Raw genomic sequence first — 144,179 nt, 5'->3', positions numbered from 1 at the left:
CGTGATACTGTGACACTGACATATTGATGGTTGGACGTGATACTTTGACACTGACATATAGATGGTTGGGTGCGAACTGTTACATTGACATATTGATGGTTGGACGTGATACTGTGACACTGACATATTGATTGTTGGGTGCAAACTGTTACACTGACATATTGATGGTTGGACGTGATACTGTGACACTGACATATTGATTGTTGGGTGGAAACTGTTACACTGACATATTGATGGTTGGACGTGATACTGTGACACTGACATATTGATGGTTGGACGTGATACTGTGATATTGACATATTCATGGTTGGGTGCGAAATGTGACACTGATATATTGATAGTTGGACGTGATACTGTTACAATGACATATTGATGGTTGGACGTGGTACTGTTACACTGACATATTGATGGTTGGAAATGATACTGTGACACTGACATATTCATGGTTGGGTGCAAACTGTGACACTGACATATTGATGGTTGGACGTGATACTGTGACACTGACATTTTGATGGTTGGACGTGATACTGTGACACTGACATATTGATGGTTGGACGTGATACTGTGACGCTGAAATATTGATGGCTGGATGCTTACTGTGACACTGACATATTGATGTTGGACGTGATACTGTTACATTAACATATTGATGGTTGGACGTGATACTGTGACACTGACATATTGATGGTTGGACGTGATACTGTGACACTGACATATAGATGGTTGGGTGCGAACTGTTACATTGACATATTGATGGTTGGACGTGATACTGTGACACTGACATATTGATGGTTGGACATGATACTGTGACACTGACATATTGATGGTTGGACGTGATACTGTTACACTGACATATTGATAGTTGGACACGATATTGTTACACTGACACATTGATGGTTGGACGTGATACTGTGACACTGACATATTGATGGTTGGACATGAGGCTGTGACGCTGACATATTGATGGCTGGATGCTTACTGTGACACTGACATATTGATGTTGGACGTGATACTGTGACATTGACATATTGATGGTTGGACGTGATACTGTGACACTGACATATTGATGGTTGGAAATGATACTGTGACACTGACATATTCATGGTTGGGTGCAAACTGTGACACTGACATATTGATGGTTGGACGTGATACTGTGACACTGACATTTTGATGGTTAGACGTGATACTGTGACACTGACATATTGATGGTTGGACGTGATACTGTGACGCAGACATATTGATGGCTGGATGCTTACTGTGACACTGACATATTGATGTTGGACGTGATACTGTTACATTGACATATTGATGGTTGGAAATGATACTGTGACATTGACATATTGATGGTTGGGTGCAAACTGTGACACTGACATATTGATGGTTGGACGTGATACTGTGACACTGACATTTTGATGGTTGGACGTGATACTGTGACACTGACACATTAATGGTTGGACGTGATACTGTGAAGGTGACATATTGATGGGTGGATGCTTACTGTGACACTGACATATTGATGTTGGACGTGATACTGTGACACTGACATATTGATGGTTGGACGTGATACTTTGACACTGACATATAGATGGTTGGGTGCGAACTGTTACATTGACATATTGATGGTTGGACGTGATACTGTGACACTGACATATTGATGGTTGGACATGATACTGTGACACTGACATATTGATGGTTGGACGTGATACTGTGACACTGACATATTGATGGTTGTATATGATACTTTGACACTGACATATTGATGGTTGGACGTGATACTGTGACACTGACATATTAATTGTTGGGTGCGAACTGTTACACTGACATATTGATGGTTGGACGTGATACTGTGACACTGACATATTGATTGTTGGGTGCAAACTGTTACACTGACATATTGATGGTTGGACGTGATACTGTGACACTGACATATTGATGGTTGGAGGTGATACTGTGACATTGACATATTCATGGTTGGGTGCGAAATGTGACACTGATATATTGATAGTTGGACGTGATACTGTGACAATGACATATTGATGGTTGGACGTGATACTGTTACACTGACATATTGATGGTTGGAAATGATACTGTGACACTGACATATTCATGGTTGGGTGCAAACTGTGACACTGACATATTGATGGTTGGACGTGATACTGTGACACTGACATTTTGATGGTTGGACGTGATACTGTGACACTGACGTATTGATGGTTGGATGTGATACTGTGACGCTGACATATTGATGGCTGGATGCTTACTGTGACACTGACATATTGATGTTGGACGTGATACTGTTACATTAACATATTGATGGTTGGACGTGATACTGTGACACTGACATATTGATGGTTGGACGTGATACTGTGACACTGACATATAGATGGTTGGGTGCGAACTGTTACATTGACATATTGATGGTTGGACGTGATACTGTGACACTGACATATTGATGGTTGGACATGATACTGTGACACTGACATATTGATGGTTGGACGTGATACTGTTACACTGACATATTGATAGTTGGACACGATACTGTTACACTGACACATTGATGGTTGGACGTGATACTGTGACACTGACATATTGATGGTTGGACATGAGACTGTGACGCTGACATATTGATGGCTGGCTGCTTACTGTGACACTGACATATTGATGTTGGACGTGATACTGTGACACTGACATATTGATGGTTGGAAATGATACTGTGACACTGACATATTGATGGTTGGGTGCGAACTGTTACATTGACATATTGATGGTTGGACGTGATACTGTGACACTGACATATTGATGGTTGGACATGATACTGTTACACTGACATATTGATGGTTGGATGTGATAGTGTGACACTGATATATTGATGGTTGTATATGATACTTTGACACTGAGATATTGATGGTTGGACGTGATACTGTTACACTGACATATTGATTGTTGGGTGCGAACGGATACACTGACATATTGATGGTTTTATATGATACTGTGACACTGACATATTGATTGTTGGGTGCGAACTGTTACACTGACATATTGATGGTTGGAAATGATACTGTGACACTGACATATTGATGGTTGGACGTGATACTGTGACATTGACATATTGATGGTTGGGTGCGAACTGATACACTGACATATTGATAGTTGGACGTGATTCTGTGACACTGACATATTGATGGTTGGACGTGATACTATTACACTGACATATTGATGGTTGTAAATGATACTGTGGCACTGACATATTCATGGTTGGGTGCAAACTGTGACACTGACATATTGATGGTTGGACGTGATACTATGTCACTGACATATTGATGGTTGGACGTGATCCTGTGACACTGACATATTGATGGCTGGATGCTTACTGTGACACTGACATATTGATGGTTGGACGTGATACTGTAACACTGACATATTGATGGCTGGATGCTTACTGTGACACTGACATATTGATGGTTGGACATGATACTGTGACACTGATATATTGATGGTTAAATATGATACTGTGACACTGACATATTGATTGTTGGGTGCGATACTGTTACACTGACATATTGATGGTTGGACGTGCTACTGTGACACTGACATATTGATGGTTGTATATGATACTTTGACACTGACATATTGATGGTTGGACGTGATACTGTGACATTGACATATTGATGGTTGGACATGATACTGTTACACTGACATATTGATGGTTGGACGTGATACTGTGACACTGTCATATTGATGGTTGGACATGATAATGTTACAGTGACATATTGATGGTTGGACATGAGACTGTGACACTGACATATTGATGGTTGGACATTACTGTTACACTGACAAATTATTGGTTGGACATGAGACTGTTACACTGACATATTGATGGTTGGACGTGATACTGTGACACTGACATATTGATGTTGGACGTGATACTGTGACACTGACATATTGATGGTTGGACGTGATACTGTGACACTGACATATTGATGGTTGGACGTGATACTGTGACACTGACATATTGGTGGTTTGAACGTGATACTGTGACACTGACATATTGATGGTTGGACGTGATACTGTTACACTGACATATTGATGGTTGGACGTGATACTGTTACACTGACATATTGATGGTTGGACATGATACTATGACACTGACATATTGATGGTTGGACATGATACTGTTACACTGACATTTTTATGGTTGGACGTGATACTGTGACACTGATATATTGATAGTTGGATGCTAACTGTGACACTGACATATTGATGTTGGACGTGATACTGTGACACTGGCATATTGATGTTTGGACATGATACTGTTACACTGACATTTTGATGGTTGATCGTGATACAGTGACACTGACATATTGATGGTTGGACATGATACTGTTACACTGACATATTGATGGTTGGACGTGATACTGTGACAATGACATATTGATGGTTGGAAGTGAAACTATGACACTGACATATTGATGATTGGACATGATACTGTTACACTGACATTTTGATGTTTGGACGTGAAACTATGACACTGACATATTGATGGTTGGACATGATACTGTTACACTGACATTTTGATGGTTGATCGTGATACTGTGACACTGACATATTGATGGTTGGACATGTTACTGGTACACTGACATATTGATGGTTGGACGTGATACTGTGACACTGACATATTGATGGTTGGACGTGATACTGTGACACTGACATATTGATGGTTGGACATGATACTGTTACACTGACATATTGATGGTTGGACGTGAAACTATGACACTGACATATTGATGGTTGGACATGATACTGTTACACTGACATATTGATGGTTGTATATGATACTGTGACACAGACATATTGATGGTTGGACATGATACTGTGACACTGATATATTGATGGTTGTATATGATACTGTGACACTGACATATTGATGGTTGGACATGATTCTGTGACACTGACATATTGATTGTTGGACGTGATACTGTGACATTGACATATTGATGGTTGGACATGATACTGTTACACTGACATATTGATGGTTGGACGTGAACTGTGACACTGACATATTGATGGTTGGACATGATACTGTTTCACTGACATATTGATGGTTGGACATGAGACTGTGACACTGACATATTGATGGTTGGACGTGATAATATGACACTGACATATTGATGGTTGGACATGATACTGTTACACTGACATTTTGATGGTTGGACGTGATACTGTGACACTGACATATTGATGGTTGGACATGATACTGTTACACTGACATATTGAAGGTTGGACATGAGACTGTGACACTGACATAATGATGGTTGGATATGATACTGTTTCACTGACATATTGATGGTTGGAAATGATACTGTTACACTGACATATTGATGGTTGGGTGCAAACTGTGACACTGACATATTGATGGTTGGACGTGATACTGTGACACTGACATTTTGATGGTTGGACGTGATACTGTGACACTGACATATTGAAGGTTGGACGTGATACTGTGACGCTGATATATTGATGGCTGGATCCTTACTGTGACACTGACATATTGATGTTGGACGTGATACTGTTACATTGACATATTGATGGTTGGAAATGATACTGTGACACTGACATATTGATGGTTGGACGTGATACTGTGACACTGACATTTTGATGGTTGGACGTGATACTGTGACACTGACATATTGATGGTTGGACGTGATATTGTGACGCTGACATATTGATGGCTGGATGCTTACTGTGACACTGACATATTGATGTTGGACGTGATACTGTTACATTGACATATTGATGGATGGACGTGATACTGTGACACTGACATATAGATGGTTGGGTGCGAACTGTTACATTGACATATAGATGGTTGGACGTGATACTGTGACACTGACATATTGATGGTTGGACGTGATACTGTGACGCTGACATATTGATGGCTGGATGCTTACTGTGACACTGACATATTGATGTTGGACGCGATACTGTGACACTGACATATTGATGGTTGGACGTGCTACTGTGACACTGACATATAGATGGTTGGGTGCGAACTGTTACATTGACATATTGATGGTTGGACGTGATACTGTGACACTGACATATTGATGGTTGGACATGATACTGTGACACTGACATATTGATGGTTGGACGTGATACTGTGACACTGACATATTGATGGTTGTATATGATACTTTGACACTGACATATTGATGGTTGGACGTGATACTGTGACACTGACATATTGATTGTTGGGTGCGAACTGTTACACTGACATATTGATGGTTGGACGTGATACTGTGACACTGACATATTGATTGTTGGGTGCGAACTGTTACACTGACATATTGATGGTTGGACGTGATACTGTGACACTGACATATTGATGGTTGGACGTGATACTGTGACATTGACATATTCATGTTTGGGTGCGAACAGTGACACTGAGATATTGATAGTTGGACGTGAAACTGTGACACTGACATATTGATGGTTGGACGTGATACTGTTACATTGACATATTGATGGTTGGAAATGATACTGTGACACTGACATATTGATGGTTGGGTGCAAACTGTGACACTGACATATTGATGGTTGGGCGTGATACTGTGACACTGACATTTTGATGGTTGGACGTGATACTGTGACACTGACATATTGATTGTTGGACGTGATACTGTGACGCTGACATATTGATGGCTGTATGCTTACTGTGATACTGGCATATTGATGTTGGACGTGATAATGTTACATTGACATATTGATGGTTGGAAATGATACTGTGACACTGACATATTCATGGTTGGGTGCAAACTGTGACACTGACATATTGATGGTTGGACGTGATACTGTGACACTGACATTTTGATGGTTGGACGTGATACTGTTACACTGACATATTGATGGTTGGACGTGATACTGTGACGCTGACATATTGATGGCTGGATGCTTACTGTGACACTAACATATTGATGTTGGACGTGATACTGTAACATTGACATATTGATGGTTGGACGTGATACTGTGACACTGACATATTGATGGTTGGAAATGATACTGTGACACTGACATATTCATGGTTGGGTGGAAACTGTGACACTGACATATTGATAGTTGGACGTGATACTGTGTCACTGACATATTGATGGTTGGACGTGATACTGTGACACTGACATATTGATGGTTGGAAATGATACTGTGACACTGACATATTCATGGTTGGGTGCAAACTGTGACACTGACAAATTGATGGTTGGACGTGATACTGTTACACTGACATTTTGATGGTTGGACGTGATACTGTGATACTGACATATTGATGGTTGGACGTGATACTGTGACGCTGACATATTGATGGCTGTATGCTTACTGTGATACTGACATATTGATGTTGGACATTACATTACATATTGATGGTTGGAAATGATACTGTGACACTGACATATTAATGGTTGGGTGCAAACTGTGACACTGACATATTGATGGTTGGACGTGATACTGTGACATTGACATTTTGATGGTTGGACGTGATACTGTGACACTGACATATTGATGGTTGGACGTGATACTGTGACGCTGACATATTGATGGGTGGATGCTTACTGTGACACTGACATATTGATGTTGGACTTGATACTGTTACATTGACATATTAATGGTTGGACGTGATACTGTGACACTGACATATTGATGGTTGGAAATGAAACTGTGACACTGACATATTCATGGTTGGGTGCAAACTGTGACACTGAGATATTGATGGTTGGACGTGATACTGTGACACTGACATTTTGATGGTTGGACGTGATACTGTGACACTGACATATTGATGGTTGGACGTGATACTGTGACGCAGACATATTGATGGCTGGATGCTTACTGTGACACTGACATATTGATGTTGGACGTGATACTGTTACATTGACATATTGATGGTTGGGTGCAAACTGTGACACTGACATATTGATGGTTGTATATGATACTGTGACACTGACATATTGATGGTTGGACGTGATACTGTGACACTGACATATTGATGGTTGGACGTGAAACTATGACACTGACATATTGATGGTTGGACATGATACTGTTACACTGACATATTGATGGTTGTATATTCATGGTTGGGTGCAAACTGTGACACTGAGATATTGATGGTTGGACGTGAAACTGTGACACTGACATATAGATGGTTGGGTGCGAACTGTTACATTGACATATTGATGGTTGGACGTGATACTGTGACACTGACATATTGATGGTTGGACGTGATACTGTTACACTGACATATTGATGGTTGGACGTGATACTGTGAAGGTCACATATTGATGGCTGGATGCTTACTGTGACACTGACATATTGACGTTGGACGTGATACTGTTACATTGACATATTGATGGTTGGAAATGATACTGTGACACTGACATATTCATGGTTGGGTGCAAACTGTGACACTGACATATTGATGGTTGGACGTGATACTGTGACACTGACATTTTGATGGTTGGACGTGATACTGTGAAGGTGACATATTGATGGGTGGATGCTTACTGTGACACTGACATATTGATGTTGGACGTGATACTGTGACACTGACATATTGATGGTTGGACGTGATACTTTGACACTGACATATAGATGGTTGGGTGCGAACTGTTAAATTGACATATTGATGGTTGGACGTGATACTGTGACACTGACATATTGATGGTTGGACATGATACTGTGACACTGACATATTCATGGTTGGACGTGATACTGTGACACTGACATATTGATGGTTGTATATGATACTTTGACACTGACATATTGATGGTTGGACGTGATACTGTGACACTGACATATTAATTGTTGGGTGCGAACTGTTACACTGACATATTGATGGTTGGACGTGATACTGTGACACTGACATATTGATTGTTGGGTGCAAACTGTGACACTGACATATTGATGGTTGGACGTGATACTGTGACACTGACATATTGATGGTTGGACGTGATACTGTGACATTGACATATTCATGGTTGGGTGCGAAATGTGACACTGATATATTGATAGTTGGACGTGATACTGTGACAATGACATATTGATGGTTGGAAATGATACTGTGACACTGACATATTCATGGTTGGGTGCAAACTGTGACACTGACATATTGATGGTTGGACGTGATACTGTGACACTGACATTTTGATGGTTGGACGTGATACTGTGATACTGACATATTGATGGTTGGACGTGATACTGTGACGCTGACATATTGATGGCTGGATGCTTACTGTGACACTGACATATTGATGTTGGACGTGATACTGTTACATTAACATATTGATGGTTGGACGTGATACTGTGACATTGACATATTCATGGTTGGGTGCGAACTGTTACACTGACATATTGATGGTTGGATGTGATACTGTGACATTGACATATTCATGGTTGGGTGCGAACTGTTACACTGACATATTGATAGTTGGACGTGAAAATTGTGACACTGACATATTGATGGTTGGACGTGATACTGTGACACTGACATATTGATGGTTGGACGTGATACTGTGACACTGACATATTGATGGTTGGGTGCGAACTGTTACACTGACATATTGATGGTTGGACGTGGTACTGTTACACTGACATATTCATGGCTGGGTGAACTGTGACACTGACATAATGATGGTTGGACGTGATACTGTGACACTTACATATTGATGGTTGGACGTGATACTGTTACGCTGACATTTTGATGGTTGGACGTGATACTGTGACACTGACATATTGATGGTTGTATATGATACTGTGACACTGACATAGGGATGGTTGTATATGATACTGTGACACTGACATAATGATGGCTGGATGCTACCTGTGACATTGACATTTTGATGGTTGGACGTGATACTGTGAGACTGACATATTGATGGTTGAACGTGATACTATGAAACTGACATATTGATAGCTGGAAATGATACTGTGACACTGACATAATGATGGCTGGATGCTACCTGTGACATTGACATTTTGATGGTTGGACGTGATACTGTGACACTGACATATTGATGGTTGGACGTGATACTGTGACACTGACATATTAATGGTTGGGTGCGAACTGTTACACTGACATATTGATGGTTGGACGTGATACTGTGACACTGACATATTGATGGTTGGACGTGATACTGTGACACTGACATATTCATGGTTGATGGCGAGCTGTGACATTGCCATATTGATTGATGGATGCGAACTGTGAGACTGACATATTGATGGTTGGACGTGATACTGTGACACTGACATATTGATGGTTGGACGTGATACTGTGACACTGACATATTCATGGTTGATGGCGAGCTGTGACATGGCCATATTGATTGATGGATGCGAACTGTGAGACTGACATATTGTTAGTTGGACGTGATACTGTGACAGTGACATGTTGATGGTTGGGTGCGAACTGTTACACTGACATATTGATGGTTGAACGTGATACTGTGACACTGACATATTGATGGTTGGGTGCGAACTGATACACTGACATATTGATGGTTGGACGTGATACTGTTACACTGACATATTCATGGTTGGGTGAACTGTGACACTGACATAATGATGGTTGGACGTGATACTGTGACACTTACATATTGATGGTTGGACGTGATACTGTTACACTGACATTTTGATGGTTGGACGTGATACTGTGACACTGACATATTGATGGTTGTATATGATACTGTGACACTGACATATTGATGGTTGGACGTGATACTGTGACACTGACATAGGCATGGTTGTATATGATACTGTGACACTGACATAATGATGGCTGGATGCTACCTGTGACATTGACATTTTGATGGTTGGACGTGATACTGTGAGACTGACATATTGATGGTTGAACGTGATACTATGACACTGACATATTGATAGCTGGAAATGATACTGTGACACTGACATAATGATGGCTGGATGCTACCTGTGATATTGACATTTTGATGGTTGGATGTGATACTGTGACACTGACATATTGATGGTTGGACGTGATACTGTGACACTGACATATTAATGGTTGGGTGCGAACTGTTACACTGACATATTGATGGTTGGACGTGATACTGTGACACTGACATATTGATGGTTGGACGTGATACTGTGACACTGACATATTCATGGTTGATGGCGAGCTGTGACATGGCCATATTGATTGATGGATGCGAACTGTGAGACTGACATATTGTTAGTTGGACGTGATACTGTGACACTGACATTTTGATGGTTGGACGTGATACTGTGACACTGACATATTCATGGTTGATGGCGAGCTGTGACATGGCCATATTGATTGATGGATGCGAACTGTGAGACTGACATATTGTTAGTTGGACGTGATACTGTGACACTGACATATTGATGGTTGGGTGCGAACTGTTACACTGACATATTGATGGTTGGACGTGATACTGTGACACTGACATATTGATGGTTGGGTGCGAACTGATACACTGACATATTGATGGTTGGACGTGATACTGTTACACTGACATATTCATGGTTGGGTGAACTGTGACACTGACATAATGATGGTTGGACGTGATACTGTGACACTTACATATTGATGGTTGGACGTGATACTGTTACACTGACATTTTGATGGTTGGACGTGATACTGTGACACTGACATATTGATGGTTGTATATGATACTGTGACACTGACATATTGATGGTTGGACGTGATACTGTGACACTGACATAGGGATGGTTGTATATGATACTGTGACACTGACATAATGATGGCTGGATGCTACCTGTGACATTGACATTTTGATGGTTGGACGTGATACTGTGAGACTGACATATTGATGGTTGAACGTGATACTATGACACTGACATATTGATAGCTGGAAATGATACTGTGACACTGACATAATGATGGCTGGATGCTACCTGTGATATTGACATTTTGATGGTTGGACGTGATACTGTGACACTGACATATTGATGGTTGGACGTGATACTGTGACACTGACATATTGATAGTTGGACGTGATACTGTGACACTGACATATTGATGGTTGGACGTGATACTGTGACACTGACATATTCATGGTTGATGGCGAGCTGTGACATTGCCATATTGGTTGATGGATGCGAACTGTGAGAGTGACATATTGATGGTTGGACATGGAAATTAAGAACTTCACATTTTTAAAAGTAATCCCATATATGATATACAACGGACAAATGTATCAGAGAAGGTAATTTTTAATCATTAATGTCCAAAGAAGGATTTTAATTAACGGTGGTAACCATAATTTGTTCCAAGCACATACGGTAATCGGTAATAACATCAACAGTTTAAATCCCAAGTCCCAAGCACGAGAATCGGATGGCAAACAAGTTCAGTAGCGTGTATGGCCACCTCGTGGGTTGACAACTGCCTCACAACGCCTCCGCATGGACCTTGTGATGCTTGTGAACACATGATTGGGGAGGACGACGCCATTGTTGCTGCAAAATGGTGCCAAGATCTTGCAAATTCTGTGGTTGGTTTGGTTTGCGCACTCAGTCTACCCCTAAAAAGTTCATTTCTGGTTGATGTAGCCGTCAAAAATCGGTTACGGAGGTGACGTAAGGCAATCTGACGATCCTCTGCATGTGACGTCACACGTGGTCGACCTGGCCGAGGGCGATCAGCGGTGGTACCCGTTTGCTGTAGACGCGTCTGTAAATCATAAACAGTCCGTCGACTACAACCCATCGTTCTTGCGACTTCAGCTACGGGCGTTCCCGTCTGCAACATGCCGATGGCACGTTCACGTTGCACATTCGAAAGGCGTGGCATGACAAATGGCCGTAAAGACTTTTGTTTTCTTGTGTTTTTCTTTTTTTGTAAATGACTGCTAACAAGCATATGGCTGAAAACACTTAAGGTATTATGGCCACGTGACCAGTTGCACGTGAAAAAAACACTTTTGCCACTTTAGTGCTGTGCACATGATTTTGATCGATTCACCTGCACAAAAACGGGTGTTATCTGAAGACAATACGTGGCCATTACTGTTTAAATACACAATAAGGGCCTACAATGATAACTGGTCAAAATGTTAAAATTTTAGGATTGTGAAGTTTTTAATTTGGTTCAGTATATATCTAACTAGTTAGCGTCTCCCTGAAATTAAATGCGACATTGATATACTAATAGCTGGACATGGAACTGGGATATTGACATATTGATGGTTAGACACGTAACTGTGACACATTACAATGTTTGTGTGTGAAAACCTTTCAGCTTGAATTTTAAGAGAATATTGCAAAAAAACTCAATGTGTGGGAGGGATTATTCGTGAGTGTTTTTTTTTATCGGATGCAGTTATCTGCAAGTGGTGGCTATGGCGTCCAGTAATTTCCTGTTCTCTATGCACCGTAATTCAGACGGCAGTTAAACCCTGACATTAGTTAGAAGTATCGTTTATATACTGATGGAAACTAATAAAAGAACAATGAAAATATAGGGACATCAACTTTACTGTCAGTATATTTGAAATAGCGCGCACACGAATTCAACACATGTCAGAGATGTGTTTGTTTGCATTGTTTCCAACGTGTATTTGATAGACAAGGCTTAAGATAAGAAATAAGGAAAAATAAGATATGACTTTATAATCCAAAGGGAAAGTAATATTGCACAGTTGATTAGCACTAAAATATATATAAAAAAAGAAAATATATGATATCAAGATATATACATAAGAAAATAAGACACTTACCTATACAACCACGTGAAAAACATGTAGAGAAGCGACAAGGAATGGTATTTAAAAGTATATACAGTCTTGGAACCCATGATAGCATAGCATGTTACTGTGTCTGAAACTAAGTGTTCCCTTCTTCATCTCCATCATTTTATATGCATTGTCACTTGTCGCTCGAATCCCCAGATCTATATGTACTCGTCTAACCTAATTAACGTCTGTTCCTTAAAGGCAACAAGTACCATATTGCCTCGAGCCTGATTTTGTCATATAAAGTCAGTATTCGGCATCAATTACTAGTATATGAGTAAGATGCTTTTTATGGTGTATATGAAGTAACAAAGCAGTTGTAGATCAGAACTGATTTTTCATGATATTCATGAATATCAAATTTAAAAGGAATCACTCTCCTGTTTGTAACTTCCAGTTGTTACAAATGACCATAATAAAAAACAAGTAATGATTGGTGGAAAATGCTTACCTCTGAAGTAATGGTAGCCAATGTCCTTCTGTAATGTCACATCCTCTGCTCTGATTGTGTCAGAGCGAAGGCGGCATAGTCTTGACACACTATTGTAGAAAAATGATATGCAGATATTTGTCTGAAAACACAATATTGCACAATCGCTTTGGCTCTCTGTTCCATTCTGTATCCTCAAGTGGGTGCTGTTTGTTACCTTGTCAACAATAGCTGTATCCCTCACAAATGTATCCCATGAACAGGTACTCACAATAGGAACGATAGTGATACTTACAATTACAGCCGAAAGCAACATAATTATATATTTCATGAAAGAAGAAATTACGTGAGGTATTATAGCCAACGGCTTTTTCCTTGTAACATTGATACACAATTAGATCTCCGTTATGATGACCTAGCACAGTCGTGGTTAGATTGCAACACTGGATTTGTACCAATTTGACTTTTTGGAGACGGTTTCATGAACATTATGGCTAAACAACGAACTACTATATGTTTGAGAATGAAACCACTTTAGTGAGGCCATCAAGTTGCATTAGTCATAAATTTATTGCAGCGAATGTTTCATATCACGCCATTGTGCGACATTAACATGCCGTGACGGATATGTAGTCATGTGTGTACATGGTTACCAGTGTCGACACTACTTGGATATGTGTATTTCTTCAAAGTAATCATATTGCAAGGTTTACAAACTCATTAGCCCAATAGCCGATCATCCAAAGCAGCGAAATACAATTTAACATTTCTTTCAACTTTCGACTTATCACATGGTCGCCAGCTGACTGAAACGCTAAGAATGTTACTCAACAAACAATAACCTATAATGTAATTTACATTTAGGAACACACTAATTAACTTAAAAGTTGATCAAGTGATTTGGATTGTTAATTGGTCTAGTTGATTGAAAACAACACAGATTTCATTGTTAAGTGATTTTTATCAAGTGGCTGAACAAAGAATATACCTGATCACATCACTGATGACGTTCATAATGCATTTTAAAGTGAAAGAGAATTACCAATCACAGAAGTGCTTGCTGTAGGCACATTTGTGACCACTCGAAGCCATATATGTTATTGTCTTACATTTATATTGGGAAGGGATAATTTTTGTAGGAGCATTACTAATGATAGGGAAGTATGATAGGGGATGTTATGACGATAGGGGTAGGGTGGGAAATTTCAAAGTTGACGTTTTGGATCCGTATCGCGTAATACCGAACAAACTCATCCACTCGACGAGGCATACTGCGTATGAATCTCCTAATGGCGATTATGGGAGTCTGCCCTACTCCTCTTGCAACGCCTGGCCATGTTCAGGCAACGCACAGCATACTCGAACAAATCAAATGCATACAACGACCCGAGTAACCGTTCTCCAAAATTCCGTACCTGGACATGACTAAAGATTGTGTTACATGTATTTCATAATAACAATCCTCCAATATCGGGGTGCGATCCTTCCAACCTCACATGATATATACACCTGGAAATGATTGAACAACCCCTGAAATAAAGCATTTATAACTTGTTACCATTACTTTCAACTGTAATGGCAATGATAAGCATTTAAACATGCATAATCTTGACGAAAGCTTGACATTATGTTTATTGGTGTATTTTTTTGAAGATTGATGATTATGATGACAAGAATGGTGTTCCGTCGTACACGCGGCATGCCACTCATGCATTCTCCAAAATGCAGCATGTTCAGGCGTCTGTTTTTTGTATTTTAATCCACTTTCTTGCAATTCGATGTGAACATGTCACATAGGAAGATATCTAAGGCGCAAAGATGACACATAATCGGAATGCATACCATTCCAGAGTAATCAACCGCTTGGTGAGAAAAACGGGCAAATCAGTCCTGTGAAGGACGCGACAATGACAACCCAAACGATGTCTGTCCGACAGAAGCCTTAGGAATCGCTTAAGAGCAGCAAGAATGACGTCCAGGCGAGTCAGAGGCCCCGTTTGGTATGGTGTTTATCACGACGAGCTTGGAATATGAGGACCTGGAGGAAAATATGTCTATCTCAGATATCACATGGCATGCTCAAAGATCAACGTCATGCGGGAACATCATGTTTGATTGATGTTAGACCCAAACTAGAAGTTTGCTTCTTCATTGTCAATGGACAAGTTAAAATTCTAAAGAAACTAAAATGACATATCTTCACATTGCTACTACAAGTAGTCCAGGATGTAGGAAGCGATTTCTCACATGTTTAAACAACAAAACCTGAATACTACTAAGAATGGTGGAAGGTTAAAGTTATTGATACATATATACTCCACGTTCAAAACATTTGTAATTGCAGAGATGTATTTAAAACTTAAAAATGATATTGAGTAAGTGCCAAACTAACATTTAATATGTATACGATATGTTATAGCATATTTGAAACTGTAATAACGATAAAAACAACAATAAAGCTTCATTCTGAGACATTTTGTTTTATCTGTGATTTCATTTCAGAACTTTACTCATTCGGACAAGACGTGCTTTTACTTGCGGAACGTCACTCGGAGAGGGATAGGTCACGAGATGACATTAAGGTCGGTGTCACCGTGACTTGGACATTGGACCTGGAACGCTATGCGACACAGGAGTTTCAGGAACAGAACATTTGGTCCTGTAACCAGTTATCTACGTGTTTTGATTTGGTGCAACATTGTTATTAATGAACTAATGGACAAGTACCATCGTGTAATTATCCAATTATCAACTCTGACCTTTCGCTCCCCGGACAAGGCTGACTGTTCAACACGTGCTTTTCAGGCGTGTGGAAGGTTTGATTGTCTCAATATGATTTCCGACAAACCATAGGTCGCAAGAGTCCGCCATGTCGAAGTGTGTTCAGATGTAAACAGCTTGTCAGCAATCGTCAAGAAGTAGTCCAAGAGCATGGTATGTATTTGTGATAGCGAACTTGAAATTCGATACCATCAATCTGTAAACTCATCTGCAACCTGGTAACACTGTATATATTGCAGCACTACCCTCTAAATGAATAATGTCTCCAGCATCAAAGGAATTCATGTTGTTCCGTTGTTTGTCAACAAGAGTTAACGTATACGGGCGAAAAAAGTGATGTTTCCGGTTATCTAATTGGCATGCTTATATCATAGTAGCATGAGAATATGCGTTGCATATGCCGTTGTATTTGAAAGGTAGAGATATGATGACAACATGACAATATTGCAAGTGCAATTAAGTTGACGAATTCCACGTATAGTCAAAGGCAAAAGATCTGTGACAAAAACAACGAGAACCGGTTAAAAGGATTTGTTGCCGTTGAAAGAATTATATCACACGAAAAGAACAATATCTGAAGGTCCCGTATCGATTAGAAGTTCATATAGTGAGCGCTCCTGGTATAAGCAAATGAATCATGCCATACAAGGGGTGTTGGTGGTGGTGGTAGGTGGGTGGTGGTGGTGTCAGTCAAACTGCCAATGGAGAGTTTGTTCATCTTATGCATAGATGCAGGCATGCCACCTGTGTTCCATTGAATAAACTCGTGGGAAATTGTATTCCATATCTGAGGAACGAGAGGGCGGAAAAGTGCACGAAACGTCGCAAATGTTCGCATTTCACCCCAGACATTAGAAAAGAAGGAAACGTGATAAGCAAAAGGGTGTCTGCATGAATGAAGACGTCAACGTTGATGTTCTCCCGTCAGAATTGGCCTTCCGGCTGATCGCCTTGCGCGGATGCCATATATGCGTAGACGTCGTCGGACTGTCCTCGCAGGTACACCTCTGTTTCCATGGACGGTACGGACTATGATAGTTGCTGCCTGGGAGGTGTGTCGAAGATGCGTGCCATACGTCTTGGCGAGGGGTTGTCACGAGCGGTCGGCCACTACGGGGCGGTCTCTGTTATCTATTGATAACATCGCCATAAGTGCCACATAGTGTTCCTGTGGTAGTCACGCTTCGAGGTACAGGATTAATTCATTCCTATGGGTCGCTAGCTGTCATGTTTACCTCAGGCATGGCATGATGAAGCCTCATCATAACGCTGAACTGCCGAAGATTGTTGAGAGCGGCAATGATTGGACATCTGGAGCATGGGAAACAATTTCTCCTTACTATATATCATTTCTTGAAAACTAACATGCAATTATACCATTTTCCCTGGTTCCAATACAAAAACTCATATGAAGGCTTGAAAGTGAAAATATAGATATAGTACGAATATAGTCCTTATCTGCGTATTGTTATATGAGGGACTTTTGTACAGTTAATGAAAAACTAAAAATGCAGTAAAAGGGAGCTGAAAGGTTCTGAGTCTTACCATGGTGGTCCGCGTTGGTGGAGATGGCTACTGATTAGTTTTCAACATAACGCCCTCCGAGGTTCCAAAACTTCTACCAACGATGTTGAAGTGCCTGGATCCCACTGGTGTATAAGGCCTATTCCTCTACAGAAGATATGACGTCATCATCATTTGCGAAATACTTGCCCGGCTGTTTTTTCTTCAAGTTTAGGAAGCAGTGGAAATCTGATGGTGCCAAATTGGGTGAATACGATGGATTGTCAATGAATTCAAAGCTACATTCATGCATTTCAGCCATGGCGACAACCGCCTCGAGCGCAGTTGCATTGTCCTGGTGGAACAACATACCTTTAGTGAGTTATTTTTCCAAATTTAGCCTCAATATTACTCACGCAGCTGCCTAAGCAGATAAGCTCATTTTTGACATTCGTGGTAGTCCACCAGTCCGATTGCTTTGGGATTCCAGAAAACCGAAGCCATCCCCTTGCCAGCTGGGGATACAGACTTTGCCTTCTTTGGAGGAGGAGACGTTAGATGTTTCCACTGCTTTGATTGTTGTTCATTCTCTGGCTGATGATGAACCAAAGACTGATCCATGGTTACAAATCACAAAGTTTCTGGGATCCTAAAGGAGTCCTACTGGTGGACTACCTACTTTAAGGTCAGGCCACAAAGGGCCAATATTATGCTAATCTGCTGGTGCAGCTGCGTGGGAGCACCAAGGCTAAACGTCGTAGGGGTTGAGGTGAGGTGAAATGGGGTTTAACGTCGCGTCCAAGATTATTGCACTTATATAGCGACGTGCATGTACGTGTGTGTGTTTGTGTGGCTGCTTGTACTAGTCCGGACTGATGCCGATTCATAGTGCTAGCTCACTGAGATACCATGCCACAGTTTAACATGAATACCCCACTCAGACACAGTGTACTGACTCCGAGCCGACCAGTCCTTATTTTAGCCCCTTAATGCCGAGCGCCAGACAGGGTAACAACAAGTACCATCTTTTAACGTCTTTTGGTATGATGCGGCCGGGGATCGAACCCCGGACCTTCCGCTCTCCGGGCGGACGCTCTACCACTAGACCACGGAGGCGGCAAACGCCGTAGGAAACTCACTATAGGTATGTTGTTCCACCAGGACAGTGTACCTTTGCACAAGTCTGCTGTCGCCTTCGTTGAATTACATGACTCATTGAACATCCTTCGCATTCAGCCAATTTAGAACCACGTGTGTGGACCTTCGAGGGGATTATGTTGAAAACTTATAAGAAACCAACTTCGTCCATCAACACATCCCATCAGTCAGTCTCCGTTCACTTCCGCTACCCCTCCTACAATTGAATCCGTGACAAACGCTCGTAAAATCTTTCTGTGTGACGTTAATCCACTTCTGTTCTGCTGGATCAACGTATCGTTGGAATGTGATATCGTGTGACACTCTATCGACTAATAATATTTATCCATAAACCTATCATAAAGAGAGAGGATGCGTCAACAATATAATGTGAAATGACCAATGCATGTATTTCGATGCTGATGCTGTATGGCGACATTCGGGGTTGGATTCACTGACGGTCTAGTGAAGAGGCGTCACTGTCTGGAGGACTAATGTGTTTCAGGCCAGGCTAAAGTGTTTCAAATAAAATTACAGCTAGTGTATACATGGCTCATACGTTTGATTCTGGAACGAAACCTAAAACAATTAAACGAATGCAGTGGTTATCAGTTTACATTCTTACATATACAAAATTCAGCGAAACGTAAATCTACTAATATACTCTTAATCATCCATGTGCTCCTTATGTACTTAACTTTTAACAGCATTTGAACTATGTTAATGTCAAACCCCTTTTACCTTTTGTCAAATAGAAACTTGAATTTCATAGGCACGACACAGTTCAAGTATTACAGTCTAGGGTGATTTAGTGTCAATGTTACCAAATTATTACAAGTTAGAAAACTTTGCTATCCTTGATATAGTTAACTGCTAATGTAGCTGGTGTATCTCTTTCACTGATTACCTCCATATTAAGGCAACGTTAAGGATGAACAAGTTTATCAATTCACATGTTTGAGCATAACGTGACGTTATTCCTACTGATCTGGGAACTTTTTGATGTATTGAAATTTTGTTGTGTGATGTATTGAATTTTCGTGGTGTGTTCACTACATATATTGATCCATATATTACTGTATCTGTACGGAGCTTGTTGCTTAACGTGGCGTGCACGTACAATTAGTATTGGCATGTAATCGTTTTTCTGCACCAATTGTGCGATGGGGAATCAATTCTCCATGGCGACTGTATCTGCGTCACCAGTCCGCTGTCTCTACTCACGTACACACTTTGCCACTGTCAATAGACAGATACTATTCATATGTCCTACGTCACGACTTATGCATGTTTCTTAGTTACATCGATTAAAAAATGGTTTCTACAAATTCTACAAAAATGAACATATCTTACAAAGTTAAAATTTTATGATTCTCGTTAAATCAAGTTTACTTGACACGCTCCAACTAGCCACACTCTTGACATACATGGAATCCATACCGGTATTATATATACAACATGGGTCTCACTACAACTAATGTAACGATCACGTCGATTCTGTACCGGCAGGCCTAGCCGGTTGTGTGAATGAAGCCACGCCTCCTCGTTAGCGAATTTAGATTCGTTTGGCTTGTTACAAATACAGACTTCAAAATACGTACTTCTAATAAACCGCGACAACTCTATGTTTACGTTTTCACACCATTTTCACGGCCATCGTATTATACATATTGGTTATATAAATATGTAAGACAAATATATCACTATTTTTCCTGAAGGCAAATGACTGTGAAACTGCCAGGTATCATGTTACGTCACTTGTATGGTCACGCTGTTGTAATAAGATAGAGATCAATAAGGAAAAGTCTAAAATTGTCTATTTTAGAAATCCGTCTGTCATACAGACGAAGCATGTTTTTAATGTCGGAAATATGATTTTAGACATTGCTGCTAAGTATAATTATCTTGGTCTACTGTTCACAGACCACTTAGATTTTACTGCAATGGCACGTGCAGCAGCGAAGTCTGCTAATAGGGCTTTTGGCCTGTTGATATCCAAAGTTAAGACAATTGGCGGTATGCATTTCCAAACCTATTCCAAATTGTACGATAGTATGGTGTGGTCTGTTCTTGACTACGGGGCGGCTATCTGGGGTAATTATGATGTGTCAGCAATAAATGCTGTACACCATAGAGCCATTAGATTTTATTTGGGACTCGGCAAATACGCCCCTAACGTCGCTATAAATGGGGACATGGGATGGATACCGCCTGTTGTCAGACAGTGGAAAAGTGTAGCAAGACAATGGTGTCGCCTTAAGAATATGTCTAGTAGGTTAAACAAACACGTGTTCAACTGGGCTGATAGATACGCTGTAAATGGTTGTAAAAATTGGAATGGTAGGGTAAGAAAGAAGTTTACTAATATGGATTGAGGACATCTATTAAACCCTACAGGTTTTATTGATAAATTTTCTGTTTGTACACAGGTGGAACAATGGTGTAAAAATGAATATGTTACCCGTTGGAGTGATATGTTAAGAAAGGAGGAGGGGCGAAATGGGCCTAATAAATTGTCAATGTATCGATGTAACAAACAAGTATATGGGACAGAATACTATGTTTCAAATAAGATGCCCAGAAACTATAGATCGGCACTAGCCAAGTTTAGATGTGGAGTGGCTCCTATTCGAGTGGAAACCGGTCGATACGAAGGTGTACCTGTCAATAATAGAAAATGTTTTCACTGTAATGACAGCGTAAAAGACGAGGTCCATGTTTTGTTTCACTGCGCATTATATGATGATATCAGGGCAACTCTTTTTAATGAATGTATTGCTAAATCTTATAATTTTTTAGATATACCTGATATCGACAAACTTTGTTTTATTTTCAGTGACTCCAGTGTGTGTCTTATACTTGCCAAAGTCTGCTTTTTAATTCTTAATCGTAGAAAACATCTTTTATATGGATAACTTTTTACTATATCATCTTTATATCATTTATGTATAAATTCTGTGATAATTCGTCTCTCATAATTCTATTGAATGGTTCTGTACATTTTATCTATGTCAGGTTGTATAAAGCTGTTTTATGTATGTACAGGAGTGAGACGTTAATAAACTATTGTCTGTCTGTCTGTCTGTCTGTGTCTCGAACCTCATGCACAACACCATCCATGCTTCAGTGACCAACAGGATAGTCTCCACCTTGTATCACAGGCAGTTGACCCACATATGACTCTGTACCACTGGCCATTGGTTATAAACTCAAATGCTGTTATCTAGCTGGTATTGACTACACTGTAATTATATTAGAAAGATGCATTTAACTTACTTAACCAAGGGTTTACATATGAAACGACCCGTGAAGATCCGGGGTAGAATAGGTCTTCAGCAACCCATGCTTGCCGTTAAAGGCGACTATGCTTGTCAGAGGCGACTAACCGGATCAGGTGGTCAGGCTCGCTGTCATGGTTGATGCATGTCATCGTATCCCAGTTGTTTGGATCGATACTCATGATGTCAATCACTGGATTGTCTGATCCAGACTCGATTTTTACAGACCTCCGTCGTAAATCTGAAATATTGCTGAGTGCGACGTTAAACAACACGCAAACAAACAATCAAACATATATAGACGCCCAGCTAAAGTGACTTCGATACAAACATTATCTAACAAACTAGGTGTTTCGTTTACCTTATTTTTTGTAGCATGAATGTTGCCATACATGTCTACTATTTGCTTATAAAAATAGTTCTCTAACTATAGCCTTCAACGTTTTTCCTGTATCCCTTGGGACGAGGTTTACTCCTAACACTAGCCCAGTCATGGAAATACTTGATGTATCCCGAGGACCAGCAACCTGTATGTATACAGTTATTAGTTTCACGTTTTTCACTTGTATTCATCTCTCTGCGAGTTTTGAAGCGTTTCATGTATCGGTAACATGTGAATTTCATAAATTATACAAATACGAACAAACGAAAAGTGAATGCAAAATGTATCAGAAAAATAGTCTCCAGAATAAATAGTTGTTGCAAATTCCGAACCATAGCAAGCCATCCAACCAACACATGTACACCACAAGTAAGTGTATACTTCATGTATTTGTATATATCTTTCCGAAAGCACACTATTCTTGATAATATGTTTATCAACGCATTTGACAGATTGCGAAAACTGATTACGTCCCTGTCATAGAAAGAAATATCTGTCAGATTTTATGTCTCTTCACTCGTGTGATCGTCATGTCATTTATGTGCGGGTGAAGCTTTCTGAAAAGTTAAGGTGAAGTGTGATAAATGTCGGCATGCACGCGCGCACGCCTTTCTGTGTGTGTGTGCGTGCATGCGTGCATGCGTGCATGCGTGCGTGTGTTTGCGTGAATTAGTTTGACAAAGAAGGGTTACATTTTTTTATTATGGAATTGGCGTTCATCAATCGAGTTAGTCATTGTGTTGTTATACGTTCAGTAGCCATATTAATAATAGCATGTACCTGACATGTATAACATTTATATATTTATTATATTTTAATTTAGTTTAGTACATAAAAGGGGAAGGGGTGGGGCACGACAAAGGCTGCGCTAAAAGAAACAGAATGGAAGATGTCGTTTTCAAGCTACCGCACTGGAGTAGATTGGTGATCATCAGGCGAGATGTTTCCACGGTGAAGATGTCCTAAAACAATGGCTACTTCCTGTAGTTGAATGTGTTAAGCTTAATTTGTTTAGCTGGATAATTAAGCTGTGTTCATTCAGACCAAGAGGATACATATACTAGATCATTAACATTCAGGCACACACCTTATTTCAACTCACACTTCGTTTTTAAACATATGAGACTATGAGAAATTTAAAAAAAGATTAATTGTATATAAACAGCCAAAGAATATTGAATATTCTAATACTGAACTGGTTGACGTTATCACTGTATTTCTAACACCTGATCTGAGTTTCTTTTCTTTTGTAACTAACACTCTTAGTCATTATCCAGGTGACACCAGGTGTTCGCGAAAAGCGTGTCCTGCCCCGCACTGGTAGCACCCACCACTCCTACACTCTGCAGTCACAATATAAGTGGGTGTTCCCTGATGCCGCACCGCAGTACTGCTGCCATGCAACGGCGGCCTGGAAGACAATGAAAACAAACTAAATCATGCATGATTAACTACCCTTTTCACATAGATTTTCATAAAACGCTGCACTTATTTCAAATCAATATCCGAAAGGATCCGAGGGAAAATTACACACGCATACAACACTTGAATTGAATATAACGTATTGATTAGGTAATGAGTTGTGATTTTGTTGATAGTATCAAGTGTATGCTGTGAGTGTGCCTGGATGTTGGTCGGAAATACCCTTACATGATCAAAAGGATAAACTTATCGACAATGTCGACATAATTTCAACGTGTAGAGATAGGTCACTAGGAGATGTAGCCGCGCTAAACTCACTTTGGAATCTAGCTCAACAAACACAATCTATTTATATTCATTCTACCACAACGTGCACTATTTGGTGGTTGCGAAGATAATGAGTGAGGTGGCATGGGTTGAATCTCAATGTCAGGAATGGGTTATAGATCTAAATTAATTAACGAAACACTGATAATGAACTTTAGATAATGATAATGGCACTGTATATGCTCAAACATGCTTTTTTAACTTCAAAAGCCAACGTGTAGTCTTGCACACTATGATGACGTCACAAGCTCATTGTCACCACAATCGGATACAGAACAACGCCACATGTCAAGCTCTCTGTTGTCCCTAATACTTGAAATAACAGTCAGAGGCATTTTCTGATCGTATTTCCTAACTTACTTTGCATACAGTTACACTTGTTACCGCAACTCTGCATTTCCATTGAGTACTGTACGTATCATTATTCAGTAAGGCCTACCCACAATGATTGAGAAAGACATACCTGTCCGGAAATATACATGGTTCCTGCGGTGATGCAGCCGTGAAATCAACTGTTTGAATTAGAAGTGGTTAATGTGACATGAAACCTCTGACCAACAGACGCGACCATTTCCAAATATGGAACTTACTAACGATTACGCCGCCTACACTAGAATAACGCCTTATTTACAGAGGAGCCGACTCGTATTTCTCTGTCAAAAGTCTTAAGAGCTGAAATGAATACAAACACGTAAATGAGAAATAAATATGTAAGCAAATAACCGTTGGACACATAAATCTATCAAGCGAATATACACAAAATAACAACACTGAGAGTAACTGGTCAGTTCTAATACACAGATGACCCGATCTAAGAGGTCAATATTGTCATGACGCCACAGCTGGACTCCGGTCAGCCTCGCTGCCGTACAAACACGTAGCCAAGTCGGGAGAATCTTTCAGACGGTATGTAGTATCAAGTTTATATACCTGAAGGCGATTAAGCGTGGACGGCGGAGTAGAAAACCTCCGCTCGGGTAATCGTTCACCTCAAGGCTATCGAGTGTTGTTTAAAACAAATTTATTCTGATAACACGGATCAGCATTTTTACTAACATAAGCAATAAAACCGCCATAATACTATTGAGTGCAGCGTTTGCACTTGATGGTTTATATACCATAAAGGCCATTGGAAGTGCTTAATAGGTTTCTGCCCTAAAGGTAACTAAACACCCGGGGGATATTAACATTTGATATACATACGCTATCAAACTACACCGGTGGTCCCTCAACCTAGCCACAGCTTCGGGAGTATTTAAAATATGGTCTGAGAAACATTCTCACGCTGATGCAGTTGTTAGAAGTAGTTATTTCAATGCATCCTTGTTTCACATTGTTGTTAAGCATACGAGTGTCTGATATCGTCATTGTAGATTCCATGAGTGTCATCAATCTAGCCATGATTTCCAACATCTCCTTTGACAGGGAAACACCCCATTATTCTGAAAGTCAATAAACACAGCCAGTGCTGTTGATGAGAGTCATTTACAAACAAATGGTATCAGATAGGTATTGTTGGGATATTGCCACATTAAAGACTTTTGGTTGGAATAGTCTTAACGTCTAAGGTAATGTTAGATGTTTATCTTGTTGATGAAATGTGTTTTAGAAACTGTTTTGTCTCCACAAAAAGCGAGAGGGCTGAAAACAGCGACAGCCACGATGTAAGACTCAATTCCTCAGTCTACTTGTGTACGAGTCCTGGACATCCATGAATGGGATCAAAGCGAAGTTCTTATATGCATATTTTTGCATGAGATAGGTCTGAACTGATTCAAATGAATCAATAATATTGACAGTGTGCAGGTATAACAACACGCTTCCTCCATCGAAGCATGACGATTCTACTAAATCACCACTGCTTTAAGAACAGAGACATGAACCACTTGAACTCACACTTCTTCACAAGAGCCGCTTGTACACACACCGGTTCAATATATTATGTTGAATTCTTTTTGCAATTGCTGGAATGAATTTGCTTTTTTATAAGATCGTACAGTTTGCATTATCTCTGAAGAGGTAACTGAGTTTTATTTTTCCGTAATAAAAACGAGGCCATCAAAATATGTTATCCTAAGCAATTTGTGAGAAGGCATCGAGTCAAGGATTTGTGAATTTATCTGTGTACCGAAATGTATGTGATTACGTCAGCCGTCAACTTCACCATGAAACGTGCTTGTCAGTTGTTGTATGAACTCTACATTTCAGTATAATCTGCGTAAAAAGAATAACTACATTCATTTAATTTAACGGCAAGTGAAATCGGGAACGCGCATTGTACTTTGTGTTGACTAAGTTGAATTTTCGAACTTTACTCCGGACGAGGAAAAACAGATCAGACACCACGTTGAAATATACCAAGACGCCATCGGCTTGTCACCGTGAACTCTGACGTGTGAGGCAATGTAGAGTTTTACAGAGAGAGAGAGAGAGAGAGAGAGAGAGAGAGAGAGAGAGAGAGAGAGAGAGAGAGAGAGAGAGAGAGAGAGAGAGAGAGAGAGAGAATATTGTTTATTAAAGTGTCACATGTTATATACACTTCGTGATAAGATATATACAAAACAGTAAAATATAACATCCGGCCAAATATGGCCTACGAGACACTATAAAACGTATCAATCATAAACTATTCAGTTGAAACAGAATAAAAAATGTAGCACACGGACACATACCTACGTGAAGCTACATATCAGCTCTCTCCTAGACTTAAAGTATTTGGATGTTGGTGATCACACCGGAGGGTTAATGTGCATTCAATGGGTTAATGCACAAAGGTAATCACGTCCACACTACGTATGGATGTGTGTTTGTGTATTTAAGGGATGGTATTGATATTAAACATTCAGCAACAAAGGATTACCACGGTCTTCCTAAGTTCAGTCCCTTGGAGTCGGTTGACAATACATTTCTTTTCAAGTATTAAAGTAGAAACATCGACTTTTGGGTGACGAACGCTGAAACAGTTTTTTGTGACGGCGACAGACTACTTTCTCAAAATAGTTTTGACAAGTGTGTGTGAATGGGCGAGTTGATACATGGCATGGACTGAACAGTTACCCATACCAGTGTGTCTGAAAGGTGATTATAATGACGGACTGGGCCACGGTTACAAAAGCTGTACCCCTGCGGTCCATTGTAGAACAGGGTCCATGTGCTTGTTTTCAACCCGAGTGAGTGAGTGAGTTGGGTGAAGGTTGAGTAAAGCCGCAGTCAGCATTATATCAGTATGATGGTCTTCAAATGACCAAGCCCCTACCAGGCACACAAGTGGCCGAGAGAATACGCACCGACTCCCTACGCCAGGTAACGTTTTATAAACCTACTGTCACTTTTGCCTGTTGTATCGTAGGTGTATTCCTGTCTCATAGTAACCTCTTGGGGGGCTTTACTTTTCCCCAGTAAGACCTCATACCTGATGACTGGAGTAGCAGATGTAACTTGGACTTGGTGTTTCAAACGCCCCATGTTATGACACCGAAGACAAGGAATGAAACCTTTTTATATTGAATGGCGGGAATCGAACCTGCAATATCTCACATGTCGTGTTTAAAGTTTTGTAACCCACTGATTTCCCAGGTGACAATTTCTGTCCAATTTTACATGTCATGATGCTCGTGGTCTTCTTCTCGCACGCTTCGATCTAATTACCTTTATACCGCGGCACATTGTATTGCTTCACTATAAGGTATCACGACGGTTTGTTATTTTTTCTGGAATTTCTTGCATTTAGACGGTTCATTAGTTTAATACTTCCCCTTCCCGTTCCTCGGCTCTGGTTGAAAATGTAAAACCTCGAGCTCGGGAAAGGCCCCGGGCCTATGAACAGGCTTTACAATTGCCTCATTATACGCGCCAAATGTAAATTGGATTTAAAAAATAATGAAACTTGTTCCGAGCACATCCTTGACGGGAAATAACATTACGTTTAAATATTGTTAACGTCTGCATAAATATTAATGATTTTCAGAGTGATTATTTCCTATTGCATTTCTTATCATTTTTTAAAATTATTATTAAACAAATATTTAATCAGCACTATTATTATTATTTTTATCTACAGATAAAATAAATAAATGCAGTAAAGAAGGTTTGGGTGATCCTTGAACCGTCAGGCTGGTTAGGCTCATCATCAGCTCAGGGCCCTTGCCCCTCTACACGCAGCTCAGACAGCGAATGGGACTTCTCCCAGGAAGCGTTGCCTAGTCAAACCCACCCAGAACTTTTAGGAGAAGACTTCCTAACACTGCACCATTCTGCATTACCCCGGTTTGTCAGAAAGGCGCTATTCCTGGTAGCAAACCCGGGTACTCTCCCAATGTCAGACAACAGATTGGGAGGTACCAAACCTAAGGCACCAATGACAATGGGGAGTCGGACAACTTGGGATGCAAGCGTGACATTTCGAAAGCGAGGTCCGCAAATCTGCCATGTTTTTTCCTGAATCCTGTCAATCACATCAGTGTCAAAAGGAATTCAACGATATTAATGATTTAATTTAATTTTTAAAAGGATAAAATCAGGTTTGTTGTCCTGGATAGGCCTGAGGCTGTAAACGGGCCTATTCCAAAGAATTTTGTATTTATCATTATCCATGACGCCCTTAACATATTCTGGGTCGTACCACCGAAGGGCCTCTGTGTCCAAACCACAAGCATGGCCAAGACGATAATTATAAGATCGAGTCACTCCATCATGTCGCTTAAGATACTGTGTTTGAGCCAAAGCTGGGCATCCACCGACAATGTGTTGGGCAGTCTAATTTAATTTATTGCATAATGTAAATTTCATATTTACATTTTGGTGCAACATTACACATTGACGGTTTCGAGTGGGAAAAATGACTGGTCCTGAGCAGCAAACTGAAAGCCTTCGGTTTCACTTTTCAGGGCAGCTGACGTCATCCGAGCGAAAAACTCTGCAGGGTTGCTGACCTCAACACACTGCACATAAACTCGATGCAGTGGTCGTTCAGCTCTGGGCCGATTTGATATGTCCCTTCGCTTGGTTGACACTTATTTCAGCACCCTCCAGCAGCACAGCACAACTGGAATGCCTTGTGTGCATCATGAGTCTTGACATGTTTCCACAAGAGGATCATCAGACAAATAAATGTGTGCAAAAGTTCACAATACGATTTTATCATGAAAAAACAAAGGACTAAAAAAATCACCCTGAACTATTCCTCCTCTATTAGAAATTGGTTCCAAAGTCACCACCTGCCCCTGTGAATACATCTCAAGTTAAGTTGACCAGCAATTCATTAAAGACTTGAATAAAACAAATGGTCGCTCGGGGAGGTCAATACATTCCAGTGACTTCAAAATCCTTTCGTGAGGAATCATACAGAATCATAAGCTTTTCTGTAGTCGATCCAACACATTGAGAGTTTACGGTGGTAAGTTTTAGCCTCTTCAAGGAAAATTTTCTGAACTTACAATCTCAACATCCCTTTCTGGCTCCTTTCTGCTCCATGTAAATAATGTCATTGAAAGCGCAGTATGATGACACAAGATCTGTAAGACACCCTGTAAATAATTTATACTGTGTCTTCAGACAAGTTATAGGAAATTTTAAGGGTCAGTCAAATTACCTGTCTTTGGGAGAAGAATTGTTCGACCTTTGCACAACCAGGGCGGAACATTCCTTATATCCACGAGAGACTTTAAACAGTAATGACGTTTGGACACATAGGAACAGTTTCCAAAACCAGTTTCGAATACCATCAGGCTCTGGCTCTGTATTGGATTTGGACTTTTTGATTATATGTTTCAGGCAATCGAATGTAATGAAACACAACAATAGTGACTTATTTTGTCATTACATTATTATGGTAATCCTGTGCCCATGGTTCCTCGGCGTTACAGTTGCCGGGTATAGACCACAACCGTTTCCAAAACCTTTCACTGGAATCCATGATGGGTCTTTTCTCATCACTGCCATTGGTTGCATTTAAATGCCTGTTTTTTCTGTAGATTTGAACAGTTTATTTTGTTTTATTACATTATTATTCTCATCCCACTTTCAGCATTACGACTGACTGAAATAATGTTATTTTGTTAATTTGCCTCCGTTTTGCAATCGGTAAATCACAGATTTGATTTAAAATGACATAAACAAATATACAAGGGGTCATTAGAAAGATTATTGACAGAGGGGTCGGAATCATGAGAAAGCTCACAATGTTCGAGGCAAACAGGAATTTCATTTTGTGAGCCCATGTGTGGTTCATCAGTGACAACTGCATCATGTAATTTCGGGAGCATAAGGCGAACGTTCATTTGCAATTTCGGGTGTGCTACTGTTGGAACTGAGAGGTCATGCAAAGGCGCCTGAGGAGCGTTGGTAGTTAGCTCACCAGGTTGACGGCATATGTACGTTTAGTCGCTGGAGCTAGTCCCGGGTGTTTTGTTCTGTCAGGTATGCATACATCGGCATGGTTTTGTCCCAATGCAGCTTCAATAACTTGCCATTATTCGTATTATTTCTGGCCACACTGTTGCTTTCGTACACTCAAGAAGTGTGGACTTCAGTTGGTGCGTCCAAGTTATACTTCGATGGGTTCTTTGCCTCCCCCTGGGGCAAGTCCCCGTAGCTGCAGTCACACATGCCGAGCGAGGTTGCTTGACTAGGGAAACAGGTTTATTACCTGACAGGTGGTATAATGTATTATCTTGTTCTGGACAGGCTAACGGTATCGGGTGGTCAGGCTCGCTGACTTGGTTGATGCATGTCATCGATCCCAATTTCGTAGATTGGCGCTCATGATATCATTCACTGGATTGTCTGGTCCAGACTTGATTATTTACAGACCGCCGTCATATAGCTGGAATATTGCTGAGTGCGGCTTTAAACAAGAAAACCAACCAACTGGTCAACTCTTAAGTACAAAGAGTTGCTACATGACCACCCATTTAAGAAAGACATGATAACCCATCATGTGTCACTGTCAAGGAGCCATGGGTTGTAAACGTGCAGGCACTACATGGGTAGAGGATTATAAGTGACATGAAATATATGGTATTTGGCTAAAGTCCACTACGCAGTAAGCATAAAAAAAACTTGTTTACGTCCTTCGTGGGGTAAACTCTTGGCCTTAAATACAGAGACAGACTGCAGACCGAGAGAGACATCTTGGGGACAGACTGATAGAACATGGAGAGACCAACAGGCAAACATCACCAGCAGCACACAGTGAAACGGTCCCGACTGAGAGCCAGAGCCAGAGCCAGAGCCATTTGTACTCCTTTTATTCCCGAACAAAGACACGTGTTGTGTTACACACATAAAGATGTTTATCATCGTTCCATTCCAAATAAGGATCTAGACCTGTTACAATCAAACATATTTTCTACAAAGACAAATACCCTTTTCTTGCTTGAAAATTCAAAACGTCAACGCCAGGGAATAAATCACCAAATGGAGATAAGACACACAGAGAGTCAGTATATTTTACTGCACTTGTTGTATTGATTAGATCACAGTTATCTCTATTCACGAATAAAGCAACGAGCAACACAGCTACCTTTGTGTGCTTTTGCAAGATAATTTCCGATGGTACTGTGTATGTTTTTGACCAGACTGCATCAAGATACTCGCCGGGTGGGACAACGACGGAACTCGACGAATGGAAGGAATTCCTCGAAGAAGGTGTCAAGCGCTGGGACGGAGATTGTACTATAAACAGCCACACTGTCTGTTGAAGCGTTCGCTCGACTCGCCAAAGACACGGGTTCAATTCTACACATGAGCACAATTTCTGGTGTGCCCCGTTGTGACATTGCTTGAATATGGCTAAAAGCGGCATAAAACCATATTCACTGCATGTCAAGCTCACTACCAAGGACAACATTATATGAGCGTCTCAATCAATTGCCATTTACTATCATCAGAAGTGAAGTAACCATATACTAGGTGTTGCGTGTATGTATCACTATCGGAAGTGGATAAGTATCAGCAGGGGGTCTTGATTAGTGAAAAAAGGTGTGCTATTTAGAAAACAAGAGATAAGCATGTATATGTTGTCAAGTATTCTAGTTATACTTTAAGATGGCTGAAAGTATCAATCTTTGTAAAATAAATAAGGTTGCGATGGAAGTAGAGGATTTCGTAACAGGTATCACGTTACGTTTGGAGAGACGTTCACCGGGAAAATGAAAATATTAGGCTTAGGGCAAACTATGCAGGAATCTAAAAATAATTCGTGGATCATATATGAGATGAACGAAAAACATAATAGGTGTGAAGTATTTCATGGTAGGGTATAGAGAAAACTTGAGTTGACTAAGTGATATATTTGAAAGTGAAGATTCTATCATACTATAACTAAAGTAGGTTAAAAAAAGACGAATGTGACAACAGGAAAAATAAAGTATTAATTTATGCCTTGAAATCGAATGTGTTGTCCCAAAGATAGTTGCTTGTGGATATGTTTTGAGCAGGAGTCCCCTGCCAACCTAAGCTTGCAAATGATGGGAAGATAAAAAAGGATGTAAAGGCGACCTGTATAGGGAAAATAATTGATAGTAGTTATGAGGAATACAGTAACAGACCTGAAGACATGGCCACAGAACTGATTCAGAAAAATGTTATTGACAATAAGAAACTAGATAGTAAATCAGAACCCAACGTAAAGACGACGATTGTTAGAGGCAGTCATCGGCCTCTTGTAGTCAAGAACCATTTTAGCTATTGGATATTGGATTCTTTACGGAATCATGATAACGACGATACTCATTCTTCTCCTCGGATTAACCATGAGTAATTCGTTACTAAGTTTGGAAAATGTAGTATATAGGAATGTCAAGGATATTTCAATAATGAGATCCCGTTGGCCTGGGACGTTTATCACAGACCTTAAACCTAATGAAAAACTAGACAAGAACATAGGGGATGTTGCAAGGATTACAAGTGGTATTATAAGTCGCATTTTACAATCCTACGAAGAAAGATAGTTTTGTGTTGTTCAATGGACTAAACAATGATGTCTTATTGCTGGAGAAGAAACAGATAAAACTAAAAGAAATGTTTCAAGCCATTCAGATTCTGAGTAGGAGTAGATCAAAGCGATCCGTATTTCCCTCTGTACGAAAAGCGCTAAGTTTTCTATTTGGCACAGTATCTGAAGAGTATTAGGAAGCGATACATAACAATATTGAAATCTTTTTTAAGAATAAGAAAGCCTGATCTAATGTCGTGGAAGAAAGTCTCTTTATACTGAATACCTCCAGATTGGAAATCTCGGCAAATAAACACATGATCAGTAAACTGGCAGTTTACTTTCGTAATGTGGATGTGAAATTCCCTAAGATAACGAGAACCTTGGAGGACAAGATGTTAAAATTAGAGCATTACGTGTTATGTATTTGAGATGTTCATTAGTTGTCGGTGAAATTGTCTGCAGTTACAGTCGGAATGTTGACACCAAGTACTATCACCACTTCTTATTTAAGGAAAGTGCTCGTTGACATCAGTACGCACTTACCTCGTACAGTACAATTACCAGGAGATCCTAGTAAGGAGTTCTGGCTTTTCTATCCGACGTTACATAATACTGCGGTTATATGTGATCATACCATCTTAGTGATTATGAATATCTCTCTGTTAGATATTAACGACAAATATGAAGTTAATATAACCCATAATTTACCTGTTCCAAGTTTTGGGGGTAGCCTACAAAAGAATGAGTTAAGTAACATGGTTGCGCAATACCAGCTTGTAGCCAATACACTTCAAACACAATTTGTATTACTTACCTCAGAGGAGTTAGGATTGTGTACATGTACTAAACCAAAAACAGGTATTGCTGGACGGTACGGAAATTAGTGTCAATCAAGCGAAGTGCCATATCCAATCGGCCCAGACTCAGTTTTTCAAGGACGACCACTGAAAACATTTTAATGATTGAGTTCTCTGTTCCTCTTGACACGAATGTGATTGATTCAGGGAAAAAACATGGCAGATTTGCGGACCTCGCTTTCGAAATGTCACGCTTGCATCCCAAGTTACAAGTTGTCCGACTTCCCATTGTTCTCGGTGCCTTAGGTTTGGTACCTCCCAATCTGTTGTCTGACATTGGGAGAGTACCCGGGTTTCCTACCAGGAATACAGCCCTTCTGACAATCTTGGTAATGCAGAATGGTGCAGTGTTAGGAAGTCTTCACATTCTCCGAAAAGGTCTGGGTGGGTTTGACTAGGCAACGCTTCCTGGGAGAAGTCCCATTCGCTGTCTGGGCTGCCTGTAGAGGGGGCAAGGGCCCTGAGCCTGACTGTGCCAGGATCATCCAAACCCTCTGTGCTGCATTTTGTATATTAATCTGTAAATACTACTACTACTACTACTACTACTACTACTACTACTAATTGCTGGACTGCATATATCGCTTTTATTTTGGATGTATAATCTTTTGTCAAAGTCAGTTGTTTTCTATAATAATTCTTTAAATAACTTCAAAACGGAAGCAAATCTCCGCTTTGATTCAGTTACATGTACATACAAGACCCTGTTGCCAAACTCTATCGAGTGCTTTACTTACGTCACAAAATACAGCTATTTTCTTTTGCTTTTTCATTGTTCATTGCCTTAGCTACGAATGTATATGTATTGGCCAGTTGACACACAGTAGAATCACCTGATGTTATTCCCGATTGCAAAGTAGTAATTATTCCATTAGCTTAGAACCTGACTGGACAAAAAAATCCAATATCACAATATAAAAATGCTACTTAGGGACACTGACATTTTTCACATTAGTATCACCATGTGCAGGATGTGATTGGCTGAAATTGAAGGTGAAGGTAATTAAACTTGAGTATTTATGAAATTTTGGGCTCTAGTTTTTATTTATAATTCCACCGTTTTTGTACCAACTGTAACTCAAGAACCAGTCGTCCGATTCATGATCAGTCTCCCAAAACTCCCCAGCATGTAGGCCCATGAAGGTCCCTGCACACATAAGCATCCAGACTCCTATGGCTCGGGCCTAGGGGGATATTTTTCAAAATTAATTCATTTTAAACGCACATTTTATCCTATAGCTCCTCAACAACACATTAGCAACTGTCAAGTTTGACACGTTTTAGTAGCATCAGTTTCGTTTTTTCACAAGTGTGTCCTTTGGCAGCCATTTTGGATTAAAAGGTTCCCAAAGTGTTTTTAGCTCTTACAGGGTACATGTCTGCCAACGGTAACATTTCTACCTCTGAAAACTACCAGTCGAAATCCTTCCAAATTTGTACAAATGGTCTATGTACATCCTTCATCAGAACTTGCAATTAACATGCTCGGAAATGTCTTTGAGGCGGACATATTGGATTCGACTTCTGATCTCTCTTTCTAATACTTCTTTTATCAGGTTGCCATCATGGAAACCAAACTTGACTTTGTAAGGTGTCGTTTTAAACCACATTTATGTGCACAATCAGTGGGTTGATCTGTGCAACGTTTTCACCTTTGACGCAGAACGGTTAGGAGAATATGGTAAAACAGGCTTTCGCTGAGCAAACCCGTGGACGGACAGACATATCGGCCATTTTGACATATTAGCCATGTAGCCCTGACAGTAATAATCCCCACTCCCCCTAAAAAACCCAATCTCTTAAAGGTAGAGGCGGGGACATGGGAAATACAAACAGCAAAAAGGTCATTTCTTCTCGTAAAGGACGTTTTAAAGGTCGAAAGGGTGTTGAGTTGCTTCCATCCGCTCTGGGTTCAAAACAGTCGCATAAGGCATTTACTTTGGCTCCATATAATTTCCAACATTTTGGATAATCCGTCTGCGAGGACGAAAGGAAAAGTTGCATGGTTTCCATGTTTGCTGTCTTACAAAAGGCGATTAAAAGATTGTGTTGAACCGAACAAGAAATAAAGGAGGCCATCTATGCTTTAAAGTTCAGAGTGACAAAAAACTGTATGACAAGAGGGATGACTTCAACTTTCCAATAGTCAACGTTCCCTTCATGTCGAGCAATATTCCTTCAGCTCCAGCCTTTGGTGATTATATTTCACAACTTTTTGGGAACAATCGCGCATGCTGTTTTCACGAAGATTTCAAAGAGCGTCGTACGACTCTTGCTCAAAACATGTTTGATCAATGTTACAATTTTCTAGGACTCATTAAAGCTTTCAAAACGTTTATGGTAGAAATGTGTAGGACATTTCCAAATCTGACGCATCAATGACAAAAATATTGTTCGATGCAATTCCCGGTTTAAACTGTTACCATATGTCCCCTTGATGTTTTCAGCTGAACAATTGCTTTGCATGTGTTTGTGATGGGTGCCACCTGTGGGGCAGGGTACGCTCACCCCCACCTGGTATCATTTCTAGTTAAAACCCCGCCAGCATGTACACATAGGCTCCATGGATTTAGACTGGGCCAGGTGAAGCAGCTGGTCAAGGGTTTTGCCAACTGGGTTCCACACTGGCGTCACCAAATATTACCAATAAGGTATACAGGCTATCACACGAGTGTGTTTTCGGATGGCAAGTATCATGTTTTATAAATGTTTGTTTGATGTTTTCTATAAGCGTGATGTCTTATGAATATCCATTAATTTGTTTATAAGAGAGGTAAATTCATAATATATACACAAAGAAAAAGTTAAGCACACCCTAATATATATTTCATTATTGTTTGGTCCCAATATTTGTAACAGTCATGAAATATATATAATTACGGGAAGAATTATGTTTTCTCGAGATGATGTAATCCGTCATGCGTGACGAAAGTTCACGTGCCATGCATGGTATGCCCGTGCAGCATGCTACTCTCAGGTATCTCTAAAAGCAGTATATCCAAACGTTAAAATTGCTTTCTTAAGCTCGGTTTGAAACAGTTATTCCATGACATTGTGTGACCATGGTACGAAGGCGATGGCAAAAAATCGGCATGCATAACGCAGGAATGTCTTGTAATGCCATTGGTCGGGATTTAGGGTATCACCACACTGTCGTAAGCCGTTTAGCCGAGAAACATGCTCATACCGGTGATGTAAAGGGCCGTCCGAGATCCGGAAGACCTTCTGTGACGACACATCGCGAAGACAGGGACCTTCTTCTTCTCACACGCCGAGGACCCTTTTCAACAAGTACTCGTCAGAAACAGCTGTGGTTGCCCATTCATCATTTCAGCACCAGAACCGCCAGGAACCGACTGAAAGCAGCAGGACTGAGGGCTGGACGAGTCATAAAGCGTCCCTTGTTGAGAGATCACCACAAAGCTGCTCGTTTAGCATGGTGTATTGACAGACCTGGACACGCCTCCAAACGCTCGTTCTTCCTTCAGTGACGTGGAGCAGAAAGCGACTTTCGTCTGACCAATGGATCCGTCTCCAAGTTCTCAGATTCCAGGTCTGTCAATACACCATGCTAAACGAGCATTTTCACAGAACCATCTCCTTACAATTGTGATGAAACGTGCCAATTAATTTTCTTTTTGATGTACAGAAAGACTCCGTAGCTATATACAGTGAATTCTCGCAAAGTAAAACCTCTTAAGCAGAAAACACCTGTTATCTGGATATATTTCCTTGTTCCCCAGAGACACATTACACAGTACACCCGACACTACTGTTAACAACGAGTTGACATTGAGATTATTTCCAGGTCTCTTCATGTCTACATATCAGGGTTTCGCTGTACTTAAAGAAAAGCCAGAACCCTTTCCATAATCAAAGAATCCGTTGCACGATTCCCACTGCAAGCATGTGTTTATGATCACTATCCAAATATAGTTTGATACTATTTGTTCGGTAAACGGTGATACCACCCTTGCAAAGGCTGGTCAATCGTTCAACTAAATTAAGTACGCGAACTGATGGTGCAAGTCACAATCTTCGTAAAGATTCATTACACCCGAAGAGCCGTTGAGAAGCTATATATATATATATATATATATATATATATATATATATATAATTAGAGTTCACACAGTAGAGTTCTAAATCTCAGGCACAATATAGTTATAATTAAATAAGTGGAGTAAGATTGAAGTTTTCCGGCTATATAAGCTAAATTTTGATCATGAACCTACATTGTTTCAAAAAGAGCAACATTACATTCATAAATACGCGCCTAAGTTAAATGTATATAGAATACTAAACAAGCTCCCGTGTAAAACCAATTTTATGAAACGAGTGAATAGTTGTGGTATCTGACGAGCGAAAGCGAGTCAGATACCACAACTATTCACGAGTTTCATAAAATTGGTTTTACACGGGAGCGAGTTTAGTATTTTATTTATTACTTGCCATTTAAAACGTTTTTAGAATTATACTGTCGAGTGTGAATAGGCTGACACCTACACGATCCACGGCATAATACAATTGAGTTTAACAGAATAATACTTCAAACACGTCAAAAGTTGAAACGTATGAATTTAATACCATACAACGGTCCACCTTTAGAATTCAGGCGTCCGTTCCACAAAATTATCGTAACGTTAAAGGTTATCGCAACTCACATGCTTTAACTTAGACCAACGACTGTCGTTGCGCTACAGTACGATCGCCTTGTGGAACGGGGCCTTGCACCTCAAAGTTTACAATCACGTCACAATACCCGATGACGTAATTTGTGGAATTTTGTTGCAAGATCCTTCGGCGAAACAATGCCATGGGGCGTCAGCCTAGCAATAAGGTTGCTGGGGTCATCGAGTGTGCTTAAACTCCTCTCAGTGATCTATCATCTCCACACGCAATGTCGTTGAATAAGCCAAGGGATGTTGAGAGCTTTCAATATTTTTCGTGAAACGTGTTCCGAGAGTACATAAGCACGCGTTTTGGTATTACACAATGTGTAATACAGCTGTATGTTTATTAAACGGGTGATCTCTTCACGGGCAAGTAATAAAAAGGCGTAAGTTATTTGTCCATTGTCACCTTGGTATTGTGACATCATCGTTCTCCTAGATGTTATGAGGGGTGTCCGTTATTCAGTTATGGCCTGATGAGACCCGTACGTAGTACGAGTTGAAAGCGCTAACCAATTAAAACTGTGTTCAATCTTACTCCACTTATTTACTTATATTTATTTACTTATTTATATATATATTTAGTACGCATGGCATTTTGCGAAGGTGTCAAGACAACACATATGAAATCAATTTCACATTTTTATTTCGTGTATTTACAAAACATACTCATTTCATTATAGTTTGAAGATGTTTTCACATCACATGTCATTAGTGCTCGAATACTACATCCATGAACAAAATGTATATACATAACCATAATACACTTATGTAGAAAAGTAAAGGAACACGTAATCCTATATGTTTACTACCACGGAAATACTTCACATGAACATAATACTCGTGGTACCGAGTGAGTAATCTCTTTTATCAAAGAAACATTATCATATGGAGCCCCAACTCCGTTGTTTGTCGCCTCCATGTGTAGTCAACACGTGGGTTACAATCATACTTTCTTAGACCATTACATTCAATCATATGCCGCGCATGGACGTGTGTGCATGTGTGGCTGCTTGTACTTGTTACTATTCCAGTTTCATGGTGCTAGCCAACTGAGATGCCATGTCGCAGTTTAACATTAAATCGCAACTCATACACAGTATACACACTCCGAGCCGACCTGTTCTTGCAGCGTCTTTTAGCGTCCTTTGGTATGACGCGGCCTGCGATCGAACCCCGGACCTTCCGCTCTCCGGGCGAACGTTGTACCACTAGGCCACGGAGGCACGTTGTTATGACTGTTTGTTTCGAATAAACACTATGCAACAATTTCAATTGGTTGTTATTACAAATAAGCAGAAGATGAAGTGAAATGGTTGTTTTGTGATGAGTTCTAACGCCAATTTGAACGCCTTAGATGACTGTGCCAACTGTGTCCCCTAAATATTGTTCCACTTAAATACAGTGACGTAAAACACGCACATGCTTCTGGTGTCTGGTACATGTATGGAACTGGGGCATACATTGTGCTTTGACAGTGATACATATTACAATGACAACATTTGTTCCTGACAGTCATCGGCAGGAAAATAGTTTTTAAATTTATCCCATACTGAAGTCCCATACTGAATAATAAAATATTACTAGTCCAACATACAAAACGGGAGGGTCAGAAACAACGCAAATCATTAGCAGTGGTATAGGGAATGGGGGTTCGGACTGCTTTAACCCCCTTTTGGACAAATCCCAGGTTTACATGGGGCATTTTCAGGGTCTGGAATTGATCCAGAAGGGGTATTGAACCAGTCCCCCATTCCCTATACTACGAAAGCGTAGTTTGTGTGAAGGCTCTCTGTGATTCCATTTGGAGCACTGCTCGGTTAAATTAAGAAAACTAAACAATCCATGAAGCACCTTCTTAAGCGTTTTATTATGAATTCAAATTCACGTTTCAGAAATTGCCGACATCTCAGGCAGATCCAAGTAGTGGGCCGCTCCCGTAATCAGACACACAGCATCCCTTTAAGGCCATTCAAAACGTATCTCGGAGATGCTAATGTTGTCTTTAACTTGAAAGAGAGCAATTGATTCCAGACCGACTAGAACTGGATACGTGAAGTTGTAAAATGAGTTTCCAGTTACTGTTCCCTTAAACGAATAATAGTATTGTGAGGTATTAGAATCCAGTTGAAATGTTTCCCACCAAATAATGTATACACGTTCCATTAAAACCCAATATATTAGCCAGTTTAGATTTTATATAAACATGTGTATATATCCTGCGATCTTGAGAAACATTTGTTAAAAATCAAAATCTCGTGTTATAACGATGTGTCAACACAGCGCATGCTGCATGTGGCATTTATTTCAAAAGAATATCAGAGAGTGTGTGTTTAGCAGGTCCGTACTTCCAGTCAACTCATTACATAAGTTTGCCAATATTGTTAGCATTTTGAACTTTTAGCAAGAACATACTTCATTACCATCAGACAATAATAGTTTAGTACTTGATGGAGGAACAACTTCACACTTAATGACTCACCTTTAGTTCACTTTCGCTTGTAAACTCTACAGTAAGGGTGAAGACAGATCCAGGTGGCATCAGAGCATTAGTTGTTTCGGTTATGAAATGACCCCATGAGCCAAGATGTTTCTTTTTCCTTAAAATCGTTCCGTCAATCTGATTTGCATGCAGTGACATCGTGACATTACGAGATGGTTTTATATTTAGATAGAACCTGAAATAAAACATGAATATGACGAAAGAAATATATACATTGACATAATGTTCAGTTTTGTAGTTATGGATAATACCCTCGCAAAAGAGGTTCAACATTATCATACAGTTGTTAGTACAAAGATGAGCAAATCTTTATATTGATAACGACTTTCTCAAGCTACAAATACATATTACCAAGTTTTGATGTGCAAATGTGTTTGAACTTTCTTTTCAAGGATACTGATATATCACTCCCTAATTAAAGGGTATTGATGTTCTACAAATGACGATTGTCAATAAGCAACAAAATATATAATTGACAACAATGTTTGCTTGAAACAGAAATTCGATTTATTGTAGCTGTTTATTCAGTTTTTATGACATTGTTATTTCCTACTTTTCGTTGTAAGCCAAGAAGACTATGTTGACATTTCACAAAGTGGCATGCAGTAAATGCATACTTACGATGGTGTCCCAGCACGACCCACAAGAATGGCCTTGGTTCCAACACTCACAGGGACTGGGAAATATCTTATGACTGGTGTAGTCTGGAAACCAAAACCAAATAATGTATACGTAATAAAATGGATAACATCTATGTTTGGTGCTGCTTTTGGAGTTGTACATGTACTTACTGAAAGATTGGCGGCCTGTACCAAATTTGTGCTTGTACTGCTATAATATAGAGTCGGTCGAATTCCCAGGGACAGCTAGGATTTATAGCAACAAAATGAGACACTCTGTTGATAAAGGCATCAAAACTGATTTGTCAACCCCCCCCCCCCCCCCCCCCCCCCAAATTATAAAAAAAATCCATATTTTAGAAGTAAACACTTAATTAGTTATAATTTAGCTTACTGTACAATGGTGTGTGTGTGTGTGTGTGTGTGTGTGTGTGTGTGTGTGTGAGAGAGGGAGAGAGAGAGCGCGAATGTATGCGTGCTCGTGTTTGTATGTGTATCACTCTCTGTGTATGTATCTGTTAGTGCGCTTGTTGAAAAAAACATTCAAATAATTGTATATTGTCAATAACTACAAAATATATACATTGCACTCTAACAATAAACTTTGTGTATGTTTTTTCTTTTACTATAGCAAATCTGCATTAGAATTCCAGTATTTGAATGTTGAATCTATTTAACTTCTGTTACATTCTTTTCATTTCTTCATTTTTATAACTATCTTGCATGTATTCTGTATATTAATGTGAGACAAGATTACGGAATAAAAATATTATTAAAAAATGTCTTTTTTAAGAGAAATGAACATAAAAGAACAAAATGTATACTAATCATCAATCATTCAATCATTCAATCTTTGCAAAGAATAATGTTCTACACATTCTCCCACTGATGTCAAACATACTCTTCGCTGTCAGTCTTAGGCATCCATAGTCTTGTTTTCTGTATAACACAGAATGGCATTATGTCCCTCCGATGCCACCTGTCGTGCGTCATCCTGTCGTGTCTCAGAGGAGAACATTTTCTGGTTATATGTTGTGGATAACTTGGACATATACTTACTAATTTAAAGTATTTTCTTAGAATAGACATGTGTTTTGTTTCTTTACAGATATCTCTTTCATTTATCATAGCGTTCGCTCGTCACGCCGAAGACCCGGGTTCGATTCCCGACATGGGTACAATGTGTGATGCCCATTTCTGGGGTCCCCCGCCGTGATATTGCTGGAATATTGCTAAAAGCTCACTCACTCACTCACTCATTTATCATATAATCTCATATTGAAACACTTGTGTTGCCAGCGGCAATAGCCCCAGATAGCCACCTGTCTACATTCCCCTCCAAGACACGGCTGTGTTTACAGTCCTTGGCTACATCCTTCACCCCTCCCAACTTTCATAGATGGACTCGTCGAACGTCAGAAAGTTTCAAATTACTTTCCAATATATCTATTCATGATTGCTGTTTTGAAAATTCTACTTGTAGGCTGATTTACTCTCTGAAATCCCTGGAAAAAAGAAGCGAAAAGTTAGCATAGATGTGCCTTTCAACCATCAATATTTTCAAAAGAGCAGTCCAAGTGATGTACCATTTCAACGGCTTGAAGTCAAGATTGCCACTGCCATCTTTGGGAGATGTCCACTATTTATAGGGGACGTAGGCCTTTAAAGCAGTTCCAACAATGCCTCGTGACATCAACAAACTTTACCAAGGGACTTGATTCATGCCGTGGAACCACTACTGGCATTCAGAGTGGCCACGCTCAACCTGAATGACGACTATAGTAAGGGAAATAAGACTCTCCTAACAACATTCATTCAGTAATTCATCGTTATCATAATCATTGATCACAATCCAAACAATCCAAACAATCCACTAACCCAAGCCAACTCAGCCCAACGCCCCATCAATACCTCGCCAAATGATGTCGATTAAACTATCAATACAAATTCAATGAAACATTCTCTATCAATAAATTTGCCCTCTGCCTAAAGAAGCACTAATTGAATACAAGTACGTGAATAACCGTGGCCACTTACTGTGTAATACACATACAGGACATACAAGAATACATACATATATCAAACAAACATCCATTCCAAACAAAAAAAGTAGACTTCAAACACATGAACAAAAAACAATCCACAAATGGAAAACAAACAACATATATCATTTCTAACATTTTAAACACTCATTCCCCCACCCCACGTAACATTCGACGCCCTAACTAATATAATACATCCCATTAAAAAAACACAACACAATGCAACACCTGTCACTCATAGCAAAACAACACCACAGAATTAAAAAACCCGCCCATATGCCAAAAATGTAAATCACAAAGACAAGAAATTTCCGAATGCACATTGGCCTCGTATTGAGTAAACTGCGGCGCCCCATCAAACAGAAACATCCTCAGAATAAACAAACATATAACACAAGCTCGTCTCCCCAAACCAGCAACAGTCATACCCTACATGAAATACCTGAGGAATCCTAAACATCCGAAACACTAAATTCTACAGCAAGCTCCATAGCCACCCCCCACCCCCTCCCACTAACAAAACAAAACAAAACAAACACACAAAAATCCCCAAAACATACAAAAAATAACAAACAACAACACAGACCCAACCGCAAACAACTTTTCTACACCTCTCAACCACCAACAACACAAACTCACAAGCAAAACCACAAAACACCCCCTTACTACCCAACACGCACCACCATAAAACAAATCCCCACCCCCTACCCCACCAAATTCGCTGGTCAACCCCATGTGTTATAGTGTCAGTGACAAATTTCCCGGATAAACATTATCACAAACAAGGACATGCAAACGATTCGGAAAAACGCACCCAGTGCATTAACAAAAGGGTCATGGAGCTGCACGCACTGCACGTGCAGCAGCACTATGAACGGTATTAAAGTGCAGGGTTTATGATTGCCTGGCATCTGCGGCAATCGAACAGTGACAGTTCAACAGCATGCCATGATTAACAGAAGTGCAAAGAAACAACATCTCTACTTTAAATCTTTCGAATACTTTAAGTCCGCCAATCTACTATTATTTTCAGGTTTAGCTCCCCCCTCTTGACCAAACTCTTGGGCTGGGGAACAACAAAACTCAATCTACAAAGTAATCACACAAAAAAATACCAAAAACACAACGCTATACAAGCCCCCTAACCTAGCCCATCTACATTAGTTAATAAAAATCACAAACTGGACAACATGCCACATGCACCACTCCCCAATAAATACATGATGACAAACCCCTCCCCAATAAATATATAATGACACACCCCTTCCACAAACAGACATATCACTACACACATCATTTCAACTACACCCCATAAAGACATTATCCCTTAACTATACTCACACGAAAAAGAAACGCAAGTCCAGTATGCAGTATACATTTTATCTATTTTCAACAGTAAAGACAAGAAATACTAATAGGGCAAGATTGACAAAAAATTGACTGAAGACAGTTTAATGGATTAAAAGGCAGATGATATAATTGTTTTTTTCAAATGTTAAGGGCTTACAGTTTCGGGTCAATACCCAGAATGTCAGTCAATACCTGGTCTGACCACCATTAGCATTGATCACTGCCACACATCTCCTGTACATTGAGTGGATCAGACGATTTGTGAAGGCCCTAGGGATCCTCCTGCACACATCCAGAGCAACTGTGTATAGTTCATCAGCAGTTGTAGGAACTGGGCGCACATTGTGCAGACGCCTTTGAACCTCCTCCCACAACTGTTCGATGGGTTTCAGATCAGGGCTGAGGGCTGGCCACGGTAAAACACGGATGTTGTGTTGTTGCAGAAAGGCCATGGTAGCTCTGGCAACATGGGGACGAGCGTTGTCCTGCTGGAAAATGTGTTGTTGATGTTGTGCAAAAAATGGAATAACGTGGGGTCGGATCATTTTGTCGATATACCGCTGAGCAGTGACGCCGTGTCCCCGACCTTGACCAACATTCAGAAAGCACATGGGTCCAAGTCTCGCATTAAGTCCAATCCCTGCCCATATCATGGTGCTAGGACCACCCAATGGATCCCTTTCCACAACGTTTCTGTCAGCGAAACGATCACCTCGACGCCGCCAAATTCTGACTCTTCCGTCTGCATGGGAGACACAAAAGCGACTTTCATCAGAGAAGATGACACGCCTCCACTCACGATGACGCCAATTGTGATGACCCTGTGCCCACTGAAGTCGTGCTTGTCGATGCCGTGGTTGGAGAACAGGACGACGTGATGGTCGGCGACATCTGAGGTTGTTGGAACGGAGACGTCGATCACAGTGTCCCGGCTAATGTGTCTATTATGTGGATGTATGTGGAACGGATGTCGCTGGTGTTGACGGGTAAACTGCCGATCTTGTCGAGGTGTGGTGACCCTAGGACGACCGCTCCGAGGAAGGTCATCTGTGGTCTGTGTAAGCATTGTATCGATGCAGGAGACGGTAAATTGTGGTTATGTTAACGTTGAAATGACGGGCAACATCTTGGACAGACTCTCCAGCTTCAAAACGTCCGAAAGCCTGGTTTCTCTGAATTTAAGTTAGGCGTGGCATTGTTGACCAAGGACTGGTAGGTCCAAGAATCGGCCACAGTTTTATACCCTCTCCAGTTCGTGACAGTGGGTGCATTTTCGATTTCGCGAGAAATGGGTGCATGATACCCACATATTCATTGAAATGGTGCGTTTTGGCGATTCGTTTTTTATGTTGCGTTTTTACTCGGGGCTTCCAAAATGCAACCAAAGATATTGACAACACCATCAGGCTTCACTACATGCTGAAACTCGTATCAATTTTTGGTTCCGTCTTTGTTACCTATTTGCTTAAAACCACTTGCGTTTCTTTTGCTTATGAGTATATATAAATGAAAACTGGCCAGATCACACCCACATATACACTGATGCATCCCAAAACAAACAATAAAACCGGCATGGTCATCCATGTAACATAATCTACATCAGTTGTCATCAACTACCATCATACAAATTACTCTTAATCCAAAATACAGCAGAACTAAAGGCAATACTTCCTCTACAGCATCCCAAAGTATCAAATCAAAACAATTTCGTAATAATTTCAGACTCATTAAGATCGATACAACAAATCCAAAAGTAATATTCCAAAACACGGCCTGACAGCATCAATAATAAATCAGTAAACATGGAGATAACAAACCTATAGATACCTGTCCACACCAAGATGCCAGGCAACCACAAAGCGGACCTGGTAGCCACACTAGCCGCAACAAACCCTTCCTCCCCTTAAACTTCACAACCAGCAATGCCCTGATAAAATTCACTCACTTATATTAAAACAGTATCAAAATTCAAAATTTTCAAAAATCAGATTCCCTTATGCTATTATGTTCACTATATTCATTTTTTATCACCTAAATTATCTTTTGTTTTAACAGGACTTATTTTCACTGACCCCGTCCATGAAATCGGCTAGGCTGGAAATGGCCGTTAAAAGATAAAGATAAAGATAACTACAGAATCATCATCACAGTAAAATAAAGAAGTTGTGATCCATATTTCGTTTTGTCTACTTTCTCGTAATGAGATTCAAACCCAAAAGTGTCTCATGATCAGGATGTGTTTCACAAATGTTTTGTTTGAATATCGGATATCTTTCATGAACCTAAACATGGTGGCAAGCATGAATATTTCAGTCATGTCACCCACCTATTTTCCCCGTTTGCAAAATCCGAAACAGTACCCATCACAACATAATTTGACGATAAAGAATGTTTGGTAAGGTCAAGTTTATTAAATTTTGTAATTTCAGATTTATCAGTAAGGAATTTGTCACCTTTCTTAAGATTTTGAACCTTTGTTTTTTATCTTTTGAACCATGTTCCACACCTTGGACACAGGTGTGCGTGAATTAATTTTGGAGACATAGTTCCTCTAAAATGGACGCTGATTTTGTTTATAAGCACGTTGTGCCTTGGCACCAGTAATGTTAACATTATTAAAGTTATGAACTGTAGGATGTTTGCGGAAATATTGTCCCGCAATCTTCCTACACTTTCTTGATTGTTTGCATTCTTTAGTAAACCATAGTTTACGAATATAAGAATTTGCAGAGGAATTAGTATTTGGTCATCAATAGCATTGCTTTGATTCGAAAATAACTGGACTGGATCTCGTACATTTCTGAAATTGTCAGGCTTCAATTTTGCAACACATAATAAATTAATTCATACTGGGACCAATAAGCGTTTGTAAAATTCCACCGAGATGAAGGTGGGTCATGATTCGGCTTTACAGCTGTTAGGACAGTAGATAAGTGATCACTCCCACAGAATTTATCATGTACAGACCATTCAAACTCATTGTAAAAAATGAATCTGTGAGCGACAGATCGAGCGCAGAATAGGTTCCTGTGACTGGATGTAAATAAGTGTTTGAATCGTCATGAAACACACACATTATTATCAGAAATACAATCTTCAATAACTTCCCCCTTATTGTTTGTATTTGTACTTCCCTACTGAGGTTTATGCCCATTTAAATAGCCCATGAAGATGCAGGGCTTTGGGAGCTGATCGCCTAGATTCTGAAAATCAGACTGGTGAAGAACAGGTGGAGAGCACAAAGTACATTTATGCAAGTGTAAGGTAAGGCGGGTAGCAACAGCTTGGAGATTTGTATTAAGATGAACAGCACCATGGATGATGTCCTGCCCGACTAAAATAGTTGAGCTTCATCACCCAGAGTAGAAATGAATGGTGACAGTTGTAATATTTTTCTTACACTTTAGTTTCAATATTTTCATTTCATTTTGCCTAAGAGGGGGGATTGTGGAGGAGGCCATATGTTGGCCGTCACAGTTGGCACATTTGATAAGCCAATCAGTATGCTCATGGTGGTCGCCACAGCGTTGACAAACCACGAAGCGATCACAGTTCTTTGAGTCAAGACAAAACCTTTGACATCTAAAGCATTGACCTGGATTGGCGACGTACACCTCCACTCCGATGTTGACATAACCATCTTTAATTGACGGTGGGGTGGAAGAACGCGCAAAGGTGAATACGTATGTGTGCAATAGTGATATCATCCTTATTTCTGGTGAAACATTTCACAGAAGACACTCCTGCAACTATTTCTTGTTTTAAAAAGTCGGACAAAAACGGATCCTGTCACGGACAGTGCATCTGGATGGTTTGGTATCTTGTGTTCAGAAACAACAACCTCAACATTGGCAAATTGACTGATTAATAAGAGATAGGGTGATTATTGTTTCTTCAAATACTTTACAAGAAAAGAAGCAGAACAAAGGCAAGTCACATTTTTCACGTCTCCACAATACCCACGAATAGCTTTAGAAATGGCAAAGGGATTCCGTTTGATGCGTAAATGATCTTCAGCTTAATCACGAGGATTCGAGCCCAAGAATCAAAGTTTGTGAACGCCACATCAGATGAGCTTAATTCTAAATGTCAACGCTTTGAACCAGAATAATTATGACCCATGGTGAAAGCAAATTATTCAGCAACCCTGGTCTCCGCCCACCATGGAGTGTCAACAAGGACAATGTTAAATTGCACCGGATATCCAGGATGCGAATCCAGACTCTAGGCAATTTATGTCATCACTAATTTGTGAATTCTGACAAGTCGTACATGGCCAAGACCAAAATAAACATTAAAATAAATCACATATATTATGCACCATGGACAGTATCGGGTCCATCCTACCACCCGTCGAGGCAAAGTAAGAATCAAAGACTAAGGAACACTATTGCCGGTGTCCCGGTATAAACTCTCCCCCGTACAAATTCTCCCCCCCGGAGATTTTATACCGGTACAGATTCTCCCCCGGAGAATCTGTTCTGAAATAAAATCTCCCCCGGACGGATATGTTTCGCGCCCCCCTCAGTATAAAGTCTCCCCCCTGATTATTCGGTTTGTTGCAATATCTTTAAGTACTATATTCTTTAAATTGTTATCTTTAATGTAAGGAGGGTTACTTTAAAAAATAGATTATGAAATATGGTCAAAATGAATTGATATTTCAGCATATTTTATTTGGTAACTGTACCTTCCATCCTAAAATAATTATAAGACATAATCATACCAAACAAATTTGAATGAAATGACTTAATGTAACAAATACATGTACGGTTACTGTTGTAACAGAATTCAGAAATCTTATTAATCCTCGCAAACATTCGGTTTTAACACTATCTACGTAAAAACTGTCAATATATCGACGCGCGCCTCCAGCCCATCCTGTCCGTTAATACTCTGATTTTAGATCTAAAATATATTCCTTAATACAGGCTACGATATGAAAATGGTATCAGTGTAATATCAGTGGCTAGAATATCATGGTGCAAGCAGGTTTCTGTTAAACATACAACATCATAACTTAGTCTATCTAATTCAGCACTGATAAAATCTACTTTGTCTTTAAGACTGTGTACGTTTAGATGTATAATCTTTAAATCTGGACTATGCAAAGGTCCTGGATTCGGATGGATATCACCGCAGCAGAAGAGAACAAGTAAAACTAAGAATGATAATCGGAAATTATATAAGCAAAGTAACCCAAAATATAGAGAAATGTGTATCATCTTCCCGAAATGATTAGCATGTAGAATAGATTCAAAAACACCCACTATCAGCCTGTATTGAACAACATCAACCGGCATCGACAAAGCAAAGTGATCATGTAATTGTTACAATCGGGCTGGCGGTGAATCTGAGAAGGGATTCATACGTTATATACAACTTTAAAAAAATATAATTATAAAAAACGAAAGGAAAAGCCCCCCCCCCCCCTCTCCTCCCACACCCGAAAAGAAAAAAACCCCGCAAAATCAATAAAAATAAAAAACAAAAAGCCACACACACACAAGTAACTAAATGTATATTTAGATAAATATATAACCCAGACAAAAAAAAGGAGAGAAAAAAATAAATAAAAAATACATAAACAAATAAACATTAAAACCTAGAGGAATATGAAAATGTGTAATGCTAAAGCACGAAGACACGATAAACTGTACCAACATTACAATGTTCCCCGTTATGCATTTTTTACCTGGGTTACATACGGGTGATCTAAGTTAGAAATATATGACTGATATAAATTCTTTAAACACGGAATATCGAATATGCTTGGATTATCTTTTTTTTCAAATGTGCTCCATTCAAGAAAAGTTATATAGAATTATTATATATTTACTCTCCCCCACGTATTTTGCTCTTTTATGTAAAAGCTTTTTCACCTTACACATTTTAATTACAGATTCCTTTGTTTTGAGTTTAATGCAAACAAACCAGGCTTTTGAAATGCTATACAAAAACTATGCTTAAAAGTTTACAGAGTTTGTTGTTTCTAATACAGTTTTTGTTGTCTGTATACATTTTTTTAATATACCAGTTTGAGTCTACATGTGAACACAATCGATGGTTGAAATGTAAGTCTAAGAACAAAACATGAACTAATTCTCAAGAACTCTGATGTATAAAGTTACCTTCATCTTTGATTGACTGATGTATTTTCAATCTTTATTCAGCACTGAAGAGGCCACAGGCCTATAGTACGAAGCATTAAATTTATGAATAATCAGCATTGATTTTGACGCCATAAACTGTCATAAAGTATTCATAAAGTATCAGGGGTCATTTCAACTTGCAAAATGATTGACATACCCCTTTATAGAGCGAGGATTGGGCTGTTTTCCCATCCGATTGACTGATATTACAACATGCACATGGTTTAGAACGGTACAATGAATGGTAAAGCATGCAAATTACACTAATACACGATATTTCATAAGAAAACATCATGCCTCCGTTAAAACATAAAACCAATATTTATGAGTCTACGTATTGATATAAGACTTTACCACTGTATCCAATTCCAAAATTTTAGATATAAACTTTCGGACAGTTCAGTTCAAAATTCATCAACCTTTAATACATCACAGGATTTGTAGCTAGACGACGGGAATCTACAGTCTTGACTGTGTGTTTTCTTTGATGAGAATGTTTCACACCGACCTTAGCGTGTAGGGGTGTGATATCCTGGGCAGGAAATGACAGTGTTTTGACATTAATTAACGTGTTGGACATCCCTAATTAACCTTTACTAATTCATGTTAAACCAACACAGGATGTTTTCTGGAAGTGGACAATCGCGAATGCCATAGGGCTGACACGACACGTGTTAATAACTGTCCTAGAACTTCTAAAGTTACTAAACAATCTTTATACCTAACGACTACCTAAACTAAACATCGTCTCTATCAGAAGCCAGCTAAACAACCAAACAATCAAATTTCAAAAACAAACCAAATTCTTAGGACTTATTTTCGATGAACATCTCACCTGGGATGCTCACATCCAAAACCTAACAACTAAATGCAGTAAAGACCTAAACACCCTAAGATGCCTAACTGGCTCTAACTGGGGAGTTTGAATACTATTCCTGCTGTTTTTTCTGAGTTAAGGGAGAAGCCCCATTTGTCAGCCCATTGTTGTATTTTATTTAGAGATTTTTGGAGTAAATTTTGGGCCATTTTAATGCTTTTATTGCGGATCATCCGCGAATTTTGATGTGTTTAGTTTAGGGGATAGGCCATCGAATAGATCGTTTATCATTATATTGAAGAGTATGGGGCTGAGGATACTGCCCTGGGGAGTGCCATTTTCTAGGGGACATTGGTCCGATAGTGTTTGGTCTATACCCACGGTTATTTTACGATTGTTTAGGAAGTCCTGGATGTAGTTTATAATCTGACCTTTGAGTCCTATTTTTTAAAGTTTTTGTATTAGCCCGTAGTGCCATACCATGTCGAAAGCTTTAGAGACGTCTAAGAAGATGCCTGTGGTATATTGTTTATTTAGTTGCCCTCTCTTAATATCTTGCTCTAGTCGGGCGAGGTTATCTAGGGTTGAGCGGCCAGGAGTGAAACCGCTTTGATCTGGGTCTAGTGCCTCAAATACAATCACACTGCCTCCCAATGCACATACCCTAAAACTAAATGTAAAAAAATGCGCACAAACAGACTGCCCAGGCACATGCACACCCTGGTGCATCCACTGCAAATCCATCCAACACACTTCACTTTCAAACCAATGCCCACACAGACACACACTCACCCAGCAGGCCAACAAACACATATACATAGACACGGCCAAAATCCAAACACGAAAATTTGCTACACCCGCATACAAACCACTCCTCCCTACACCACACCCAAACACCATCCCACAAACAAACACCACACCCACAACCGACAGCTCTGTCTGGGGCCCCTACCGAGAAAGCGCACCCACCTCACACACACAAGCAGCCACTCAACCAACCACGAACCCTCCAACATCTCACATAGCCAAAACATCAACCCCCGCATGCAAAACAAACCACAAAACGACCGCCACAACACGACCCTCATCCAAGCACCCTACAGCCCACATGGCAACAACACTCCCCCACAAGCAAGCACAACAACAAAACACAAACACTAAGAAATCCACAGCTACACCCATCCCGCAAACACCTACACAACCCTCCACATCACATGCCTCCCCTATGGAAACTCAAACAGCTAAACCTAATCTAACCGATGACGAAGATTTCCTCCACTACTGAGGAAACAACAAACACTACTCCAACTAAAACAAACCAAACTTCCCTCTCAGCCCCCAAAAGGAAGAAAAAACTAAACCGCAAAACTCCCCAACCAGCTAACACCCAAAACCTAAATAACCTCACCTTACTCCTAGTACACATGCATAGTCAAAACTCACCAAAAGCTAGCATGAAATCCTTCCACAAAGTAGCTTTCAATCTAAAATTAACCCATCTTCCCTTCTTCCTCTTTAACCTCCATCTAAAAGAAGTCATCGAATAAAATAAAAACCTAAAAACTAAATCACCAATCACCAATCACCCGAACCCAATAATGGAAGGACTAAATATTTTTCAGTGGAACGCCAACGGACTCACCTCCCACGGCCATGAACTAAAAACTAAATTTAAACTAAATAAAGGCCCTCACATTGCTTGTATCCAGGAAACCAAATTCTCAAAAAAATCCAAATTCACACTACCTAACTACAACTCAGTTAGAACTGACAGAGCTAAACCAAAAACAAGAAGAGCCGCAGGAGGACTAATCATATTTATCAGGGAAGATATAAATTACGAAGAAATAAAAATAGACACGCCAAACCTAGAAGCCAACGGCATTAAAATCACATTATATAACCGAAAATTAAACATCATAAATATATACCACTTGGCGGAACAAAAAGTCCAACCTGAGGATCTAAACAAACTACTCAAAATAAATACACAATGCCATTTAGAAAGTGGTCAAATGTAACTAATGTTATATTTGGGATAACACTTTCTTAGTAAAGTACAGATTCTAGTACTTTTTGGGGTTGAGTCCCGTCCGTGATTCGAACCCACACCTGCCAGGGTGAGGCACCTAATCGCCAGCACATAAAGTCAGCGATCTAACCCACACAGCCACCGAGCCTTCCACAAAAATGAAAGTCCGACAACTGGTAGTCTAGATCAAGTACTTTTCACAAGTGCGCATAGTTTTCATTTTCTTTTACAGGACTCTTTTTACTCATTTTTAGAAATGAAAAACATGTGAGTAGGTTAATAAAGGGTAGATCCATTTTAAAGCAAACCCTTTCCTGTTCTGTTATAGTTACGAAGACCGACAATTCTGAATCGAGATCTCCTAAAGAGTATTTTAAATTGTGTTTCTATTGTTTTCCGATCAAAGTCTGCAATCAAATAGAACCACAAGGCTCTGTAAATCATCGGGATTTTCAGAATCAGATAGGTCATAGGCAGGTAAAGCAGGGTAATCAAATGTTTATGTCTTGTACATGCTAAAGGCTGTCTGTCATAAGACTACATAAACAGCAAAGACTGACGTGTGTAACATATCCTTGTACATACCAAAATGTAACTTGATATTGACAGGGGACACGGGTGTCCCAGTCGTCTTAGACGCCGCGATTCGCTGTTCAGAGTTGCGTCCTTTGGGCACGCCAGAAACCTATGATTTTGGGTTAGAATCCTGGTTCGCCCCGATTATGTTTCTAGGTTTGTCAGCACCATACCCGTGCTCGTGGGTTTCACCGAAGTGGTAAACGCCTGAGACCTGCATTACTTCGGGCTTTCCTCCCACATTAAGCTGACACGCCGTGATATAACTGGAATACTGTTAAAAGTGGCGTTAAACCCAACTCACTCACTCATATTCATAATGATACATACAAAAATTGTGAGCAATGGGATTTAATTCACATCTTCAACAACACAATCATTGCTGGGATCACATACGTACAATTTCAGTTTCACAAATCCAGAGGTGTTAGATATGTCGAAAATACAGTAACACTAGATAAACGGGGGTATTTGATGGTTAAAGGTTATGTGATCACAGTGATAGATGTATGCTTCTGTTGGTGAAAGCTGACAACAAATGGTTGTATTCAAGCTGTCTCGGCAATAGACTATTTTTTCCAAATTTTATATAACATTGCATTTAATACGTTTGACATTAAATTAACATCGTTAAGTACGTCTCAATCAAACTTGCCTTTTTCTTATTTGTACTTGCAAGTATTTACAGGTTAAAAAACACAATTTAGAAACAAATTATTCTTACCATGTCGAACCATTGGTTTTCTTCACAGCTGCCCCTTGCAGGCCAGTCGACGTCTTCAAAGCACGTTGCAGTTCCTGATCCGGAGAACCTATGACGGTCAACACAGACCACCCTCAGTGTTGCCAAGGTCCCCTCGACGAACAGTTGGACGGTTCCCTTTGGAACGATAGGAACGGGTTCAATGCCAGGGCACAAAACTGGAACAAAATGCATCAAAGACACATCAGTACGAATTCTACTAATTGCAGTCCGTAATACATGAGGTATTAACTGATATATAAGTATTGACTTTAACATTTAACATGTGTGCTTTTACACTCGAGTTTTGTGTTTTGTGTGTAGTTCAACGGAGAAGAAGGTGACGGGTAGCTCCACAGAAGAGCGGGTGACGGGTAGCTCCACAGAGAAAAAGGGCAGTTGCAGGGAGAAGCGGGTGACGGGTAGTTGCACAGAGAAGAGGGTGACGGGCGGTTCCACAGAGAAGATGCTGACGGGTAGCTCCACGGAAGAGCGGGTGACGGGTAGTTCCACAGAGACGAAGGTGATGGGAAGTTCAAGGAGAAGCGGGTGATGGGTAGTTCCGTAGAGAAGAAGGTGATGGGTAGTTCCACAGAGAAGCGGGTGATGGGAAGTTCGACGGAGAAGCGGGTAATGGGAAACTCCTCGGAGAAGAGGGTGATGGGAAGTTCCACGTGACGGGAAATGTCACAGAGAAACGGGTAATGGGAAGTTCCACAGAGAAGAAGGTGACGGGTAGTTCCACAGAGAAGATGGTTACAGGAAGTTATACGGAGAAGCGGGTGATGGGAATTCCACGGAGAAGAATGTGACGGGTAGTTCCACAGAGAAGAAGGAGAAGTTTATGGGAAGTTCCACGGAGAAGCGGGTGATGGAAAGTTCCACGGAGAAGAATGTGACGGGTAGTTCAACAGAGAAGAAGATTACGGGAAGTTCAACGGAGAAGCAGGTGATGGGAAGTTCCACGGAGAAGAAGGTGACGGGTAGTTCCATGGAGAAGAAGGTTATGGGAAGTTCCACGGAGAAGCGGGTGATGGGAAGTTCCACGGAGAAGAAGGTGACGGGTAGTTCCATGGAGGAGAAGGTTATGGGAAGTTTCACGGAGAAGCGGGTGATGGAAAGTTCCACGGAGAAGAAGGTGACGGGTAGTTCCATGGAGGAGAAGGTTATGGGAAGTTCCACGGAGAAGCGGGTGATGGAAAGTTCCACGGAGACGAAGGTGACGGGTAGATCCACGGAGAAGCGGGTGATGGGCAGTTCCACGGAGAAGAAGGTGACGGGTAGCTCCACAGAAGAGCGGGTAGTTCCACAGAGAAGATGGCAGTTGCACGGAGAAGCGCGTGACGGGCGGTTCCACAGAGACGAAGGTGATGGGAAGTTCCAGGAGAAGCTGGTGATGGGTAGTTCCATGGAGAAGAAGGTGATGGGTAGTTCCACAGAGAAGCGGGTGATGGGAAGTTCCACAGAGAAGAAGGTGATGGGTAGCTCCACGGAAGAGCGGGTGGCAGGTAGTTCCACAGAGACAAAGGTGATGGGAAGTTCCAGGAGAAGCGGGTCATGGGTAGTTAAATGGAAAAGAAGGTGATGGGTAGTTCCACAGAGAAGCGGGTGATGGGAAGTTCCACAGAGAAGAAGGTGACGGGTAGCTCCACGGAAGAGCGGGTGACGGATAGTTCCACAGAGACAAAGGTGATGGGTAGTTCCACAGAGAAGCGGGTGATGGGAAGTTCCACAGAGAAGAAGGTGATGGGTAGCTCCACGGAAGAGCGGGTGGCAGGTAGTTCCACAGAGACAAAGGTGATGGGAAGTTCCAGGAGAAGCGGGTCATGGGTAGTTAAATGGAAAAGAAGGTGATGGGTAGTTCCACAGAGAAGCGGGTGATGGGAAGTTCCACAGAGAAGAAGGTGACGGGTAGCTCCACGGAAGAGCGGGTGACGGATAGTTCCACAGAGACAAAGGTGATGGGAAGTTCCACAGAGAAGCGGGTGATGGGAAGTTCCACAGAGAAGGGTGGGGGTGGGATGGGGTTGGGGTGCAAAAAATCCATTCAGTTGTTACAATCCTCAGTGGAGCAAATGTTGTTATGCTCTCTGATAATGGTATGCAACGATTCTGTTACGATACACCCAAACACGGGTATCAAGCACCTCATGGCCATCATGCCCATGACTGCATACCTCGATCCGTTCTTCATTGTGTTCCAAGATATATCAATCTATATATATATATATCATGTACCAAAATCAAGATAAGTACAATTTTCGTACAGTGCTTTTGACCGGCAGATTAATAGAAACCGGGCCCATTCTACCACCCGTCGGGGCAAAGGTATGGTCAAAGTGCTTCTGGACCCAGTACCTTCAAGCACAGGACTCCAGCTGACAAATACCGAGCCAAAACCCGCGTCAGACTGCCCAATATAATCGCCTCTTACAAGTATCAATAGCGTGTCCAGACTCGATTATATTCAGGTGATTAAGATGAAATATTACAGACTGTGACGTGATACAAAACATAAATACAAATATTATATACATACGTTCATAATAACTGAATCCGGCATTAGTTATTAGTCCGCTATCGGATTGTTGGAAGTACTTGGAATGTAGACGACATATTCCTGATGTCTGGTCATAGAAAACAGACTTGCATCCCGTTTTCCTCACGCATTTCACGGGACACTCTGCTCGTAGTTGTGAAGTTTCTATCGCAATCAGGCCTGCATCCGAGGTCATGCCTGTCAAGCTTTCATTTTTTACAAACCGTATGCTAGGACAAGCCTTGTAACTGTGGAACAACACAGGTAATAAGAACAGTACTAAGCTTGTAGCCATCATACCTCAACAGCTGCTGCCTCTCCAATGTCACTGGTGCTGTTGGTGAAAACATATGTTTGGTTCCACAGGACGATTCCACGTCCACTATCAGCATTGTCCAATCAGCAACCAGCTTCCTGCAAAGTCAGATGTTATACCCCACGCTGTATTGATTTTATTTGCCGTATTGTTAATTATCTTAGTCGTTATGTTTAAAGGCATACTTTATCTCTGTCGATAAAAGAATAACAAAACAGTTTACGCGGCCCATTGATAAACTTCCCGAAGTCTTGTGAGATGGTGTTGACTAAGAAGCGTCATATGCTGGAAATAATGTAACGCTCTATTAGCTGTGGCTTTTATATTTCATAAGTGGTAAACTAGAAGACTGTGAAGCCTCATATACTGGAAATCAGATAATACTCTATCGATTGTGTGATGCTTATATTTCATAAGGGATGTCTTTTCTTGGAAATTCATTTATATATTTCTGTTTCGGAATGTGCGAATTCAATCATTTATCACAGAGTATTATTACTTATGAGCCGAGTATGTATATCTTCAAGTCAGTGAATTGAGTCGTGTCCCTTAGTTGTGTCTACCATCATCCAACAATCTTGGGCTCGCAATCGAATCCCATATTCGCCCTGATTACATCCTTGGTTTGTCAGCACCAAACACGTGCTCGTGGGTTTCCATTTAGTTGTAAGCGCCCCCCTTGATATAACACAAGTAGCTCTGCTACCAAACTCACTCTGATTTAAGCCCGATCATGTTGATCTGGAATTACTTCACTGCAGTTTTCCGTCAGTATTGTAGTGAATCCTAACATCAACTTTACAGAACAAATATTAACTAGATTATACCAGAGTCATTTGACTATTATGTACTTAATTAATTCTACAAACTACTAATTGCTCGGAGTTTTAGCATGCCAGATCATAGAATTTAAAGAAACTAACTACTATATCAAACTAAAGCGCTGAACATAAGCTTTCCTACGCAATCATTAAAGATTTACAGCAAGCTATGCACAAGGAGGCTAAAACGATCATAAATACTATGAAAAATATCTGAGTGTATATATAAATTCCCCGAAAGTTTGAAAATCATATAGTTACAAAAACATGTTCAACAAAAGAAGAAGGTAATATATGAGCGTGCCATTTGATCACAAGAGAATGAAACAGTCGGATCACAAATTCTCTAAATCAGAATGCAATGTCACTGAACAACGACGACCACCGGACTTTGCCGAGCGGGGTCGGAATTAAAGCCGGGGAGCGGTGCGGTCACGAGATCGTGGCAAGGGTAGATTTAATGATCCGGTGACAGAAAACATGGTGCAAACACCATGAAGCTTTGTCATATCAATCAAGTTTTCACCAAAAGGAAATAGAATTTTTTTTATATATTTGCAGTATTGAAGGATATTTGAAAAATGCATTTGGACCTTCAAGCCTTATAATGATTTAGTCGATCTCCCATTGTCCGAGACTTTACAGCGAGACATGATTTGAAGATCCTCACTGGCGTAAACTAATTACGGTATCTTCGTTCTGTATCTGTTTAGAATTTGCATGAATAGTTTATTATGTCAAAAGAAATTGGTGAAAGCAGTGTGGCTGTCTATTCAGAGGAGCTATCAACATACTTTGTTTGTGTGTTGTTTACGCAACAGGCACCAATATAGCAGACACATCACATCGTCCTGTCATCGGATTGTCACAGTGCAGATCAACATTATGAAAGTTTGTTTGTTTTTCAACACCGCACTCAGCAGTATTCTAGCTAAATGACGGCGGTCTGTAACAATCGAGTCTGGACCACACAATCCAGTGATTTACACATGCACACCGATCTATGCAATTTGAATACCATGACATGCTTCAATCTAGTCAGAGAGCCTGACCACCCGATCCCGTTAGTCGCCTCTTACGACAAGCATAGTAACCTTTTACAGCAAGCATGGGTTACTGAGGACCTGTTCTAACCCGGATGTTCGAGGGTCCATAAAAATGTTATTAGACATGATCGTATGAATGGGGATTAGACTCTGTTCGTTTCAACTATTTCAATCTGTTTGATTTTACGTTTTTTCTAGTATTTAAATATAATGAAGTCTTTGGTCCAGGCTGATTGTCCTGGGAGACAAACGTGGTAAAAAGTGCTTCTTGAATCACGGACTTGGCCATACTTTTCAACTTAAGAACTTTCATTTGCGTATTCATTTACATACAACAACTGCTTTATTGAACATGGGACATGAACAGGAAATAACACGAGTCTTTAATGTTCCACTTAAGATCGCAGAAAAATGTTCATATAATATTCCGTATGTTGGAAGGTATACAGAAACAGGTATTTATTATGTATGAAACATGAACTACGTTTTCACAACATTGACATTTATTTACAGAGGGTTAATTTGACGACAATTAATGTTACGTATTATTCATTTTCCCCCAAACCCTATTCATATCAGAGGCCTTTCGTTCAATGAAGTACATTGTGTAGACAACACTTATACATCTTTAGTTGGTAGACCACTGAATAAAATACATTTTAGAGGTTTTGGATAAATAATAAGTTCTTTTGAGTTATTATTATGCAGTCTGCGAGCAATGGCCGTGCGCTTATGAATCGACTTTCACTTTGTGTTCACTGGAGTATGCACCTTCTTCCAAACAGAATGAACGTCAGAGCTTGCGTTCAGAATTTATGTTTCTATTTATAAATGATCAGACGCATTTATGTATAAATTTGTGCTAGGGAACTTTCAGGAAAATAGTCTGTCATTGTTTTTCTTCATTTCCTGCAAAAAATGCATGGAAACAAAAATGTTTAGACAGCTTATAGGTCATCTGATCGGCATTTCGTTCAACGCCAAATAAATAACCGTATGTACATACATGTACACTGAATAGGAAAACATTGCTGCCAATGAAGCAGGAACTAGATATCTCTTGCAGTATTCTGATCTGTTGCATGCATTTCATCGTGCCTGTAAAAGGACAATGTTCCGTTTATGTGCCCAGCTCACAGATTTTCATGAGACCAGAACTGCAATTTAACTTAGAAATTAACGTTTACAACATCAGTATGAGGAGCGTTGAAAGGAAATGCATTATATATGTTTCCTTCCTGTATGATATTTTGAAGGTCACCGAGATGCATGAATACCAATATTCATAGCTTGCAACTGGATCATATAAAAGGCTCAGGTGTGGTTCAACGATATGTTATGGTCTTACTATGCTCTGCATAAAAAGTTCACATTCCCGTGACTTTGAGATCCAAGAAAAGGTGAGTAAGAAGAAAGAAAAAACACATGTAAAATGAAATACTTGAAGGTTGGGGACTCGAACCCGGGTCTTCGGCGTGATGAGCTAACGCTTTAACCACCTAGGCTATCCCACCGCTCTTTTCGAGTGATGAAGCACAATGAAGCATAACATGGCTGGTACATAAGTTCCAAAACTGAAAGTAGCAGTGAGATAATGTATGCATGAAATTACAGAACATTTTATTCCTTCGATGAATATTATTAGTCATACAATAATGTTAATATTTTTTTAAATACCTGGCAGTATCTGGTTTACACAATAGATGAAGCTGTATGTATGTACTATGTCAATGCTATCAACGCTCTGTTTGTAAAATGTTTGTCTAAAGTCCATGCACAGGCGCATGGGAAATATTTGCATTGTCAAGTTCTTCAACGTCTGTTTTTATGTAATGGTAAGACATGCATGGAGCATATCAATAAAAGATATTAAGTGTATTTGAAACATTTCACAGTGAGGACATTTTCCATGGTTAGACTTGTTGTAACCCCGACGATACCACACACTGCTACCGCTAAACAAAAATCTGAGGACATCCCATTGCGGATCACGTCAGAACGATCTTTCGGGAACTGTGACCAACCAATGAAATGACTGACAGGAAATCGACGTTAGCCAATCAGAAGGCAGTTTTCTCGAGCTTTACGACACTAGTTTCAAACTGGCGACTACGCTTCGAAATATATTTTGATGTATTCTCGATTAAAATTTTTAAAACTGATAAAAAACAAAAGCATTCTGGAATGGCTTATAGATGGCCTAGATTGTGTGGATATAACCATAAAACCCGTAACTGTCGTTCGGAATATCCACACTGTTCAATACTTCGAGGTTGCATGATTAGAAAACACATTCCGACTGTCACTTTCATGATCTGGTAAGCGACGCTGTGATTGGCTGGATGAAAGTTCGTTCTGACGTGACCCGTAATGGCATGTCTTCAGATCTTTGTTTAGCGATAGCGAGAACTAAGATATGATTTTGATGAGACTGCTCATCTACAAATAAAAGTTTCTTTTAACTTGTCGAATAATTTGATATTTTTGCCTGGAAAGACAATACCACGATCGTGTCAACCATCTCCCATGTCGCGGAGTTATCGACAATTATGTGAACGCAACAAAAACAGTTCCATAATCATAAGAAACATCTGCTGAAAACTCCATTGTACGATTCCGACTACGTTGTGAGGATGACAGTGAGTGAGTGTTTAAGAATCACTTTCAGATAGTGATGGTACCAGGTGTTCGATGAAGGGGAGAGTATCCTGCCAACTCTACCATGTTAATGTATTGACCTTCGGATATGGGAGTAAATGATTCAAGTCGTACTTATTATTTGATTTTGGCAGGATTTACGTATAACAGTTTATCTGAATGTGAACAAGATAAATGCCGCATGAAAATGTAAGTGTTATCTTTTACATATCAAGCTTGGATTTGTATCGTATAGACCATTCAGTTAATGACAGAGTTTGTATACGTTTTCATTCGATTCCTTGGAGTTAAAATACTTATAAATTGAGATATTGTTTAAGGATAAATAATTATAAGGTTAAATATATAGCAATCTGTATTTGACCAAAGTGAAATTATGTCTTATTGCAAATTCACTGTGTGTAATTGGTTTGTTTGTTTGTTTTTGTTTAACGCCGCACTCCAGTATTCCAGCTATATGACGGCGGTCTGTAATAATCGAGTCTGGACCGGACAATCCAGTGATTGATTTCATGAGAATCGATCCACGCAATTGAGATCGATGACATGCATCAACCAAGTCAGCGGGCCTGACCACCCGATCCCGTTAGTCACCTCTTACCTATGTATATTTGTATGGATTTAGTCAACATCACAGTCAATAAACTGAACGTCAACTTCGTCACCAAATAGACCAGCTGTTGATGTCGCTTAAAATGTCGTGTATTGATGTACAAGTTGGTGGTGGTCGTGTATCATGTTTCCTAATTTGTGTAAACATCTGTCACTACAGGAATTATTCTTGCTGATAACACGACAGGCTATTGATATGGTCTTGTTCATTTGGGATTCTTTCAGGGAGAAAGATCTGATTTACCCAGCGTGATTAATCTCACTCGTGTTTAAAAGCCATTGACAAAATGCCACTGAAGGGGATTTAGATTGGAATGGCTTTTTAGATTTCTCAGGCCCATGGATCAATTTTTTTTCCCTAACTTCTTGTGCCTAAAATTGATTGCTGATTTTGTTTTAGTAAAGCTTTATCACGCGAATTTATTATTCGTTTTTCTCGATGTACTTTGACCTTACATATGCCAATAAAGATCAATACACATATCCGTGTATCACTTTCTTCGATCAAGAGTTTCCAATTAATCAATTTGTATTCCTCGTCTTTCGTCAATCTAGTGAATCATGTAAGTGAAATTTTGTGTCAGAAAATGAATCATGTATGTGCTTATTGATGCTCATTGACTTCAAGAACATTGAATTCAACTCATTAATACATCTTCATGATTTCGCAATTGTAATCGATGCCGAGCAAATATCGTTCTTGGTGCATGTCTTCAAGTACGTCACCTATGTTTCGCTACAGGCTTCTCGCAACCTGTGACTAACGGTAATGTTCCTTTTCTCCGGTCAACAGACAGTTGCTCCTGTCACACGAGCCTGGTTGTACCTGGAGTTAAGATAATATCAGGTATATTTTGGTTCGAATTCAAGATTCGCTACGATACGTCAAGTCTGCAGTCATGTTGTAATTACGCGTGGGCTAAACGTGAGCGTGTGTGTAAACGTCCCTAACTCCTTTTAATTATTTTCTGGCAGTAGTTGTCAGTTTGCTCATGTTTCCAGCCAATATGATGCTTTAGCATCTCTTCCGAACAGGTATGTTCGTTGCCACTTCTCTACGTGTAAATTGTTGGATTGGGCATTTCTTAGAAGTTCACGTATGACAAAATAGACAAACATGTTTTATGTATAACAACCTAGTTAATATACTGTAATTGGGAAGTTTAGGTATAGATTATTATACCGTTGTCAAGCATGATTGCCTGACAACAGTTTCCTGAATTAAAGAACGGACCATGTGCCTCATTCCAGACATTCGACATGCTGGACATTCGCATTCGCATTGACATCATGGAACCAGTTGACAGTGAGTGGAGTTCCATCGTGCCTCCTGATACCTGACGCCACCTGCCCTTGTTTTACTGCCTGCAACGAGTCGACTCGTCGCCCAAGACTGACTCATAACCCATACCAAGTATTGATGACTGAATTGACAGAATTGCTCAAGCAAAATTAATCATGCTAATATCTTGCCAAGCGACGAAACATCTAAAGCTAACTCGCGTGCATGGTCAAACCACAAAGGTCAAACCAAACCGGAACCTCAGTGTTGTGTGATGGCAATGAATGACTTTAAGATTTATATATTTTATACCCTTTTAAATCAGATTCGAACAAATCAGGCTTTATCGTTTGTGGGAACAAGCATGTGAGGTTTCAGCTTCATTTGTGGAGTGGTGTCCGAGGAGAGTATGTCTACAGTGCAAGGAAATGCATTTTAGAGAACTTAGAAGCACGGTCAATTTGCAAATGGCAAATAAGGTAGTGTAAAAGAATAGAATAGAGGCGCGTACCAAATGCAAGCCTAGGACATTTTGAACAGATATTATTGAGCAATGGGCAGTAATGATATTTTTAATGTGGCTGGGACATCGTTTTATGTAGTAATAATCTGGATGAAGAAACAGTTGTAATAAGGAGTATCTTATATTTCACCTTGGTTACCGTGTTTATGACAACACCAACCCCAGTGTGATGTTGGAGCGACCATTAGGCACCCCTTCGTCCGAGGAGAGGTTTAGAAGTTCATCGATTGTGTGATAGAAACATGCTATGTTATGTGCGTGAACCGAGTGACTTATACACACTTCTACTTCTATTTCTGATTACCAACATCCGGAGTATGTGTTTCTATCGATGTTTGATGAACAGAATGATCCTTTGTTGCATCTTAAGGAATAACCAATGCATCTCTTCAAAGATATGCAATCTTTCAAAGGTACTCGCGTGAACATACATGAAATGTGTTTAAAACTTAGTCATAAAATTGTGAGAATTAGCTTGAAAGTGTTATTGTTAGGAATGAAACCGTCAATGTGTCTAAGATATCGACCAACTCCAGCATTGTATAATGTATCGTTGATATCAGTCAGGTATATTTCCCGCACATCTTCTTATTGCGACACTAATATTTCCTGCAGTAAATCTAAATGTGTTTTGAGGTGAGTTGAGCTGGGATTAACGTCGCGTTCAAGATTATTGCACTTATATATAGCGACGTGTATGGTTGGTTCGTTGGTTTGTTTGTTTGTTGCTTTACGCCGCACTCAACAATATTCCAGCTATATGACGGCGGTCTGTAAATAGTCGAGTCTGGACCAAACAACCCAGTGATTGACACCATGAGTAGCGATCCACGCAATTGGGATACGATGACATATATCAACCAAGTCAGCGAGCCTGACCACCCAATCCCGTTAGTCGCCTCTTACGACAAGCATAGCGACGTGTATGGCATGCGTGCTGCGTGTGTGCGTGCGTGCGTGCGTGCGTGCGTGTGTGTATACAAGTCAGACAATGCTAGCCCATTGAGATACCATGCCGCAGGTCAACATGAATACCCCACACTGACTTCAAGACAACCAGACCTTGTTTTATTCTGCTCCATTCAGTAAATCATTTAACGTCCATTTGCATGACGCCCCTGGGTATCGATCCACTAACTTTCCGCTCTCTGAGCAGACACTTTTCCCACTAGAAAATATGGTTTTATAAGCATAACACTTACTGCAACTGAATATGGAATTACTTGAAGATATACATACATACATACATACATACATACATACATACATACATACATACATACATGAAAAAAACATTCAAAATACATGTATATATTAATAGCTTTAGCGCCCCTTCTTTCATTCCTTGTCACGGCGTTTCAGAGCTACTTCTTTATTTATTTATGTATTAGCTCCTGATGAAGGAGCAAGAAGTAGCTCTGATACGTCGTGACAAAGAATAAAAGAAGTTGCTATCCATAAAAAGTGTCATGTATTAATGTTCTTCCATCTTCTAAATGCATTTCAAAGACTTTAAGCAATGTTCGTCTTGTGGAAAGATTGGAACTATTTCACTTGTTTGTTTAATAAATAATATCGTTTCTTTAACGGGTTTGTCTTTCTATCAACGACTTTCGACTGCGTGGTATCATATCGGATTTACAGATTTACTTATATCTCGTTACAACAGTCCCATCCATACACGACAGTTTGAGTTGCGAAGTGATTACAAAAGCATGCCAGCAGACATCCTAAGTCAGCTCCGACCGTGACTATGGAATAGAAACGACTTAGTGTAATTTATGTTATGGCTGTCAAGTATTTAACACGCACAACTGACCTTACCACAATAGCAATTGAACTGGAAAGCGAGCATGTCTATTTACGATCGACCAATTCCGTCAACCTTATATTCGGGTCTGTCGCACTCGGCAATGTATGAGCTCTATGATGTTAACTTTAATCAAATCTTTTTGATCTACATCCTCTCTATGATCCTATTAAAAACTATCAACATTGGTATACATGTACCATTACATGAAACTCTGTGCTCCCCCAAATGTCTCTTTGGAGAGAAGCAGTTAATATACATTTTCTCTAAAACCAAAATAATAACGTTTGTAATCGCCAACTTCATGGTGTAAACGCCGATGGCTACGGACGCGGAGACATTTTCTGAAACAACTAGCCGGGAGCAATGGCACATGTTGTAATGGACACGTGTCATATGCAAATCTACGCAGTGTTCTCACTTTGGTATTGTTTGGAACTATAAAAAGCTAAATTCAGAACAATGGGATTAAGATGATAGTTTTCCAAACTAGACTGGCCGCAGCCTGCCGGCTAAATGAGAACAAGCACACATTTACATGTATATGGTACCCTTTGAGTGGCACAGTGAAATCCGTGGTGAGACTAGTTTTACAGAAACCAAGTTCAAGTTTTATTGTCAGTTGTATTTACATTCAGTATATAATCTCACGTGCACTCCTATGTAGCAAAGGCTAGAGTGACACAACAATAATGAATGTATACAACGTGTATTATGTAAGGTAATACATCTGGGAAAGAGATGTCTGCCATACTACTCGTCTGAGACACTTGAAACAACCTCCCGTGGAAGAATGATACGCAGTTGGGTAGAAGATGTTGTCAGTCAGTGTACATGACCAGTATCACTGGACCCACCAATATTGTTCAGAAGGTCAAGGGCAATGACAAAATTACTGTTTGACTTTTTCGCTCGTACTCGCAATCGTCAATCGGTCGAATGTGCTTAAACATACAGTGCTGATCGGTCGAATGTGTTTGAATATACAGCATGGATTCGTTGAATGTGCTTGAATATACAGTGCTGATCGGTCGAATGTGCTTGAATATACAGCACGGATTCGTTGAATGTGCTTGAATACACAGTGCTGATCGTCGAATGTGCTTGAATATACAGTACTCATCGGTCGAATGTGCTTGAACATAAAGTGCGTATTGTCGAATGTGCTTGAATATACAGTGCTGATCGGTCGAAGGTGCTTGAATATACAGCGCTGCTCGGCCGAATGTGCTTGAATATACAACACGGATTCGTTGAATGTGCTTGAATATACAGTGCTGATCGTCTAATGTGCTTGAATATGGAGCATGGATTCGTTGAATGTGTTTGAATAGACAGTGCTGATCGATCGAATGTGCTTGAATATACAGTCCTGATGGGTCGAATGTGCTTGAATATACAACAGGGATTCGTTGAATGTGCTTCAATATACAGTGATGATCGTCGAATGTGCTTGAATGTACTGTGCTGATCGTCGAATGTACTTGAATATAAAGTACGGATCGGTCGAATATGCTTGAATATCCAGCATGGATTCGTTTAATGTGCTTGATTATACAGTGCTGATCGTCCAACTCGCTTGAATTTTCACCACTGATCGGTCGAATGTGCTTGAATATACAGAACTGATCGATCGAATGTGCTTGAACATAAAGTGCATATCGTCGAATGTGCTTGAACATACAGTGCTGATCGGTCGAATGTACTTGAACACACAGTGCTGATCAGTCGAAAGTGCTTGAATATACAACACGGATTCGTTGAATGTGCTTGAATATTCAGTGCTTATCATCGAATGTGCTTGAATATACAGCGCTGCGCGGCCGAATGTGCTTGAATATACAGTGCTGATCGTCGAATGTGCTTGAACATAAAGTGCTTATCGTCGAATGTGCTTGAATATACAGTGCTGATCGTCTAATGTGCTTGAATTGGAGCATGGATTCGTTGAATGTGTTTGAATAGACAGTGTTGATCGGTCGAATGTGCTTGAATATACAGTCCTGATGGGTCGAATGCGCTTGAATAAAAATTGTTGATTGGTCGAATGTGCTTGAATGTACAGTGCTGATCGTCTAATGTGCTCGAATATAGAGCACGGATTTGTTCAATGTCCTTCGATAGACAGTACTGATCGTCGAATGTGCTTGAATATACAGTACTGATCAATCGAATGTGCTTGAATATAAATTGCTGATTGGTCGAATGTGCTTGAATGTCGGTGCTGATCGTCTGAATGGCTTGAATATACAGAATGGATTCGTTGAATGTGCTTGAATATACAGCGCTGATCGTCGAATATGCTTGAATATACACTGGTGATCGGTCGAATGTGCTTAAATATACAGTGCTGCTCAGTCGCATGTGCTTGAATATACACCGCTGATCAGTCGAATGTGCTTGAATATACAGTACTGATCGGTCAAATGTGCTTGAATATAAAGTGTTGATTTGTGGAATGTGCTTGAATATACAGTGTTCATTGGTCGAATGTGCTTGAATATACAGTGGGGATCGTCTAATGTGCTTGAATATAGAGCATGGATTCGTTGAATGTGTTTGAATAGACAGTGCTGATCGATCGAATGTGCTTGAATATAAATTGTTGATTTGTCGAATGTGCTTGAATGTACAGTGCTGATCGTCTGAATGGCTTGAATATACAGAATGGATTCGTTGAATGTGCTTGAATATACAGCGCTGTCGTCGAATGTGCTTGAATATACAATGGTGATCGGTCGAATGTGCTTGAATATACAGTGCTGATCAGTCGCATGTGCTTGAATATACACCGCTGATCTGTCGAATGTGCTTGAATATACAGTACTGATCGGTCGAATGTGCTTGAATATAAAGTGTTGATTTGTCGAATGTGCTTAATATAAAATGTTGATTTGTCGAATGTGCTTGAATATAAAGTGTTGATTGGTCGAATGTGCTTTAATATACAGTGCTGATCGGTTGACTACTACTCTAGTACTCTTTACTATATATTCGACCGATCGGGATGACACCACCCCCATTTTGGATTTTGATTCTAACGGCGTAATAACTTGTAAGCGCCAGTAAGACAAGACTTGGCTTTCTCTTTGAATACAATTGTCGCAGTTGTGAAATACTTGTGAAGGATAAGTTCACGCTTTGAAAGAAATGTGTAACTGTAAAACTCCTCGTTGATAGACACTCGACAATATTAAACCTGCTGATGTGGAAAGTGCTATGTAAGTGTTACTGGTGCATTGTAATATGTATTGATATTATTGCCAGTCTGATTCACAACTTTAACACATGGTTAATTTTGTCTGACACACACTTGGAATGATCTACGACCTGGTTCAATCAATATCAAATTTATTTGTAATAGGAGTGGAAAGTTATATTTTGATGCAGTCAGTGGAAAGATTTATTATGTTTTGTCGTCTGAAGATGCTATACTCAGGTAAATCATGAAAGCAGGGAGGTTATCTTCCAAATCGTTAAAAGAAAAATGACACCCTTTTCAATTTTTCTATCCTAAATGTAAGAGAAACTGCTCCAAAGCCTATCAATGCCACCCTTTGTTTGAAGACGCCAACCACTCTCACATATCGCTCGAACACAACTGAATCTGGAGTTATGGTCATTTGTCAGTAGTCCACCATGAACTTTGTGAAAAATTGACACTTTCTCCATAATTTGTAAACTATTAACTAAATGACGATTCATACCCCCTCAGTATAACTGAAGACAATTTACAAAGGTCATTTGGTTCTTTCAATCACTTTGTACTTAAAATATAAAATATAAGGTTTTAACAATGTCGCTGATGCTATTCAATTGTTAACATATCAACGAAAGGCTATTGAAGAGGAAACTCCGCTGCAAACACCCATATGCTTAAACGATTGTTTGATAAAGACTGTATTCAAGCTAGAAAACGTGGGAAGAAAGACAACAGATATCCCCGTCATCGTACTATCCTTAATGTACATGTATAAATGTACATCCCAAATATCTATCATGTAGGAACTATTCTTTGCCAACTAATATCCAGGATGTGGATATTGATAAAAGTATCAAGGGGATCACACAACCCTTCGTCTCTTGAACGCATTTAATTTGTTTATGACTCAAATTTACAATGGAACCTTCAAAAGCAATTTTAAATGTTGATTCTCTGAACTGAACGTTATTACACTCAGGTCGCTAGCAGCCGCATTAGGCGTACAATTCAAGTATAGATTATTCAAAAGGCATGTACATGAATAGTATTACAGTATCACAATGTCATAAATATCTTATCCGTGCAATCGGATCAGGTACAGACCACAGCTCAAAATGTGAACAGACATTTATGAGATATTCTTTCCAGGTTTGAACGTCATCATGATTATTTTACATAACTTATACAGTTTTCTCAATGTTCCTGATCTTCGGCGTTTAATAAGTAAATGCATTTTATACATGTTAGGTTTGATATAGTAATATTTAAGAATGAGTTGCCCCCTCCCCCCCTCTTTTTCTCTGTCGGAATGTCGGCAGCCTAACCTTTTGGTCCAGTAGGTTATGCGGATTCTTTGTGTCTGTGGACTCCATTGTTCAAGTTCGTCCAGGTCTAATTTAAGTTGCCCACAATGAGTGAACTGTGTTTTGTTATTACCAAAGGTACATTTTAGGTAGGTATTATTTGTTTTAAAGATAAATGAACAATTCACTTATAACTTCACTTATAACTTCACGATAATTTCGAGATGGAGTAGTACCATCCACAGTGTATAAAATGACGGTTCACAAATGACCACATCATTGCAAAATGTCAAGTGCATAGGTTGACTATCACTACATTACGTATAGACTGGGCGGTCAGAATCCTAATCCTAATTTAAATTCAATTTTGTTGCAAACTGACACCAAAGAGAAACTTGTTGAGTGGCATAAACTGTCCACTCCAATATCTCCTCCTTGGCAGTTGGTGAAGTTGACTATTCTCTAATTTATTTAAAAACGCTAGACACAAACACAGTCCTACAAATGAATACAATGAAATACGAACAATGTGTGATTTCCACAGATGTAGATGTAGATGTAGATGTAGGTATAAATGTAGATTTAGATACATTCCTTCAACCTGCCCTGCGACCTCGTCGTTTGATGGTTGCCGGGCAATGTTGTCATAGGTGTCAACACAAACGACGATGTTGTAGCCAAGGCAGCTGTTGACAAGCCATATCTCACATAGAGTCATCTAAAACTAACAATTCGGTATCTTATGCTACAGGTGGGACATCCAAAGAGGCATCAGATTTCTATCCCTTGAGCTCATATCCCAGATAGGGTAATATTCAAGATGGCTTCCCTCACTAATACGCACTGGTCAGTGGAACCTTTACCTTCATAGTCATGTACCTGCACATGGGACAGTGGCGTCGTTGTATCTAAACACAAGCCCCTCCGAGACATCAATAGTTTATGTATACATACTGGTCAGGGGTTAAATATTAATCCAAAGGTGACATTTGCTTTCAGCTCAGCATAATAATCAAGAAATGCCCCGTATCTAGACATTTTTAAAATGAATATATCTGACCTACATGACGGGACTTGAAGGGGCGTTATTGCATCATAAGATACGCTTTAAGTAAATTCATGTATGTTGTTAATGTCAAACACGTGCTATTTGATTGATATACATTTAACTACTTTGTATTTTTATCAAATTGGGTCTATGCTTTTGTGGTCAATGTCATTGGGACAAGGTTTCAGCTGCTAGGCTGGGTGGATACTGAGAATATGTTTCAAACACATTTCAGGTTTAACAGTCGATTAACTTCACTGCCAGTTGACATCAAAACACGAAGCACTTTCCTGACGGTTAACATATGAAAGCATGTTACAGACCATTCGACATTTTCCAGAGCTCCCAACCATGAAGAGCTTAACTTTTCCCCTTATCATTGTCTGCATTAGACCATCATCAGGACACTGGAAGTTCAAGACGATGATATAAACTCTGCCAATATACACAACTGTTACTTAAACTGCGTATCTACTATTAAATGTGAAGTGTTAATTGGTGTTAATCAACGTATCTGGTTTATTTGATGCGGTAACCAAGGAACGGGGAAGACACCACTTCAGTTCTTAGTTGATGTATAAGCAATGTTTAACGAGGAAAAAGTGCTTTGTTTTGATTTGTTAGAAATATTTTGTTTACTTCACCTATACATGGAAATCAAACAATGTTCTGAAATAACAACGTGTGTATCGATAGCCAAGGGACAAGCGGTGACTTCTGAAGGCACTTAATATCGTATAACGCGGCGGTCATGCATCATTCCATCTATCTCAGGGTGGAAAATAAATAAACGGAGTCCGATCCAGGCATTCCAACTATTGGTATAATGAACTCGGTTATTGTAACAGAGTTCTGTATAACCAACAACTTTGTAACAACCGTTCAGTGAATAAAAACATGATTCAATGTTTCATTTAGAAAAGTGATAATTTATTGCCCAATAAAATAGTAAAGATTTATCAAGGAATGCCAGTTTGATGTGGGATGAAACACTGAGCTGATGCGGGTCCCAAACCGATGCCACTTTGTGAAACCAAGGTGAAACCCATGAGAACGCGTGTATCCACTTTGAATTTGCCCAATCAGTAGGTTGGTGAATAGAAACACGATCAGAAGGGTAGGATCGTTCGGATAGCATGTAAAATCTTTAAATATGAATTTCCATGTTGCAACTTTCTAGACAGCATTTATTTGTTTTCAAAAGTTTATTAGTATACAATATTTGCAATATGTTTTTCTAAAGCCCTATCAAATGCTCAATTTTGCTTATTTCTTTGCATATATGAAAATATTGGAAAAGGAAAAGATCGACTCTGAAAAATCAAAACTATAAACGAAAGAGATACAGAGAAGAGAAGAGCGTCAACGTGAGTGCAACATGATGCAACGTAGATTATGTAATGAATTTAACGAGACTGTCAAGCACATTGTCAGTGGATGCCTCGCTTTGGCATAAACACAGTATCTTAAGCGACATGATGGTGTGGCTCGATCGTTCTATTACCGTCTTCGCCATGCTTGTGGTTTTGACACAGAGGTCCATCCATGGTACGACCCAGAATATGTGAAGGGCGTCATAGAAAATGATAAATACAAAATTCTTTGGAATAGGCCCGTTTACAACCTCAGATGTATCCAGGCCAATAAACTTGAGCTTGTCCTTTTTGATAAATATAATGAAATCATTTATCTCATTGAATTTTCTGTCCCTTTTAACACTAATGTGATTGACAAGATTGAGGAAAAACAGGGCAAGTATGCGGACCTCGCTTTCGAAATGTCTCGCTTGCATCCCAAGTACCAAGTTGTCTGACTTCCCATTGTTCTCGGTACCTGAGGTTTGGTACCTCCCAATCTGTTGACTGACATTGTGTTTGCTTCCAAGAATACAGCCCTTCTGACAATCTGGGTAATACAGAAGGCTGCAGTATTGGGGAGTCTTCGCATTCTCCGAAAAGTCCTGGGTGGGTATGACTCGGCAGCCCTTCGTGGGAGAAGTCCCATTCGCTGTCTGGGCTGCATGTAGAGGGGGCAAGGTCCCTGAGCTGATGACGAGCCTAACCAGCCTGACTGCCAGGATCACCCAAACCCTCGTTGTTGCATCTTTTATTTTTATCTGTAATCACTAATAATAATATTTGCATCGATAATGCGACAAATTCCATTCACCAAGTAGATGCTTATAGCTACACTATCATTACCCCGGTGGTTTAATGGATCAGTGTGCATTCGGTTTTCATTGTCAGCTCACTGGGGAGTATAAAGCCAGGGCTGCCCGTGAGGCGCTAGAAGGTTGACAGCCACATTCCCAGCTGTTCCTACCGGGTACCCATTCACTGATGGGTGAACAGAGGCACATTTCGAATAAAGTCACTTGCCTTAGGATACACCACATGTGCTACAACATGTGCTTCAGTGTGGGGCTGGGTTCGAATCCCGGGTCGCCCCGATTGTGTTTCTAGGTTTGCCAGCACCACACCCGTGCTCGTGGGTTTCACCGAAGTTGTAAACGTTTGAGACCTGCATCACTTCGGGCTTTCCTCCAACATTAAGCTGACACGCCGTGATATAACTGGAATACTGTTAAAAGCGGCGTTAAACCCAACTCACTCACTCACTCACTCACTCACTCACTCACTCACTCACTCACTCACTCACTCACTCACTCACTCACTCACTCACTCACTCACTCACTCACTCACTCACTCACTCACTCACTCACTCACTCACTCACTCACTCACTCACCCACCCACTCACTCACTCACTTAGTGTGGGGCAGGACCGTGGCCAAGGAAACTCTCAGAAGTCGAGCTTCCGAACGCGGTCACCCATCCAACTACTCTCCGAGACCTGATTTGTGACCTGTGCGCTGTGCACAGGACCACGTGCCACCACTGCTGTGGGGCGTCAGGCAACAAGCAAAACACTTACTTTTGAATCCCAATTGTGTGCCTCGGGCTGGGCAGGATATGCTTACCCTTTTCACTTTTCAAAGTTTCAGTGATGCATACACACAATTTCCGCCGCTATTATGCCCTCTGCGCCCAATGGAATCTGTTCCAGGTGATAATGGAGACTGGTTATCCTCTGACATTCGTTAACGTGTTGGACACTTTCTTCCCTTATTTACCTGAGGTGTATTATAGAGGAATCCTTTTCACACGGAAACATCCCATTGTCGGGAAATATGGATAATGTTGTTTTTCGGATCATGACTAACCTAGTTACAAAAGAAAAGAAATTCAGGTAATAGAAATACGTAATATTGATAACGTCAAACAGTTCAGTATTGGTTAACCCTAATTTGGTATTGATAAAATAGATGAAGAAGACTGATCTTCCTCACTTCTTCAAACACAAAGGATAATCGACGTTGAGACTGCATTGTTGAAATAATTGATTACGCTTTGTGTTTGTTTTTAATAAAATATGCACACTGCCGACAAATTGATTTTTTTTTATCTTTGAAGGAAATCATAATTAAACAAGTGACTACGCCTGTTTAATCAAATTTTCCTTATGTACATGTATTTGTCTCCTTGTGACATGATAAATGGGTGTTCAATACTGATAATTAACTGATGCCGTCACACACAAGCTACCAATTCCTAACAGTTAACTGTTAGGAACACCGCTACGTTATTTAAGTGAGCGTCATCATATCAGAGAGTTACAGTTGAACAGTACTGAGTACGCCAATAACTTCATGTCTCAGTAACTTGTCACATCCACTACATTGAAATATTTGGTCAACTCATAAATAGGCACTATCTTTCACAGTTGTCGCAAACGGATTTGAACAAAAATATGATAACTACTGTCGGCAAATCGATTGAAAAGTCAAAGATACAAATATTGTCCTTTCTAGACATTAAGGACAATTTCTCCATTTAAGCGTGCGACACAAGAATTATCTATTTAAAATATGTTCGTGTACATACATGCACCTTCATGTACATGAGGTAGATATGTGAAAACTTGATTACATATATGAACGTAGAAGGAAATCAGTTTGATGTCGGCACTTGGATATGTGTTTCCGCTCGTGTTTACACTCAATCACAATGTAACGTCCAGCCCCGAGGATCAGTAACCACATTATTACTCGTATACAGACTGGAATTGTTCAGATTGATGTTATTATGGAAGACAGACGTAATGTCTTTTCACCTTTCGGTTTCAGAATTGGCACTTAGAAAATTAGCATTTTTCAGCAATTTAATAGGGCAACTGCCATTACTTGAATACTTTATAATACAAAATAAATCCTAGCCAAGCTGCACAAATAATATCTTTCCCTATATAAAGATGTTTGTGTACCAGTAATTCCAGAATGTGCACTTGAATATGCTTGCTTTTGTTGCATGTTGTATTGACAATTTTCGTTGCAACTTGTTGACATTGTGTCATTATAGAATCATCATTATTAACGATTAACTTTGTCACGATATGGCTGAAATATTGCCGATGTGACAATACATCTGAACTCACTCACTCAACGGTTAACACAACACAACACACGTGTCCAACCATTTCATTGTCTCTTTTCCCAAGAGGAAAGTGAGCGAGCTCTTCTCCACAGAGGATTCATGCATGTTAACCATATAATGTGAAAACTGCGCACAGCATATTTAATTTAGATTGGATATCAGATAGATGCACCATGTCAAATGTTTACAAGGAAACCAGGATTGTTAAAACGTTACCGCCTCATTTCAATTTACAATCAATCTAAACACATTTATATAATTATATATATATACAAAAAATATGCATTTGGGAAATTGTTACGAAAACGATGTATGAAGCAATTATTATGAAAAAGCCATGTTATCGACTTGGGCTTTATTTCTTGGGTTATTAGTGCGACCAGTCCATATAATTTCAATGAACAATCAAATCAGCAATTTCTGTGACTTGGAAATGTTGTCGAAACAAATACTTCTCAGTAATAGATAATGTACAATGAGGACATTACATTAATGTTTCAATATTGTACTGAATTCCTACTACAGACACAGAAGGCAATTGCGGTATTGGTGCAGTGATGCACCACGACTATTAGGTTAAAACAGTGGGGAAATAGTGGGGCCATTACTGGACAACTGTTGTATGACTGCAGTGAAATAGTGGGGCCATTACTGGACAACTGATGTATGACTGCAGTGAAATAGTGGGGCCATTACTGGACAACTGATGTATGACTGCAGTGAAATAGTGGGGCCATTACTGGACAACTGTTGTATGACTGCAGTGAAATAGTGGGGCCATTACTGGACAACTGTTGTATGACTGCAGTGAAATAGTGGGGCCATTACTGGACAACTGTTGTATGACTGCAGTGAAATAGTGGGGCCATTACAGGACAACTGTTGTATGACTGCAGTGAAATAGTGGGGCCATTACAGGACAACTGTTGTATGACTGCAAACAGGACAAATGGCAGGGCACTGCATGCCAACTGTGACACTACTGCAGTGGAATAGAGGGACACTGCATAACAACAATGACACTACTGCAGTGGAATAGAGGGATAATGCATAACAACTGTGACACTACTGCAGTGAAATAGTGGGACACTGGATGTCAACTGTGACACTACTGCAGTGGAATAGAGGGGCACTGCATGCCAACTGTGACACTACTGCAGTGGAATAGAGGGACACTGGATGTCAACTGTGACACTACTGCAGTGGAATAGAGGGGCACTGCATGCCAACTGTGACACTACTGCAGTGGAATAGAGGGACACTGGATGTCAACTGTGACACTACTGCAGTTGAATAGAGGGACACTGCATGCCAACTGTGACACTACTGCAGTGGAATAGAGGGACACTGCATGCCAACTGTGACACTACTGCAGTGGAATAGAGGGACACTGCATAACAACAATGACACTACTGCAGTGGAATAGAGGGATAATGCATAACAACTGTGACACTACTGCAGTGGAATAGAGGGACACTGCATAACAACAATGACACTACTGCAGTGGAATAGAGGGATAATGCATAACAACTGTGACACTACTGCAGTGAAATAGTGGGACACTGGATGTCAACTGTGACACTACTGCAGTGGAATAGAGGGGCACTGCATGCCAACTGTGACACTACTGCAGTGGAATAGAGGGACACTGGATGTCAACTGTGACACTACTGCAGTGGAATAGAGGGGCACTGCATGCCAACTGTGACACTACTGCAGTGGAATAGAGGGACACTGGATGTCAACTGTGACACTACTGCAGTGGAATAGAGGGGCACTGCATGCCAACTGTGACACTACTGCAGTGGAATAGAGGGACACTGGATGTCAACTGTGACACTACTGCAGTTGAATAGAGGGACACTGCATGCCAACTGTGACACTACTGCAGTGGAATAGAGGGACACTGCATGCCAACTGTGACACTACTGCAGTGGAACAGAGGGACACTGCATAACAATTGTGACACTACTGCAGTGGAATAGAGGGACACTGCATGCAAACTGTGACACTACTGCAGTGGAATAGAGAGACACTGCATGACAACTGTGACACTACAGCAGTGGTATAGAGGGACACTGCATGCCAACTGTGACACTACTGCAGTGGAATAGAAGGACACTGCATGACAACTGTGACACTACTGCAGTGAAAAAGAGGGAAACTACAGGTCAGCTGTGATATTTACATTGGTATTAATGGGTCGTCGTGGTAACGCTGGTCATTGAATGTTGTTAAAAGAGCCATAAAACAATACTCACATACTCACATGCATCAACACCACTTACGTACGTATATCAGCATAAAATAATAGCCCAACGAAAGGCTATTCATTGCTGGTATATGTACATATTGTTAACATGTAAAGGTAACTTAAGTTCCATTCGTCCTTCTGGTCGGCAGTCTCTCCGCGACTGTAGCTCTTTGAAAATACTGATTGCCCTGATATTTTACACCTAATGAATATTGAATTGAAATCATAAACGTGGTTCGTGAAATTCGTCTCTTTGCCATCATACTCATCATCTCAGTGAGCATCAGACAGGTGTTTATACTCTGCCATTCAGGCGGAGAAGAGTCCATACAATACGCTCATCCCTTTGCTCTCCTGAAACAAAGTAGGCAAGGTTTAGACTACATATGTTTATTCACATTTGAAAGCTTGTTGCAAAAAAAAAACTTATTAAAATTTTGTTATCATAATTAGAATTGAAATCCGACATTTCTACCTATTTGTAAGGCGCTTCTTTCGCATCCGAATGCACAGCAAATATACATTGGTTACCAAGTAATGATAAGCTAGGCTGGTAGTTGTCAAAGGCGAAACATCTGGAAACAACAATGTCATCATGCATTCTGGACTGGAGTATTTACTGTTTATTTACCTTGGGTTTGCTGGACCCTTACTACAAAAAATACCATGAACCCGTTACAGCCATGGCCATGTGGTAAAGGGAACACTACTTTTATTCCGACCGATTTTAATTCGAGCCGTCGCATTAACGGACACAATGACCCATGCACTGGTGTTTGAAGCGTTGTCTAAACGATGCGGTAATGTCTTTGCTTGACTTCTCCAAACATATAACTAGATGCTATTGCCAACAGTCGATTAAGGTAATCACATAAATACACGTCTAACAGTGCTTCAAACAGTACTGAACGCCTCCGTGGTCCAATTGGTTAGAGCCTGTCCCCGGAAAGCGGAAGTTCGTTGGCTCGTTCCCCGGCAGCGTCTTACTAAAAGTCAGAGTAGGTTATCCATGTTAAAATTGCTGCATTGAAACTCAGTGGGCTGGCACTTTTCAATCGGCGTGCACGCACGGTGAAGACTTACACTGACTGATACAGAAAGTGAGCCTTTGGTAGACATTTGATGGGCGCTTCTTCCACGTTTGGCCAGTGCTTCGCAGTAAGCAGTACGGCGCAGATCAGTGGCTATATTAGCTCCCCAAACACTACACGTGAGTCGGGAACACCAGGGCGCTGTTGCTATGTAGAATTGCGTCCCTTAGGCGTGTCAAAATCCTATGATCATGGGGTCGAATCCTTGGTTTGTCAGCTCCATATCCGAGCTTAATATTAAAATGGGTTTTATCAAACTAGGCCTGCATAACTCATAACTTTGCGCCCTTCGATAGTACTCAATTTTGGGGCGCTAAGAAACGATATGAAGTATGAATATCCACAACATGATTACGATTGTCAGAACGGAAGGAAGTCTCCACCACCACAATCACCTCCACAGTGGACACAGACATCATCACCACTATCACCACCTCCACCACCACAATCACCTCCACAGTGAACACAGACATCATCACCACAATCACAACCTCCACCACCACAATCACCTCCACAGTGAACACAGACATCATCACCACAATCACAACCTCCACCACCACAATCACCTCCACAGTGAACACAGACATCATCACCACTATCACCTCTACAGTGAACACAGACATCATCACCACTATCACCTCTACAGTGAACACAGACATCATCACCACTATCACCTCTACAGTGAACACAGACATCATCACCACTATCACCTCTACAGTTAACACAGACATCATCACCACTATCACCTCTACAGTGAACACAGACATTATCACCACTATCACCTCTACAGTGAACACAGACATCATCACCACTATCACCTCTACAGTTAACACAGACATCATCACCACTATCACCTCTACAGTGAACACAGACATTATCACCACTATCACCTCTACAGTGAACACAGACATCATCACCACTATCACCACCTCCACCACCACAATCACCTCCACAGCGACATCATCACCAAATGAATACATTGGAAAATGTCAATTTTCGTCAAAAAAACCAAAACAATGTCAGATAAATCAAGGATATCTGTGTACGGTCTGTAAATTAACGAATCTGGACCAGACAATCCAGTGACTGACATCATGAGCATTGATCTTCCTTACCAAGTCAGCGAGCCTATCCACCCGATCCTGTTAGTCGCCTCTTATAATTACGACCAGCATGGGTTGCTGCAGAACAATTGCAACCCGCAGTAGCTCACGACAGTACTGCCACACCAATATAAATGTTCGTGTTCTATTTAACAAGTAACACTGGTGCTTCGAATTAACAGTTGATTTGTAATAGATAAAAACGACTACATGATATGTGATTATGTTTGTAATTTTACTAGAAAACTTAATTCACCGACGCGACAAGAAATATTTGATCCTACACGTATGTAACTCAATCTGATCAATGTACATGCCCCAGTAACCTACATACACGTATTTAGACACCAGTATCTTAGGGGATTTAGCAACTGCGTCGCGGCGACGTCTCTTGGTCTATCTATGTATCCATACTAATTATATTATTAAGCCCAAATGATCAGTCCTGTCTACAGATGGGTTAAGCTGTTCCTTGAACAGGTGTCACCTCTGTTCCCTGTGCTTTGACAGTTGGGGTTTGCCTAAATCCACAATGATCACAACAGCGACGATACACGATGACACAGCTATGGACTCAATGCCAGTTTAATGATGGTTAAAGGTATTATGACAACTATTCATGCCAGCTGTACGCGTACGCAAAATTATGATTTCTTACAGACATGATCGTTGAAAGCACACACGTACATATGACCCCCCCTGCACTGGTGGCAAGTGTTCGCGCTTGACACATGTATTAGTTGCTACGAATATACAACCGAGGACAACACATTTTCGGGATTGCAATATTTTTTTCCTTTTCCAAATAATAATAATACGTCCATAAATAAAGCGCCAAATTCCATCGACCAAGTGGCTGCTCATCGCGCTGCATGATGGAAAAGATAAGAATATATGATTCAATAAGGATTGCGCGGTGACTGAACATGTTTTTCTTTTCCAAACAAATATCAAACACGACCAACTCACAGTCATGATACGGGTCTGTAGGAGCACTGATTATATACCTTCCAATTATACGGCTTTCTATCTACCCGTGACAGTAATTTAACAGCACTACATTTGAGGCAGATAGTTTACTGAAGTCTCACCTAACGTACAGCATTATTATAAACATCTTAAAAAGTATACATTTGTACCCAGGTCTTTCTTGTAGAAATATGGGAGACCATGATATGTACATTTAAAAACAATACCCTTCTTTGTATGAACGTGAAAAAAATAATAGAAATATCCACTTATAAACATCACCAAATACAAGGAACAGTGTATATAAATTTCATAAATCATAAAAAAATCATAAATCAATGATACTATAAAGCCCGACGGCGAAATAGAAATAAATCCCTTTTCTGGAAGAGCTTAAGGTGGGCTGTAGAATCGGATATGTGTCAGCCTACACAAGGGTTGAAAGGAAGAGTGTATTGTAAAGTTCTGCTATTTCAAGTCGAGTTGTTTTGCATGTGAATTAATCACTTTACAACTTGATATTTACAAGGTGTGACAAGCCATGGTCTGTAACTTGTTGTAATGATAATCCAAATGAAACCAAATCCCAGCCGTGTTATTATTATTTTTTACATTTGTTTGCGTGAACATCATGATTACACAGTTTGTGACATGTTTACCTGTAAAGTTGTAAATATTCAAGGAGTGTTTAACTTATCATACCACAATCGTACATACCATACAAGTTGAAGGTAGCCTTATAAGCTGAAGGCTCTCCTCCCTAAAATAAATTTAATCTCTTCACCTGTTTTTAAGCTGTTAAGCAGAAAATTAGTTGTAAAACTAATCCAACATGTTTGTAAAGAACGTTATGCTTGCGTGGAGATGAAGGTCAATGGTTTGTAAATGTGATGGGACGAGAGATATGTCACTTATTATGAATATAATACACGTAGATAGATATTTGCATTACAAAAATATCAATGTTTATAGACTTTGTCTACATATTTGGTGAAGTTAATACTTAAAATTTATGCAAGTATTTGGTGATATGGTTATTTGATACACTCCTGTAGAAGAAGGGCTATGGCAAAGCCACGACCTCTGTTATGAAAATACATCAATCACCTGACAACCGTCCTTTGTAGGAATCTAATGAATTAGTCATCGTTTCTTTTTGAGATTTGAAGGATTTGTGGCAGGTGTTTTTAAATTGTGCAATTTCCTTGGGTATTACTTCGAGACATTTCATTTACATGATTTTCCAATTCGTCAAGCCCATTCATACTGCACCCAAATTAATTATCGATGATTGTAGTTAAAAAATATAGAAGAATGTTGAAGTAAAGCGTTTGGTACGTAGGGATATCTTTCATCACAGCGTATGTTAAATAGTTTCATTAAAAGTTTTAGCTTATACTGCATTCTGATTCATTTCAAATGATTTAATTGTACTTACACTGGTGGATGTTGTACTTACACCGAAGAATATTGTACTTACATTGATGAGTGTTGTACGTACACTGATGAATGGTGTACTTACACTGATGGATGTTGTACTTACACCGAAGAATGTTGTACTTACACTGAAGAATGGTGTACTTACACTGATGAATGGTGTAGTTACACTGAAGAATGGTGTAGTTACACTGATGGATGTTGTGCCTACACTGATTGATGTTGTACTTACACTGATGAGTGGTGTACTTACACTGGTGGATGTTGTACTTACACCGAAGAATATTGTACTTACTTCGATGAGTGGTGTACTTACACTGATGAATGGTGTACTTACACTGATTGATGTTTTACTTACACTGAAGAATGTTGTACTTACAGTGAAGAATGTTGTACTTACACTGATGAATGGTGTACTTACATTGATGGATGTTGTACTAACACTGATGGATGTTGTACTTACACTGATGGATGTTGTACTAACACTGATGAATGGTGTACTTACACTGATGAATGTTGTACTTACACTGATGAATGTTGTACTTACACTGATGAGTGGTGTACTTACACTGATGGATGTTGTACTTACACTGATGAGTGGTGTACTTACACTGATGAATGTTGTACTTACACTGATGAGTGGTGTACTTACATTGATGGATGTTGTACTAACACTGATGGATGTTGTACTTACACTGATGAATGTTGTACTTACACTGATGAGTGGTGTACTTGTTCTGATGGATGTTGTACTTACACTGATGAGTGGTGTACTTACACTGATGAATGTTGTACTTACACTGATGAGTGGTGTACTTACACTGATGGATGTTGTACTTACACTGATGGATGTTATATTTACACTGGTGAAATTATACTTACAATGATGAATGTTGAACTTAAACTGATGGATGATGTACTGATAAAATATGACATTTTTCTATGTTGTTTGGTTAATACTTCTCTCAATATTCAGTGACCAAAAACAGTTTACATTACATATATTTAGAAAAAAGCCGAATTATGAGAAAGGAAAACTTCAATTCACAATTAGTAGAAGAAATGTATGATGCCGGTACATCACTGATGGGCCAACCATGCCCCGATTTTATACTGTCGCAAATCTGTAGACACGAGATATACGGACAATGTGCAGATTGAATGATACAGGACCCAGCGACGATTGCCTTGTGAAAACCGAAACCGCACATGGTGTTATGTATGAAGCGGGATGCGGTTATTTCAGTAATAAATGACGCGTGGGAGTTGTTTATCGTACAATAAAACACTGCAATAAACTATGAGGGGCACAGCCCCAAGTGATTTATTTCCCATGCAGTGTTCGTTCTACTGTACGATAAACAACGACAATGAGGCATGTATTTCTTATATAAGATATCAAATTTTGTACAGCCGCTTTAAGGGTGTTTAAAATATTTGCCCGTATTTTGAATAATGATGACCCCCGGAATACAGTCCGACCTCGGCAAGGAATGGGGCTATTTTATGAACAAGAGGGTTAAGTTAGGTATTTCCCGGATATTCTCACAAGTTTCACGCCGATTATCTACATCTTTTCTCCTAATATCGATTGTCATATCCCTCCCACGTTTGAATGCGATCGTTCGGCCATTGCGTTCATATACGTTGCCTAGCTACATCTGTGTGGAACAATTCACTAGACACTTCCCTCGTAAAAATAACGTCGTCCAATTTACGACGTCATCAAGGTGCGAGCGCATGTTCGAATATCCCGAAATGACGTCATGATAGAACAATATACATGAACAGGGGAGATCACTCCCATCTCCCCTTCTGTAACACGCGGGATGTAGACATGGAAGAGAAACTGACAGTGTCTGGCCGCTTTCTGACTGAGGATACGCCAAAACAGACAAACTATCAAATGTCTGCATGTTACCGTTGAAATATCGGGTTCTCAAGTCCGGGTCGAGGTTTGAGACACGGGTACTCGGGTCTAGTGTCCTTACAGCTATGATATGGAATCACGCACGTGAGATAATTCATTCGAAAGAAGAAAAACCTCAACATACAGATATCGTTTTTTCATCTGCATGTATCAGGTTGTACCGTGCCTAGTACCAACACTGTTCTACACATCCACCCCGATGTTCTGACAAATACGAATTGACATATTAAGATATCTTTACTCTGTTCTAAAGTGTATCAAATTTCACACTATACATCAGAATAAGCTGCCGATGGACAAAGAGGTCTTCTTCAAGTGGAGGTTCGTGCCAGGGGGAGAATAACACAACATAGATTCACACTGAGTCGAGTTACAAAACTCATTATCTTTGACATGTTATATATATCACAACGGTGACTGTATGAATGTATGATGTGGGTAAACAGCCACGAGGACTATTTTTCGATAATGTATATGTCGTAATATGTCGTAGAACGCTAATGTCTATGAAAGTGCCTCCCCCAATATGTCATGCAGATATACCACACGACGCTTTTACACAAAATTAATGCATGTCACATGGATGGTGACACATTTGCATGGGTAGTTCATTGTCATGCAGGTATTGTATCTAAACCTAATTCCGCGGATCGTGTGTTGGTGACATCAAGATGTTCTTTAACTATTTGCACCCTAATCTCATTTCACATATGATCCAACATACACTACGGGTTGTATACCAACATTAAATTCCCATTTAAGCATTTTGATTAAAATATTATTAATATCAGTCTGGACTATGATCGTCATTCACAAACTTAAAATGAGATGTAGATACTGAAAGAAACCGGCGGTTAACCCTTTTCTAGTTACAAATTGCAATTTCTGTGTTACCTAATGTGGCAGGTGATTATAATTGGCACGGGAGTGGTACATTCAGCGGGGTTGTAACCACATTCAGATATGATTATCTGTTGACGCTGATGATGTTGGTCTCTCCGACATAAGCTGTCAAACATGATGCCGAATCTAAAGCCGCATCAGCAGCATAATTTAATGTGATTGATGTAGATTGTTATTGCTACACGTATTTCGTAAACGACCTTTGGGGATTCCGGGCAGAATCTACATGTTGCTCCTCAGCAGCCTTCCGGGCAGACCGATATGAACGTCCTCAGTAGCCTTCAGGGCTGACTGTACATGTTGCTCCTCAGCAGCCACCAGGGGAGACTGTACATGTTACTCCTCAGTAGCCTCCAGGTCAGACTGTACATGTTGCTCTACAGTAGCCGCCAGGGAAGACTGTAGATGTTGCTCCTCAGTAGCCACCAGGATAGACTGTACATGTTGCTCTACAGTAGCCTTCAGGGCAGACTGTATATGTAGGTCCTCAGTAGCCTCCAGGGCTGACTGTACATGTTGCTCCTCAGTAGCCTTCAGGGCAGACTGTACATGTTGCTCCTCAGCAGCCTCCAGGGCTGACTGTACATGTTGCTCTACTGTAGCCTCCAGGGAAGACTGTAGATGTTGCTCCTCAGTAGCCTCCAGGGCAGACTGTACATGTTGCTCTACTGTAGCCTCCAGGGAAGACTGTAGATGTTGCTCCTCAGTAGCCACCAGGAGAGACTGTACATGTCCCTCCTCAGTAGCCTTCAGGGCCGACTGTAGATGTTGCTCCTCAGTAGCCTCCATGGCAGACTGTACATGTTGCTCCTCAGTAGCCTTCAGGGCCGACTGTACATGTTGCTCCTCAGTAGCCTCAAGGGAAGACTGTAGATGTTGCTCCTCAGTAGCCTCCAGGGCAGACTGTACATGTTGCTCCTCGGTAGCCTTCAGGGCCGACTGTACATGTTGCTCCTCAGTAGCCTCCAGGGCAGACTGTACATGTTGCTCCCCAGAAGCCTTCAGGGTAGACTGTACATGTTGCTATACGGTAGCCTCCAGGGCAGACTGTACATGTTGCTCCTCTGCAGCCTCCAGGGCAGACTGTACATGTTGCTCCTCAGCAGCCTTCAGGACCGACTGTACATGTTGCTCCTCAGTAGCCTCCAGGGCAGACTGTACATGTTGCTCTTCAGTAGCCTCCAGGGCTGACTGTACTTGTTGCTCCTCAGTAGCCTTCAGGGCAGACTGTACATGCTGCTCCTCTGCAGCCTCCAGGGCAGACTGTACCTGTTGCTTCTCAGTAGCCTTCAGGGCAGACTGTACATGTTGCTCCTCGGCTGCCTTCAGGGCCGACTGTACATGTTGCTCCTCAGTAGCCTTCAGGGCCGACTGTACCTGTTGCTCCCCAGAAGCCTATACTGGTCGTAAGATGTTGCTGCCAAGTGAATCAGGTGGTCATGATCGGTGGTTGATACATGTCATCGTATCCCAAATGAATGGATAGATGCTCATGATGCCAGTCACATTGTCTGGTCCAAACAGACCCCCGTCATTTGGCTGGAATGTGTCAATTGCGTTAAACAACAACAACAAAACCCTTTGTAAACATAAACTTCATTGCCATGAGGTACAGATGACTGATAAATAAATGTTATAACAGTGTTGCTGTTATCCAAGTTATCTCGAAATTGGTATGTTAGAACAAATGTGTACATTTTGTTCAGGAGAGATATGGACATCATACTTGTCATAGTTCGTGTGACCCGCGTCTGCGTGTCATCGTACCCTAAGGGTGTTGATAGTTATTGTAACTTTAATCATTGCTTCGCCTGTCCCGACTCAAATATTTACTTACTGTCCTGATAAAAGCTGAAGTAATGCAGACTGTGGCATAAAACAACATTCACTCACTCGCATCCACCGACGACACACCAACTACAGATGATTACACGAATTAGATATTAATCTTGTATGTGTCGAACGTCCTTTGAAGTAATTCCATAATTGAAGCCAAATTAGGTATATAAAAAAAATAAATCTGCAGGGCCAGTTTGAGTCAAAACAGCCTTAACAGATTCTAAAATCCGCTGTAGGACTGAAATAGAAAATTATATTTGAAGGCGATGTCAATTTTCTACATCAGGATAACAAACTGATTATTTATTTAACATCTGAATTACGTCGCATGTCCTTTGAAGTCGATAAGTCTGACAATCTTGGATTATTCCTTGTTGATATACTCTATAAATAACATGCATCTTTAACATTTATGTGTCTGAGATTTCGTCCATTATCCGTTTTAACTGATAGCTGTTCCTATGATAAATGTCAGAAACAACGCCTGGAGACAAATACGTAACCTCGACATACGCAGACGTTTTACAACATATATCAGGACTACTAGTTTTAGGTATGCTTACCCTGAAGGGCCGTTGCCACTTCCAGCTACAATTATGTTTTGTCAAGTTTATTTTAGGACAGCATTGCGCACGTTGATAATTTCCGTGTCTTCCTGCGGGAGGTAAAGAGCAAACTGATTCGAATGTAATTTAGCTTGACAGCGTGTTGCTTTTATATCTAAAAGTGTCTGAGCCCCCTTAAGTCTACAAATAGATGGTAGTAGATATAACGTCAGTGTTGTTTCAAAAGGAACACAACATCAATATCCAAGTTGGATACACCGGAGGTTCACATGCTTTGGAATTGTGAAAAGTGGAGATTGATAAAGCAAATGCCACGGATAGGCTCATACGCCAGTGTTCATCGGAGTAGCCTGGTGACAGAGGAAAGAAATCGTAATGGTCCAGTGGTCTGCGCAAGGGTGAGGACCTACTCGGGCCATTATTCGGTCTGGCTAACAAGTTATTGTCGACGTCTTAGCCCTAGACAAGATAACATAAAGACTAATTGATTAATTCACAATCTATCAAGGTCACAGTGTCGCCTAATTGGAATCGGGATAGGTTCGTGATTGGCAGGTGACCAGTTCAAAAATTGAACCTGTGCTTGGAAGGTCTGGATAAGCTTGTTGGCGTGTAACAGTATTGCACAGTGGACGCAGCGCGGTTACCTGCGCTCAAGGAATGAGATGCGACTTTCGATGTCTATAAACGCAAGTGTTTCAGCGGAGACAGTTTGAGGATAGGCTGTTGACGAGTGTTGCGCCCAGACGTGATACAGGATTCACATTCTTTCAACATAACGCCGTGTGTCTTACTCTTGTTGTCGAGAGAACCGTGCTTAACAGTTGGGTGTAACAGAAATTGAAGCTCCCCTGTTCAGCAGAAGTAGTGGATTGTGAAGACGGCATACGTGCTCTGATTGACAATGCTGATAATTACTTCAGATTGGTTCTGTTTTGATAAATATGTCATTTCAAATAAGGATAAATATCAGTATACTTAATGAATTAATTCTTTGTGATTAATCCCACTGACAGACGTCATATAAAGGCTGTGATCGATTTGTTACACGGATCTAAAGGCTTTTGATAACGCCCAACACGAGCTGTTTGTCAGACGATTGACCAGGAGTGTTTCGTCTTCACGCTGATTGGTTGACGCCACATGAAATTTTCTACAGCGAGGATCTGAACACATCTTTAGCAAACAGTATGAAATATACACGGGCTCAACCCTGTAATGTAACACTCGCCACCTCGCTTATATATTCATCAAGGGTCTATCGACGATATATAGTTGATTCGCCAACAAATCCACTTTGACGTTTCTGAAATAGCGTTATTCTTGTTGTAAGTCATCACGTTACTGAAGTCAATCAAACAGGTGGATTCTCAAAGACAACATCATAGTGCGTTCAGTAAAAAATGATATCTGAAACCCAGCTGTAATGAGGACTCAAAGGACTTTATGTATTTGTCCATATCAAATTATTATTGTGAACGTCACTGAAACATTCTTTTAATGTGCAAAAGCGAGGCATCAAAGATCAGTTGAACAATATTCATTAAGACTATTGGAGATGACGTGTAGATTGCGGTGTCGTCCTTTCTGCTACTGTTTGTTCAGGATACTCTCAACCTTCTTCTCACTTGTTGGGTTAGCTGTATGTGTTTTTACTCTTTCTGTCTTACAAGTGCGAGAATTATCACGTGTTGCAGGACAAGGTAAGTGTAAAGCATTCTAATGAAGGAGAGTAACTTGCAACTCCATTAATTTTGTATTTTTTAATTTGTTTAATTGTTAAAAGAGAATAGCAATATAATTTTCACTGATATTATGATAACTTATAGTACGAAATCACATATCCCTGTTTTTATCCTAATCAAACTTACAAATAACAGCAGAATCATTCCAATAACCGTAGCAAACAATGCGCCCATGGGGCAATAATGGCTTTGTCCCTTTTGTTTCATAGTTAAACCCAACGTTGTTTTTCCTTGATAACTCGTTTAATGCGTGATCTATATCGGTGTGATGTGATGTTGTTTTGTTTTCAATAGCAAGCAAAGAGGGAGATAGTTACTTCAAAGCAAAAATATTTAAAATCACAAGAATGAACTCATAGTAAAATGGCATCATAGTAAATAAAAAGTAAATTAAATGAAATCAGGCAGTAAACATCGTGAACTCACTAAATAATAAAAAATATTGAAAATGTGTTGTATCTTTTGCCTCAAATATATTCTTTATAATCGTTTATATTTACCAATGATGGAGTATTCTCTGAGACACACGCATTCCTTGAACGGTGGACTAAACACGCGGCACGTGTCGATGAAATGTCACATGTACTAAAGTTGTCAAGGGAACCTTACTGAACCCACAACATTAGTCCTATATTCTAGGTTAACATATTAACATAACTCCAAAAAGACAAAACTCAGTGTCCTTAATAGAAAATACGAGAATGTATTATTACTTAGGAAAATAGTCACAATAACGTACTGTTCAGACTGTACTGAGGCAGTCGTTTGATTCTATCTTCACTATTACGCCCCCTCATCTGTTGTCCGGCCTAATGGGGCATCCTTCTAGAAGGTCTAATCCTTAAATCCTTTGATATCTGACACACGACGGACAACATTAATCCTTTAATTCCGCCTTTTTTGACACGTCAAACTTCGCTCGTCACGGCATCCCCATTGCTTAATCGTCAGACATGAACTCTTTTATGTAACATAATTATAGTGTGAGCTGTTTTCTGGCACATTTAACACGGGTGAAATTCGACTTTCTCTATGTGGGATTATAGTTGTTATACTTGGCTGAGTTGCATATATTATATAATAGAGGGACCGTAAATATCTTATTATAGAATGGATGAAATGTCCCTATCTCCATCCAATCCCACACAATGTTGGCCGATGTTCGCTGCGGTGACATATTGTAACATCACCTATTCCTGAAGACTGAGTCGCATCTTGGATTAACAACACAGCGGTGTGCGGACAAAGTGTTGTACGGAATTTCGCTTATGTCCCCTCTAACGAATGAGTGAACGTTTCTCATTTTGAAAAAATAAATACTTTAAGCCCGGGGGGAAGTGAAATGTCTTGGATTCTTTATTACAAACATACAATCAGTACTGGTGTTTTCTTAAAATATACTATAGGAAACTCTACAGATGAATTTCGACAGCCATACATTTAAATATATATGCCAGGGACGTTCAATTACACCGTTGCCCTCTTACGTCTTTGAAATAAACTACTCTATAACTGTCATAATTAGACTGTGACAGCTCGACATCGACCAAGTATTAAGGACATTGCTTCACTATTTGAATGTAGGGCATCTCCTTTATAAGTGTTTTCTTTAAGTTGAATAGAGGTTGTGTCGTAGACAATGCTCCTTCTTGCAAAAGCTACACTTTGTAATATTACGTTCTTTATCGACAAGTGTCAGGGTTGATGAAGATGATTTCCTGGATAAATGAAGTGTCACGAGCAGTTTATAATGAACGTATAAATGTCTTGAGAAGAAGTGTGATACAAAAAGTAACACGACCCCGGTGAAGAAATGATGTTGGTCCCCGACAATGCGGGATGCCCTTTGTGCCCTGTTTAATGGCTAAAGTATTGAGTCGGACAGTGCATTTCAAAGCGGTATCGGGTACAGCATAGTTAAGATGCTTAGTCTAGATCTATGTCAAAATGGTTGCAAGTTGTTGTTTATGTATGTACATTTATCTAATTAAAACACAATAAAGTTTTGTGTATAGAATAAGACTTAAACTTTTGAGGAAACTAAAGACTATCTCCAGTCTTTTCAGGGTTACAACATTCATAGCCTCAGTAAAGCTTTAAAGCTTTTAAATTATAAGATGAAAATGGACCTATCAACGATACAAATTTGGAAATGCCCTACACATGTCTACCAAAATACTTTTGATGTTATTGCTAAAGCACGAGATGTTGTTACCCTACACAAACAGCTGTTTAGGAACATTCAAATGACACTCTTTGAAATCTTCATAGAAGCTTGGTCGGTTGCATCTCAAACGGTGTGAAATGTAGACACTAAAGGATGAAAACGCTGAAATATTGACAACTGACGTTGGCAATTGGAATGTTGAAGTCATCCCTCTTGTCATACTGAAATGTTATGCACATATATAGATTTGAAACAGATGAGGATATTTCACTGTTATCTTCTGTTTCTACCTCAGGTGATTAAATCCGTAGAAGGAATTTGCTATTTGACCATTGTTGAACTGTATCAAATAATCGATTTACCTGAAGCTTAATTCAAAGTTCTTGGCCCAAAGTATTGCACATGGGGATGCCTACGTCTTGACTAAATGTCCTATTCCTAAAGTTAACACAGATGTTATCAATGAGGAATTTCACATGTTTCTCCGTAAAATTGAGATGACATAATATTAGCTTTCATTTTCAACATATTGTTCTAAATCTTTTCAAGATAGAGATGTAACTTTATCTACAGCTTAAAGACAAATGTCCCATGGATCAAGCAATGGTGTTTTCTCTTAAGTTTGTCGTGTGGGATAGTGATGTACAAAGTTGAAAAATACAATCTTTTGACATAATTGAACGTGGCTCTTCTGAGATTGCAAAAATCAAGCAAACCCTTTGTGTTTTTGAAAATGCATTTGGTATTAATTCCTTTTGTCTCAACTATGAATACTAGTATAAGGAAAGTACTTCCTTGATTGTATTCAGGATAATGGTTAATGTTTGAGACATGGATTCAGTATTACATTTTCTTGGCTCCGCAACATATATATCTCTGCACAGAGGGGAATGGACATGTCTTCAGGTTTAAGAGTCATATATTAGCCTTCTATGTGACATCATTTGATATGTCACTTCGTCCAAGTGCATACTTGCAGTATGGTTATGTTATGTCAGTGGGGCCAACGTCAACCATTACTTCTAAAATATCTTAAATATACAATATATTGAGACATTTAAACGAACTGATTTTTGTCTGAGAAGTTTACTTAAATTTGAAGCATCAATTCCTATGTTTTCTAGTTTAGGAACGTAAAGTCTTTTTTTCTGATTCAGTGGAGTCAAACAATGTGAGGACAAACACACAAATATATATAAATATACACTCTGAAACATTGCACAACTTCAATTACCCGTACTGAAAACAAAATATTTAGCTAAAATAGAGATATGTTTATGTAGTTCATCTGCAATATAATACTGGTTATGATATATTCTTGAGGAACCAAATAAAGCATATAAAATGTCTTTAGGATAGATATCAATGATTTGTTGGTGTATATAAAAAGTCCATGTTTGAACGTTTATTTGCTTCATGTCAGCATACAGGTTACAAGAGCCTATGTCTGTACACTCATCAAGGAAGAAGTGCAAACGTCGGGTGCGCGCATCACGTATTCATTTATCTTCACAACTTTTCTATTGGATTGAGAAAGTAACAAAAAGGAAAATCAAAATTGAAATGTGTTTACAACGTTGTTGTAAACGATTAAAAAATATCTGACATGGGAAATCTTTATTGAAGTAATTATTTAAAAACAAACAGATGACGTTTGTTTTAATTTACATAACAACGTATATCTTTAATTCTTTTGATGCATTATGATTATTTTAAAGAACACGCTAATTGTATCGTGAAAAAGTTTATTAAGCGTGTAAAAGCCTTAATACATTCGGATCAGTCTTGTTTTTGTTTTTTTATCTCTTGAAGTTAATCTCTTAATTCTTCGCCTAAATAAAACTTGAAGAGACATCAGTTGCCAAGTCGTATATTTAACATTATTCTGCATTTCCGTTAACAGATATGACTGAACCAGGCATGCACGTGAAAACGTGAGTGGGGAAACATCATTCCATTTAGTTTAATTATAAGAAGACGTTCAGTATGTTATCTTATGTGAGAGGAACTTTTAAGGCGCAATCCTGCTGACATCTATATTTTCTCACCAAATGCCTATTTATAACAACAAAGGCGTTATCGAGAAAATAGATAAAACTAGGGTTAGTTTTAACTTAACTGCCGTGACGTGTTTGTGCAAAAAATGAATAATGTCATATATTTGAGTTATTAAGATGGGTACCTTGTCAGTCTGACTAGGACAAGCAGTAGTTTTGAGAAGTTATACTTTTTTAACGTAAATCTTATCCGACATAATGTGTCCAAAGTATGATAATTTATGTGATGTCAATATTATTATGACGTGTTTACATCAATTCCCAAGTTTGCTATTTTGTAATTTAGGAACATGTGGTCTTTTTCTGATTTAGTGGAGTCTTTTTGCCTTAGCAGTGAGAGGACAAAACACACAAAAATAAATATATGTACACCGGGGTTTGTTTAAAACCCAATAACTTTGAAACATTGTACTCGTACCTAAAACAAACTATTTAAATATAGAACATATAATATTTATGTAGTTGTTTAACCTGCAATATAATACTGGATATTATATATTCTTGAGGGATCACATAAAGTATATTAAGTTACTTAAGGATAGATACCAATGAGTTGTTGCTGTATTTTAATAGTCCATGTTTCAACAGTGTATTTGCTTCCTGTCAGTACGAAGGTAATACAGAGGCTCATTCTCAGGAATGAAGAAGAGCAAAACATTAAATTGCACGACAAGCAAATGTCGTGTGCTCGCCACATGTATTCAGTTATCTTCTGCTTGTTTTAGTTCGCAACGTTTCTATTTAATTGAAAAAGAAAAATGAGAAAATCAAATTTGAATTCTGTTGACAATGCATTAACAGCTTTCGGAATTCAAGAACGATTTAAAAGAAAGTATTGCACGTAGGAAATCTTAATTGAATAAATTATTAACTGTTTAAAAACATACTAAGGACGGCTGTTTTAATTAACATAGTATAATGTCACTCCTTTTCAATCATAATGATAAGTTTAAAGGAAAATACTAATTATAGCGCGAAAACATTGTGTTCGTTCGGAGAGAAACACCTAAATGCATTTTCGGGAGTAGACCTGGATTTAAGCGTTTTAAAGAACTGATCATAGGGAAAGGATTTCATTCTTTACACCTTTTAACACATAGCTTAAAACATATTCGGTGTACATGCATTGCAGAAAATGCGATCAGTCGTTTCCAACAAGCTTCTCCTACGTATTTGGAATATGATACTTTTATGATACTTTTTGTTGCAGATTCACGATTTGATCTTAGTGCAACGCCGAGGCCAGCGCTAAATAGACATGTCTGCAGCCCTTGCTTGATGGAACGTACGAATACTACCCGCAATAGGAGGCACTGTGGAAACGTCCTCGTGAAACCTTCAGTGAGCAACAACAAACGGTTTGAAATTAAATGCGAAAACAATGAGTCACTGTCAGTGCTGGGCGATATGCCAGAAGACACTTCGTCTTTCATGCTGACATTTAAGGACCCGTGTTTAAAACAGTACGTTACACAGCACTGTTACGATCAGAAGAAAGTTCCCAGAATTGTTCACTATGTTTGGTTTACTAAACATGCGATGGATGTTTACTCTTTCCTTAGTGTTCTAAGTGCTTCCAAGTTTTTGAATCCTTGTGTGATTATGTTCCATGCTGACTTCCTTCCATTTGGACCATATTGGAAGAACTTGATGATGAACGTGAAAAACATTGTGTTCGTTCGGAGACAAGCACCTGAACGCATTTTCGGGAGAAGGCTTGGATATATTCAGCACAAATCGGACATTGCGAGGATTGAAGCACTTACAGGTAAATGACATATTTTAGTGCTTAGCTGTTGCTCATTACGAAACAAGACTTCTTCATGACCTCATGTTATTGTAAGTCTTTATTATATTATTGGAAAAGTCCGTGAGATTTCAAACGCATATGTGTATGCAAGAAAACACATTTTTAAAATAATTTTCTGCATTATAAACAAAAATCTACATATTGAATCCCATAGGTGCTTCATGAACCAAAAATAACAACAACAACAACAACACACACATAGTGTTAGTCGGCATTTGGCTTTGTTTTCAAGTTGACAAAAATATCCTTTTTAAGGGCTTGTTAGTAAAATATGTACCAAAGCCATGGTGTCTTTTTGAAATTGAACAAACTATCTTCATCATCGAGCACATGTCATAGAACCAAAAACTTGTCTATGGGTGTCAGTGGTCATATCTCATGCAACTGGATGCACTCCTGCCATTCATAAGACCCGGAGACAATATCCTTGGCAATATAATGTATAATGTAATGACATATAGAACGGTTTCTGTTAATTTACCTGATAGCTATTTATCGGAAATCAAGGTGGCTGAAGACTCTAAAGGGCATTGGTAACAGTTTTTATAGGTGTACCTGCTGACAGAGCAATCTCAAAAACAACATACGTAATGCTGATGTTACAGGTAATATAAAAGTACTAACCTAGTTGGAAAATATGTCCAAATTATTTGTGAATGACGACCAATATTAAATTCACTATTTGTTCTTTTTTTATGTTTTGGCAGTTCACGTGTTAATGTTAACATTAAGATCCATCGTGGAAAGGTATTCATAAATTATAAGTCCCATTTCAGTGGGGCAATTAAACGTTTCTAGGTTATGATAATCATAACAAATATAATGATATGTCTGCTTAACAAGTGTAGTTAAACCTGGAAAATAATGCCTTGATTATTATCCTAAACCAAAACATTGTTGACGAACATTTATATTTTTATCGTTGAGAGTAATCTGCAAAAATGTTGTTTTACAGTGAACGGTTTCCTATATATATTCGCTGTATCATAATTATTTCGTGTCGTGCTTGTTTTGAGACGCATTGCAAAAGAACTATTTATATCGTTATGATAGATCAAAAAAGATTAAAAAAATTAACCAAAATATTTAAACCACATGCAAATGGGATTTTACCATCCAATAAGGTAACTTTGCATCAACGATTGCAACCTTATGTATTAAATGTACGATTCATCCCGGAACCAATGTTTGAGCATGTTGTGACACAGCTTACACTTGGGTATAAGGACACACCTGTAGGGGTCCAGTGGTAAAAGCAGGCGATACGCCAGCGACCCGCCAGGTTACACATTTTCTAGTAGGGTAAGAGGGAGAAGAGAGAGAGAGGGGAAATTTGAATATATGCTTTTCATACACAGACTAAAATAATAAATGTATATTTATGTATATGCGATGTCTGTAGCCTAGGAGCGTTTTCAAAAGATCCAATTACAACCCACTGCTCAATTCAGACCATACGCCTAACGACCACTCCCGTTCAACGTACATGGATTATTGTAAGGTGCTATGAAGCCCCCGTTCAAAATACCACCCCCCATCAAGTCGTGCTTCATACTCATATTGATCTATCGCTAACATTTTTAATAATAACCAAAATTCCCTTAGTGAAACTCCTACGTAGATCTGAAACACTGTGTTAAGGTTTGAACAAAATATAACACACTTATACAGACGTAGTATATTTTATTACCTGACCTCCCTTCACCCTCAGCATTAATGCACTCACACTGGTCTAGATTTTCTCTTGAAGTGACAACGATTTAATTTATCGCCTGAATGAAACTTGATAAGACATCAGATTCCAAGTCGGTTACTTATCATGAGTATGCATCAACATATTCTGTTGAACCAGGCATGCACGAGAACACGAGGAAAGTATAATTCTATCCACTTTAACTATAAGTCGTTCAGTATATTGTCTTGAGCTGAACTTACTTATAAGCCGCAATCCTGCTGACATCTTTATTTCCCCCAAACGCCCTATTTATAACAACAAAGGCTGAGGTTAGTTTTTAACTTAACTCAGTGATATGTTTGTTAAATAAATGTATAATGTCAAATACGTGGGTGATTAAATAATATCAACAGTTATTAAAGCTGAGTATCTTATCAGTCTAACCAGGACCCGCAGTAGAATGAGAAGGTATATCTTTTTTAATGTAAATCTAATCCCACTTCATTTCCAAAGTATGATAATTTATGTGATTTACAATATTATTATGAGATGTTAACATTACACGTAACTTACCGTGACTAAACCATCTCATAAATGTGACATCGAGGTGATATACAACATTTTCTAAACCCCACCACTGTCAAGAATGAAAGGAGCACCACTGTGCTCCAACGTGGACCTGATCTCACATATATTTTGCCTAATCGAGCCCATTAAAAAGGGGATGTTATAAAGAGATATAAGATGATGTCAGTTGTGCGACTCTATTAACCAAAGACCTAGTAGAATGCAGAGGAAAACAATGAAGGCCAATTGATGAACTTACAACTCAGTTGCCATGGTATAGTGGTAATTATTTAAGGAAGTTGTGTCAAAGGGTTATTTATGAGTATGTTGACAGCAAGCACACGTCTCAGGTATCACTGGCGGCCAGTATGAAATGAATTACAAAGAGCCCTAGACGTTGTAGTAATAAAGGCGTGTTCACTCCTCCACGCTGTGGGCGATGATATACGATCTAAAAGTGTCATCGGCTCGAGGGTAAGCCCAGATAAAGTTCCCTTCTTTACACTCCTTGTGTTATATAGACGTCTAAGTGAGCTTTATGAGTTAATTGTGTAAAAGGTTTACAGTGTATTTAAGACGTGTGCTTCGTAGAGCAGAACTAGCACTCTCTTCTTAAGTATGTTCTGGCCTTATCTAGGTTTTAGTTTTCTCAATGTAGTCACTTTAAAAAAGCATCTTCACACAACAGCTACTGAGATAATAACGCATAGGATGGGTGGTCCTGCGATAAGTAGAGCCAGAGGTGTAGAGTTCAATACAAGAACGTCTGTACACAACTGTCTGCGTCGAATGCAATCCTGGGGCGGTCGGGTAGCCTGGTGGTTAAAGCGGTCGCTCGTCACGCCGAAGACCCGGGTTCGATTCCCGACATGAGTACAATGTGTGAAGCCCATTCCTGGTGTACCCCGCCGTGATATTGCTGGAATATTGCTAAAAGCGGCTTAAAACCATTCTCACTTACTCAATGCACTCCTGTAGTTGCTTTACCTGCTTACATGCCTTCATATATCATATATGACGATTATATACACTTATCTATATTTCTTTTCAGAATATGGTGGTATCTATTTAGACTGCGACCAGCTTGTGTTGAAAAGCTTCGATGATCTCCGGGACTACCATTTTGTAATGGGCCATGAGAATGCCAAAAATCTTGGAAACTCTGTGATGGTTTCTGTTCCGAACGCCCAGTTTCTGTCTGTATGGCACGGTAGCTATAAAACCTACAATCCCAGACAGTGGGGAATTCATTCCACGTTTGTTCCATTCCGTCTGGCTCAGGACAACCCTTCTCTCATCCATATAGAAAATGACACTCTGATTAATCCTGACTTGGGAAGAATTGAAGATGTCTACTCTGGTCACTTTAACTGGACAAATAATTACGCTATTCATTTGTATACACGCTGGGTGAAGAAGTCCTACACGCTCAGCCAGTTCAGAACCATGGACACAGCTATTGGACAGATAGTTCGCCTAATACTTTACGGATCACCAGTATTGTGTTCTGACTAATTTGTTGTATATCTTATGTGATAAGCTTAACTTGGGTGTCCTTACTCGTCGCAAACAAGTGATTTTCTTTATTTCTCCTAATTCAAGCGTTTGGAATAATATCTTAGGTGCAAGAATGATGCTATTTGCATGAAAAAGACGATACAACAATACGCAAAAATACGATCAAAATCACGCTTCGATATGCTATTTACTTACCATGCAGAAATTTCTCTACATATATAAATACGTCTTAAGGGCAACGGCCAAGGCTAGAAAGGCCTATTCGTTAATGTTAGTCATATTTCTATATCTGTCATATAAAATAAATAGTTTTATGAATTTGGAAGGAACAATTATAAAATCATACACTTATGAATCATTATAAACCATAATGGCACCAGGTGTTCACGAAATGCCTGAGCAAGCCCTTTGTAACTGTAGCACCCGTCGTGCGTGAAGGTCGTGGCCACAATAAAAATTGTCCCTAAGATAATTTTGGCCCAGGACATCCCTGAATTGAATATGGTGATGTTCTCACATATGATACCTGACGGTGTCGAAAGGTATGACATGTTCCTTGTCTAGGGCTCATAGGGTGGTCCGTGGTCGGTAATGGTTATTACTCCCAAGTTGCACACTATTTGGATCTTAATGGGTGTGGCCACATGGTCTCCCAGGGCAACATACAGGCTTGAACAGTGTTGTAGTGGTAATGGTGTGTCTTTCAAGTTGATGCAACAGCCCTCTCTGTTCGCACTAATCAAGCCCTATAGCTCAATTGTGTCATCTGACATGGAACTTGACATGACCTGCTTCTTAAATTTTACTGCAGGTTCTTTGTCAATTAGTTTACAGGGGAAGGGCACTATGTTACGCTGTCACTTTTCTGTTTCTTTATTGCATTGTAAAGAAAGTGAACAATTGCTGAGTGAAAGGGAGGATGGGGATTAGGATTGGGATGTGTCGAGGGTGTGCAAACTATTTCCATACCAAGTTACCCTTTTCCACATAGAATTTAAAAAGGCCGGACAATAACAGATGTACATATTGGACTATAAGGTCACTGTTTCAAATCAGAATGAATTGTTTCAAATGCGAATTGTTTGACAGCATAAATAGTAATAAAGTACTCAAAAACATTCAAAAATAATAAAATGTAAAAGCAACAATTTAAACACTAAACTCCTTTTGTATTTCCAGGTCGTTCGGATATGTCTTCTCGTGTTTTTTCCTGGTAACAGTGAAAGTCGACGTAATTCCCTCAACAGTAGATATCTTTGGGGAGAGACCGCTGATCTATGACCTATTGGGATGAGTTAAATTGTAAAATCAGTGGAAATGAGAGATGTTGTTTGTGAAACCTTGCACTATAAACAGTAATAACTGACTCTCCATATTTATCTAGTTTCCTCATGAAATGTAGTTAAAGGTCTTTACAAATGATATATATTTATGAACAACATGTTTTTTGACAGTACAAGTGCTCTGAAAAGTCAGTTACGGCGCGTGTTCATGTCTGCATGGAAACGACAACAAACTAGGTCATTATGACAAACATCTTGCGGAACAATTATTACATTTTGTCAAACGAAACGAAGGGTTAATTCACATAATCGTTCTCACTGACGTCCCAGCACAAGCGTTTAAGCACAACTGTGCCCATCCTTGTACGTCCTGTTTTAAGAGTACATGGGTTATATCGTGCATTTCTTTGAATAAATGTTTGAAATGACATATACATTAATATAAACAGTTTCTCATGAAAATGGATGTATGAATGAATGAATTTACAGACGATGTTATGAGAATGTTTTGCTAAGAAAATTAAATCTGGTTCATGCAAAGTACTAAAACAGCATGAGGGCATACAATCGCGATGTATGTTCAAACGTTGTTGCGGTATGTAAGCATTTTGCGTATACTGAAGTTTAAAGGAATCAGACAATGGTAGTCATGCTTTAATGGTCTAACTCTAACATAGTTTCTGGTATTAAATCAGTTACGGCAACGAAATAGGTGTGCATACATTTAAATTATCAGAAAGAGAGAGCGAGAGAGGGAGAGAGAGAGAGAGAGAGGGAGAGAGAGAGAGAGAGAGAGAGAGAGAGAGAGAGAGAGAGAGAGAGAGAGAGAGAGAGAGGGAGAGCCCCTTAAATGATTTAAGTTTGTTAATTCAGACTGACGGATATCCAAGCTAGCTCGTGTACTATTTATCTTCTTAAGAGTGTATGAACCATTTCACTCATTTGATTGTGTTAACACTATTTGTCCATGTCGACAGAAATCATCAGATCATTCATTAGACCGGTGAAAGGATTTCCGTCCATTTTCATGACCAAATAACATACATGTATTTGTATTGTATAAACTGTATTAGTTTTGCTTTAATAAACTACTTTCTAGCTTCGTCGACTGTCATACTTTATGTCTGGTGTGTATCAACAAGTATTCTCCAATACGTCTGGGCAAGCTAGTCCGTCACGTTTAACATACATCGGTGGTAGACAGGTTGATCCTACTATTGGTCAGATATCCCAGCTATCACACAGTGGAGTAGAGATGGCTTGCCAAAACATGGGGGATTTACCTGTTGTGGTAACAGACCAGTTCTAATACACTTAATCCTCTGTATATTAAGATAAAAATAAATATGAAAAAGATGTTTGAAGTTAGTGGCTAAGACTAAAGAACACGTAATTACTACTGATGTGTACTTGATAAGACTTGTCAACACCTTTTTACTACTGATATATTTATGGTAAGACTAGTCAACACGTATTTACTACTGATGTATACGTGGTAAGACTAGTCAACACCTTTTTACTACTGATATATTCATGGTAAGACTAGTCAACACCTTTGTACTACTGATATATTCATGGTAAGACTAGTCAACACGTATTTACTACTGATGTATACGTGGTAAAACTAGTCAACACGTATTTACTACTGATGTATTCATGGTAAGACTAGTCAACACGTATTTACTACTGATGTATACATGGTAAGACTAGTCAACACGTATTTACTACTGATATATACGTGGTAAGACTAGTCAACACCTTTTTACTACTGATATATTCATGGTAAAACTAGTCAACACCTTTTTACTACTGATATATTCATGGTAAGACTAGTCAGCACGTATTTACTACTGATGTATACGTGGTAAGACTAGTCAACACCTTTTTACTACTGATATATTCATGGTAAGACTAGTCAACACCTTTTTACTACTGATATATTCATGGTAAGACAAGTCAACACGTATTTACTACTGATGTATACGTGGTAAGACTAGTCAACACGTATTTACTACAATGATATATACATGGTAAGACTAGTCAACTCGTATTTACTACTGATGTATACATGGTAAGACTAGTCAACTCGTATTTACTACTGATGTATACATGGTAAAACTAGTCAACGCGTACTTACTACTGATGTATACATGGAAAGACTAGTCAACACGTATTTATTACTGATGTGTTGAGTGAGGAATGTATTCAGTTGGGGGTGTATTCAGTCGGGATTGTATTCAGTGGGGGTGTATTCCTGGGATATGTATTCAGTGGGGGTGTATTCCTGGGATTGTATTCAGTGGGGGTGTATTCCTGGGATATGTATTCAGTGGAGGTGTATTCCTGGGATATGTATTCAGTGGTGGTGTATTCCTGGGATATGTATTCAGTGGTGGTGTATTCCTGGGATATGTATTCAGTGGGGTTATTTACGGATAAATATGCAAAATATAAAGCCAGGTATAGATGTAAATTTAACGTGAGTCATATCAAGCAGGTTGAGTGTTTTTTGTCCGTATAAATTATTTCTGAAAACCGACATATAGAACCACCTACAAGGCGAGGATTAGCATGGAACAATAGCACAGAGGGAGGCAGAGGAGGAACGCTTCAGCTGCCACTGAAAATTACAGGGCGGGAAACACCTGAAGCTAGGATACCGCACAAATCATCCAGCTGTGAGATGAGGGATTACTCATACGGGAGAAGACTATGCTTGACAAGCTCCCTTTTGTATAATTATCTCAAGGCATCTGATAATAGAATGTGCTTACACCAAGAGTGAGTGAGTGAGTGAGTGAGTGAGTGAGTGGGTGGGTGGGTGGGTGGGTGAGTGAGTGAGTGAGTGAGTGAGTGAGTGAGGTTTGTTTAACGTCGCTTTGAAAATATTTCAGTTATATCACAGAGTGTCAACTCCATGTTTATTAACTTTAAGATGTAATTAAGAATGTTGTTTCCAAACAGATACACATACAGATAGAAATCTGGATTCCGTGCTAAACTTAATGAATGTGGTGCATGAATGTAGACATATAATTAATAAGACATTCACTGACCTATATCGCAAGGTCACAGTTTTGTGTGGAAAGTCACACTAACTTCATCGCAATGTCACTTTTTAGTTTGTGGACAGTCACACTGACCATAGTGTCACTGTTTTGAGTGTGCACAATCAATGATCAATGATCATGATCACTGATCTCCATTGCAATGTGACTTTTTAGAGTGCGACCATGTCTCACTGACCTAGCGACGACCGAACGTTTTAACATATCGACAACCTACGGCCCTGTGTTAAAGGTTTTCGTTACAGGTTAGTGTTGATAATGAAGTTATGTTGCCAGGACAACACGTCATTACTTAAAGTTATTCTTTTAGCATTCCTCCATTTTGTAATAACACAAAGTTGTCTCTATTGACAACCAGGGTCCACTCCGCCTCTTGTCTGTATGCATCATATCAATACTAACAGAAGTGGTAAATGACACGACCAAAACCACTTCGTATTTCCATCCAACTTGAGACTCAGAAATAGCTGGAATTCTTTGCTCTTAAAATGAGGAGCAAGCAGTTGTCCATTATATAAACTACTAATTCTACCACCATATGTATATGGTCTCAGATACCCTTGTACGGATTAGTAGTGATATTACTACATGCACTTGTGGCACAACATGTTTGAATGCTTGAATATATATTGTAAAATGGGCCTGTGGCCTGATTTACTGAAATATACCACTACTACTACTAATAGCTGGAATACTGTCAGAAGTGGGGCCGACCAAACAATACAGGCATTATGTGTATCCAGTGTTGTCTTGCTTCTTGCTCTCTACAAGACCTTGTTTATACAAGCTATTGAACCGAAATCAGGTGCAACGAATCTGGTGCACACTCAACAGGACTAAAACTATACTTATTGTACATACTACTCACCGCACCGTACAAAGGTCACCGAATTATCCAAAGGTTGCCAATTTTAAAAGCAGCAATCTTTTGGGAGCAGTTGTGTGTTACATTATTGTTACATACTTGTAGTTCCCTATGTACATCGTTTGAGACCTTCAACTGAGTGAGACCGCCTCGTGGTCTAGTGGTAGAGCGTCCGCCCGGAGAACGGAAGGCCCGGGGTTCGATCCACGACCGCGTCATACCAAAAGACGTTAAAAGATGGTACTTGTTGTTACCCTGTCTGGCGCTCGGCATTAAAGGGCTAAAACAAGGACTTGTCGGCTCGGAGTCAGTATACTGTGTCTGAGTGGGGTATTCATGTTAAACTGCGGCATGGTATCTCAGTGAGCTAGCACTATAAATCGGCATCAGTCCGGACTTGTACAAGCAGCCACACAAACACACACACGTGCATGCACGTCGCTATATAAGTGCAATAATCTTGGACGCGACGTTAAACCCCATTTCACCTCACCTCACCTCAACTGAATGAATGAAAAACCTCAACCTTCAACCTGCATATAAAAACTAAGCATGTATGCATTTTGAACATCAAATGATAACAAGGTACTATTCAGTCAACATGTGCGAAGGAGACCTGACCAGAGGCTGATACACTGAGCACCGTCCCACGCAGTAGGATGCAATAACTCATCAATGGCGTTTATAGGTCACGCGGTCTGCTTGACGTCCATTTATGCGACCACTGACGACCATAGATCACTCGATTCAGATTTTACCCACGACGATCAAGGGCATTGTACCACGTCCCAAGCCTTCTCCCAGCAGTAGTGACTTTGAGTTGATATGTCTACTGTAATGTAATGTGTGATACCATACATCAGTTTTCATCAAACAGTATATTGGGGACTCACCATTTATTACTTAAAACTCAACCTTTCTACAAACAGACAAAATGGCTTGACTGTTCTGGACGTATTCAAGCATAGCGACAAGATATTCTTTATGAGACTTAATGTTTCCTGATACAACGTGAATTGCTTAATAAATGACACGTAAACAGTCTTCTTTGTTGTGATCCAAACATTATGCAAAGTCTGGTTTGTACATTTTGTCACACGGCATCCCCGGCCTGTCTTCACGATAGCACGCAGATAGAACACAAAGGATGTTTGGACCATCCGAATATGATAAACAGATTGAAAGGTCATGTTGCTAAACCAGGTATTAAACTTTGATTGTATCGGCTAACACCAGTATAAAGGCAAAAATGTACTTGAAGCTAGTTTATTGGCTTCCACAGTAAGTATTTAGACTTTTATTACCTGGGTAAAATTAGTGAAATTTACCAAGAATGAAATATATTATCTTCGAGATGATTGAAAACCAAGGGAGCAATATATAGCTATGTCAAGCTTTTTGTGTCGCAAGAAAACATATCTAGCTGTTTATCCTTTCCCACGTGCATGATTGGGCCAAATTGTAAGACCAACTGCTGATGGAGTTTTATAAAACACGCCCGAGATAGGATGAATATTTTCAAACTAATTCGAATCGGCTTAATGTATGTTTGACCACAGAGCAAGCATAAAGCAGCATCGGGAAAACATTCCTGTTATTTGCATTGATGTAACAAAAATAATATCATATATTATATAACTGATTATTAATACTCGCATTGTTCAATATAATATATTTCATGTGAACAGATTGGACGTTTATGCTACATTATTACTGTGCAAAGCAATGTCGGAAGAGTTTGTAAATATGAGGGCCTTGCTTTGTATTTATTTCCATTCGTATCCAGGTCTCCAAATAGAGCACAGGCCAACTTTCTATAATCGTCATCAATTATATAGTGAAGGTTTCACTATTACGGAATTCTGTCTATATGATGCTTCGATCTTATCAGTCAACCCCCGTAGACGGCTAGTGGTCATCATGCAGTCCTATTGCGAATCCATCATCCTCAAACAGAGTAATCAGTGAATGTAATCACCTTGTTAGCAATAGTGAGACTGTATAAAGGAATGGCCGCACCATTATGTTTGATATAGCTCAGATCACACCAGGTTACTGCTGTGAAATTCATATGTAGTCCTTTGATTCCTCAGCTGTATCTAAATACTGTACAATCTGGCGATGTGAAGCAAACAACACGGGCATTGATACATTTGCACATCGGGAGACTAATCCCTAAATGGTAGAGTGATAGAAATTATCGGATTAGTAGCGACCTGAAGCAAGGTGTGAACTGACCTGGAAGCACAAAGACCTACTGAAACACGGACAGCGTGTAACACTTCACTAGGGCCGTGGCCTAGAAAGAGTGGACAAATGACCCAAGTAGGCATGACGTCCGTTTCAGTCTGCTAGCCTTTGTTACACAGTCTGCAGTGGAAGCTATTGTAATCATATACGGTCAAGGATGTGTCGGCTCGAGAACTGATTATATGAGAATCAATAACAACATTTTAAAATTCATATTCCAAAGGAATACGCGATGAAAACGTCCTACACCTGACTGAGTATGAGATGTATATATGAAATTATTTAGATTACGTTTTGTTTGCTAAATATGACAAGGATGTACGTCATTCTGTGACTGTAGTGGACTTGAGCGACACATAGCAAGATCCCATGTTTTCCTTAGGTAGTTAAAATCTATTGTGTTAACTATTCTTGCTACTATGTGTCTGTACGCGTTAATTTCGTGAGCAAAGTGGTTACCATAAGAATGTAACACCATTTTCATCTTACAAGGCTCTCAACATGGAGGATGCCTCTCGTAAATATGATTGCTTCCGCATTTTTAGACTAACACTTAATCTATGAAAACATTTCTTTAAAATAATTGTATTTTTTTTCGTAAGACCCTTTCCTCTTCTGCTGTTTGGAATCAAGGAAACTATTTATCTATCTATCTATCTATCTATCTATCTATCTATCTATCTATCTATCTATCTATCTATCTATCTATCTATCTATCTATCTATCTATCTATCTATCTATCTATCTATCTATCTGTTAACTTGTCTCGGTGTAATGTTGTCAAATAAATATTTATACAGTCGACATCACCACCAATTCTCCGTAAGTGTCAATCTCTGTGTTGTCAGTTTAGAGGAGGTATTTTAGTAGTGTTTAAGTCGTACGTGTATATGGAGTTACTGAAATCTCTTTGCTGTCAGATGAGAGGTGGTAGTTCTATAGTGTTGAAGTTGTACGTGTACATGGAGCTCCTGAACATCTTACGGCCTAAGAGTCAACAATTTCTCAGCAACAAATACTCACATGTAGCATAGGTGAGAAAGCGTGATGCACACACACACACGCACACACACACGCACGCGCGCACGCACACACACACACACACACACACACACACACACACACACACACGCACGCGCGCACGCACGCACACACACACACACACACACACACACGCACACACACACACACACACACACACACACACACGCACACGCACACGCACGCGCGCGCACACACACACACACGCGCGGATCTGAACTGTTGTCAGTTTAGAGGAGTTAGTTCTATCGGGTTTAAGTCGTACGTGTATATGGAGTTAATGAAATCTCTGTGCTGTCAGGTGAGAGGAGTTAGTTCTATCGGGTTTAAGTTGTACGTGTACATGGAGCTCCTGAACATCTTACGGCCTAAGAGTCAACAATTTCTCAGCAACAAATACTCACATGTAGCATAGGTGAGAAAGCGTGATGCACACACACGCACACACACGCACACACACACGCACGCACACACACACAACCACACACGCACACACACACACATCTGAACTGGTTGTTAAAGTTCGAGATAAGTTTGTTTAAGAATTTATTCATCACTAAATTTATAAAATGATAAAAACAACACCTAACAACACCTAAAGCCATAAACACGCATGTATTAAATGTTATGTATCTTGCGTAACCCCCGAGGGTCGTACTCCTAGCTGTGACGCTAGTAAACATGCCCCCTCCTTCTCCCCTGATGCACATTGATCCAAACCTACACAAAACACAGGCACTCAGCATTCCTGAGCACAAGCACGACCGTGACACAGATGGATATCGCTTGGACATATACATATATATTGGGTTCAGACATTTCCCCACTTAAAGTAGGACATTTCTCCACACACCCCGAGTTTGTTAGAATTAAGGAAGTTGGTGTTGGACTCTTTTCAGAAAGTGTTTTTCTTACATTTATCACTAAGGAGATATTGGACATGAATAAAGTGCCGTGCTGTCTGACTGTAGATAGGACAGACAGACAGACAGACAGACAGACAGACAGACAGTTTATTATAGTCTCACCTCATTACAATGATTTATACATACTTTTAAAATACAAAAATTTATATCTCAAATACATATCATATGTAAAAGTATACAAGTATAAAATGTAACGAGCCACCCTATACAGGGTTACGAGAGACTTTTCATAAAAAGAGCATATTAAAATATAAATAAAAGGTACAACGCATATTAAAGTAAAACCATGAATTAAGAATAAAGGCAATCATATCTTTTAGATAAAATGTTAAAGCAGGTTTTGGCACTTAAATATATCACATCTTGGGAAGATAGGATAAAACTGGCTTTTCTCGGATCATCGAAATTCTTAAAATCGTTTTCAACATCGCAACATTTTCTTAAAAGTTCTTCTCTTTCGGTTTCATAGTTAGGACATTTTAGTAATACGTGCTCTTCGTCTTCTATGCCATCAGCACAAAATGGACATATTCTTTCATCTAGGGACGTGTTTGTGTAGCGTCCAGTCTCTACTTTGAGGGGCGCCACCCCACTCCTGAACTTGGCTAAAGCCGACCTGTATCTCCTCGGCATAGGGGTTCGAACATAATACTCCGTTTCGTAACCTTCCTTGAAACTGTTGTATGTTCTTAGCTTATTTCCGCCGATTCCTCTCTTTCCTTCCTGTTGTGAAACCTCATCCCTCCAATTTTCTTTAAATTGCTGCATAGTCTTATCTTGGATGGTATTCACAATGTAATGACTTCCATATACGTTGTCCAGTGATATAATGTGAGTTAGGCTTGATTCCTGTAACTAGGATGTCTGATCTTAACAATCACTTGGCGTGACCATAGAGACAGGATCTCATATGGGTTTGTGAGCATGACCCAATGAACAATGACATTCATTGTCTACACTGTTTAAATCACAAAACTGACAAAGTGTTATCTTAATAATTAATTATATATTTCCTTATACAGAGTTCGTGGGAGCCATAACGGAATCTTCCAAGTCCAATTCGAAATGTTTTGCATTTGTTGCATTAAATAAATATTGCTGTCTGTACACACTGTTTTCAATATTTAATTTGATAGTTTATTGGATAATGATAGAAAACAATGCCAATTTTCACTGTTCATATCTTTCAAGGTCTGAGTAAAAGCACCTATGAAATGATCTGGTATGTCCGTGTCCTGTTTTGTCCATATACTGGTATAACCCAGACCACATGAATAAAGATGGGGTTTAACAGATGTTGACCAGTTAGTCTGGCCCTGTTGAACATAGAGTAATAGCATGTTTTAACATTTCCTTATAATAGGTAATGGGTAAACACGACATTAATGCGTTGGTTGCGTATGTGTTATGTAAAGATACAGTGTTCAATAATATTATCCGCTGATGTCTAGCATTATGAAATCCAAATCAAATAATATATTCTCTAAACGAATTTCCAGGTGAAACATAATTTATATGTTTTTGATATAGGTCTACACACATGTAAAGATGCGCCGAAGTTTGACATACAACTGATATGATTATCATGGTTAGAAAAAAAGTTGAACATCAGTGACTACGATCAATTTATGTGTACATCAGTACTGCTATACTATATATATATAAATATACGTTTTATCTATACTGCTTGTGTTTACATTAAAGCGTCGTATCGGAAATATGTGGACTGGTCCTGTCATTTATACCAGTTTTAAGAGTTAAGTTTTCATATTGACATGGCATGTGCGATGAAGATACTAATTAGTGTAAACTTTTCGGCACAATACATTCGTTAATGTGTCTTTAGTTGCCCTATGCGGTGTCATATACGGCAACTAAAGACGCCATGGCTAATAGCATCAGTACTGCTATATATGAGTACAATCGATACATGCATACATCAGTACTTCTATACTTAATATGAACTTTCTTACCAGTAATTGCTCATGCATACTCTGTGCATGTATATTACCTCTATGTACTCCCTTCCCAGCAGAAACGACTTACTGGCAAGACTTTTGAAAGAAAGAGAGTTCGGGATCAAACAGTAGGCACAACCAGATTAAACCAAAATGCTGACAAATATTGTTTCCATGGCCAGGAAACCTTGAAAGATGTCAACAGTATCACACCATCGCGTTCACCAATATACAAAAATCGAGTTACAAATATTTTACGAGTGACTCTTTAAGTTGAATCACTGGACTAGGCAGTGAGATGTGGTGTGGTGTGTGTTGTTGGTGTGTTGTGAGGTGTGTTGTTAGGTGTGCTGTGAGGTGTGTGTTGTGGTGTGTGTTGTTAGGTATGTTTTGTGTTGTGTTGTGTTGTGATGTGTGTTGTTAGGTGTGTGTGCTGTTAGGTGTGTTGTGAGGTGTGTTGTTAGGTGTGTTGTGGGGTGTGTTGTGATGTATGTTGTGAGATGTGGCGTGGTGTGTGTTGTGAGGTGTGTTGTGAGAGGGGTTGTGGTGTGTGTAGTGGTGTGTTGTTAAGTGTTTGTGATGCGTTGTGTGGTGAGTTGTAAGGTGTGTTGTGGTGTGTGGTGTTAGGTGTGTGCTGTGTTGTGTGTTGTTAGGTGTGTTGTGATGTGTGTTTGATGTGGGTTGTGGTCTGTGTTGTGAGGTGTTTGTGAGTAGTGTTGTGATGTGTGTTGTGATGTATGTTTTGGGATGTGGTGTGTGTTGTTAGGTGTGTGTTGTGATGTGTGTTGTGGTATGTGTTGTGAAGTGTGTTGTGGTGTGTGGTGTGTGGTGTGTTGTGGTGTGTGTTGTGAGGTGTGCGTTGTTAGTTGTGTTGTCATGTGTGTTTAAGAGGTGATGTGGTGTAAGTTATGAGGTATGTTGGGATGTGAGTTGTTAGGTGTGTTTTGAGGTGTGTTGTGATGTGTGTTGTTAGGTGTGTTGTGAGGGGTGTTGTGAGGTTGTTTTTTTTTAGGTGTGTTGTGGTGTAAGTTATGAGGTGTGTTGTGATGTGAGTTGTGAGGTGTGTTGTGATGTGTGTTGTGAGAGGTGGCGTGATGTGTGTTGTGAGAGGTGGCGTGATGTGTGTTGTGAGAGGTGTGTGTTGTGATGTGTTGTGGAGTGTGTTGTGAGATGCGTTGTATGGTGCGTTGTGAGGTGTGTTGTGGTGAGTGTTGTTATGTGTGTGTTGTGATGTGTGTTGTTAGGTGTGTTGTGATATGTGTTTGATGTGTGTTGTGGTGTGTGTTGTGAGGTTTGGTTTTAGGTGTGTTGTGAGGTTTGTTTTGGTGTGTGTTGTTAGGTTGTTATAAGGTGTGTTGTGTTGTGTGTTGTTAGGTGTGTTGTGGGGTGTGGTGTGAGATGTGTTGTTAGATGTGTTGTGGTGTGTGTTGTGAGGTGTGTTGCTAGGTATCTTGTGATGTGTGTTGTGTGGAGTTGCGAGGTGTGTTGTGGTGTGTGTTGTGTTGTGTTGTGTGTTGTGATGTGTGTTGTGGTGTGTGTTGTTAGGTGTGTTGTGTTGTGTGTTATGTTGTGTGTTGTGGTGTGGGTTGTGGTGTGGGTTGTGAGCAGTGTTATGTGTTGTTAGATGTTTTGGTGTGTGTTGTGGTGTGTGTTGTTAGGTGTGTTGTGAGGTGTGTTGTGAGATATGTTGTGGCGTGTTGTTAGGTTGTTATGAAGTGTGTTGTGGTGTGTGTTGTGTTGTGTGTTGTAAGATGTGTTGTGGTGTGTGTTGTGAGGTTTGTTGGTAGGTGTGTTGTGATGTGTGTTGTGATGTGTGTTGTGTGTTGTTAGGTGTGTGGCTAGGTGTGTTGTGGTGTGTGTTGTCTTGTATGGTGGTGTGTGTGTTGCTAGGTGTGTTGTGGCGTGTGTTGTGATGTGTGTTGTTAGGTGTGTTGTGAGGTGCGTTGTTATGTCTGTTGTTAGGTGTTATGAGGTGTGTTGTGGTGTGTGCTGTGATACCCCAGTTGACTGTGTTGCCCTGATACTCCACATAAATGTGTTGCTGTGATACCCCAGTTGACTGTGCTGCCATGATACTCCACATGAATGTGTTGCTGTGTTACCCCAGTTGACTGTGTTGCCATGATACTCCACATGAATGAGTTGCCGTTATGCCCCAGTTGACTGTGTTGCCATGATACCCCACATAAATGTGTTGCTGTGATACTCCAGTTGACTGTTTTGTCATGATACTCCACATGAATGTGTTGCCGTGATACCCAAGTTGACTGTGTTGCCATGATACTCCACATGCATGTGTTGCTGTGATACCCCAGTTGACTGTGTAGCCATGATACCCCACATAAATGTGTTGCTGTGATACCCCAGTTGACTGTGTTGCCATGATACTCCACATAAATGGGTTGCTGTGATACCCCAGTTAACTGTGTTGCCATGATACTCCACATGAATGTGTTGCAGTGATACCCCAGTTGACTGTTTTGCCCTTATACCCAACATGAATGTATTGCTGCGATTCACCATTTGAGTGTGCTATTAATATTACCTAACATTTATTCAGACATGATAAATAACAACGACAACAACGACAACCACAACAACGCAGTTTGTCGATTCAAAAGGAATCACTTCGGGCATCCAGGCTGGCTCTTCACCAGCATCTTGAAAGTAGTGAGCCGGTAGACGTGCTGATACAGGGAACATATTCCCCCGATGTATTACATACACGTATTGGTAGTTGAAGAATGAAGGTCAGCGTCATGATATTGTTCGTGTCCATCGCTGTCTGCAGTGTCGATGTATTTACACAAGGACATATGAGGCAACATTAAGTCTATGTTGGGGTTCGAATCCCGTCACGGGACTCAGAAATTTTATGGCCGCTAACATATAAACAAATATAGAAAACTTGATATTGTATTTACAAACATTAAACTTGACTGTAGAGGCCCTGCACTTCTATGGTGCCTGTTCATGAATGTTCTGTTTTATTCAATTAAATGGGATGAAAGTGACGTGAATTTGTTTCTGATTACCATGTAGCAGCAGTATTAAAAATCGCCCCCTCGCCAGAATGGATACGCTGAAGAATGCCACAGTGAACAAAGAAATGGTTGACGAAAGCTCCCACCGTTGTCCCAGCAGTCATATTCTTAGTAGCCACAGCCTGGGCAGCGTATCCATTCTGACGAGGGTGCGAATTTTGTTGGGAAATTGATAAATAAATTATGCGATTTACTTGGAATTGACAAGTCCAGAACCACCTCCTATCATTCGCAAGGAAATGGGATGTGCGAACAGTTCAAACGCACTTTACTAAACACGTTGTGCCCACTTGAACCAGATAAGAAAGCAGGTTGGGAATCGTATTTGTCATCTCGTTTTTTTCCTACTGCTTGGAGAGAAGCTGACTTCCTATGTTGAATCCATGAGAAAGAAACTAAATAATGCGTATAACTTGGCATCAGTTTTTTCAAGACATGCAAGTGGCAGTGAAATGTATCTCATGAAGACAACCAGCTTGCTTGTCATCGTGGCAGCTTGAATAAAAGTTTCATCCCGAACTCCGTCGTCTGTCATAGTTCAGGATGGATAACACCGACTTCACTACTATCAGGTAATTGTATCAACAGACAATTAAATCAGAGCAAATATACAAACTGATTAGCAAAGCAATTGTATAACAGTTGTAAAAAAGGACAGTAGCATAATCAACCCTTTGACAAGATAATTGTAAGATGAATATACAGCCAATCAACAAAGAGTTAATTATCTCGACACTCTTATGAGTCAATAACCTCAAATGGGTTACGGAGAAATTCACACTGAGGGATAAAATAGACAGAAAACGCATGAATGGCAAACAAGTCTTATAGACTAAAGTCTCAGTCACTGAGACTGGTCAAGGAAATATTGGACTTCCCCAAAATACATCACACTTGACCTACTGAGTATCCAGAATCCCAATCATTAATAAAGCTGCTAGCTACGACCAAAAGAGTAAATTTGACTCCAAATCCTCAAAAAGTACTTGACCTAAGCTAAGCAAGCGCGGAAAGTTGGTTATCTACGGATTACTTATAACATGGGGTTCGACATACAAAAGTCTAGCCATTTAGTTTTTTTCTTGAGCTCACTAACACCAGAGTAAGTCAGTACCAGAGAGAAAACGACCCGGTAAAAACTTACTAACGAACCTTAAGTTTTACGATCTGACCAAACCATGGCCAGTATCTAGACGACCCGTAAACGGTCCAGCGATACCTCGGGGTGAAGACACATCGTTTTGCCAAGAGTTTTATACGAGACACGTGGACCTCGGAGAAAGCAACCTCTCTGGGTTAGTAGGGAGAATGCTATAGAATACCGAGCTAAACAAAGTGTGTTTTCAAACATTACCACTAAAGATTTGCAACCAGATATGTACACTTTTTTGAGATGGCAAAAATGAACTTAAATACAAGAGAAATATCTACAAGTACGAGATAATCCCGCTAGTGCGCGAAAATAAATGTTACTACAACATTTTCCATAAATGAATAAGGTAACATATCAATACATGTCAAAAGTATGCGATTATACAGCTAGAGAATAAAATTTACGTGTCATCAATGCTCTAACAATGAACGTATGGACACCGGACCGGAGTATGGCGACCGCCGGACGTTGTCGAACGGTGACGACGCCGGGCAGTTGAGTGAGCGGGAAGCGGTACAGTCACTAGACCGTGACCAGACTGGTTTTACGACCCGAGGACAACTTGTTCTGTGGGGGTGAATTCGGAACCTCAACGCCAGAGAATAATCAGTCTCGAGTATTTGCCGAAACAGATTCCATTGGGCGTGTAGAAGGTAAATAGTAATGAGAACTGAATGACTGGATCATTGAGAATCGGTGACACTAGATGTTCGCGAAAAGGGTAAGCATGTCCTATCCTACCGGTAACACCCACAACTCCATGGATACACAATTTCCATGGAAACGCAAGTGTTTGTTTCTTGTCTAACGCTCCTGCAATAACTGCAATACTTCTGGCTGTGATGATTGACGAGTCAGAAGTCAAGTAACGTAACTGTAACGATCTGGAAATTTAGAGGTATGTCAAATATATGAAGGCCCGATTTCCTACACAGGTTACCATGTGGCTTCAGGGGGTAGAAGCATGGTGGAAACATAGCGACACATACACTTAAACAGTCATATCTTTCTACAAGGAAATATCTTCCAATGCATACACTGTTTCTTGATAATGAGAAAGCCTTTGATCGCATCCAGTGCAACAGACTATTCCTGAAAATATTCGGTGTGCAAGGGAAAGCCTGGCATATCATACGTCAGTCGAACCACGAATCTACTGCATGTGTCGGATATGCTTGCGAGACAAGTCGAAAAGGTGTGGGACAAGGACGCGTCTAATCCGAATGGATGTTCCTTGTGTATAAACGTTATTAACGAGCATATACGCCGATTTTTAAATAAGGTGTTATACTTGGTGGTGATCTCACTCGCTTATGGCACGACCCTCATAAGCTCGACAAGTAGCATATATGTCCTTACATACTGTCCATCAATATACTTGCCAATGTAGAGTGACATATAATGCAAGCAAAAGTTATCTTAGAGTTAAGTCGTGGTACCAAATCAATCATATTCTTTTCGGCCAAGTAAGGACATGGAATTGAACACATATATGGGTTCAGTTATCAAAACTCGTTTGGAATCCGGATTGACCACAATCGCGAGGTGTTCTATTTCAAGTGTGCACAAAATGTCACAGGCAATCACAAAAGCAAGTCTGTCTGTGTATGCTGGTGTCAAGGACGGAACACTACCAGTAACACCTGGACAGTGCTTCATGTGATGACGAGTGAGATGACGTAATAAAACACCAACTGCTACTTTGTGCAGCTTTAGCTGATGCAAGGAAACCATATATGAGCATCTATTTGACACTTTGACCTCAAATACATGTATATTGAAGACTGCAGATGACAAAGTTAAAATTGTGATATCACTGGGTGGTATGCGCCTTATTGTAGGGGATATGATCCTGGAGAGCAAGGCGGACGTCATATCATCTGGATCAGCGATCTATCTATAGACAGTAACACGTATCATCCCAGGAACATGCGGTATTGGGAAACTTCAATTTCTCTGCTTAGTTCCTTTGTAAGTATGTGTTTATATGATTACAAATGTTTGTCTCTCTCCGACACTAATGGAGGAAATACAAAACAACCATTCAGTATAACCTGTAAAATTCACAGGTATTCTACACATATATACCTTTAATTTTAGATCTAACTGTAGATGTCTGGCGGGGAGCTTCTTTCACAAAGTCAAATAACACTGGCTGAAATTAGAACATTGTGCTCAGTTCAGTGTAGTGAATAAGAAAACTGTTTCGCATAATATCGTTTCAATCCGTATGCAATCGGGTGAGTGTTGCTTCAAATTCACTGTCAAACCCTCCGATGTAAATAGGTCAAATGAGTTAAATGTAAACAAAGTCAGTCAGCTAGCTATGGCCTAGTACGCGGAGCATATTATCAGTGCGCGGACAGGTCTAAGCGTATTCAACTACCCACAAAAATGAAGCTTCAAGTCTTGACGTTCCTAGGGTTCATCACTGTCGGCAGTGGCGATGTATTCACGCATGAAGAGAGCGAGGACATCAAGGGTTACCTTGAAACTATGATGGGGTGTCACAACATCCCCGGCCTCACCATCGCCGTGATCAAGGGTAACGACAGCTGGACTCTACCCTTGGGGTATGCAGACACAGCGGCAAAGAGGGCGGTGACTGATGAGACGCTGTTCGGAATAGGTTCGATAACAAAATCAATAACTGCAACGCTCATTGCTGTGATGATTGACGAATCAGAAGGAAAGTAAGTACCATAAATCGTATGGATGCTCACATCTGTAATCCCGATCGTAGTTACACAATTACTCGTATGTGTCCAGAGTTCACAGAGATAACATATTATCTGTCAGTATATTCATTAAATATGGATACACTCACATGTACATTTATCACAGGAACATTAAAAGTAAATGTGTGAAAATATTTACTATAAACCGCTTCTGTAGTCTAGTGGGTCAGGCGTCTCTAGAGGAAGCTGAAGTCCGGTGGTTCGATCCCCTGGCCACGTCATTACAAAAGACCTGGTACTTTTTGTTACATTGCCTGGCGCCCTGAATTAAGGGGCTTATAACAAGGACAGGTAGGCTCGGAGTCGGTAAACTGTGTCTGACGGGGGTATCCATGTTAAACTGTGGGGTGGTATTTATTTATCTGCCACTACATAAAGCCCGGCCTCGTAAAGGCAGCCACACACCAGGCATTCGCGTCGCCATTTTAGTGTTATAATCTTGAACGTTGATTTCATATAACTAAACCGATTTTTACCATGTAATCAGGAATATTCCTTTGTGTTACGACTGCGTGTACACAGATGACCTATCAACATCCGTCAATCCACAAATCAGAAAGTCCCAGGTGACACAATCAATCTTTCCGGTCTTTCATTGAGTTCTGTTTTCTAATAACTATACGACAACAATAATAATAATTATATGTAAATATATGTAATCAGCAATTAGGAAAGATATATTAGCTGAATGTTTTGAAAAATGTACCTGCGAAAAATTGCTGCACGCAACGATGTGCGAAATACATTCAAGATAGTGTCTTTGTTGTTGAAAACATTAATATATTATGTTATGTCAAAGGAAACACACGGCTAAAGCTATGACACAGGTGGTCGGGGGAACGTTGACTGACACAATATCAGCTCACGTACTGAGGTCACCCTGACCTTACTTTAGTCGTCTCTTGACACATGGGGTATTGGGGTCATACACTAAGCCGACAACACATTTCGCAATCGCAGCACAGTTAGGGAGCAAAGTTCAAATTGAGAGTATTTGAAATCGTGCAGGTAACAGCGATATTACGTGCATTAGATTAAATAGCCACATGTGATAACTGTACAACGTCAAGGTGAATATGCATGTACCTCTCGTGTGAATATTGACATCCATGATTGTATGGAGGGGGGTCCGTGTCAAAATTACTTTCTACCGCAGTCTACATCAATAATTATGTCCCGCAATATACAATGTAAAGTGGGAATGTCGTAAAATGCAAGTTAGTGACAGATCCCCTATCGACCTTAAGATTTAAGGCACACACATCATTGTGCATGTTTGTATCCATGCATTTCGAGATATAACTTTGAAATTGTCACAAGCAGTGTGTCTTCCAGCGTTACCAGGATACATGTACTTCGCGGAACAGTCAACATCAAGGACTAAACTTTCATTCTTGGCCTTTACAACGTATGGTGTCCGTCTCTGTTTAAGTTAATGCGCGCTTTAATTGACTTTTACTGATGTAAAGTGCAGTACGAAGCACGTGAAGTAGATGGGTGTCAAAGTGCATGGTATGTTCAACAGATGCAGGTTTTACGACACCACCACGTATCCTGTCATCAACTAGCTGTAGAGAATCGATTATGTCAGGTCGTTGTGGAACATCCTTTGTGTGTCAAATATGTGTCTTCTTAGCGTTTTGACGTAGGAGATTTCAACTTGCATATACATAGATAAGTAGCAACACACATATTGTATTATATAAGAACATACAGTTGTATACAATAGTTATCGTTATTAACAATCCGTTTTTGCATTGAGCCATTTTCTCACGTTTAGAGATACGTAACATCTGTTTGTATGGAGTAAAATTGTAAAAATCCATGCATTTCATGCCTTGTTGCAGGATAACGTTCGACACCCCTGTTTCCGAACTTCTGGGAGTAGGCTACCAGTTCCCCGATGACTTTCAGACAAGGGAGACAACTATTAAAGATGTTTTGAGTCACCGGACAGGAATAGCAGCACTGAATCTCGCCATGCTATTCGGAATTCCTCCGGGGATTTCGAGAGAAGACTTTTCTAAGTACTACACCCATGTCTATACTGTTATAATAACATCATCAAGTAGCCATAAAGCACTCACATGACTTCTCATCCCACCAAATCTGTATAATTATCCCCGAAAATCAAATCGCATAATCGTAACCATCGAAAACATGGATATAAAAGAGTCTAGTATTTGATCTGTCTTTATAAGCTGCTATAGAGAGGGGGAGGTGCCCTGTGCTTTAAGCGTTGAAACTTCTCTCGTCGCGCCGAAGGCCCGGGTTCGATATCCCACATTCTGCTGCCCGCCGCCGTGATATTGCTGGAATAGCGGCGTTAAACCATACCTACTCTCTTTTAAAGATTTTCTTATGTGGGTTGATGCGTCGTTTATCTTATGTCTGTACATGTATCTCACATGCACGACATCCTTCTTAGACTTGTAGGAATGATGACCTCTAAGCCATTTCGAGGAGAGATGCTGTACAGCAACTTCATGTACATGCTGGCTGGGCATATCACAGAGAAGGTTTGGGGAGCATCGTGGGAGGAGAATCTCAAGACCAAGTTGTTTCAAAAGATCGGCATGGCGTCCACAGAAGCCATTTCAGGGGACGCTGACATTACAGGCGACAAATACGCCCGTCCATACGTCTATCTGAGGGGCGAAGTAGTAGAAGGTGATCCGTCTCCATTTGAGTAAGTTGTTTGTAACATATGATGGTTCAATTTCGACGTCAGTACAATTCAGAGGTAACGGAATTTGCTGCCACCCCTTCATGTAAGTTCAGACTTATTTTAAGCAGTTAGATTTTCTATATAAGTGTAATAGACGCCCTCTAAAGCCTGTAAAAGGCGCCCTGTGACAGTAGAACTATAAAAATGGATGACAAAGGGTCTGATGTTTTACTGCGGTGCTTTGCGTTGTGTTCTCTTCTCCCTGGGCAGTATTCTTCTGTCTCTATGTTCTAGGAGGCTCCTGACCGGGCTACCAATTCTAATTATAGATAAAGCACAAAGGAGGAAGTTTGATCTAAAGTTTACTTCTAACAAAAATAAACAACAACAGGGGGCAAAACCTTCCTCCACTTAATCAAAACCTACGTACCCCCCCCCCCCCCCCCCCCCTTCTCTGCCTACGTAACACAATTCAACATTCGTCCTTAAACTTGCTCTTATAACCACCCTTCTAATTTAACTCCCGAAAGTAAAACGGCCCCAAACAAACCTATTTAATCCCCACTCTATTTCCCCACATCCATATATCCTGATCTAACGTCCCATTTATCCCAACGAAAGCCGTATGAGAAATAATAAATGGTCCTGATTCAGGGCGCGTGAGTCGACTCTTCCTTACCAGATACTGGTGAGTGACGACTGACGGTTCCCTACCCAGGGTAGACTTATAAAGCCGACACGCGGACCATGTGACCAGGAAAGCGGACACAACCAATGAACACGCTCCTTACTTTCGGCTCTCCCAATCATGGCTTCCGCCTAGCCGAGCATGCAAGGAGCGTGACATCGTCACGTCTTCCCAGCCACTCCGCCCGCGTGGGCATAAGACACTACAACAAGGACTAAAAAGATAGGTACAACGTCAGCCGTTCAACTCCCTTTAAACTAACCCACCCACTACGTTCCTAAATATATCCATTTACCCACAATAATCCCCAGTCGACCACCTAAGTATACGTCAATACGTTTGCAGACCAATTGCGACTGTTTGTAAACCATGAAACAGCATTTTATATGCAGAACACTGATGATTTGTAGTGCACCAGGGGCGTTTGCTGTATTCAAACATACATACAGCAGGTGACACAGTATGTTGCTTACAAGAGTAGTGCATGTATAATGTCCATACCCTACTCCAGACTATGCTCTGGTATTACAGTGTCAGCGTCACACTCTTTATCAAGTAAAAACAATGCGACATGTTGTTTGGGTTGCAATGTATGACATTATATTATGGATGTTATTTGTATGGTTTGCAGTATTAGTACCGTGGGCCCAGCCGGTGGACTGGCTACCAACATCAAGGACAAGGTTAAGTTCATGAGGTTTATGTTAAACAAAGGGAAACTAGAGAATGGAACGCAATTAATCAAGGAAGCGACCCTACAGCAACTGTGGCAGCCTGTCATTCCTCTGCCTCCGTTCGTGGTGTTCATGATGGAGAGGCTCTCTCCACAGTGGCCCGTGGCCGACATATCAACCGGCTATGGCATGGGTTGGTTCAAGAATGTCTACAGGGGTATGTTTATTAAACTAACTATTTATCATATATGTTCTTCATTGACATATACACGAATGATGGATGCTATCGTACACGTGACTTGGCACTATATTCACCAAAGACAACCCGCTTATATTAGAAGGATCATGAATTGATTGGGCCAAAATGAAAATAATATCGTGTTGTTACATTTCGATTCCCATTTTGAAACAATATGTTAATCCAGAACTCTGTACGTAGGAGAACCTAGAGTGAAACCAACGAACAAACAAGTGGTATACAATCAACAAATGTATAACAGACTTACTAGGTTTACACATTAACACAAATTACTGCAGAGATATTACAATGGCAGTACACACTAGATTGGTAGTACGATATTCAATGGCAATATATAATATGATGGCAGTGATCAGTATCAAATACTAAGATACAGTGGTGCTAGCAAACGTCAGTAATATTATTGTATATTCATCCAGCGGCGACTGTGGTCTAGCTTCCGAGATGGGTTCCAAAGCGATGAAATGCGTGCGAGATGAAATGTGTGAGAGAATGTGAGGGAATGTATGAGCGATACGCAGACAAGCTACAGTCCCACTCGCTTCCAGAACACCACAGAATATTCCAAAGCAGTCCACGGTGTGAGAGCTGGTCAAAACGTTCACAATTTTGAAAATGTTTTTAATCTTATTTTTCAACATAATCACCCTGCTTTTCAATACACTTCCCATGCCAATAGTGAAGCTTTCAATTCTAGATAAGAATAAGGTGTCTGAAGCTACCCTGAAAACCCCATTCACGGCAGCTTTGGGGTCACCGTTGTCATCATAGCGCTTTCCACGAAGGTGTTCTTTCAGTTTAGGAAACAGATGGAAATCACTTGGAGCCAGGTCTGGCAGGGTGTCGCACGGCAGCCTTTGCAAGTCGAGGGGTGTAAGAAAAGGCATTGTCATGAAGTAGTAGAACTCCAGCAGGCAGCATTCCTCGCCGCTTTTCTTTGATGGAATCTCTCATTCGATGAAGCACATCAGCATAGTTGGCTTTCTAAGTAATCAACAATGTTCACACTCTTTGCATCCCAGAATACAGTGGCCACAAAATAATTTTCTTCACTGATCTTGAAGACTTGAATTTCGTTGGTGCCGGCGAATTAAGAATGGTGCCATTCCATGGATAGACGTTTTGACTGGGGATCATAGTGGTAGACTCATGTTTTATCACCCGTTACTAATCTCGTTTTGAATTAGACGAAATTCTCCTCAATTAGCTCTAATTTTGTTTCTGGCAATGTCAGTTCATGTTTTCCTTAAGATCAGAATTTAGAAACTTTGGCACCCAGCGAGCAGATATCTTATTCATAAATGTTCATGAATAATAGTTTCAATGGATCCATAGTTTAGACCTGTGTCTTCCTCAAGTTCAACAATGGTAAAACGTCTATCTGATTGATTATTTATACCTATTTACCTCTGACATGCGGTCATGAATGTCTTTGAGAGTATTTTTCTCTGATGTCAAAAACTTGATGAGTGCTCGGTACTCGTTCTTTTCAATTTCCGTGTCCTATCGCCTTCAGCTGGCTGTCACTAATATATAAACTGCCTCAACAGACTAAATATACTTGCATTGAACAACTCAAACGATGTTCTACGTATACATTGACTAGTTCACTTTGTTATTGCCAAGGGTTGAAAGTTAGTCTGGCTTAGACCTTTTTGACCAGCCCTCGCATATCCGAAGTTTACACACCACACTAGTTAGTATCTGAATATAGTTACTTCCCGACGACTGCTTGGATCAAATGTCACTACATTCCTGACGACTTATAATTATCACTGCCCAAACACAATGCAATGAGCGTCTACCGAATCTCAACAGAAACAATGTAACACAGCTACAATCATTATTAATCAATATATACACTGCCATATAACAGTGTTCCATGCCATATTTCAGTATGGTCCAACCACGCTGTATTTATTTTTTGAATTTAGAATTTAAACCATAGGTTTGTGCTATGTAGGTTCAACTCGACATTAATATGATCAGAACGTATCATCACACACTGATTGAAATACAGTGTCATAGATACGGTGCCGCACCAGAAACCTATGATGGTGGGATCGAATCCAAGATTCGGCCTGATTGTCTTTCTAGAATATAGAATATATGCTTCCACCTAAGTGGTTAACGTCCAAAACTTGCAGCACCGTGGGGTTTCCTCTGACACAAGCTGACACGCCATGACATACCTGAAGTACTGTTCACAGCGGATTCATAGCCAACTCACTCTCTCATTCACTAATAAGGTTAAGGCGCACGGAAATTGAGGAACTTGATCTACTAAAACTGAGTTTAATTATTACATTGGTTCAACATAAGGATATCTGATGGTATGGTTTTGTGTCCACTGCGCAACACGAGTTGCAGCCTGGCGAGCTATATATATTATCAATATGAAGGGCAGATAATCATATTGTGAAAGTCAAAGATATCGCGTTATATATTGAAACAAAGTGAATAATTCCAATGATTTTTAAGCCATTACGTAAGTGCATGTTCTTGCACCATTATGTCCGTGTTTTAAAACCATTACGTCGGTGCATCGTAGCCTAACAGCAGAGCAACGCATGACGTAATCAATGGAATGTGGGTGCTCGTTACACATGCAGGGAAATGTATACACATACGCAGGTGATCATGGATTCGCTAAAATATAAGCACTCACATTGCAAGTGTGATGTTTCTTTTAAATGAACGTTTTATCATGCGTAATGCGGTTAAAATAGTTTACAACTGATGCGGAACGATTGTTTTATGCTGTTATCAATTTTATTATTATTGCTTAACAAATGAGCGATAAAATGAACAGCGACCACTTTTTTCATTTTGACGGACGAATTCAATCATTTAAATTTTCAAATAATACAATAATGTATCTAGGAGTGAAAAACCATAACTACAGACAAATGGAGATCGATTGTTGTTTGTAGGGCCAGATTGCACAATACCCCATATCATATGGCGCTTCATTCCTTTCACAGGGCGTCGAAACATGTGGCACGCTGGAGGTCTCCACAGCTACAATTCTCTCCTGTGGCTCTTCCCTGATAGTGACATGGGACTGCACATAAGCATGAATGGACCAACATCTTCAAGTTCTAAATCTCCCCAAAACATGCTGGTGTCAGCATTGTATTACGTCACAGATATCCTGCTCGGGGAAACACCATGGCTGGACAGAGAAACAGTCTGCACTTTCCCTAAACCCTGGTTGGACTTGGCAATGTTTATGCCTCCGCCTGACAAAGATGACACACCTATCAAGCCTGAGTACCCCCTGTCTGAGTATGCTGGTAGTTATTTCAACCCCTTGGTTGGCGAGTTCTCTGTAACCTTCGACAAGTCAACAGATCAACTGCAAGTGAAATTGAATAAATTAGATGGTGTACTGGTGCCGAAAAGGGATGGATCTTTTGGATTAGAGTGTAAAGGCGTGTATGAGTTCTTAACATGGCCCGAGAAAGATAATCCTATGTATATGTACAACGCTGTGTTCATTAGGGGAGCGGATTCCTTTGATGGTGTTGATTTGGTAATGGCTATACCCATAGATTCACCCATTAGGTTTCAAGTTCAGCGTGTTGATGACGTGAAAACTGAACTTTGAATTTGTTTATTCACTCACTTTTCAGGATAAACATAAATTGCTTATTACATACACTGGAATGTTTGTTTGTTTGTAGTTTAACGCCGTACTCATCTATATTCCAGCTATATGACGGCGGTCTGTAAATAATCGAATCTTGACCAGACAATCTAGTGATTGACATCATGAGCATCGATCCACGCAACAGGGATACGATGACCGGCATCAACCAAGTCAGCGAGCCTGACCACCCGATCCCGTTAGTCGCATTTTACGACAAGCATAGTCACAAGCATAGTCGCCTTTTACAGCAAGCATGGGTTGCTGAAGACCTATTCTACCACGGATCTTTAGAGGTCTACACTTGAATGATAAATGTTTGTCCTTTGACAACATATGTTTGCGTTACGACAGCATCTAACGGTGATCATTTCATACGTTTGCCCATTGTAGATATACCTGCGATAGTATTGGGCTTTTACAAATCGATAACGACGTAACTCAGTTAAATTACTGTGAAGATATAAATATTAATGAGTGTTATGATTTGATTTTTATCATTGTGCAACGTTGACATGATAGTTACACACTATCGTGTTACAGTAGACATTTTTGTACTTTTAGTACTTAAACGGCAGATCATAATTATATTATTATTTTACACAGAAATTGAATTATATAATAGCTATAAAAACATTTTCAATTTCGTTATATTTATTGCATGTTCTAATAATGAAATCAATAACAGTGACAAAGCATATATGACCAAGTAAAATGATAATCAGGTTCAACGACTTGATTTCAATTCCACCTCATTGATTCCACCTGATATTGATTGCTGTACTTGATACCCACGGCACAGAAAGGCAGTATCCCGTACACACGGTTACAATGGAGCCTGGTCATCAACTATTAATTTTACAAGATAAACAATGGTGTATGTGTGTTGAGGGAACGGCACCTGACGCCAAGTTGTCGTAGTTGCTACCATCAGTCGAGACTGAATCCGCTGATCGTGGGTTCCAATCCCAGATTAAACTTAATAATATATGTTCCCTGGTTTTCACTGTATCCTGCATTTTGAATTTCCAAATGATAAATCGATGTAGCGTTTGACAATTGCTTAACCCCCTGCTCACCCCAAAAGGACTATCATTGACTTAATATGTGTATTTTGAGTTGACAACAAACACTGCCTTGTATGGAAAATAATAACAGAAATATTGTCGATAAAGTATATTTGGTCAAAGAAGATTCAAATTTCCTTATATTTAAGTGGCATTTAGAAGCTGTAGTAACAAGGAAGATGTGGTAGCCTTACGTCGCATGATCAGAATAATGAAAGGTTGGAATCTATACGTTAATCCTGACTTCATTCAACTTTCCTAGAATGAAAACTGACCAAAATAAAGCATCTCAAAAGCAAATACTCCAATATCATCACGTCGTAGGACATCAGGAATGGGCTTCAGACTTTGCAAGTGTTCGGACATGAGCCCTGTGGTTGGCGTGGCTATAGCCAACACGCTCACCAATAGGCTGGTCCACCAACTATACACGGTAGGAAGCCACGAACAGACCGCGTGAGGTATTATGTAGAAGCTCAAAGACACTGGCCCACGTAGCCATCTCAGATATCGCCAGTACATTTTTAATTTATTATTAAAACAAGCTATAAGGTTTACGAAAAGGTAAACAAAACAAGCAATAAAAGATAAGACCAAATAAATGTAAAGATATTAGAGGTACCATCAAAAAAAGGTAATTGTTTTTTTATGAAATCTTCTAGAACTATTTCACACAGACACAGCTACATCTATAAATGACAAAGTATTCGTATATATTTTCTCTATCCTCATACGTTATGAAAATATCAAAATGCTTTGAAATAGCTGACAAGAAGATCTGCAAGTGTTGGTCCGTCTAGGTGCAGAATACACAGGAGTCGTCCATCCTATCCTCATCCCTGTCCTACGCACTGATGGAGTTGGGTATGGAATCAGGATGTAGATAGTCATACGGAGTATCCAGCGATCTGTTTCGTTCACTGATGATCACTCCAATCTTCTTCAGGCCCTCCCGGAAGCTGCAAACGAATACATGACATTGTGTAAGCACTTTCATGGTTTCATAATAATAAAAATATATGTCCTACATCTTTTGATACGATGTAATATACACACCATACAGTACTGTTCGTTCAGTAAAGTTAGAACTGAGGTGGGTGAATAGGAAGGTTTTCTATTTGAATACTGAAACTATTTCGAAGCATTTTTGGATATTGGATATGACTATTTGTAACCGACCCATTTGTCTCCTGACAATAGAATATATTTATACATCGGTATATATGAATGCTGTTTGTTTAGAATGTGTTTGTATCACGCAACTATCACACATGACGGGCAATATATATATCAATAAACAATTGTAAGTACTCACTTTTCAACTATTTTCTCTGCGTTTGGATCACATATGTAGTTAACCTCAAAGTCTCCCAGACTTTTGACTCCCTTCTGGCTGAGTATTTTGGTGACGATCATTGCGTCCATGGTCTGTTTCTTGTCCGGCAGGGCATTGAGGATATCAGCTTCTGTTCTGGGAGTCTGAAATGAGCTTCTTGATCAGAAATGTTTGCAAAGCTATGTGTCACACTTTGTGTCAACCTTTTCCTTATATCAGTTCTCCTGTACACAACACTATTCTACAAATAATTCGTGAAATATATATTATGTCAGTGATGTTAGTGTATTGAAACAGTCTCTCAAACAAGCAACGCCACTGAAGTAGTAGTGATAGTTTACAAAGAGTACACCCAATGTATAATTTTCCAAAGACGACGCTTCAAACGTTTGTCCAGCTGAGTAAATAGAATGTCCAGTCAAGTCACGGGTTACCTCCCTTTGTTCATTCATGTCAGCTAAAACTGAAAGAACCACCAGCTGGAATGATATCGTTCACTTAGTGGAACAGCCAGAAAAATCAAGCGATGGAATAGCAGAAGGAAAAGCGCCTTGGTTATCACCATTCCTTTATAGCAGTAAAACCACATGATACAGTTGTGCCACCATACCAAGCTGATTAAATATAGTGTCAAATCAAATAGCCCATCACGAGTGTCCTCCCTTTGATCAAGCATGTCAGCTAAACATGAAAGCAACACACAGCTTTATTATTTATATTGGGCATTTCAGAGGATATCTTTCAGGCAGCGAGTGTAAGTTGAAAAATGTCCAAATTCGGAAACTGAAATAATTACCTGTCCATAAAAATGTATTTAAAATACATTGTACCACTCTCGACTCCGTCCCAATTACCTGGACACTTATGTTCGATCTAACTGAGAGACGCTGGATTGGATTTGACAGGCAACCAACCACAACCTGAACACCTTTCAGAATCAGTCAGTGTAATAGCGGTAAAAAATGTGACTTGGGTATCACCATTCTTTTATATTATCACAACCACATGATGCACTTGTCGCAGGATACATTTACAGGCGAGAACAAAAGCCGGTGTCACCTTGCTCATGTCAAATACATACAAAACCAGAAGGGGCAGCTATCCCCAGTGCATCTATGAACTATAATGAAGGTAAGAATGTATGTCGCCATGCATATCATTTATCTGGATAACACACAAGCCAAATACTCGTCATCCGGGTTACTTTTGGTCTCGAGCAACCCATGCATGTCGTAAGATACGACTTACGGGATCGGGTGGTCAGGCTGTCTGACATGTTCCATGCCATCGTATCCCAATTTCGTAGATCGATGCTCATGATGTCAGCCACTGGATTGTCTGGCCCAGACTCGATTATTATTACAGAACACCGTCACATTTCTGGAGTATATCTGAGTGCGGCTTTAAACATAAACAATACACAAAAAAAAAACAATAAAAGAAAAACAAACCACAAACAAACACCGGCTTACCTTGTCTGCTGGTGGTCTACCAACAAGGCTGAGGGGGTAGACTGGCGGGAAGCCGTAGTAGTCGTACTGGGGGAAGTTGACGGCGGCGTGCTGGACGCTGCACGTGAAGATGAACGACGTCAGCGTCAGGATCAGCTGCTCCAACTCACGGAATTCGCCATCGCCAGGAACCCCCTAGAGAGATGAATGTCCACATTCAGAAACAAACGTTGCATGTGCTACCACATCACTCGACTAGAGACTACAAGGGCACACGGAAGGGACCTCTTTCTTTAAAAAAGATGCCATGTCAAATGTCAGTACATGTCTTGCCTATGAGAGATTATTGTTGAAAGGAGCTATTAGACACATGTCAGACATGTTTACCAGCATGGAAGATAGAACCCGGGGCGTCCGCGAGACGTGTGGTCGCTCTAACCACCAGTAAAGGGGCAGCGGTCTATTGTTGTAGATGTATTCTAATTCAGTCTATCGTGAATGCGCTGTCTCCTTTCAACCACAAAATAACTAAATAAAACTGAGTATTTACTTCACGTCAGGGGAATTGCTTCACAATGAAGGGAAATGGTAAACGAAATTCCCAGAATATAAGGTTGTCAACAAAACCGATAAAAGTTGTATGATGAAGTGATGAATGACCGTAGCATCTTCTGCAAAAGTGGTGTTATGGTCGGGGGTGCTTACTTCTGCAAATGAGCATGCATGCATCCACGAACTAATGCAACATGGTGGAGTGTGCAGACCATGTACACAACAATGTTCCGTCCTTAGTTCTGAAAACATTTGATGCACACTGTAAGCAACTGAAAATCTCCCAGCTTCATGCAAGCAAATATCTGATACCCAACAATATATATACCATGAGACAAAATCTATGGCCTTACGATTAAATATTAGTCAATAATTGATCCACCGGAATATTATTCTTATTCCCTGTCTGTAGGCCTATTGTGCTGTGTTCCCTACTGCAGACCTATGGTGCTATGTTCCCTGTCTGTAGGCCTATTGTGCTATGTTCCCTGTCTGTAGACCTATTGTGCTATGTTCCCTACTGTAGACCTATTGTGCTATGTTCCCTACTGTAGACCTATTGTGCTGTGTTCCCTGTCTGTAGGCCTATTGTGCTATGTTCCCTACTGTAGACCTATTGTGCTATGTTCCCTATTGTAGACCTATTGTGCTATGTTCCCTGTCTGTAGGCCTATTGTGCTATGTTCCCTATTGTAGACCTATTGTGCTGTGTTCCCTACTGTAGACCTATTGTGCTATGTTCCCTGTCTGTAGGCCTATTGTGCTATGTTCCCTATTGTAGACCTATTGTGCTGTGTTCCCTACTGTAGACCTATTGTGCTATGTTCCCTGTCTGTAGGCCTATTGTGCTATGTTCCCTACTGTAGACCTATTGTGCTATGTTCCCTACTGTAGACCTATTGTGCTGTGTTCCCTACTGTAGACCTATTGTGCTATGTTCCCTGTCTGTAGGCCTATTGTGCTATGTTCCCTACTGTAGACCCATTGTGCTATGTTCCCTACTGTAGACCTATTGTGCTGTGTTCCCTACTGTAGACCTATTGTGCTATGTTCCCTGTCTGTAGGCCTATTGTGCTATGTCTCCTGTCTGTAGACCTATTGTGCTATGTTCCCTGTCTGTAGGCCTATTGTGCTATGTCCCCTGTCTGTAGGCCTATTGTGCTATGTCTCCTGTCTGTAGACCTATTGTGCTATGTCTCCTGTTTGTAGACCTATTGTGCTATGTTCCCTGTCTGTAGACCTATTGTGCTATGTCCCCTCTCTGTAGGCCTATTGTGCTATGTCCCCTGTCTGTAGGCCTATTGTGCTATGTTCCCTGTCTGTAGACCTATTGTGCTATGTTCCCTGTCTGTAGACCTATTGTGCTATGTTCCCTGTCTGTAGGCCTATTGTGCTATGTCCCCTGTCTGTAGGCCTATTGTGCTATGTTCCCTGTCTGTAGGCCTATTGTGCTATGTTCCCTGTATGTAGACCTATTGTGCTATGTTCCCTCTCTGTAGGACTATTGTGCTATTTCCCCTGTCTGTAGGCCTATTGTGCTATGTCCCCTGTCTGTAGGCCTATTGTGCTATGTTCCCTGTCTGTAGACCTATTGTGCTATGTTCCCTGTCTGTAGACCTATTGTGCTATGTTCCCTACTGTAGACCTATTGTGCTATGTCCCCTGTCTGTCGACCTATTGTGCTATGTTCCCTGTCTGTAGGCCTATTGTGCTATGTTCCCTACTGTAGACCTATTGTGCTATGTCCCCCTTTCTGTAGGCCTATTGTGCTATGTTCCCTGTCTGTAGGCCTATTGTGCTATGTTCCCTGTATGTAGACCTATTGTGCTATGTTCCCTGTCTGTAGGCCTATTGTGCTATGTCCCCTGTCTGTAGACCTATTGTGCTATGTTCCCTGTCTGTAGACCTATTGTGCTATGTTCCCTGTCTGTAGACCTATTGTGCTATGTTCCCTGTCTGTAGACCTATTGTGCTATGTTCCCTACTGTAGACCTATTGTGCTATGTTCCCTGTCTGTAGACCTATTGTGCTATGCCCCCTGTCTGTAGGCCTATTGTGCTATGTCCCCTGTCTGTAGGCCTATTGTGCTATGTCCCCTGTCTGTAGGCCTATTGTGCCATGTTCCCTACTGTAGACCTATTGTGCTATGTTCCCTGTCTGTAGGCCTATTGTGCTATGTCCCCTCTCTGTAGACCTATTGTGCTATGTTCCCTGTCTGTAGACCTATTGTGCTATGCTCCCTGTCTGTATGCCTATTGTGCTATGTCCCCTGTCTGTAGGCCTATTGTGCTATGTTCCCTGTCTGTAGGCCTATTGTGCTATGTTCCCTGTATGTAGACCTATTGTGCTATGTTCCCTCTCTGTAGGCCTATTGTGCTATGTTCCCTGTCTGTAGGCCTATTGTGCTATGCCCCCTGTCTGTAGGCCTATTGTGCTATGTTCCCTGTCTGTAGACCTATTGTGCTATGTTCCCTGTCTGTAGACCTATTGTGCTATGTTCCCTGTCTGTAGACCTATTGTGCTATGTACCCTGTCTGTAGACCTATTGTGCTGTGTGCCCTACTGTAGACCTATTGAGCTGTGTGCCCTACTGTAGACCTTTTGTGCTGTGTGCCCTATCCGTAGACCTATTGTGCTATGTACCCTACTGTAGACCTATTGTGCTGTGTACCCTACTGTAGACCTATTGTGCTGTGTACCCTACCTCTAGACCTATTCCGCCGTTCTCCCGACTCTGCACCATCTCACCGGCCCAATCCTGCATTTCTATGTCGTCAAGGAGACGCTGGGGTGTATCTGAAGACAAACAGCAAACGTTGCAGCTGAACTGCTTGTTAGGCTCACCTTGTACCATATTAATGTGAATACGGAAACACTTTTCAAATGAACCATTTGTAAACAACCAAATGAGGCGCACCGAGAGGAACGGAACGATGCTAATGCGGCATACACAGTCACTGAGATGTAGCAGAAGATGACTCAAAGGCGTCCGCAACTAAAGCATCTAAGATCTCGTCAGTGTTCGAGAACACGCTTCATCTGCGCATATTGGTAGCTCGGTGTCAATTATTACATATATCCATGCAGAACTGTGTCAGAAACCACAGAGCAAGGTTGTACTTGGACAAGCCCAAATTTCAACGTATTACGCATGTTGTATAATGCTATTGCTGAATATACGACATAAATAATTCGATCTTGAAAACAAAGGATAAGAAATAGGAAATACAAATATACAAACTGTACTTACCGTAATATAGGTCAACGTAACTTGTGACGTACGTTTTTAATGCGTTGTACATTAGTAAAGAGTCGTCACGGTAGTAGTACCCAGGAAGAACATTCTCATCGGACACCTAGAAAACACATTACCCAGGAAGCTGAGGAATTACACAGTGAGTGGCTGTCCTTGTATCGATCAGAAGCAAAAGAATTGAAGCATTGTATGAAATCATTTACCTGACAAGCACATGCAACAGGTGCTGTAGTAAACATTACTTATTACTCTGTGGGTGCCAGGGGTAGAATGTGTCTCCATTACTACTGCAGATACCCGCGGGGATTCCGGGTTAGATCTGGTCCCTGCAACCGACACTGGGACTTGGTTGACTGCGTGTCATCGTACTCCAATGGTGTGATCAATCACTGAGTTGTCTGGTCCAGGTTCGATTACCGCGAATAGCTGCAAGTTTTCTAATGCGGTGTTCGGTACAATGTAATATTCACTCACACATGTTGCTGTAATTGTGCGAAGGGGAAGTTAAACAACAACAACAACAACAACAACAACAACAACAACACACACACAAGTTTATATTCACTACGGTTCCTGAGTCACAGCCTCCTTGGTGTAGTGGATAGTGTGTTTGCCTGGAGTACAGAAGATTCGGTTGTTCATTAGACGCTAATTAACAGATGGTACTTGCTGTTACCCTGTTTGGCGCTCGGTACTAACTGGATTACAACTAGGACTGTCCGGCTCGGTGTCAGTACAATGTGCCCGAGTGGGGTATCCATGTTAACCTTGTGCAGGGTATCGCAATGGAGCAACAACATTAACAAAGACCCCGGCATACCTCAGGTGTAGTACAATCAAACACACACATACGTGTACATACACGACACTATGTGAGTGAAATATTTTTGAACGCGACGTTACGCCCCATCCCCCCCGCCCCTCCCCCATTTCACATCACCTCACTTACGCCCGTAAGTGCCATCAGCCATAACACTTTTCTGTTCAAATGTTAATAATATAATACAATTCGACTAGGAACAGAGCTTCTACGCCTTCCGAGTACGTACTCCTCGTGTCCTCAGGTCTTCTGGCAATATTCCTTGAACGTCCATCCGCCATCCTTTCCTCCTATGAAGAGGAAGATAAGTGTACATGACATCAACCAACATTTTACTGTCAGTGATAATAATTGATGGCTGTGTGCTCCTCGGTAATGATTGTTGTTCAAATGTAGAAGCATTCATGTCCTTAATGTGATAAGGGTTTTAACGAAGATGAATTCATGTATTTTCTGCTTTCTGCAAAGTACAACATCCTTAAGGAGCTTAATATATATTAGGCAATTGAAATTTTGAACTATTTTGAACCTTTCATAATCAGAAATCTTTAACTCAAAATGATCGCGTTATCTTGCTAACGGATGTGTATATCAAAATATATTTCGTACTCGAACACAAAACTAAAGCGAACAAAATGTATTCAAATGTTTGCATGTTTCACCCAGAAGCTTCGTCAGTCGTCAAAATCGACATATTGTACATTCATACGACATGTGTTCTTATGGTTCAGCATAGATAAAATGTCGCTTGGGGCGACTACTTGGTCGATGGACAACGTTGCATGGTACCTATTTAAGTTGAGCACACCATTCCTCCCTGATGACATCGTCTTGTCGATCCATCCATCAACAGCCAGAAGTTTGTCCACTGCAAGTCTGGTCGAGGCAATTGTTTATATTCAATGCCTTCGATTAATATTGGAATTTGTTCATACGTAAATCAGTTCTTATATGCATCATACAAAATAAATGTAATGTTGAATATTCTAGATCAAAGTCAGCTTTTGAAACACATTTGAAAGTAGAACAAAAGCATCAGAAGAATGCAGTGTAATTTTACTACCGATTGAACCGTAAAGAAGAACATATTATTGGTTTGTATCTATAGTTAATTACAAAGACAGTTATCCAATATCACTTTTACAAATTGGTCCGCTCATATAGTGCCAGGGTCTACGCACGCGTACAGAAAGTCATGCTCTAATAATGCGCCAGTTATCCTATAAGAGATATTCAAATTGCACTCTCAGGCACCCGAGGAGTAATCAGTACACAATGCCTGGTAGACATCCATGTACTTTTACCACAATCGGTGTTCACATATCAACTATGCTACAACAAACAACCGTGTACACTGTAAAGTCTTAGTTTAAAAAAAATCATACAAATGAATAATGTTTCTACACATATAACACCCAAAGTCATTGACGTACTTATTGATCGGAAGCAGGAATAGGAGATGCGGTGCCAGGAGCTTGAAGATTGGGTGGGAGATGGACACTTGTCTGTGAAGTGCCACAATGACTCCTTCCATCAACAGATGGGTATATCCTGCAACAACCAGACCGAACAATGAGAAATCTTGAAATATACACTAGTAATCATGAAAATACCCATACATGAATAAATTATATAGTTTGAGAAAACGTTGCTTAACGTGAAAAACTGGTCTGATTGAAACGCTGCAGTTAAGTTATTGTGAGTGAAACATAACAAACTGGGGAACAGTTCGAGACTTACCAGTGGTAACCAATGCGCTATAGATTTCAAATACTCTTATCTTGAAGGTAATTTTGTATTTAAAGTTCAGCATTCCTTACTTGTTATGTTGTTAATTCCATACTGTAAAGATACTTTGTACTTGGATGTACGAGATGTGGGGGAGAGTAAGCCTGAAAGGCTAGACATCGCGTCGTCATCTACGCGGGAAAGCTACCCATCAGTGATTGAGATTTGTTTTACGTCGTTGAACAATATTTATCTGTTATATGAACGGCGTGTAGCTTGAGGTAATACAGGACGGTCACCACGAGGGAAACACGATATTAGTGAACCAGTGACCATAGGTTTCTGGGATGCAGTTCTGCACAGGCCTTCAGCTACACAAACGTCAAATGCATGATGCCATCGTCACGTCGCGTTAGTTTTTAAGCCAACATATAAAAGTACAACGAGTTCAAATATCCTTACACGATATGAGTCACTCGTATATGCAGGCGTATCTCGTTGCAAAACGTATGACTGATGTATTATATTGTGTCATTCACTTGATCCCACACCCTGGCAATGATTGATAGAACTAAACTATTGCTTACCACGGGGTCAAACCAATTATCTCATTCATATTCCTAGCCTCGTTGTAGCTTAAGCGTTCGCTTGACATGCCGAACATCCGGGTTCGATTCCCCCACATAGACGTGATGTCTCACTCACTCACTCACTCACTCACTCACTCACTCACTCACTCACTCACTCACTCACTCACTCACTCACTCACTCACTCACTCACTCACTCACTCACTCACTCACTCACTCACTCACTCACTCATTCACTCACTCACTCACTCACTCACTCACTCACTCACAGATGAAAGGACTTAAATGTTGATCCTAAATTAGACATGCAAGTTCTAAACGATGACACCACAGGGTACACTGACCAAGATGGGTGAGCGACTGGTGGTAGGTGGCCTCTGCCTGGTTGTACCACATCTTCACCAGAAGCCACGTGTTCGGGTCGTCGGATGGGAGAAACACCTGTGACAGATTTAGTTCAGATGATTATTCAACGAACATATATAGCACATGCAATAATGAAAATGACGGACGAAAATGAAGTACCTAGGTTTATCAAAACCTGAAGACAAACATAATTATGTCAAATATTAACTGATAATCTACTGAAAGACTGGGTGCAGTCATTATATATATATATATATATATATATATAAATCACAACACAGCTTGAGGGCGTAAGATTGCAGGGAGTTGACCATATGCGGTAATAACACCTAATTAACCCATCAACAAGAAAATAGCCGCAATTTAGATGCCGAAAATTGTGTATGCGTCACATGTGACATTGCGGTATGCAACTGTTTCACCTTCTTACTAGGCTATGAATAAACCTTGGCAATAAATGCTGAACTATTGCTAACTACAAACTGCAGCCTCTCTCTTTACCTGCAGCAGCAAATCATATTTCATAATCAAAATCTTTTATTTCACAAGCGGATAGACAGTTAAACAAGATCATAGTTACGGGGTTGTCTGATCCGGGTTCCTGGAACAACTGGATGGCGACCGGAACAAGCTGATCTTTATTGTTTCGATACAGTAGAGCAATAGGGGCACATACCTGTAGACAATGTAACGTTCCGTGGCACATCAGCAGGTCTGATACACAATGCTGTCTTTTACATTACCAATAAGTCGCTACAGGTCGTAAGTATTAGTGGGAGAGATCTTTGTAAACTATTTGCATTTGCATTTGTGTCATTTTCCATATAGTGGCACGCTAATACTAGTGTATAATATTAAGCTTTCGTTACCAAAGTAATCATCTAGCAAATTAGCTATCACAATCCATTGTAGTGAGTGAGTGAGTGAGTTTGGTTTTACGCCGCTTTTAGCAATATTCCAGCAATATCACGGCGGGGGACACCAGAAATGGGCTTCACACATTGTACCCATGTCGGGATTCGAACCCGGGTCTTCGGCGTGACGAGCGAACGCTTTAACCACTAGGCTACCCGACCGCCCACAATCCATTGTAAGAGTGTGCCTTTACAATTATGTAAACGTTGTCTCCGCGTTACAAGGGTAAGAAACATTCACCAACCACGTAGTCTTCGCCTTTGCAGACTAAGTTGTGGAGAATGTTCAGGTCACATTCAAACAAACTCTTATTAGACAAGGCTTCTGCCACAGATTTCCCTTCCAAGATTGGTTCAAGATCGTCCGGTGTGACTGCGAGTCTGAAATTAAACATGTGCGAACAGAGGGAATGCACGATGGCAAACTATTGTACGACTAGATAGCATCTATTATGTTATGAATCCTCCTTACTTATTATGAATGATATGGGTAACTCTATACAATTTACACTGACACTATTCATCAACGGGAAACTGAAGTGTTAACGAACATGAGATGAATATAAGGTTGCCTCATGGTATGACATTACAAACGAGGGCAATACTGTTGACACTTCATGAAAGGAAGTACTAAACGTCTGGAGCGGATATGAACTATTTAAATGTAAATTTGTTGACCATACGTATATGTGCAATATCATCATGCACTGCATTGGAAGAACAAAAAGGGGAAAAAAACGACTCACTTTTGAGGAATATGAGAACAAAGTCGAATGATACAGGGACAGGGTCCGTTGAGCCTCTGGTGACCGAAGAACGAGTCCTCCCTCCACAAGTGACTAGCCTGTCAACCACAGTATCAAACTCTGAGTACTTGCAGTCACATGTTTGTGTTCACACTTAAAATTAATTAATGCAATTTACAATTTTCACACATCGTGATGTTTTGTCTGATATTGATATTGTAGCAAACAATTGTTATTACCCAGGGCTCGTTGAAGATTTTTCTGACGTACACGTTTCTGATGTCATCCAGACTTTTCCATCTTCCAGTTGTTAACATCGTGATGCTGCTCTGTGCTATCAGATTCAGTTTTAACTTCTGTAAGTCCCACTGAAAGATTTTATCAAGTTCAAAGAATTGATAAATATAAACATCTTAAGATATTTTGGAACAGTTTGCGTTTTGAATATCAAACAAAAAACGTGTACATTGGGTTATAGGTCTATTCTCGATAATATTTTGTTTGGGAACAAAATGTGAAATCAATATTTTCTTCTTAGTTATGTTCAAAGTGTTCCTCATCATAATCCCAACATAATTGTGTAATCGATGACCGAATGCATCCTGAACACGTATAATTCTGATAAGTTTACCTTGTTAGGAGGTAAAATCCGTCAAAAAGAAAATCACTTACACGGTGTTGACTTGGAATCTGCTCTTCAAGAGGCAGTTCCTTGATCTGAATAAATATAATTAGGATGGGAAATGAAGGAAACTAATACATCATTCCAAACGTAGTAGAAAACACAAGCATATCAATTATATGACAGTGAGTGAGTGAGTTTGGTTTTACGCCGCTTTTAGCAATATTCCAGCAATATCACGGCGGGGGACACCAGAAATGGGCTTGTACCAATGTCGGGAATCGAACCCGGGTCTTCGGCGTGACGAGCAAACGCTTTAACTACTAGGCTACCCGACCGTCCCTTATTACATGACAAAATACACACGCGTTGTTGTTGTGCCAACTACATCTGCCATATGATTTGGGGAATAAAACAAATGTTGAAGTGTAAACTACCACACCATCTCACCATGTAAACACATGGACGTTATTTGATGATATCGACTCAAATTCTACCGACATGACATGGTGAGAACGTTAACAGTCACGCCCAGAGGCAAAGCAAAGGAGTCTCTTCTGAATAAGTCTTCGTAAACATGTGATTAATTTCGTGATTTGTAATTATTAATATTTTTATCGCAACGATCGTAGTATAACAAAACATTGAACATCACATGTCATAATTCATAGAGTAGGTGAAGACGAAAAAAATATTCTTTAGAAAGTCATTGATGGTAGCTCACCGAGGCCGGGAGAGTGACATCACTTGTGTCCACTACGTAAATTTTGCGTTTGTCCTCCAAGTCCAGCCTCCTCTGCTCCTGTTGGGCATCATCCTGTGGAAGGAAGGTGTCATTTTCCCGGAACACGTAGTGGTAGTGAGGTCGCAGCCACCTGAACACGGGGAAGATGCACACGTCTCCGTTAGACTTGTTCTCCACTGTGATTCTTTCAACGTACCAGGAACTTCCAAAGCCCGAGTCGTCACGGAATATTTCAAGCTTGCCTAGCTTATCTATAAATGCAGTCTTATCCTTTGGCAACTGAAACATATCCAGATTCCCTCTTTCAAAGTCATTCTTGAAGACATGGTTGAGTTGGAGTTGATCCGTGAATGATCCTTGCTCATCGTGAAGTATAACAGACACATTTGCATCTGTACCTGCACCTTGGACGTCCCCAGTTCGTACATGAACAACAAACTCATGATTGACGCTGGATGACATGCTGAAACAGCGAGTATGGTGGCAGTCACACAGTTCTAATGACTCACTGTGTTGTGAGAGACAAAAGTACGTGGCTTTGGTAAAGGCTGTTAGTCTTCACTCAGTAAATAAGAAATGTCTTTAATGTCGCCATGTATATTCCCTATACAGACCACTGCATGATCATCGGCATCTGAACCGTTGGCTGCTCTTGAATAAGGTCTAGATGTTGTGTTTCAGTTAGAGCGTACATCCTGTAATATGACAGTGAATAGCACTTGAATGAATTAAACATGACACAACAGACGGCGTCTCAGATTGACGGAATAAATGCCAATCCACTATGACGATAAACGTTGCAAAATCAGTAGCCTTACGTATATATATTGTGAGTGAGAAATAGGCTTCACAAATTGCACCCATTTTGGGAACGAACCCAGATATACATGATTGTTTTCTTAATCACCTACCTGGTATGTGGCTCAAACTACAACATACATGATATATCATTATAAGTTAGTGTTTGAAGTTGACACGGCATCCTCAGGGGATGAAATATGTTTATGCCAGAACATGGGTTACATGTAGGTATTTGTGTAATTATTTTGACTTGCACGTGTGTTCTGTCGATTGTCAGCGATATTTAATCACTTGTTAAATGAACTGACAGACATTTACAAGATAACAAGTTGTCCACCAAGCACACTTGCATTCCTTCTGTTGAATCGAGGACACACTGGCTAAATAATGTTATATGCTTACAAACCCCACTTACAAATTACGACTTTCCTTCGATTGTCAATATAAGAGGGAAGAGGAAGACCATTGTGAAATCACTTCACATAACAGGGAAGTATATATTTCAACAATCAGGGAAGTATGTATTGCAACAAGCATCTACAATACTGAGCCTATCTGTTTGCTGGTTCGGTTACTCACATCTCAGTCGGGAAATAGTCCGCGTGTGTGTATGTTTCCTGTGCACTGATACATTCCGACACTGGGGAACATGGAGGAGCGTAGCTAGAAATCCCTTATATAACCCCGTGGGTATAGAAGAGGAAATTTGTTTCAACTTTGGGACTCGAGGTCAGAATAAGGCAAATAGCTATAGGTTCTCAGGGTGCCGTTGTACAAAACAACCTTAGCGCTACGACTGTCGTAAGTCTCTGTTAAGGTATGGGAGTTACGATCACCTTAGCGCTACGACTGTCGTAAGTCTATGTTAAGGTATGGGAGTTACGATCACCTTAGCGCTAAGATCGCTTTGTACAACAGTACCCTGTACAACAGCATTGTCTCACCGTGGAGATTCGCTGACATAATAGATCCCCAAACCTCACGTCTGTCACTCTGTGGAGCTTCAGAAGCAAAGGAGGCCTCAAGAACCTTATGACGTTTTCTCTTTGCGCAGAATGTGTCCTCTTGCCTGCCTGTCTATATCACCGAGGGGGCTTCGGATCATAATAGGACATCAGATGCCTCATGTTTGTCACTCTGTTGCAAAGCAGAAGCCCCAAACCCCATGGCTGTTTCGCCCTCTTCTTTGGCTTCCCTTGGGGCACCGGGTGAAATAGGTACCCTCATGTCTGTTTTTAACTATACCCAATGTCGTGAACCGTCACTTGACGTGAAACTACTTGTTTGCCTGGTGCAGACT

At 40.1% G+C, this 144,179-nt stretch overlaps 5 protein-coding genes across 6 annotated transcripts; 2 read left to right on the top strand and 3 right to left on the bottom strand.

The window, feature by feature from the left end:
• Positions 1-40,161: 40,161 nt before the first annotated feature.
• LOC124115005 lies at positions 40,162-59,202 on the bottom strand. Its single transcript, XM_046475779.2, has 5 exons — positions 58,880-59,202; positions 56,323-56,519; positions 42,631-42,713; positions 41,989-42,184; positions 40,162-41,594 (listed from the first exon to the last, which is right to left on the bottom strand). The coding sequence occupies exons 1-5, from the start codon at positions 59,175-59,177 to the stop codon at positions 41,469-41,471; spliced, it is 900 nt and encodes a 299-aa protein (XP_046331735.1). The 5' UTR covers positions 59,178-59,202; the 3' UTR covers positions 40,162-41,468.
• Positions 59,203-88,015: 28,813 nt separating this feature from the next.
• LOC124114990 (prespore vesicle protein-like) lies at positions 88,016-90,503 on the bottom strand. Its single transcript, XM_048387728.1, has 3 exons — positions 90,495-90,503; positions 88,709-89,074; positions 88,016-88,678 (listed from the first exon to the last, which is right to left on the bottom strand). Exons 1-3 carry the CDS (start codon positions 90,501-90,503, stop codon positions 88,016-88,018), a joined length of 1,038 nt encoding a protein of 345 aa, XP_048243685.1.
• LOC124115004 lies at positions 90,252-101,764 on the top strand. Its single transcript, XM_046475778.2, has 3 exons — positions 90,252-91,787; positions 97,264-97,821; positions 101,157-101,764. Exons 1-3 carry the CDS (start codon positions 91,643-91,645, stop codon positions 101,618-101,620), a joined length of 1,167 nt encoding a protein of 388 aa, XP_046331734.1. The 5' UTR covers positions 90,252-91,642; the 3' UTR covers positions 101,621-101,764.
• Positions 101,765-119,502: 17,738 nt separating this feature from the next.
• Positions 119,503-127,901, top strand: LOC124115003 (penicillin-binding protein 4-like). Of its 2 annotated transcripts, none has more exons than XM_046475777.2 (5): positions 119,503-119,904; positions 121,797-121,976; positions 122,378-122,638; positions 123,937-124,196; positions 127,223-127,901. In XM_046475777.2, the coding sequence occupies exons 1-5, from the start codon at positions 119,606-119,608 to the stop codon at positions 127,846-127,848; spliced, it is 1,626 nt and encodes a 541-aa protein (XP_046331733.2). In that variant the 5' UTR covers positions 119,503-119,605; the 3' UTR covers positions 127,849-127,901. The 2 variants fall into 2 exon arrangements, with proteins under 2 accessions (XP_046331733.2, XP_048243249.1); XM_048387292.1 differs by lacking the exon at positions 127,223-127,901 and adding an exon at positions 125,036-125,161.
• Positions 127,902-129,048: 1,147 nt separating this feature from the next.
• On the bottom strand, positions 129,049-142,754 carry LOC124115002 (polyunsaturated fatty acid 5-lipoxygenase-like). Its single transcript, XM_046475776.2, has 15 exons — positions 142,058-142,754; positions 141,384-141,428; positions 140,951-141,079; positions 140,712-140,809; positions 140,211-140,346; positions 139,632-139,727; positions 139,030-139,126; positions 137,803-137,920; positions 137,159-137,245; positions 136,599-136,659; positions 135,544-135,649; positions 134,998-135,089; positions 131,763-131,936; positions 130,270-130,433; positions 129,049-129,913 (listed from the first exon to the last, which is right to left on the bottom strand). The coding sequence occupies exons 1-15, from the start codon at positions 142,538-142,540 to the stop codon at positions 129,799-129,801; spliced, it is 2,001 nt and encodes a 666-aa protein (XP_046331732.2). The 5' UTR covers positions 142,541-142,754; the 3' UTR covers positions 129,049-129,798.
• Between the last annotated feature and the right edge of the window lie 1,425 nt (positions 142,755-144,179).

The sequence above is a fragment of the Haliotis rufescens genome, unplaced genomic scaffold (genome assembly GCF_023055435.1).
Source record: "Haliotis rufescens isolate VD_foot unplaced genomic scaffold, xgHalRufe1.0.p SCAF_7, whole genome shotgun sequence".
NCBI classification, from domain to species: domain Eukaryota; kingdom Metazoa; phylum Mollusca; class Gastropoda; order Lepetellida; family Haliotidae; genus Haliotis; species Haliotis rufescens.
The sequence above is the reverse complement of the archived record's forward strand: the minus strand, read 5'-3'. Positions and strand labels throughout refer to the sequence as shown.

Bases quoted from the DNA above. Each gene is read 5' to 3' on its own strand.
- LOC124115005 (XM_046475779.2), bottom strand. From the start codon at position 59,177: ATGATGGCTACAAGCTTAGTACTGTTCTTATTACCTGTGTTGTTCCAC. The intron at 56,520-58,879 runs GTATGTATATAA...ATTTTGTTCCAG, and splicing joins CGGATTCAGTTATTATGAAC to TTTTGTGCCCTGGCATTGAA. The intron at 41,595-41,988 runs GTGAGTCATTAA...TATTCGTTTAAG, and splicing joins CAAGCGAAAGTGAACTAAAG to GGAACAGTAACTGGAAACTC.
- LOC124114990 (XM_048387728.1), bottom strand. The intron at 88,679-88,708 runs GTATAGCAACAT...TCTACCCTGAAG, and splicing joins AGTCTGCCCTGGAGGCTACC to GCTTCTGGGGAGCAACATGT.
- LOC124115004 (XM_046475778.2), top strand. From the start codon at position 91,643: ATGACGTGTAGATTGCGGTGTCGTCCTTTCTGCTACTGTTTGTTCAGG. The intron at 91,788-97,263 runs GTAAGTGTAAAG...TTTTTGTTGCAG, and splicing joins ATCACGTGTTGCAGGACAAG to ATTCACGATTTGATCTTAGT. The intron at 97,822-101,156 runs GTAAATGACATA...ATTTCTTTTCAG, and splicing joins GAGGATTGAAGCACTTACAG to AATATGGTGGTATCTATTTA.
- LOC124115003 (XM_046475777.2), top strand. From the start codon at position 119,606: ATGAAGCTTCAAGTCTTGACGTTCCTAGGGTTCATCACTGTCGGCAGT. The intron at 121,977-122,377 runs GTACTACACCCA...CATCCTTCTTAG, and splicing joins TCGAGAGAAGACTTTTCTAA to ACTTGTAGGAATGATGACCT. The intron at 122,639-123,936 runs GTAAGTTGTTTG...TATGGTTTGCAG, and splicing joins GGTGATCCGTCTCCATTTGA to TATTAGTACCGTGGGCCCAG.
- LOC124115002 (XM_046475776.2), bottom strand. From the start codon at position 142,540: ATGTCATCCAGCGTCAATCATGAGTTTGTTGTTCATGTACGAACTGGG. The intron at 137,246-137,802 runs GTACGTCAATGA...TGCCTCGACCAG, and splicing joins TTCCTGCTTCCGATCAATAA to ACTTGCAGTGGACAAACTTC. The intron at 129,914-130,269 runs GTGAGTACTTAC...ATTCGTTTGCAG, and splicing joins GCAGAGAAAATAGTTGAAAA to CTTCCGGGAGGGCCTGAAGA.